The sequence below is a fragment of the Mobula hypostoma genome, chromosome 5 (assembly GCF_963921235.1).
Source record: "Mobula hypostoma chromosome 5, sMobHyp1.1, whole genome shotgun sequence".
Taxonomy (NCBI): domain Eukaryota; kingdom Metazoa; phylum Chordata; class Chondrichthyes; order Myliobatiformes; family Myliobatidae; genus Mobula; species Mobula hypostoma.
In genome coordinates, this window is record NC_086101.1 from 13,263,050 (window position 1) to 13,384,086 (window position 121,037).

Below are 121,037 nucleotides of genomic sequence, written 5' to 3' on the forward strand. Positions count from 1 at the left end.
CAGGTGATTGGCAAAGGGGATATGAGAGGATCATGGGACAGGAGTCCCAGGGAGAAGGAAAAGGGGGAGGGGGGAACCCAGAGGATGGGCAAGGGATATAGTGAGAGGGACAGAGGGAGAAAAAGGAGAGAGAGAGAAAGAATGAGTGTATATAAATAAATAACGGATGGGGTATGAGGGGGAGGTGGGGCATTAGCGGAAGTTAGAGAAGTCAAGGTTCATGCCCTCAGATTGGAGGCTACCCAGACGGAATATAAGGTGTTGTTCCTCCAACCTAAGTGTGGCTTCATCTTTACAGTAGAGGAGGCCGTGGACAGACATATCAGAATGGGAATGGGACGTGGAATTAAAATGTGTGGCCAGTGGGAGATCCTGCTTTCTCTGGCGGACAGAGCGTAGGTGTTCAGAAAGCAGTCTTCTCCCAGTCTGCGTCGGGTCTCGCCACATCGGGAGCACCGGACGCAGTATATCATCCCAGCCGACTCACAGGTGAAGTGTCGCCTCACCTGGAAGGACTGTCTGGGGCCCTGAATGGTGGCAAGGGAGGAAGTGTAAGGGCATGTGTAGCTGCAGAATTCCTCGTGTTTGCGTCTATAAATAATACTATTATTATTGTATTTTCATTTTTTTCTCAGCTCAAGCTGGTAAAACTTGAGGTACGGGCACAGCCAAGCACACTCATTTCTCAATTGCTCGGGACTTTACTGCCTGAGTCTCCCCCGATCCCCGGGGACTCCGTAATTCTCTGCCTCTCCCCACAGTCTCTGTCACCCTGGATGTGGGAACGGCGAATCCTTGGCTCGAGGTGTCTGAGGATCAGAAAAGTGTGAGGTGTACCGGGACACGGAGGAATCTCCCTGACACCGGGAAGAGGTTCACAAACCGGTTTTGTGTGCTGGGGTCGGAGGGATTCACATCGGGGAGACATTACTGGGAGGTGGAGGTGACGGGGAATGGGTGGTGGGATCTGGGAGTCGTCGCAGAGTCTGTGGAGAGGAAGGAACGGGTCAGACTGAGTCCGGGGACCGGATTCTGGATCATCAGGCGGATTGATGACGCGATGAAGGTTCTCACCTCCCCGAAATCCCGTCTCCCTTCCGATCCCATCCCCGGGAGGGTGGGAGTTTATCTCAGTTACGAGTCAGGGACAGTTTCATTTTACAACGCGGAGACCAAGTCCCATCTCCACACCTTCACTGGGAATAAATTCACGGGGAAACTTTATCCTTCATTAGCGATTGGATATAAAAATCAGTGGCTGAGAATCTGCTCCGGTTCTGCTCCGGGTATGTAAACCGGTAGGGTCCGGGACCGGCATCAGGAGTGTAAATATAAATGTGCGGAGAGTGAAATAGACACGATGTGAGAATTATCGAGCCATTAATATTAACTTGTTCACCGCATCCATCAACGGAATAGAAACATTACTCCCCGGCTCCCCCGGGTCCTAAAGTGCACTGGCACTCAGAGTGTAATTAGGACGCGTGGTGGTGCTGCTGACTGGAAAATGGAGATCAGGATGAATCTTGGAAATACAGGACATAATGATAAATCGGGTAAACTATTGGCTAATCAATTGAAATTTGCTTCGGTTAAACGTCAAATTACTAAGATTCGCAAAACACGATGTTTCTTGACAGTTGATCATGACGAGATGAACAAAACCTTTCAAGAATTTTATACCTCTTTATATCACTCTGATTTTCCTCATGATTTTAATATCATGCATGATTTTTTAAGTAAACTGAATTTTCCGAAATTATCACCCGAAGATTGCTTATCATTAGAAACTCCTATTACAGAGGAAGAAATAACAACTGCAATCTCATCACTGAATTCTGGTAAAGCACCTGGTCCGGATGGGTTTACAGTGGAATTTTTTAAAATCCTTTTCCTCTATTTTCTCTCCGTGGTTGTCTAGAATATTCAAATAAGCAATCAGTTTAGGTAAATTACCACAATTGTTTTATGAAGACTCTATTGCCTTAATTCTTAAAAACAACTAAGATCCTACTGATTGTGCGTCATATAGACCGATATCTCTTTTGAATGTAGATTCTAATTTTTTTTCAAAAATTTTAGCAACTAGATTAGAGAAGGTATTACCTCAAATTATATCTATGGACCAAACTGGATTTATTAAAAATCGTTATTCATCTTTTAATATTAGGAGGTTAATGAATATTGTTTATACCCCTTCATTTAATACTCCGGAATGTATTATCTCAGTTGATGCTGAGAGAGCCTTTGACAGAGTTGAATGGCCTTATTTATTTAGTGTGCTCGAGAAATTTAATTTTAGTTTGATATTTGTATTTTGGATTAAATTGTTAGATCATACCCCGGTAGCTTCGGTTTGTATGAATAATCAAAGATCTCCCTTTTTCCGTCTATTTCGTGGTATTAGGCAAGGATGCCCTCTTATCCTTTACTATTTAATACCGCTTTTGAACCTTTAGAAATTGCTATCCATGACTCGCCCAAAATTTTTGGTATTACCCGCGGAAATGAAATACATAAATTATCACTATATGCAGATGATTTGTTATTGTATCGGGAGAAGTCAATTCCTGTTATTTTAGCTTTGTTGGCTCAATTTAGTAATTTTTATGGCTAGAAATTAAACCTTAATAAGAGTGAATTATTTCCCCTAAATAAGCAGGTACCTACTTATGGATGTTTACTATTTAAATTGGTTACTGACTCTTTCATATATTTAGGGATTATAATTACGAAAAAGTATAAAGATTTATTTAAAGCTAATTTTTTACCTTTAATTGATCAGATTAAACTTTTGTTTACTAATGGTCAGCAATATCTTTGTCTTTGATTGGTCGGATTAATGCTATTAAGATGATTATTCTGCCTAAATTTCTATATGTATTTCAATCGGTTCCAATTTTTATCCCCAAATCTTTTTTTGATAATGTTGACTCAAAAATTTCCTCATATATATGGCAGAACAAAAATCCTAGGCTAGGTAAAAGGTATTTGCAGAAACCTAAAAAAGGTCGGCGGGGGGTGGGGGGGAGCGAGGTAGCTCTCCTGAATTTTAGATTTTATTATTGGGCAATTAATATTCGATACTTAAAATTTTGGTTACGAGATTTGGATGCAACTTCAAGTCCACATTGGGTAAATCTTGAATGTAATTCATTACAAGGGTCTTCTTGGGTTCGATTTTAGTTTCCTTTTATTTCTTCTAAATTGTATAAACAAATGAATAATCCAATAGTTAAGCATACTTTACATATAAGGTTTCAATTCTGTACATTTTTTGGGTTGAATCAATTTATTTTAGCAAGTCCTATCATATCTAATTTCCTTTTTCAACCTTCCACTATGGATCAAGCTTACTTTGATTGGAAAATCAGAGGTATAGTACGATTTCATGATTTATTTTTGGATAATTGTTTTATGTCCTTTGATCAACTTTCTAATAAATATAATTTACCCAGATCTCACTTTTTTAGATACCTACGGGTTAGAAACTTTTTTAATTACTGTTTCTCCTAATTTTCCACACTTATATCCAATGGATATTTTGGAAAAAAAAAGTAGAATTAAATCTCTTTCAGAAAAGTGTTGTAGCAATTATTTATAATATAATTATGAATTTATGTCCTGATGTTTCTAATAAAATTAAAACTGATTGGGAAAGAGAACTTAAGATTATGATACCGATTGAAAAATGGGAAAAAATTCTTCAATTAGTTAATTCATCCTCTATATGTGCTAAACATGCATTGATACAGTTTAAAGTAGTGCTCAGGGCTCATATGTCCAAAGATAAATTACCTCATTATTATTCTTTATAAATCCTATATGTGATAGATGTCATTGCGAGATAGCTTCTTTAACTCACATGTTTTGGTCATGTCCTTTGTTGGAAAAATATTAGAGAGATATTTTTGATATTATTTCAACGGTTTTGAATACAGACTTACAACCTCACCCAATTACTGCTATTTTTGGATTACCAATGATAGACTCAAACTATTTAAACTCTTCAGCTTGTCGGATGATTGCATTTCTTACCTTAATGGCCAGAAGATCCATTTTGCTGCATTGGAAAGAGATTAACCCTCCTACTATATTTCACTGGTTTTCACAAACTATGTTGTGTTTAAATTTGGAAAAAATTAGAAATGTGGTTTATGACCCTTCCATTAAATATGAAAAAAAACTTGGAGGCCATTTATTCCACATTTTCATAACATGTAATTTGACCATTTCCAAACTTATTTTACTTCTCTGTAGGGTTGGTTGAGAGGAACAGAGTCGTCGACACTAAGGTTTTCTTTTCTCCCATTTTTTACGATGTTAAAACAGCCCAGGTCTTTTTTCAGTTTAGTTGATTAATTCTGTTTAGATTAGCTTTTTTTTGAGGGGGTTATATTTTCTTTATTTTTTTTCTTTTTTCATGATTTTTGTCTACATTTTTTTTTGTCCTGTATTATTCATTGGTATCCTATATGATAGGGAGTTTTGTCAATTAAGTACTATTTGGTTTTATAATTACTCATGTTAAATTTAACAGTGTATTCCCAATAATTTTGTATTATTATTATGCTATGTTTATATTCTATGAAACTAATAAAAAGATTGAAAAAGAAAGAAAGGAAATACAGGACATGTAGTGGTGGTAACACACAAAGCACCAGAGACTCCCTGCGTGTCAGGGAACATCTCAACAACGGGCATAAGACTTTCGATACTGTTGTGGGGGTTGACCTGGCAGAGGAAAGTCACCACGGTGGGGTCTCTGTCACAGCATCTGCCTCTGTGACTCAGAAGGGAAGCCGCGAGCAAAGGTGCGCTGTGTGATAGGGGATTCGTTAGTTAGGGGAATGGACAGGAGGTTCTGTGGGCGAGAACGAGATTCCCGGTTGGTATGTTGCCTCTCGGGTGCCAAGGTGTAGGACATTTCCAATCCAGTGGTCAATATTCTCAATTGAGAGGCTGTACAGCCAGAGGTTAAGTCCGTCTAGGTACCAATGGTATGGGTAGGAAGAGTGACAGGTTCTGCACAGGGAGTTCTGGGAGTGGTGCTAAGTTAAAGTGCATAAGCTTCAGGGTTGTGATCTCAGGATTGCCGCGTGTTAGTGAGGCTAGAACAAGGAAGATTACACAGGGTAACACGTGGAGAAGGAGTTGGTGTAGGGGTGAAGGCATAATTTTTTTTAGGATCATTGGGCTCTCTTCCAGGGATGTGGGACCTGTACAGCAGGGACTGTTTGCACCTGAACTGGAGGGGGCTCATATGCTTGTGGGAAAGTTTGTTAATGCCGCATGCTGGGGTTTAAAAGTGAGTTGCAGGGGGGTGGGAACCAGAGTGCCAGAACATATAGTGGAGAGGTTGTGGAGAGAGATATTGGTAAGACATCAGACCAAGTCAGAAATCAAAAGGTTGTGCATGGTGTTACCAGTATCCTGAGCTGTGTATATGTCAATGCAAGAAGTATCGTAGGAAAGGGGATTGAGCTCAGGGCAGGGATCAAAACCTGGAATTATCATATTGTGTTGCTCCGAGAGGGGCGTGGTCAACAGCTGCTGAGAAATAAGAAAGGTTTGACTACAGGAATGGGACTACATCACAGATCACCCAACAGTCCCAGGGATTTCGAGGAACAAATTGCTAAAGAGATCACAGACTGTTGGAACAAGTAGGAGGTTGTTATAGTGGGTGATTTTAACTTTCCACACATTGACTGGGAATCCCACATTTTAACTGGGTACTAGAGGATTGAAGGATAGCCAAAATTGTTCCACTGTTTAACAAAGGCTCCAAACAAAAACCAGGAAATTATTGGCCGGTGAGTCTGACGATAGTTGTGGGAAAGTTATTGGAAGGTATTCTCTGGAACCGAATATATATATTTGCACAGACATGGACTGATTAAGGATAGTCAGCATAACTTCGTGTGTGGTAGATCATGTCTAACCAATCTTATAGAGTTTTTCAAGGAAGTTACCAGGACAGTGGATGAAGGCAAGGAAGTGGAAGTTGACAACGTATTTGACAAGGTCCTACATGACAGGTTGGTCAAAAAGTTTCAGATGCTTGGAATTCAAGATGAGGCAGTAAATTGCATTAGACTTTGGCTTTGTGGGAGAAGCCAGAGAGTGGTAGTAGATGGTGGCCTCTCTGACTGGAGACCTGTGACTTGTGATGTGCCACAGGGATTCATTCAGTGTCCCTGGTTGTTTGTCATCTATATCAATAATCTAGATGATAATATGGTTCACTGTGTCAGCAAATTTGTGGCTGACACCAAGATTGGGGGGTGTAGCAGACAGCAAAAGGGATCTGCATCAGCTGGATAAATGTGCTGAAAATGGCAGATGGAATTTAATGCAGACAAGTATGAGGATTTCAACTTCGGTAGGACCAACCGGGGTAGATCTTACACAGTGCATGCTTACACTGAGGATCAAATTGATCTATCAAGCTCCTATGGCTGCAGTTATAACTAACAATCAAAAATCTCCCTATTTCAGACTATACAGTGGTACCCGGCAGGGCTGTCCTCTTAGTCTTTTGTTATTTAACTTGGCTCCAGAAGCTCTTGCTATTGCTGTTTGGAATTCCAATAGTATTCAGGGTATTAAGAAAGGGGATAAAATGCATACGGTTTTGTTGTATGCAGATGACTTGTTATTCTACATTTCAGATCCTAAGAAATCTATTCCTTCTGTTATCCATATTCTCTGAATTTAGTAGTTTTTCTGGATAAGTTAAATTTATACAGAAGTGAGTTATTTCCCATTAATAATCATTTGGATCAGTATGAGCAATTACATTTTATTATTGCTAAAAATCAATTTACTTATCTTGGTATTAAAGTTACTAAGAATTTCAAAGATCTGTGTAAATATAATTTTCTCCCATTAATTAATTATACACGAGAAATACTTTCTAAATGGTCTCCTATGATGCTATCATTAATTGGGTGAATTAATGCTATTAAAATGATAGTTCTACCAAAATTCTTATATATATTTCAAGCAGTTCCTTCATTTGTTCCTAAATGTTTTTTTTTGACAGAATAGACTCCAAAATTTTATCCTGTATTTGGAACAATAAAAACCCTAGATTGAGTAAACCTTTATTGCAGAAATTTAAAAAGGATGGTGGTATCGCTTTGCCAAATCTTAGAGTGTACTACTGGACAATTAATATTCAGTATATTACCTGTTGGATTCATTATTCAGACATATATGACTGTCCTTTATAGGTAAATTTGGAGAAAAACTTGGTGAAGGGGTTTTCCTTAGCCTCTTTACTGGGAGCTCCTCTTCCTTTTCTGCTCTCTAAGATTGGTAGACAAGACCTTAATCCTATTATTAAATAGACATTAAGAATTTGGTTTCAGTTTCACAGATTTTTTGAATTAAATAATTTTGTCCTTTCTTGTGAAATATATCATAACTATTTTTAAGCCATTAATTTTAGATCAGGCTTTTTTAATTTGGAAAACCAAAGGAATAATAACATTTTTGGATTTGTTTATAGGGGATTGTTTAATGTCCTTTACTCAGCTAGTGGATAAATTTGATTTATCCAATGTACATTTTTTTAGATATTTACAAATTAGGAATTTTTTATGTACTTTGCGTCCAAATGATCCCTCCGCTTATCCATCCAATATAATAGATACCCTCTACGAGATTAAACAACTCCAAAAAGGATTAATAGCTACAATTTATAAATGGGTACTGAATTTTATCTAACAATAAAATTAAAGCTGCCTGGGAATTGGAATTTCAAGAGTTACTTTCAGATAATCAATGGAGTAAAATTATTCATCTGTTGAATACTTCATCTATTTGTGCCCGTCATTCCTTGATACAGTTCAGGGTAGTGCATCGGGCACATATTTCAAAGGATAAATTAGCTCGCATTTTTCCCAATATTAATCCTATTAGTAATAGATATAATACTCAGGTGGCCACTTTAACTCATATGTTTAGGTCTTGCATAAAGTTGGAGAACTTTTGGAAACACGAGGAAATCTGCAGATGCTGGAATTTCAAGCAACACACATAAAAGTTGCTGGTGAATGCAACAGGCCACGCAGCATCTCTAGGAAGAGATACAGTCGAAGTTTCGGGCTGAGACACTTCGTGATGAAGGGTCTCGGCCTGAAACATCAACTGAACTTTTGGAAAGATATTTTTAGAACCTTATCAATTCTATGTCAAATTTATACTTTGTACATGAACACTATGTGTGATTCTGATATTGTTTATTTTACCTTCCGTATGTACTCTTATTGACATATATACCAGAGATATTCTCCTCCTGTTTGTCTACATACTTTTTTAAAAAATCAATAAAAAGTTTGGGAAAAGAAAGAAAGATATGTTTGAGGACTAATTTGGAGTACTGTGTTCAGTTTTGGTTACCTACTTACAAAAAAGATGTGAACAAGTTTGAAACAGTACAGAGAAAATTTATCATGATGTTGCTAGGTCTGGAGGACCTGCGTTATATGGAAAGACTGAATAGGTTCGGACTGTATTCCTTAGAACACAGAAAATTGAGAGGAGGTTTGATAGAGGTATGCAAAATTATGAGTGCTTGTCGCTCTCACTTTCAGCTTCCACTGCTGGCTGGCAGTTTAATGAAAAGGAGAGCTGAATGTCTAAGTCTCTCTCTGCCAGTACATAGCCTCTCAAACAGTAATCCTCATGTAGTGCCTCCTCGCTGATGACGCACAGAAACTGAACTCCATTTAGACTCAGGATGAACTACAGAGGACAGGTAGGAATCCTGGCACCTGCCCACATAGCACGCAGGCCCAGTGGTGTGTGCACAGCCCTGGTTCTCGTGAACAAGAGCCCCAGCTATGGGTAAATAAACCCACTGCCTTGTGGGCAGCCTCGGGAGAGAGGAAGTCTTTGGAAGTAAACTGAGACAGCAAATCCAGAGTGGAGCCCCTGAGGTGGTTGAGCATCACTGAACATCTTTCCAGCAGATCCTGAAGCCAAACTGGTGCCAAACATATTGCTTCATAATATTTCCTTTGGACTACACTAGTGAGGATGAGAGAAGGATCTTGACAACTGGGCATCTCAAGATCTCCATGCCTTCTGCCTTGGCTTGTTATGATGATGATCATCACCCATTGTCCTTCAAGACAGACGGATGCCAACACAAATCAATGGGATGAATGCAAGCAGGCTTTTTCCACTGAGGTGCGTGGGACTGCAACCCGAGATCCTGGGTTAAGGGTGAAAGATGAAATTTTTAAGGGGAACATGAGGGGAAAGTCTTTCCTCATGAGAGTGTTGAGTCAGCTGCCAGCACATGATGCATGCAAACGCGACTTTATAGTTTAAAAGAAGTTTGGATGGGTATGTGGACGGAGGGGTAAGGTGGGCTATAATCCTGGTGTAGGTCGATGGGAATAGGCAGTTTAAATGGGTTTGGCTTGGACTAGATGGGCTATAGGGCCTGTTTCTATGCTGTACTTCTCTGTGACTCTGTCTATGGAGGGAAATGTATAGTTGACATTTTGTCTTGAAGCGCTTCATCTGGACTGAAAGGAAGAGCGGAAACAGTCAGCATAGAAAGGTGGGAGGAAGGGTGGAGTAAGAGTTGGCAGCTGATCCAGAGAGGGAGGGGTGGAGTGTGGAAATGTGTCAGAAACTGGGAGGTGAGAGGTGAGAGAGAAAAAGATGATGGAATCTGGTAGGAGAGGGAAGTGGAGCCTGGAATAAAGGGAGGGAGGTGTTTAGAAGAGTGTGGGAGATGGGAAGATGGAGAGGGTGGGGGAGGAGAGTAAAGAGATAGGGTGATGAGAACTGGCGGATCAGGAGGAGAGAGAAAACTAAAAAAGAAAAGGGACAGAGGTGAAGCAACTACCGGAAGTCTGACAATTCCATGTTCATGTCACTGGAGGTCCATGAGCCAGTACTCATTAGAGGATCAGAAGTGGAGAAGGTCAGTAACTTCAAATTCTGGGCTGTCACTATCTCAAAGGACCTGTTCTGGACCCATCATATAAATATTATCACAAAGAAAGCACGATAGCACCTTTATTTCTTCAGGAATCTGCGGAGGTTTGGCATCTCATTGAAAACCTTGGCAAACTTCTAGAGACCTGAGGTGGAATGTGTGCTGACTGGCTGCATTATGGCCTGCTATGTGAACACCAAGTCTTTTACTGGAAAATTCTACAAAAGGTAGTGGATTTGGCCCAGAACATCATGGGTAAAACCTTCCCAACCATTGAGCACATCTGCATGAAACATTGCCGTAGAAAAGCAGCATCCATCATCAAAGATCCTCACCACCCAGGCAATGCTCTTTTCTCACTGCTGCCATCAGGTAGAAGGTACACGTGTCTCAGGACTCACACCACCAGGTTCAAGAACAGTTACTACCCCTCAACTATCAGGCTCTTGAACAAAAGGGCTCATTTAAGGACTCATTTAAGGACTCTGTTATATTGTTATTTCATGCTTATTATTTATTGCTATTTATTTATTTTTTTAATATTTGCACTGTTTGTTTACTGTTTATAGTTCCGGATGTCTACAGTTACTGTTCTATAATTTGCTAAGTATACCCACAGAAAAGGAATAGTAGGGTGTATGTGGTGACCTGTATGTACTCTGATAATAAATTTTACTTTGAATTTTGAACATTGAACCAGTTTGCAGGCTGCCCTGGTGGAGCGTGAGGAGCTGTTCCTCTAATTTACGAGACAAATCGAGCCGGGATCCGAACCGATTTCCACATGGAATCAGTTATTGTATTTTGGACCCACTTTAACCCCAGGAAATGCAGGGAAAATAACAGCTGGTCAGTCAGGATCCACAGAGAGAAATAGTGTTTGCGTTCTATGTCAGTGACATCTTCTGGAATTCACTCAAACGCTGCCTGACCCTCTGTGGTTTTCAAGCATTTTCTGTTCATTTTTGGTTTATCGACCCTCTGATTCAAACAAACAAACAAACAACAACAAAATAGGGCTATGGGTAAGCCTAGTAATTTCTAAGGTAGGGGCATGTTCGGCACAACTTTGTGGGCCGAAGGGCCTGTATTGTGCTGTAGGTTTTCTATGTTTCTAAAATGATCTTTCATTACAGGAAAGATACTGGCATGCATAGAGGAATTGGCTGACAGGCAGGAGGCAGCAAGTGGGAATGAAGGGGGTCTTTTCTGGTTGGCTGCCAGTGACTAGTGGTGTTCCTCGGGGTCAGCATTGGGTCTGCAACTTTTCATATTGTTTTTCAGTGATTTCGAGATTGGTTTTGATGGCTTTGTGGGAAAGTTCTTGGATGATACGAAAATAGTTGGAGGAGTAGGTAGTTCTGAGAAAGCAATGTGATTGCAGCAGGACTAAGATAAATTGGAAGAATGGGTAAAAAAGTATCAGACGGAAAACATTGTCGGGAAATGTATAATAATACATTTTGGCAAAAGGAAGAATAGTGCAGACTATTATCTAAATGGGGAGAAAATTCAAACATCAGAAGTACAGAGGGACTTGGGAGTCCTTGTGCAAGACAGCTAGAATGTTGCTTTACAGGCTGAGCCTGTGGTAAAGAATGCAAATTCAAAGTTGGCATTTATCTGAAAGGGAATAGAATATAAAAGCAAGGAGATAGAAACATAGAAACAAAGAAAATAGCTGCAGGAGTAGGCCATTCGGCCCTTCGAGCCTGCACCGCCATTTATTATGATCATGGCTGATCATCCAACTCAGAACCCCGCCCCTAGCCTTCCCTCCATACCCCCTGACCCCCATAGCCACAAGGGCCATATCTAACTCCCTCTTAAATATAGCCAATGAACTGGCCTCAACTGTTTCCTGTGCCAGAGAATTCCACAGATTCACCACTCTCTGTGTGAAGAAGTTTTTCCTAATCTTGGTCCTAAAAGGCTTCCCCTTTATCCTCAAACTGTGGCCCCTCGTTCTGGACTTCCCCAACATCGGGAACAATCTTCCTGCATCTAGCCTGTCCAATCCCTATAGGATTTTATACGTTTCAATCAGATCCCCCCTCAATCTTCTAAATTCCAACGAGTACAAGCCCAGTTCATCCAGTCTTTCTTCATATGAAAGTCCTGCCATCCCAGGAATCAATCTGGTGAACCTTCTTTGTACTCCCTCTATGGCAAGGATGTCTTTCCTCAGATTAGGGGACCAAAACTGCACACAATACTCCAGGTGTGGTCTCACCAAGGCCTTGTACAACTGCAGTAGTACCTCCCTGCTCCTGTACTCGAATCCTCTTGCTATAAATGCCAGCATACCATTCGTCTTTTTCACCGCCTGCTGTACCTGCATGCCCACTTTCAATGACTGGTGTATAATGACACCCAGGTTTCGTTGCACCTCCCCTTTTCCTAATCGGCCACCATTCAGATAATAATCTGTTTTCCTATTTTTGCCACCAAAGTGGATAACTTCACATTTATCCACATTAAATTGCATCTGCCATGAATTTGCCCACTCACCCAACCTATCCAAGTCACCCTGCATCCTCTTAGCATCCTCCTCACAGCTAACACTGCCACCCAGCTTCGTGTCATCCGCAAACTTGGAGATACTGCATTTAATTCCCTCATCCAAGTCATTAATATATATTGTAAACAACTGGGGTCCCAGCGCTGAGCCTTGCGGTACCCCACTAGTCACCACCTGCCATTCTGAAAAGGTCCCGTTTATTCCCACTCTTTGCTTCCTGTCTGCTAACCAATTCTCCATCCACATCAATACCTTACCCCCAATACCGTGTGCTTTAAGTTTGCACACTAATCTCCTGTGTGGGACCTTGTCAAAAGCCTTTTGAAAATCCAAATATACCACATCCACTGGTTCTCCCCTATCCACTCTACTAGTTATATCCTCAAAAAATTGTATGAGATTCGTCAGACATGATTTTCCTTTCACAAATCCATGCTGACTTTGTCCAATCATTTCACCGCTTTCCGAATGTGCTGTTATCACATCTTTGATAACTGACTCCAGCAGTTTCTCCACCACCGACGTTAGGCTAACCGGTCTATAATTCCCCGGTTTCTCTCTCCCTCCTTTTTTAAAAAGTGGGGTTACATTAGCCACCCTCCAATCCTCAGGAACTAGTCCAGAATCTAGCGAGTTTTGAAAAATTATCACTAATGCATCCACTATTTCTTGGGCTACTTCCTTAAGCACTCTAGGATGCAGACCATCTGGCCCTGGGGATTTATCTGCCTTCAATCCCTTCAATTTACCTAACACCACTTCCCTACTAACATGTATTTCGCTCAGTTCCTCCATCTCACTGGACCCTCTGTCCCCTACTATTTCTGGAAGATTATTTATGTCCTCCTTAGTGAAGACAGACCCAAAGTAATTATTCAATTGGTCTGCCATGTCCTTGCTCCCCATAATCAATTCAGCTCACAGCTCTTGAACTCAATTCCACGGTTGATGAAAGTCAACGCACCACACCCCTTCCAAACAACATTGTCAACCTGCGCAACAGCTTTGCGTCCTATGAACACGGACCGCAAGATCTCGCTGATCCTCCACACTGCCAAGAGTTTTTCTCTAGTCCTACCAAAGGGTTTCGGTCTGAATCACCGACTATACTTTTTTTCCATAGATGCTGCCTGGCCTGCTGAGTTCCTCCGGCATTTTGTGTATTATTATTATTTTATTATTTTTTTCTTATTCTCCTTCTACTGTATTTTGTATTGCACTGAACTGTTGATGTTAAGAGATCAAATTTCATGACACATGCCGGTGATAATAAACCTGATTCTGATTCTGGATTTTGTGCTCGGATTTCCAGCATCTGCAGATTTTCTCTTGTTTTTGATCTTACTTCCTGAAATTCTTTTATTTATTTTTTCTATATATGTTATGTCCTGCATTGTACTTTTGCTGCTAATTTCATGGCATATGCTGGTGATGTTAAAAAAGATATCAAAATGACAAAGCTAGAACAAACCTGAAGAACTTCGTCATATATGCTTTGACAATCACCAAATTTTATCAATGCACCATAAAAAGTTTCCAATCCGGATACTTCACGCCTTGGTGTGGCTACTGCTTTACCCATGACTACAAGGAACTGCAGAGTTACGGACACAGATCAGCTCATCACAGAAACCAGTCTCCCCTACATGAACTCTTTCTGGACTTCCCACTCCCTCGGTAAAATCAAAGATCCCCACAACCTGGGACATTCTCCTTTCTCACCCACCCCAATTAGGGAGAAGATACAACAGTCATTAAGCACATATCACCGGGTTTAGAGAGTATGCATTATGATCAGAGATTAAGGGACCTAGGGCTTTACTCTTTGGAGAGAAGGAGGATGAGAGGAGACATGATAGAGGTGTACAAGATAATGAGGAATAGAGAGAGTGGATAGCCAGCGCCTCTTCCCCAGGGCACCACTGCTCAACACAAGAGGACATGGCTTTAAGGTAAGGGGTGGGAAGTTCAACGGGGATATTAGAGGAAGGTTTTTTACTCTGAGAGTGGTTGGTGCGTGGAATGCACTGCCTGAGTCAGTGGTGGAGGCAGATACACTGGTGAAGTTTAAGAGACTACTGGACAGGTATCTGGAGGAATTTAAGGTGGGGGCTTATATGGGAGGCAGGGTTTGAGGGTCGGCACAACATTGTGGGACGAAGGGCCTTACTGTGCTGTATTATTCTATGTTCTATGTTAAACCTGATTCTGTTCCAGAAGAGTTGCAGTATGTTCTGTTTCAGCTCTTCCAGCAGTACCGGTTACCAACAGCAGGTTAGTGAAGCTAACTTTGGGCCGCTCGCTAATCCCAACGTCTGGTTGATAGTTCCGTCATGAACTGGACTTCCAAACATGTTATCTGTTGTATTGATGGAGACCTGAATTCAGAGCATTCACAACAGACGACTGAGGTTGAGGGTCACACGAAGTGTACCCCTTTGCTCTCTCACTCCTCCTCCATGTGATTCTCAATCTCAGTGCTTTCCACTCACTCACTGTCCAGCCCTGTGAATCTCACTGGGAGCCAAAAGGTGCCTCACCAGGGAGTGAGGTGTCAAAGGTCTTCACACACTGTTCCCCGGTGTGGGTTTCTTTCTGCCCCTCCTTCACTCAGTGTTCCAGAGCCTTGTTCACTCCATCCGTCACTCAGCCTCACTTACGTGATCATTTGGGACACGTGTCACCTGAACAAGGATTGAGTGACACATTTGTGAGGGAAGGAGAAGCCAATGCAGGGGTCACAGGGAGGTATCACATAGCGAATAGGGTGCAGCAAAAGGAGCAGTGGGCAAGTGTTGTAGGTATGGGATCTGAGAAAGGGTGTACAGAGGGTAAGTGACTGGGGAAATCCTGAAGTAGAGAACAAAACGGATTTTCAACCTGGGTCACTGGTAGTGTAAAGTGTTGTGCTAACCACTATGCTACCATGCCACCCTGGACCAAGGTTCAGGTGAGTCTGGGTGTATTGGCAGACACGGCTTGAATAATGATAAATGTCTGAGCTCGCATGGTGTGTGTGTGTATGTGTGTGTCAGAGGCAGAGAAAGAATCTGAGACTTCTCGGCTTTCCAGGTAGATGCAGATTCAGCACTGGTCCATTTTTTCCGCAATTATATTAAAACTAATTGAAAGATGCTCACTGGGACAAAGTACATGTTAACCACTTTCCCAGCCACAGTTATCGTGAGGTGTTTAAGCGTACTCCCTTCTCTAGTCAAACTATCTGCCTATATCTTGTCAAAACGTTCAGGAACACATTTTACAAATTCTACCCTGTCAAATCCCTCAGCACAATGATATCCCAGTCAATACTAAGATCGTTGAAATCACCCCTTATTGCAATTTTAATATTCCAACAGGTATCTGCAATGTCCCTACAATCAGGCTCTCATAATTCCCACTGACTGTTGAGTTCCTGTTATTAAACCCCAACAAAGTGATTATGCCCTGTTATTTATAACTTCAAACAATATAGTCTCACTGGATGCACTCCCATGCACTGTGGTGAAAATTGTTCCAATGTTCACCAACGCAGCCAAATTGCTCATTCCCCCAGGAATATCCCTCTAAACTCTTCAGTGGTGCTCTCCTGAACTGACTCTCACACCTGTACGCCAGAACACTGACCCGCTGGTCCTGACAATCCATTGAAACTGTTTTGGGAACATAATCCCATGTTCCACAGTCCCAGATGAAGAAGACAATGAGGCGCTGGAAGTCTGAGAGTCAGAGAGGCAGAACAAAATCCACACTGGGAGGAGTGTGTGAAGACCTTTGACCCTTCACTCCCTGGTGCAAATGGAGTCGGGTTTACAGGGCTGGACAGTGAGTAGGGGTGAAGGACTGGGGTTGAGGAGTGATGGAGGTGGGGTGAGAGATGATGCAGAGAGGAGGATGCCAATGCTCAAAGGGTGGAGTGGGAATGAGTGGTCTGTCGGGGAATGCAGGAGGACGAAGCAGGATGTGGGGTTGTAGGAGAGAGGGTCGAAGGGAGGCTGCATCATGATTGCGGGGCTGGGTAGAGTCTGAAGGATGATCACGTTTTGGAGAGTTAGAGGGAAGGCCGGGAAACGTGACGGGGAGGCAGTGGGTAATCTTTCTGTGCAACGGCCTATTGTGTGTGTGTGTGTGTGTGTGTGTGTGTGTGTGTGTGTGTGTGTGTGTGTGTGTGTCTGTGTAAGTGTGGTGTGGTGAACAGCCAGTGTTTAGAGTGGCGTTGGCTCATCAGGCTTGGGTGAGGTTTAGTATTCGGTAGGTTTCTCTCATTTTGTTCTTATTTGTTCATCCTTTTCTGTTAGGGCATAGTAGAGTCATGAGAATGGCTCCAGGGGCAGTGTTTTGTACTCTGTGTGGGATGTGTGAACTTTGGGAGACCTCTGGCTCCCAGATAAACTCATCTGCAGCAGGTTCACCGAGCTGAAACTCCTGAAAAATTGTATTAATGAACTGGAGTGGCACTTCGATGACGTTTGACCCATATGGAGAATGAGGAGGTGAGAGAGAGGAGGAACAGAGAAGTAGTCACACCTAGAAGAGCAGACGGATGAAGAGGACTGACGTATTGAGAGGAGATTCTGTGGGGATGATAGAGACACCCAGATGATAATCCACACACCGCACATCATTAAATGCACACCATCCCAACTGTGAAGCATGGTGATGGCTGCAGCATGCTGTGGGGACGCTTTACTGCAGCAAGCCCTGGAAGGCTTGTAAAAGTAGAGGGTAAAATGAATGCAGCAAGATACAGAGAAATCTTGGAAGAAAGCCTGATGCAGTCTCCAAGAGTACTGTGACTTGGGCGACCATTTGTTTTCCAGCAAACAATGACCCCAAGCATAAAGCAAAAGTTACACAGGAATGCCTTAAAACCAACAATGTTAATGTCCCAGAGTGGTCAAGTCAGAGTGCAGACCTGTATCCAACTGAAATGTTGTGGCTGGACTTAAAAAGGGCTGTTCACTCATGATCCCGATGCAATCTGACAGAGCTTGAGCAGCTTTGTAAAGAAGAATGAGGGAATGGGTGTAATGGGCAGTGATAAAAAAATTGACAAGGTGTCACACATGAGGCTGTGGAACAAGGTAAGAACATAGAACATAGAATAGTACAGCACAGTACAGGCCCTTCAGCCCACAATGTTGTGCCGACCCTCAAACCCTGCCTCCCATATAACCCCCCACCTTAAATTCCTCCATATACTCGTCTAGTAGTCTCTTAAAATTCATTAGTGTATCTGCCTCCACCACTGACTCGGGCACGGCATTCCACGCACCAAACACTTTCTGAGTAAAAAACCTTACTCTAATATCCCCCTTGAACTTCCAAACCTTACCTTAAAGCCATGTTCTCTTGTATTGAGCAGTGGTGCCCTGGGGAAGAGGCGCTGGCTAGCCACTCTATCTATTCCTCTCAATACCTTGTACACCTCTATCATGTCTCCTCTCATCCTCCTTTTCTCCAATGAGTAAAGCCCTAGCTCCCTTAATCTCTGATCATAATGCATACACTCTAAACCAGGCAGCATCCTGGTAAATCTCCTCTGTACCCTTTCCAATGCTTCCAAATCCTTCCTATAGTGAGGTGACCAGAACTGGACACAGTACTCCAAGTGTGGCCTAACCAGAGTTTTATAGCGCTGCATCATTACATCGCGACTCTTAAACTCTATCCCTCGACTTATGAAAGCTAACACCCCATAAACTTTCTTAACTACCCTATCCACCTGTGAGGCAACTTTCAGGGATCTGTGGACATGTAACCCCAGATCCTTCTGCTCCTCCACACTACCAAGTATCCTGCCATTTACTTTGTACTCTGCCTTGGAGTTTGTCCTTCCGAAGTGTACTACCTCACACTTCTCAGGGTTGAACTCCATCTGCCACTTCTCAGCCCACTTCTGCATCCTATGAATGTCTCTACACAATCTTTGACAATCCTCTACACTATCTACAACACCACCAACCTTTGAGTCATCTGCGAACTTGCCAACCCACCCTTCTATCCCCAAATCCAGGTCATTAATAAAAATCACGAAGAGCCTATGGTATTACGGAAAATATGTTAGCATTGGTAAAGAAGTGGCTGATTGGCAGGAGGCAAAGAATGGAAATAAATAGAGCCTTTTCTGGTTGACTGCCAATGACCAGTGATGTTCCACAAGGGTCTATTTTGGGACTGTTTTTTGTTACCTTGTCTCTCAATGACTCGGATGATAGAGTTGATGGCTTTGGTGCAAAGGTTTTGCAGGCAATAGGTGGAGGGGCAGGTACTTTTGAGGAAGTAGAGAGGCTACAGAAGGACTTAGATAGATTAGGAGAATGGGCAAAGAAGAGGCAGATGGAATGCAGTGTCCGGAAGTATATGGTCCTGCATTTTGGGAGAAGAAATAAAAGGGTAGAATATTTTGTAAATGGAGAGAAAATTCAAAAATCTGAGGTGCAAAGGGACTTGGTGGCTCTGGGCCTCTACTGACTGGAATTCAGAAGAATGAGTGGTGACCTCATTGAAACTTATTGAATGTTCAAAAGCCTCGATAGAGTGGATGTGGAGATGATGATCCGGGCCACTGCTCCAGTCCATGTCTGCGTTTGATCCATGCACTGGACCATTGCTCCAGTCCTGGTCCGGGACTGATCTACACTCCGCGCCCTGGCTCCAGCTGCATGCTGCAGTCTGGGATCCAGGCTGTGGCTGTATACTTCAGACCAGGCCTGTAGCAACAATGCACACTCCATTCTGGCTCCAGGCTCCAGCTACATGCTCAAGTCTGGGATCCGGAGTACTCTGGGCCCCAGCTCCAACTGTTAACCATGGTCCAGGCCCCCTGCTCTACTTGCACACTCTTCCCCAGATCGAGGCTCCGTGCCCCCGCTCCAGCTGCATGATCCGTTTCCCAAATTCGGTCAAGGCCTCATCTTCAGCTGCATGCTCTGGCTGGCCCTCCACCTTCTGAGCACCTTTATCACCAAGGAGATGTTCGAAAGTTTGCCCAGGTGACTTGCTCAGGACCCGCTGAGTATGACCGTGACCTCATACCCCAACTGTGATGAGGTTTGTGTGTGTCTGTGTGTATATTTGTTCGCTGTAGAACTCAAAAATATCCGGTAATCAGAATCAGGTTTATTACCAATGATGTCTGTCGTGAAATGTGTTGTTTTGTGGCAGCAAACAGAGCAAGACATAGAAATTACTATAAGTTACAGAAAGAAACATATGAAACTAAATAAATGGTGCAAAAAAAGCCAACGAAATAGAGCACATAAACACAAGCGATTCTGCAGATACTGGAAATCTTGAGCAGCACACACAAAATGCTGGAGGAACTCAGCATCCATGGAGATGAATAAAGAGTCTATGTTTCAGCTGAGATCCTTCATCAGGATCTTTTCCCCTCCATAGATGCTGCTTGACTTACAGAGTTTTCTAGGATTTTGTGCTTGTTGCTCAAAATAGTGAGATCAGCTTTATGGCTTCATTGTCAGTTCAGAAATCTGATATGAACATAAGATATGAACAATTAAGATTTGAATAGATCAGCAGAAAACAGTTGATTAGACAATCAAAATTTGAATAGCTCAGACTCAGCAGAAAGCAGCTGATTGGGCAATCGAGGTCAGGTGACCAAACATTTTGAAAAGCTCAAACAGATAAATAGAGGGATAGCTCAAGCGAAGCGGCCAGTGAGTGAGTGGGCCAGTGAAGGAGTGGAGCTTTGAGGCTTTGACTCGAGAGGCTTCGACAAGAACAGGCGGAGGGCAAGCTAGCTCGCAGTTAGTTTTTACAATGTCTCCTGAGACGGTGATGTGCCTCTCATGTGAGATGTGGCAGTCTTGGGGGAACTCCCCTCTCCCACAGAGTCACATCTGCCAGAAGTGCATACAGCTGGGCGATCTGGAAGACCGTGTAAGGAATCTGGAGCAGCAGCTGGATGACCTTCGACTCGTAAGGGAGAATGAGGCAGTCATAGATGAGAGCTGCAGGGAAGTAGTCACACCTCGGCTGTCGGAAGCAGGTCGTTGGGTGACAGTCAGAGGGAGGAAAGAGAAGGTGAGCAGACAGGTAGTGCAGAGCACCCCTGTAGCCATTCCCCTGATAATAAGTTTACCGTCCTGGAGACTGTTGGCGGGGACGACCGACCAGGTGTGAGCCACGGTGGCAGGGCCTCCGGCACTGAGTCTGACCCTGTGGTGCAGAAGGGTGGGACGGAGAAGAGGAGAGCTGTCGTCATTGAGGACTCTATAGTCAGGGGAGCAGACAGGAGATTTTGTGGACGTGAGAAGGACACCTGCATGGTTTGTTGCCTCCCGGGTGCCAGGGTCCGGGATGTCTCTGACCGGGTGCACAACATCCTGGTACGAGAGGGAAAGCAACCAGAAGTCGGGATATGTGTTGGGACCAACGACATAGGCAGGAAGAAGGATGAGGTCCTGAAGTGTGAGTTTTGGGAATTAGGCAGAAGGCTGAAGAACAGGACCTCAAGGGCAGCGTTCTCAGGATTGCTGCCAGTGCTACGTTACAGTGATGGTAAGAATTGGAGGAGATGGCATTTGAATGCGTGGCTGAGGAATTGGTGCAGGGAGCAGGGTTTTAGATTTTTAGATCATTGGGATCTCTTCTGGGGAAGGTGGGACCTGTACAGATTGGATGGGTTGCACCTGAACTCGAGGGGGAGCAATATCCTTGCAGGTAGGTTTGCTAGCATGGTTCGGGAGGGTTTAAACTAATTTGCGAGGGGATGGGACCCAGAGCGATAGAGCAGTGAAAGAAGTGCATGGAGTAAAGCCAGATCTAACATACAGAAAGACTTTGAGGAAAGAGAAGCAGAATAAATTGTGTAAAGACAGTAAGGTAGAAGAGCTGAAATGTGTGTACCTCAATGCAAGAAGCTTCAGGAACAAAGGTGATGAACTGAGAGCTTGGATACATACATGGAATTATGATGTAGTGGCCATTACAGAGACTTGGCTGGCACCAGGGCAGGAATGGATTCTCAATATTCCTGAATTTCAGTGCTTTAAAATGGATAGAGGGGGCGGAAAAGGGGAGGAGGGGTGGCATTACTGGTCAGGGATACTATTACAGCTACAGAAAGGGTGGGTAATGTAGCAGGATCCTCTTTTGAGTCAATATGGGTGGAAGTCAGGAACAGGAAGGGAGCAGTTACTCTACTGGGGGTATTCTATAGGCCCCCTGGTAGCAGCAGAGATACAGAGGAGAAGATTGGGAGGCCGATTTTGGAAAGGTGCAAAAATAACAGGGTTGTTATCATGGGTGACTTTAACTTTCCCTAATATTGATTGGCACCTGATTAGTTCCAAGGGTTTAGATGGGGCAGAGTTTGTTAAATGTGTCCAGGATGGATTCCTGTCACAGTATGTGGACAGGCCGACCGGGGGAATGCCATACTAGATCTAGTACTAGGTTATGAACCGGGTCAGGTCCCAGATCTCTCATTGGGTGAGCATCTGGGGGACAGTGACCACCGCTCCCCCCTGGCCCTTAGCATTATCATGGGAAAGGATAGAATCAGAGAGGACAGGAAAATTTTTAATTGGGGAAAGGCAAATTATGAGGCTATAAGGCTAGAACTTGCGGCTGTGAATTGTGATGATGTTTTTGCGGGGAAATGTACCATGGACATGTGGTCGATGTTTAGAGATCTCTTGCGGGATGTAAGGGATAAATTTGTCCAGGTGAGGAAGATAAAGAATGGTAGGGTGAAGGAACCATGGGTGACAAGTGAGGTGGAAAATCTAGTCAGGTGGAAGAAGGCAGCATACATGAGGTTTAGGAAGCAAGTATCAGATGGTTCTATTCAGGAATATAGGGAAGCATGAAATGAGCTTAAGAAGGGGTTGAGAAGAGCAAGAAGGGGACATGAGAAGGCCTTGGCGAGTAGGGTAAAGGAAAACCCCAAGGCATTCTTCAATTATGTGAAGAAAAAAAGGATGACAGGAGTGAAGGTAGGACCGATTAGAGATAAAGGTGGGAAGATGTGCCTGGAGGCTGTGGAAGTGAGCGAGGTCCTCAATGAATACTTCTCTTCGGTATTCACCAATGAGAGGGAACTTGATAATGGTGAGGACAATATGAGTGAGATTGATGTTTTGGAGCATGTTGATATTAAGGGAGAGGATGTGTTGTTGTTAAAATACATTAAGACAGATAAGTCCCCGGGACCTGACAAAACATTCCCCAGGCTGCTCCACGAGGCGAGAGAAGAGATTTCTGAGCCTCTGGCTAGGATCTTTATGTCCTCGTTGTCCACCGGAATGGTACCGGAGGATTGGAGGGAGGCGAATGTTGTCCCCTTGTTCAAAAAGGTTCGTAGGGATAGGCCGGGTAATTATAGACCAGTGAGCCTTACATCTGTGGTGGGAAAGCTGTTGGAAAAGATTCTTAGAGATAGGATCTATAGACATTTAGAGAATCATGGTCTGATCAGGGATAGTCAGCATGGCTTTGTGTAGGGCAGATCGTGTCTAACAAGCCTGATAGAGTTCTTTGAGGAGGTGACCAGGCATATAGATGAGGGTAGTGCAGTGGATGTGATCTATATGGATTTCAGTAAGGCACTTGACAAGATTCCACACGGTAGGCTTATTCAGAAAGTTAGAAGGCATGGAAACCAGGGAAGTTTGGCCAGTTGGATTCAGAATTGGCTTGCCTGCAGAAGGCAGAGGGTGGTGGTGGAGGGAGTACATTCAGATTGGAGGATTGTGACTAGTGGTGTCCCACAAGGATATGTTCTGGGACCTCTACTTTTCGTGACTTTTATTAACGACCTGGATGTGGGGGTAGAAGGGTGGGTTGGCAAGTTGCAGATGACACAAAGGTTGGTGGTGTTGTAGCTAGTGTAGAGGATTGTTAAAGATTGCAGAGAGACATCGATAGGATGCAGAAGTGGGCTGAGAAGTGGCAGATGGAGTTCAACCCAGAGAAGTGTGAGGTGGTACACTTTGGAAAGACAAACTCCAAGGCAGAGTACAAAGTAAATGGCAGGATACTTGGTAGTGTGGAGGAGCAGAGGGATCTCGGGGTACATGTACACAGTTCCATGAAAGTTGCCTCACAGGTGGATAGGGTAGTTAAGAAAGCTTATGGGGTCTTAAACTCTATCCCTCGACTTATGAAAGCTAAGAGTCCCGATGTAATGATGAAGCTCTATAAAACTCTGGTTAGGCCACACTTGGAGTACTGTGTCCAGTTCTGGTCGCCTTACTATAGGAAGGATGTGGAAGCATTGGAAAGGGTACAGAGGAGATTTACCAGGATGCTGCCTGGTTTAGAAAGTATGCATTATGATCAGAGATTAAGGGAGCTACGGCTTTACTATTTGGAGAGAAGGAGGATGAGAGGAGACGTGATAGAGGTGTTCAAGATAATAGGAGGAATAGATAGAGTGGATAGCCAGCACCTCTTCCCCAGGGCGCCACTGCTCAATACAAGAGGACATGGCTTTAAGGTAATGGGTGGGAAATTCAAGGGGGATATTAGAGGAAGATTTTTTACTCAGAGAGTGCTTGGCGCGTGGAATGCACTGCCTGAGTCAGTGGTGGAGGCAGATACACTAGTGAAGTTTAAGAGACTACTAGACAGGTATATGGAGGAATTTAAGGTGGGGCTTATATGGGAGGCAGGGTTTGAGGGTCGGCACAACATTGTGGGCCGAAGGGCCTGTACTGTGCTGTACTATTCTATATGGGAGCAAAAAGACAGAGGGGAAGAAGCTGTTCCTAAAATGTTGAGTGCACGTCTTCACACTTATGTTTCTCCTTCCTGATGGTTGTAGTGAGAAGAGGTTCATTGTTGTCACATGAACCGAGAGACGGTTTTACAATAGCGGGGGGGAGTGTAAGTTCAAGTTCAAATTTATTGTCATTTCAATTGTACACATGTACAGCCAAATGAAACAATATCCTCCAGACCAGAGTGCACAACACAGAACGTATAACTTACACACAACACATAAAGTAATATTACCACAAGTAAATAAGTAAATTATAAGGTGTATTTACATCGAAAGTTAAAAAAGTAAACAGTATAACGCTACAGGTGCTTTACTGAGCTGCCAAAGGTGGTGGAAGAAGCAAATACAAGAGTGGCTCTTGGACTGTTTTCAATTGCAGCAGGACTGAGACCGATTGGAAGAATGGACAAAAAAGTGGCAGATGGAATACAGTTTTGGGAATTGCGTGAAAATGCATTTTGGTGAAAGGAACAATAGTGTGGACTATTATTCAAATGGGGAGAAGTTTCAAACATCAGAGGTGCAGAGGTACTTAGGAGTCCTCATGCAGGTCTCCCAGAAGATTAATTGATAGGTTGAGTCTGTGGTAAAGATGGCAAATGCATTTATTTCAAGGGGAATAGAATATAAAAACAAGGAGATAAGGTTGAGCCTTTACAAGACACTAGTCAGACCGCACTTGGAGTACTGTCAACAGTTTTGTGCCCCATATCTCAGAAGGGATGTGTTGTTATTGGAGAGAGTCCAGACGAGGTTCTCAAGAATGCTTCTGGGAATGAAGGGGTTAAAATTTGAGGAGCATTTGTCAGTTTTGGGCCTGTATTCACTGGAATTTAGAAGAATGCAGGGGGATATCATTGATACCAATCGAATGTTGAAAGGACAAGAGAGGGTGGATGTGGAGACGCTGTCCTCCTGCAAAAGGGTGACAGTGCTGGTGGACAAGGACTGTCCAGCTGGCTGTGCCATCGCCATCACCTCAGAACGCGACTCTGTCCACCTGATGCTGAAGGTAAGCTGATCTCAACATCACCTCCCTGACACTGTCCTTCCACAGATGCTGCCTGACCCCCTGAGTTCCTCCAGCACCTTGTGAAGAGGAGCCGATAGGTTGCAGGGAAGTCAACATTCCTGAACCTGGAGATGCTGCCCATCTCAATTCCCATTTCAGTGATAATATTCCACCGCCCAGGATATGGCTTTTTCCCAGGACTGAAATGGCTACCACAAGAGGGCACAGGTTTAAGGTGCTTGAGAGTAGGTGCAGAGGAGATGTCAGGGGTTAGTTTTTTATGCAGAGAGTGGTGAGTGCGTAGAATAGACTGCCGGTAATGGAGTTGGAGGCAGATACGATAGGGTCTTTTAAGAGACCTTTGGATAGGTACATGAAGCTCAGAAAAATAGAAGGCTATGGGTAACCATAGGTAATTTCTAAGTTAAGTACATGTTTGGCACAGCTTTGTGGGCCTAAGGGCCTGTATTGTGCTGCAGGTTTTCTATGTTTCTATGTTTCTAAGTTGATTAGCTTGTTCAATAAGTTTGTTGCATTGGCCTTTCTTAGGTGGTGGATTGAGTTCAAAAGCCGCAAGGTAATATTGCAGCTCTATAAAACTGTGGTGAGACCACTCTAAACAATATTGTGATCATTTCTGGTTTCCTGAATATAGGAAGTATGACAAAGACTTAGAGAGGGTGCAGTAGAGATTTATGGGAATGCTGCCTGGATTAGAGAGTGTGTTTTATGAGGATAGACATATCAGAATGGGAATGCACTAAGCACATCTTTCCCTCACCGCCGCCCCCCCCCGCCCCGTCTTTCTGCAGGGATCGCTCCTTATGCGACTTCCTTGTCCATTCGTCCCTCTCCATCCTTCCCCACTGATCTCCCTCCTGGCACTTATCCTTGTAAGTGGAACAAGTGCTGCACATGCCCTTACACTTCCTCCCTCACCACCATTCAGGGCCCAGACAGTCCTTCCAGGTGAGGCAACACTTCACCTGTGAGTCAACTGGGGCGATATACTGCGTCCGGTGCTCCCGATGTGGCCCTCTATATATTGGCGAGACCCGACGCAGACTGGGAGACCCTTTCGCTGAACACCTACTCTCTGTCTGCCAGAGAAAGCAGGATCTCCCAGTGGCCACACATTTTAATTCCACGTACCATTCCCATTCTGATATGTCTATCTACGGCCTCCTCCACTGTAAAGATGAAGCCACACTCAGGTTGGAGGAACAACACCTTATGTTCTGTCTGGGTAGCCTCCAACCTGATGGCATGAACATTGACTTCTCAGACTTCCGCTAATGCCCCACTTCCCCCTCGTACCCCATCCGTTATTTATTTATATACACACATTCTTTCTCACTCTCTCCTTTTTCTCCCTCTGTCCCTCTCACTATACCCCTTGCCCATCCCTCCCCCTTTTCTTTCTCCCTCGGCCTCCTGTCCCATGATCCTCTCATATACCTTCTGCCAATCAACTGTCCAGCTCTTGGCTCCATCCTTCCCCCTCCTGTCTTCTCCTATCATTTCGGATCTCCCCCTCCCCCTCCCCCTTTCAAATCTCTTACTAGCTCTTCTTTCAGTTAGTCCTGACGAAGGGTCTCGGCCCAAAACGTCAACTGTACCTCTTCCTAGAGATGCTGCCTGGCCTGCTGCGTTCACCAGCAACTTTGCTGTGTGTTGCTTGAATTTCCAGCATCTGCAGAATTCCTCATGTTTGCAGGATATATACAGTATACTTCTCTCTCTCTCTCTCACTCACGCTTTATACATGGTGAGACCTGGCAGTGTGATCAGTAGTCTTACAGCCTGGGGAAGAAGCTGTTTCCCATCCTTACAGTGCTTGTCCTAATGCTACAGTGCCTCCAGTCTGCTGGTTAATGGTATTGTTGGATAGATGGGAGGATCATTAACAATGCTAAAGGCCCGACGTTTGCACTCAATCAGCAAGGACCCCCACCACCAAGAACACATCCTCTTCCCATTGTTATCACCGGGAAGGAAGCCTGAAGGTTCACACTCAGCGATTCAGGAACAGCTTCTTCCCCTTTGCCATCCAATGTCTAAATGGACATTGAACCCATGAACACTACCTCACTACATTGTTCATTTCTGCTTTTTGCATTACTTATTTTAGCTTTTATTTAATATCTATATTTATTTTTATTAAAATTCAGTCTTTTTCTCTATATTTATGTATCATGTATTTCACTGTACTGCTGCTATAAAATTAACAAATTTCATGACATATGCCGGTGATATTAAATCTGATCCTGATAACTATCGCTGATCAATGGAATAGAGACCCCGATGATATTCTCAGCAGTTCTCGCAGTCCTTTGTAGGGACTTGTGGACAGATTCCCAAACCAGAACGTGATGCATCTGGTTAGGACACTCAAATTTCAAAGTTCAAGTTCAGAGTACACATATTATCGAAGTGTATATACAGTATACAACTTTGAGATTTGTCTTCTTGCAGACGGCCACAAAACAAAGAAACACAACAGAACCGATTGAAGGAAAACTCCATAAGTAGGGCACCGAGGAATGCGATAGAACAAAGGGATCTGGGAATACAGGTCCATAATTCATTGAAAGTGGTGGCACAGGCAGAATAGGGTTGTTAAGAAAGCTTTTGGCACTGTGGCCTTCATAAATCAAAGTACTGAGTGCAGGAGATGGGTTGATATATTGAAGATGTGTAAGACATTGTCGAGGCCTAATTAGGAGCATTGTGTGCACTTGTCAACAGGAAAAACGCAAATAATATTGAAAGAGTACAGAAAAAAGTGGCAAAGGATGTTGCTTTCGCAAACTTCCTTTTAGAAATTGCGAAAGCAGTGTGAGGACGAATAACCGGAGCAATTCTCGCACCTGCTGGCCGCACAGGGCAAAGCACCTTCTCCAGTCTCGCAGAAGCACGTCCTCCTGCAGCCTGGAACACACCAGTCGGGAACAATCACTTACGGGAACATTCTCTTACGGGAAGGCGGCATGGACAAATTTGGAAGAGGTCGGATCAGACGGGTCATTAGGAGCTTGTCGTGGATTATGGGGGCGTGTCTGGGAGGGTGAAATGGTGATGGACAAAATGAGGGAGGGATTCGGTGATTTGTTTGGCAAGGGTCTAGTGATTGGGAAAGGGGACGGAGTGTATCATTCGGGAAGTGTGCGCGTTACCAGGTGGATGACGGGTGCGTCTGGAAGATGAAGCTCAGTCCAGGTGAATGGAGGAGATGCCAGACCGTGATTGGACGGGGTTCGGAGAGATTGGGGGCAGGAGTGGGGGATGGTGACAATCAGTAAAGTGAAAGAAGATCCCCACGTAGAGAAAAGTAGACAGTCGGGACTCTCCATCCACTTCAGAAGTGAGGTGGAGCTTCCACACCAATAACAAGGGAAGCCTTCCAGTCGAAACCAGCCTCAATTACCTTGTGTTACTGTTTGTGTGGTAGAAGTGTGTCAGCGTCTGTCAAGCACATTCGTCACCCGCGGGCGTTGCTGTACAGGAGGGGCAGGTCGATGGAGGACGTCACTGCGGGCGCTAAGCCCAATTTTCCGCATGCTTCAGTAAACGAACTGGATGTGCAAATGCGGATGTTTGCAAGGGTCGCCGGCGTTGTACGATTAATTTGTGGGTGACCTTGGGGGTCGGCCGGAGGTATTGCTGTTAAAAAATTTCCCAGTGGTCCTGGGGACCAGCTCCTCTGCAGGGAAGACTGCGGGAGACGGGAGTTGGAGGTGGACAAGGGCTTTATCCAGTATAATAAGTGAGCGTTCTGGAAGAATGGCTCAGAGGGATCTTCTGGAGGAATCGCTTCCTGCATTGCCATATAAAAACTGTACACGAGTCTGAGCGTGAAGGTCACTCAGCCCATGACCCTGTCACAGCCTTGAGCCAAAGCTGGACACAAAGAATGAACTCCACAATGTAGTTTGATCGAATATGGCATCTGGACCCCTGGCTAATCTGCAGAAGCAAAATCAGAGCAGTGCCTCCGTTGGTCAAGGTTGTCCATGGATATTGCGTCCTAGCTGTCGACGCAAGCCACGGCAGTACGATATGGAGAACAAACTGTTGCCCATGCAGTAAACTCCCGTTCTCCACGCAGCTGATGAATCCAAGAGATGTTCAAGACCGATACAATTTGCCACCAATGGAGACCCAGGATTTGCCGGTCAATATTTAACTCAACAAAAAGACTGCAGCTTTGGATATTTTGCTCGGAGTTCACTCCAGAAGGCTTCCCCATGAGTGGTACGGTCACAAGATAACAGAGGTTTTGAGATCAGTTTTCCTTTTCGGTGAGCTGCGAACAATGGCTGATGAGCCCATCTTCCTGAAAGACGGGTTTTAAGGCGCCATAAACTCGCCTTTGCCCCATCTCCGGTCAGTAGAAACGGATCCGCCGGGCTTAGTACAGAAGCCAAGGGTGAATACCCGGATCTAGACTTGTTTGTCAGAGGTTATTTAAGATGTGAAGCATTGAGGGCATTTAAGAGTTAGCGGGAGCTTATCCTCACCACTCCACCCCCTCCCCCACCCCCGGCTAAGACAGGCCGAAGGAACCAATAATCAGGTTTATAATCTCTGTAATATATGATGTGAAGTGTGTTGTTTTGCAGCAGGAGTACAATGCAAAGACATCAAATCAAAATAAATGATGCGATAAAAAGGAATGATGAGGGAATCAGGGGAAACCCCTCCAGGGGCTGGAAACATCCCCTACACAAAGAAAGTGATTGTGGTGTTTGGAGGCCGATCAGCCATGATCATATTAAATGGCGGTGCAGGCTCGAAGGGCCGAATGGCCTACTCCTGCACCTATTTTCTATGTTTCCATGCTTCTATCTCAGCCACAGGATATCTCTGCGGGAACTCCTCAGGGCAGTGTTCTCGGCCCAAACATCCCCAGCTGCTTCATCAATGACCCTTTCATTCCCCTATTTACTGGTAGGAAATGACCAAGGAGAACATCAAGAAGTTCATTATCCCCAAAGGGGCTCAGACAGCAAGGCAGGGTCAGAGACAACTGTATAAACTGCAGACAGGGTGTAACACCTCATGCGCCTAGCAGGCGGCGCCGCCTCCTCCAAGAGCAATGATGTCATCTGTCTGGGAGGAGATCCTCACTCCTCATCACTGGGAGGAATCGCAATCGTATTTACGAGACACACCGGAGACTGATTGAGAGGCGTTTAAGGCTGGTGGCTGCGTCTACCAGTTGTTCAGTCTTTATACTCGCTCTGTTTGTCAGAATTAATTGCTGGAGTTATTCGTTCTCTGTGGATTTACTCACCTGCGGCTGTACTGTGAAAAGTCTCGCCTGGGATCTCGCCTGTGGAAACATGCCTGTGTTCTGTGGAACGGCTTGCTGATTTTCTCCTGAAGGCTTGGTTCTTGTGAGACAGCTTATCTGAAGTATTTTTGTTATATTCTCTGGAAACTCTTAAGTTGCCTATGTATTCTGGTTGGACACTGAACAAGTGAATGTGACAAGACGGTTGTGCTGAGCGCCTCTGACTGTTGAAGTAACATTTGAAGACATTTGACCAATTCTGTCGCTGTCTCTGTCTGCAATTGTACTCAGACCCTCCTGCACCCCTTACAGAGTTACAGCAACTACTGCAGTGAACACGGTGGATGTGAGGGAGGAGTTGGAGAGGTGTAAAGGCGGCAACCCAGCACTTCCTCGCCGAATCCTCCGCAATCATCTTCCGTTCTCGGGTGCACGCCATGGAACAGGATGAGTCCTACTTACATTTCTTCGAATAAAAGCCTCTGGGGGGGGTGGGGGGGTTGTGTGATACACAGGCTTATGCAAGAGGAAAAACTCTTGTATCCGCACAGACAGACCAACTGAGGATCTGTTGGTCCTTCTGTAACGGTATTTCTGACCGAAGGGCCACAGAGTGCACAGTCTTATCATCAATCACGCAGGTATTAGACAACAGCAACCGGGAGAGTCTGGACCAGACACTGACCCTGGAAAAGCTCCATCCGTTCCTTTGACTCGAATAAAACTCGCTGCAGTGACGGCTTACCGGCTGAGTTGTACTCGGCTCTGTTGGAATGGATGGGCCCAGACCTGCTGGATGTGTACAGTGCTATGCTGCTAGCTGGCAGAATGTTGGAATCCATCATTACCGTCATCTACAAGCAGAAAGGGAAAGGGATGACATCAAGAATTGGAGATCCATTTCGCTCTTGAATGTAGACTTTAAGAACCTGTTCCATGACATCGCCAACAGAGTCAAGTCTGTTCTGGGACGGGTGATCCACCCATACCAAGCCTGCGCTGTACCTGGCAGGAAGATCTTTGACAGATTCCTGCTGCCGAGGGACACTATCACCTTCGTCCGGAAGAGGGGGGTTGACGCCTACCTGGTCAGCTTGGACCAGGAGAACTTCTTTGACCGGATATGACACACATACTTGATGGACGGACTCTCCAAAATGGGATTAGGGGAGGGAGTCAGGCAATGGATCCAACTGCTCTACACGGATATCAGTAGCGCAGTCAAGTCAACGGGTGGGAGGCAGCTTGTTTCGCATCGAGTCTGGAGTCAGGCAAGGTTGCTCACTCTCCCCTGTCTTGTTTCTGTGCTTCAAAGAACACTCCGCAGAATCCATCAGGAAGGGAAAGAGCACAAGAGGACTGACACTGCCGGGTAGTGGAGAGACCCAAATGAACACCTCCCTGTGCACGAACCGTCTTCTGCTCGGATCTGAGGTCAGTTTGCAGATCGATCAGCATCTGCGACCAGTTTGAGTTGGTATCGGGACCTCGGTTAACTGCAAGAATAACGCGGCCCTGCTCTTCGGTAACTGACTCAACCGATCCAATGTCCTCTTCACCATCAGGTCCGATTACGCGAAGGTGTCAGAGACCTGCTTCGGATAGGTCGAAGCCTGCAACAAGAATTGGCTGTACCGGACTGGGGAGGTGAAATATAAACTGAGACTGTGGGATTGTCGCACTATGTCGACATCTGGAAACAACCTGGTCATCTCAGGGCTGCTGTACCTGGCGCAGGTGTGACCCACGTCCCGCTCCTCCAGCTTGGGAATCACCCGAACCGTTTTCAGCTTCATCTGGGGATCCAAGATGGAGCGGATCAGATGGATCACAGTGCACAAGTTCCTGAAAAACGGGAGTGAAAACGTCCCAATGTCGTCCTCACTCTGGTAATCACCTTTGTGCATGGCTGCATCAGGCTGTGCGTGGAACCTAAATACGTGCTCACCAAGTACCACTACTTACCACGGTTCTGTCTGTCACCGGTGTTCCGAAAAATGGGTCTGGCGCCATTGCCGCACAGCTCCCCCGTCAGCTGGACGGTGCCGCATACCTGCCCTCCGTTGAAAAATTAGTCCACACCAACACCTTCGACCACAAGGCCATCAGGCATTGGTCAGCACGGAACCTTCTACAGACACTGCAGGAGGAGAACTCAATGGACACGGTGCGGTGGTTTCCCGAGTAGATTGTTCAAACCTTCTGGCAGAACGCCTCATCGCCGGCCTCAACAATAGGCCTAACCAACAGGCACCACGACGCTGAGAGGGTCAGATAATTTCTGCCTGCCCAGAACATTATCATCACAACCCGCTGCCCGCCGGACTGCTATAGTGGGGAAGAGACTTCCACCCATCTGGTTACAGACTGTGGGTTTCCGAACAGGGTCTGGCGGAATATGAAAGGGCCCGTGTCGCTGCGTGACAGAGGACTCTCTGATCTGCGGCTGTTCCCGGGGACGCACGCGGAGAGAAACATAAAATGTTGCTGACAGATCATCAACTCGGCGAAAGACGCTCTTTGGTCATCCGGAAACTTGTTGGTATCCCAGAATATCGATATTTCCGTGGACGAATTCTTACAACTGGCACATTCCAGGCCACAGGAGTACGTGCCGAGGGTCGCACTGAAGCTCGGTGCAGCCATCGTGAGGGCTCGGTGGGGAAAGACCACGTTGTAGGGTTCTTCTCCTACTGGAGAGGGAGGGGTCGGGTGGGGTTGGAAGCCCCTCAATGATTGTAGTATTTAATATAAAACCGCAAAGTGTTACATGAATGACAGCAGTTCCAGAACAGTATGGGAAGCATTGACAATGTCTTTACGGAATGGAAAAGCATGGAGTGGTTTGTTCTTGTAAATGATCTTATCATGAATAAATCATCTTCTGCTAATAAAAAAAATAAGCTGGAGACTAGGCCCTACATCAGTCAGCCCCCACCCGCCGTGAAAGGAGCCGCTGCTGTAGAAGCCGCCTGATTATCAGAGTGAGGCTGGGCGGTAATTGGGGAGGCTTGCTCTCTGGATCTGAAGGGGTTCACAGGACAAGCGGAGGAAAACGATTTCCACGCGTCAGCACCGTCTCGATCAGACTGGACCCTTCATTGCAGCCGGGCCACACATTGCTGAACGCAGGAAATGTCTTCACATGAAGGGCAGTAGAAATCAGGACTTCACCGAAATACTGAATGTTTTCCACCCTGTGATGTATCATGTCCAGTCCTGTGCTTTCTCCTGCAGCCACATCTCGGTCATCGTCACCGGCATCTGTCTCCTCGCACACAATATTCCGTCCCCATCTCCAGTTTCATGGTATTAACTTATTTAATAGTTGCTGTAAGTTTACACTTAACCACGGTTTAACACCCGAGTCTGACCCTCGTTGGTCCTCGAGCAAAAAATTACAAGGAGGGAATCATCGGGTCAGGCGGGATCTCCGGAGGGAAATCGACAGCCAACGTTTCGGGTCAAGATCCTTCATCTGAAACATTGACTGTCAGTCTCGCTTTTCAGGAATTGTCCCTTTCAGTCCTGTCTTGCAATGAACCAGCCACTTCTCTCTGTTTCTTTAATACTCCGACCTGTTTACCCTGTTTCTGATCCCACCCTGATGAAGAAATGGCTGCCATTCCTTCCCGTTGAACACTTGCAGCAATATCATGTTCGTTCAACACACACAAAATGCTGGAGGAACTCAGCAGGCCAGGCAGCATCTGTCGAGACGAGTACAGTCGACATTTCGGGCCGAATCGCCGCAGCAGGACCGTTCATCACTGAGAATGGCGCGTGTAGTGGACAGTCTCGGTACTGCAGGGACTCGGCAGCTCCCCGAAAGCGAAAGCATTCTGAACCAGGAAGTACCGGGCGTTAACATGGCTTCGAAACGACAGGACGAGAGTTTAACCGAGGAGGTAATTTGTCCCATCTGCCTGGATTTCTTCTCTGAACCTGTAATGCTGGAGTGTGGACACAACTTCTGCCGCTCTTGTATCACACAGTGTTGGGAAAGGCAGGAGAGACACTCCTGCCCGGAATGTAGAGAGGAGATTGCAGACCGCACCCTAAAGGTCAATCGGGCCTTAGCAAATCTGACTGAGAAAGTTCGAAAACTAAACGTGAATCCGAAAGAGAAGGAAAGTAAACTTTACTGCGAGGAACATGAGGAAGAACTGAAGCTGTTTTGTGAGACGGACAAGACACTGATCTGCCTGATCTGTGCGACTGCGCGGGAACACAAGTCCCACAACTTCATGCCGGTTAAAGAAGCCGTTCAAGTCTACAAGGTAAATACAAACCACTTTCGATCGTCTGTTTCTGTTGTACCATGTATTTTGTCTAATCTATTCACTCTTTAATTCCCAGGATCGGGTTAGATCTTCCTTCGACTCTCTCACAAAAAACAAAGCAGACTTTGAGGAAATGGAGCAGCAACAGAAGGAGAGGATTTCCGGAGTACGGGTGAGGCTTCTGAGTTGAATTTTTTATATTGTTGTGTAGATTTGTGCCCTTTAGTGTAGATTAGCTGAGTATCGCAGATCCAGTGATCTGGGCTCAATCTGACATGTGCTATCTGCGTGGAGTTTGCGTGTTCTCCCCGTGTTCACGACAGTTTCAGTTACATCTCAGAGACATGTTCTTTGAATTGTTAATCGGTTCCTGTAATTAACTCTGTTAACTACTTCAAAGATTGAACCGGAGATCCTCAGCGACGTTCTGCGGGCTGTTGACCAAACTTATAAATGTATTTCTTTTGAATTACTCTCGCTGCAAACTGTAGTCTGAAAATTCCTTTCAAGAAACGTACTTTCAAATGTTTTAATTAATTTGCAATTTTTCTATCTTCTGAAGCACTCCGTGTCAAACATGCAGTTCTGACACGTTTAAGTGGACGAAGGTTCGCAGTCATGGTCAAAAGAGAGGGAGGAGGGGAGCATTCCAAGCCAGGCTGAAACATAGGGTCATAGAGGGTTAGAGACCTGGAACAGTACAGCACAGAAACAGGACATTTGGCCCATCTAATCCATAATGAGTCCATTTAAACTGTCAACTCCCATTGACCTGTACCTGGACCATAGCCCTACATATCACTACTATCTATGTATCTATCCAAACTCTCTTGAACATTGAGTCAAGCTCGCATGAAACACTTGTGCTGGCAGCTCATTCTACACTCTCACAACCCTCTGACTGATTAATTTTCCCCTCATTATCCCCGTAAACTTCTCAGTTTTCACCCTTAAACCATGACCTCCGGTTGTGATCCCACCCAACCTCAGTGGAAAAAAGCCTCCTTGCATTTACCGTACCTATACCTCTCATAATTTAATATACTTCTATCAAATCCCCTCCAGATCTTCTACATTCTAAAGAATACAGTCCTAACTTATTCAGTATTTCCTGAGAACTCAGGTCCTCCAGACCCTGCAACATCCTTGTAAACTTTCTCTGTACTCTGTCAGCCTTGTTTACATCTTTCCTGAAGATAGGTGACCAAGACTGCACACAATACTCAAAATTAGGCCTCAACAATTTCAACATAACAACCCATTTCCTGAACTCAAGTCATTGATTCATGAATGTGAATGTACCAAAAGCTTTCTTTATGAACCTTTCTACCTTTGACCGCTCTGAACGAATTATGGGCTTGTATTCCCAGATCCCTTTGTTCTACCACACTCCTCAGTGCCCTACCATTCACCATGTAGGACCTACCCTGGTTGGTCCCACCGAAGTGCAAAACCTCGCACTTGTCTGCATTAGATTCCATCTGCCATTTTTTGGCCCATTTCCCAGCCGATGCAGGTCCCCCTACAAACCATGATAGTTGTCCTCACTGTCCACTACACTCCCAATCTTGGTGTCATCTGCAAATTTGCTGATCCAGTTAACGACATTATCAAAGGTTTACAAAGGATTCAAATGTGCATTTGATGTCAGAGAAATGTATGCAATATATATCCTGAAATCTTTTTTCTTCACAACCATCCACAAAAACAGAGGAGTGCCCCAAAGAAAGACAGCTAAATGTTAAAACCCCAAAGTCCCCCCGAAACTCTCTCACTCCCACGCATAAGTGGCAGCAAACAATGAGCCACCAGCAAAAATAGCATTGGCACCCACCACCGAGCACTCAAGCATTCAGCAAAGCAACAGCAGACACAGATTTGCAGTACTCCAAAGACTACTTGTTCACCTGGTATTTGACATTGCACAGGCTCTCACTTTTCCTAATGAGTGAGAAAGAGATGTCTCCATTTCACAGCAAGAGGGGAGACATAACAAACAACTCACTGGTTTATGATGTTAGAAGTCCATTGCATCCCTGTAGCACACCACCGGTCACAGGCCTCCAGTCCGAGAGAGGCAACACTCAACCACAACGTGATTGCACATTGCACATTTAGTCTGAGACATAACATAAGGATTTTTAATCCTCTTGTACGTGAAGGATGTAAGAAATAAAGTCAATTTAATTCATTGCATTACTACCATGCTCAGGCTTCTCTCACAAAGCCAATGTTTCATCCAATTTACTACCTCATCCTGAATGCTGAGTGACTGAACCTTCTTGACCAACCTCCCATGTGGGATCTTGTCAAATGCCTTTCTCATGTCCATATCAACAACATGCACTGCCTGACCTTCAGCCACTTCTCTGGCTAGTTTCTAGAAATACTCCATAAAATTTGTTATCCATGACCCACCGGGCATGAAGCCATGCTGACTGTCCTTTATTAGTCCATGTCAATCCAAATACTTTATCTGGTTCCTTAAAAAACATTCCAATGGCTTCCCCTCAACTGATATCAGACTCAATGGCCTATAATTTTCTGGTTTCTGTTCAGAGCCATTTATAAATATTTGGACAACATTGACTGTCCTCTAATCCTCTGGTACCTCTTCTGGCACTAAGGCCCTCTGCTACGGCCCTGGCAATTCCTGCACTTGCCTCCTGTCAGGTCCGAGGGAGCACCTTGTCAGGCCCTGGGGATTTATCCACCTTGATTTGCCTCAGGGTAGCAAACAACTACTCCTCTGTAATCTGTACCGGGTCCATGAAGTTGATGCTGCTTTGCCTCACTGATATAGGCTCTGTATCCATCTCCCGAGTAAATACAGACACAAAGAATGCATCTAAGATCTCTCCCATTCATTTTGGCCCCACACATGGATTACCATTCTGGTCTTCCAGGGGATCAATTTTGTCCCAGGCAATCCTTTTGCTCTTAACATACCTATAGAATCCCTTGGGGTTTTCCTTCCTTTTGTCTGCTAGAGCAATTTCATCCCTTCCTTTTGCCTTCCTGATTTCTTTTTTTAAATGTTCTCTTGAATTTCTTGCACTCGATTAGCACCTCTGTTGTTCCCACTTGCTTATAGCTGCTATTCACCTTCTTTTTTCTCTTCTCCAGGGCCTGAATATCCCTCTTAAACCGAGGTTCCCTACACTTGTTATCTTTGTGTTTTATTCTGACAGGTGAAGACAACCTTGGTACTCTCAAAGTTTTCCTTTTGAAGGCCTCCCACTTTCCAAATACAGCTGTGCTGGAAAACAGATGGCCCCAATCCACACTTGCCTGATCATTCTGATACCATCAAAACTGGTCTTTTTCCAATTCTGAATCTGAACCTGCAGACCAGACACATCTCTTTGCATATTTACTTTGAAATTAATGAGTTTGTGGTCACTTGATCCAAAGTGTTCCCCTACACAAACTGTCACCTGCCCTGTCTGATTCCCTAACAGCAGATCCAGAATCGCACGCTCTCTTGTCGGGACTTCTGCATACTAAATAGAGAAACCCACCTGAAGACATTTGACAAACTCTGTCCCATCCAGTCTTTTTACAGTGGGGGATTCCCAGTCAATAGCTGGAAAGTTAAAATCACCTGCTACAACAAACTTATGCTTCTTGCAATAAATTTGTTCCTCTAAATTCCTCAGAGTATTGGGTGGTCTTTACATATCCCCATTAGCATGATCATATCTTTCTAATATCTCAGTTCCACCCATAACAGCTCACTGGTCAAGTTCCCCAGTCTATCCGGACGGAGCACTGGTGTGATGTGTTTGCTGACTAGTAACACCACCCCTCCTTTAATCCCTGCCCCTCTCTCATGTCCAAAACAGCGGAACTCCGGAATACCCAACTACCAGTCCTGTCCCTCCTGCAACCATCTCACTAATGGTGACAAAGTCATAATTCCTGGTGTTGATCCATGCCCTGAGCTCATCTGCCTTTCCTACGATACTTCTTGCATCAAAATATACGCAGCTCAAGACACTCATCACACAGTTCAAAATTTTGATTTCTGACTTTGTCTGAGATCTTACCAGACATCTGCCTCCACAAACTCCCTACTAACTATTCTGGCACTCTGGTTCCAATCTCCCTGCAACTTTAGTTTAAACCCCACCTTGCAGCATTAAAAGACCTTCCCGCTAGGATATTAGTCCCTCTCCAGTTCAGGTCCAAACCACCCCTTCTGTACAGGTCCCACCTTCCCTGGAAAACAGCCCAATGTCTAAAAATCTTATGCCCTCCCTCTTACACCAACTCCTTAGCCATGTGTTAAACTGTATAATCTTCCTATTTCTGCCCTCACTAGCATGTGGCATGGGTAACAATCCTGAGATCACCACCCTGGAGGTCCCACCCTTTAACTGAGCACCTGACTCCCTGAACTCCCTTTGCAGAATCTCGGCATTCAGATTACCCATGTCATTGGTACTGACATTAAAAACTTCTGGCTGTTCACCCTCCCACTAGAATGCTGGGGACTCCAACTGAGATGTCCTAGGCCCTGGCACCCGGGTGGCAACTTACTATTTGGGAATCTCGTTCTCACCCACAGACCATCCTGTTGGTTCCCCTAACTAACGAATCTCCTATCACCACAGCGTACTTCATGTCCCTCCTTCCCTTCTGAGTCACAGAGCCAGAATCAGTCCTAGAGACCCAACTACTACTCTGTTAAGTCAAATGTCCCAAACTCCTGGCAGCATCCAAAGTGATATACCTGTTGTTGATGGGGATGGCCACAGGGATACTCCGCACTGTCTCCTTAGAACCATCTCCCTTTCTGACAGTTAGCCATTTGCCTGTGTCCTGCACCTCGGGTGTAACTACCTCTCTACATGTCCAATCTATCACCTCTTCAGCCTCCCAAATGATCACAATTAGCAAACAGGCAACAGCCTATCCTGATACCTTTCAACTAATTGTCGGGGACTTCAGTCAGGCTTGTTTGAAGCAGACGCTGCCTAATTATCATCAACATATCACCTACAGCCCCAGGGGTCTCAACACTCTTGCCCACTGTCGCATTATGATTAGGAAAGCTTACCATTCAACGTCTAGACTGCATTTCAGGAAATCTGATCACTTGGCCTCCCTCCTCCGACCTGCATCCAGGCGGAGGGTGAAGAGCAAGACTCCAGAGATGAGGACAACACTGAGGTAGTTGTGGGAGGCTGAGGAGCGGATGCAGGTTTGCTAAAGTCGGTAGACTGGGCCGTGTTCAAAGACTCAACAGACAGTCTGAATGAATAAATCACGGCTATCACAGACTTTATAAAAACAGTTGTACACGAGTTGTCCCCACAAAATAGTTCAGAGTTTTCCCTAACCAGAAACCTGGATGAATCAGATCAGTAACATTCTGGTCTGGTGAGTTACAAGCTTCAGTGGCTGAGATGGGAGAGACTGCACACACAACAACTGTTGCCCGGGTGCCTCACCAGTCACAGCTTTATGGGAGAGTGGCAAAGTGAAAGTCACTGTGGGGGGAAAAAAACTCACAATGAAACCTCCCCTTGAGTTTGCCAGAAGGCATGTGGGAGACTCTGAAGTCAGCTGGAAGAAGACTCTACGGTCTGATGAAATGAAAATTGAGCTCTTTGGCCATCAGACTGAGGTGTAAACCAAAAACCACTCATCAGGAAAAACACACCATCACTACTGTGAAACATGGTGGTGGCTGTATCATGCTGTGAGGATGCTTCACTGCAGCAGGCCCTGGAAGGCTTGTGAAAGTAGAGGGTAAAATGAATGCAGCAAAATGCAAGGAAATCCAGGGGGAAATCCTGATGCAGTCTGCAAGAAAACTGCAACTTGGGAGAAGGTTTGTTTTCCAGTGAGAGAATGGCCAAAGCATATGTCAAAGCTACACAGGAATGACTTAAAAACAACCAAGTTAATGTACAGGTTTGGCCAAATCCAAGTCCAGACCTCAATCCAACTGAGAATTCATGGCTGGACTTGAAAAGGGCTGTTCACTCACGATCCTCATGCAAACCGTCCAGGCCATGCTCTGTTCTCGCAGCTGTCATCAGGAACTCAGTACAGGAACTTCAGAACCAGCACCACTAGGTTCAGGAACAGTTACTACCACCGAACCATTAAACTAATGGGGATAATTTCACTCACCCCATCACTGAACTGTTCCCACTGAACTGGACTTAGGGTCAAAGACTCTTCATCTCATATTCTCTGTATTTATTGTTTGTTTGTTTGTTTGTTTATTTATTTATTATTATGGATTTTTTTTTTCTTACTTCTTGTACTTGGACATTAGTTGCTTTTTCTTTGCACATTGATATTGTCCGCCCCATTGGATACAGTCCTTCATTGATTCAATTGTGTTTCTTGTACTTAGTGTGACTACCTGCAAGAATACGAATCTCAGGGTTGTACATGGTGACACATCTGTACCTTGATAATAAATTTGCATTGAATTTTGAGCTTCAGATGGGGTATGTGACTCAGGTCAGAGTTAATGGACACGTGAGGGAGAATGGGTTTAGGACAACATGAGGAAAATAGGATTAATGGAATTGTTCTAAGAACCAATATAGATTTGATGATTGGAACGCACACGTTCCATGTCAGAAGGAAATACAACAAAGGAATATAGTAAATCAATCTTCACCTCTCACTTGACAGAAACAGTCACACGTCCTTCAGTCCCAAGTCACATCGCAGTTTGCTGAACTGCACCAGATTCTCACCGAGAAAGAGCAGCGCATTCTCAGAGAGCTCAGGGAAGAAGAGGAGAGGATTGTAAATCCAATGGAGAAAAATCTTCGAGAGATTCAAAAGAATTTAAATTCTATTCAGGAGATCTCAAGGTTACAGGAACAAATGGATCAAAAAGAGAGTGTGATATTTCTCAAGGTGAGAGATTATATTTCTTTTCGCTTTTGTAAAAGTAATCAAAATTGGGATCAGTATATTTGAAGTAACTGTGGCATTTACAAATGTTTGTAAACTGCTTTAAGACAGAAAGATGTTTCGGAAGTTCAGGACTGTTGTCCCAAAACTGGACTTCCAGAATATCGGTACAGGTACATCACAGGACAGTCTGCAATCCTCTTGTGAATGAGTTACTCTGAACATAACACTGAACTGGTGCTTGGTTCCTCAATTCCCATATCAAACATCCCTGAAACTCACATTAATATCCAGTTCCAGTCACATACTGTGAGTGTGTCTGGTGCCGTGGGTGAGATGGTCTCTCTGTCAATCAGTGAGAACAAAGGATCAATTCCAGAATGTGACTCACACATCAGATTTATCATCAATAGGTAAATGCACTTTCCATTAGTTTAGAGAATTAAGGGAATCTGACACTGTTTCTTTACATTTTCGGAAATACTCCTAGTCATTTTCCAAGTGGTTCTGTGTTGTTTGTACATGTATGTGACTGTAGGAATGTGAATTTACAACATCTTATAATGATTTGGATGAAATTCAGGATGAGGACTATAAGTCTCAGTCTGTTCAGATTTGTGTTTTATTTATTTCAGGAGGAAACTCGTCGGAAGAGGAGGTAGGATATGCTCTTTGCTGAATCTCTGTATGGATTTGTAAACTAGTTCAACATTGCAGTTCATAACCAACAATTTTATATTTGCAGAATTAGTGAGGACATCAACCAATTGACAGTGACAGACGGTGCCATTCTGGTTGAAAAATTCGATCACCTCTATTTATTGAACTCAGCGTTGAGAGAAATACTTGATGACATCAATCGAGGTAAAACTTACACTGATTCATTTGTGTTTATGAGACACAATTAATTATAATTAGAAGCAAAGATTGTCTGTAACAATAGGTTGAAGGGGGACTGTAGTTTTATTACAGTTTCAATCCCATCTGCTGGGAAACATCAGTGTCACATGGTCAGCTGGAGATGTCTGACCCCTGAACACACCGACACAGGGGCACAATACAACCAATACACAGGACTGTTAGATGTCCCACTGCATCCTGTTCCCATCCAGACTGTACAAACCCGACAGGACACGAGTGTGAACCCGATCATGTAATCTGGGGAATTAATAGTCATTTAATGACATTATAGGGAATAAAGGGCAGGCACTGTAGCAGAGTGGTTAGTGCAAAGTTATTCCAGCTCTGGGTGTCAGATTTTGAGTTCAATTCCAGCGCCCTATGTAAGGATTTGTATGTTCGTCCCTTGACCACATGGGTTTCCTCCGGGTGCTCCGGTTTCCTCCCACAGTCCAAGGATGTAGCAGTCGGTAAGTTAGTTGAGCATTGAAAGTTTTCCTGCGATTAGACTAGTGTTAAATGGGTGGGTTGCTGCTCAGTGTGGCTCATTGGGCTGGAAGAGCCTGTTCTGTGCTGTATCTCTAAATAAAGTAAAATAAAGCTTGTATCAGTGTATTGTCCAGTATTGTCAGAAAGATACACACGAGACCCTCATGAACCACTGACCCTGTCTGACCTGTCTGTGACTGCAGACTCAGGTCTGCCCCCTGCTGGACTCACGAGTCTCACTGTTGTTAACAAACCACCACATTGAATCATTGAATCACACTGAGCCCGGACACACCAACCAGAATTGACCCCGGTCAAGATTTCACCAGCACCTCCTATTTTGTAATGTAATATGTTCCAAAATGTAATTTCCTGAACTTATCTTCCTGAATTACTTGGATTCTGTGACCTTCTCCCTGGGAAATACAGATGAGAAATATTCATTTAAAACCACTTCCCTCCACAGTGGCTCCAGATTGTTCCTGAAGGAAACTCATTCTTTCCCGAGTTACTCTTACATTTAATATACAGATAGAACCCCTTAAAACTGTCCTTTACCTCAATGCCGGGGTGATCACGTGTTCACATTCTGCCCTTCAATTTCCCTCGTCTGTACACTCCTCTGTCTCTGAAACTCCTCAGGTCAGAGAGCTGTGACCAGGCGGTTCTCAGAGTTCAATCCCCTCTTGTTCACTCTTTGTGAATGGAGCCTCCACGGTGTATTTTCTCAGTTCCCTCAGTAACCTGGCCACACTGTGTCTGTGCTGACCATGAGACCAAACTAAACTAATTCCACCTGCCTGCCCACGTTCCACATCCCTCCATTCCCTACCTGTTCATCTGTCTGTCGAATCGCCTCTTAAACATTGCTGTTGTATCCATTTCCTCAATACTCCTATTTATTTAACCTGGCATTCAACAGACATGTTTCATGTCTCCACTTTATCCCATTGTGAAGCACTTTGAGTTGCATCATTTGTATGAAAAGTGCTCTGTAAATTAATTCTTCTTATTATCATTGTACTTCTATTTTTCTCTCACTCAAATTGGTAAAACCTGAGGTACGGGCACGGACAAGCACACTAATTTCTCAATTGCGAGGAACTTTCAGACTATTCTAGTGGTGTCTAGTATTGTGGCCTTCTGAAGATTTACAGAAATATTCCTGTGTAGGCCTAATTTTTTAGTGCTATGATGTGGTGATTTTGGGGTGATACCAGTTGTAGACATTACTATTGGGCAATGTATTTATTATTATTATTAATACTCCAAAGTCAAAAACAAGCATTTGGAGGAACTCAGCAGGTCAGGAAGAATCTGCAGAGACAAAGAGATGGTCAAAGTTTCAGGTGGAGACCCTGCATCAGAGCTCTGCCTCTCTGGTCTCTTGTGAGACCAAGTGAGACCTCACCAAAGTTTCAATGGCTGCAACAGGACTTGCCAACTTCCACGTTCAATGCCCTGACTGGTGAAGACAAGCTTGTCCTACACCTTCCTGACCACACTCTGCACTTGTGTTGCCACTTGAGGGAGCTGTGCTCTTGGACCTCACTGCTCCAGGTTAAACTCCATCAGCCATTTCCTCATCCAGATCTCCAACTGATCTTTGTCCTACTGTATCCTTCAACAACCATCTTCACCATCCACAACTCCACCAAATTTGTGCCAATTCAAGTGTCTAGGCCACATATATCACTCAACAACAGAGTTACCAGCACTGAACTCTGTGAAATATCACTGGTCACAGACCTCCATACAGAATAACAGTCCTCCACCACAGCCCTCTGTCTTCTGTGGCCAAGCCAATTGTGAATCCAATCCACATTCCTGTTTTGTAATGTGAATACGTTCCAGGACATAACAACTCATTTGCCTTAATTCCCCATCTCCCATCCCCATCCCAATGTAAAATACATAAACGGACTATCCCATCTCCTGTGACTCCAGATATCAACGACCATATTGGTCCTGTATGGACTGAACCCCTGGATCAGGACTGAGAGTGGAATGTGGGTGATGGGGTGGTGAAGGTGGGATTGTGGCAAAGGGGACAAAGATCTTCTGTTTCCATCTGCATTAACGGTTCATCCACACACTTCTCACCACTGGCCCATCCGGTTCTGGTTCATTCTGTCATTCTTCTCTTTCCTAATGGTTCCCATTATCACCTCCTTCACTGATAAGATTCCTTCACACTCTCTCCTTGCTCCATCTCCCTCTCATTTTATCCTCTGTATCTGTCTCCACCACTGTCTCCCAACTCCGGCCGACACCCCATCCTCTCCGACCTGGAACAACCTGCCTGTCATCCCTCCACAGTCCAGAGTCACCTCAGACTCCTGTCTCATCACTCCCCTTCTCCTCTGTATACCGGTCATCTCCCCTCTCCACTCTGAGTCCTGATGTAGGGGTTCGATCTGAAACGTCGACAGTCCCTTTTCCCACAGATACTGCTCAATCCACTGCATTCCTCCAGCAGATACTGTGAGGCCTGATAATTTGATATATTTAAGGTGGAGTTAGAGAAACTTTTGAAAGATTGAGAGATTGAGGTTTTGGGGAACTGGTACAGAAGAGGAATTGATGCCAGTATCGATCAGTCACTATCACATTGAATGAAGGGCCTGTTCCTGTGCTGTACTGTTCTATGTTCTCTGTTCAGAAGAATAAGAGGAGATTTCAGAGAAACACAAACTTCTTCCCAGGCTCAACCGGCGGGATGCAGGGAGAATGTGTCCCCTGTCTGAGGGGTCGGGGGTCAGGGGTCACTGTCTCAGAGGATGGTGTACCTTGGGAATTCTCTGCACCGCAGGGCTGTGGGGTCTCAATCATTCAGTTCATTTAAAGTCACAGAGTCATCGTCTAACAGCACAGAAACAGGCCCTTCGGCCCATCACCTCAGTGTCGACCTACTCACACATCCGTAGGCATCCCATTGGTCGGCATTAGGTCAGTCTCTTTCTGTGCCTTGTCTATTGAAGTGTCTGTCTAAGTGTCTCTGAAACACAGTGATTGTATCTGATTCCAACACCTCCTCTGGCAGCAAGTTCCAACATCAACCACTCACTGTTCAAATAAACTCACCTTTAAACTCCTTCCTCCCACCTCAGACATGTGACCCCTTGTATTTGATCCCCCTCCTGTGGGAAGGAGATTTCAACCATCTGCTCAATCTATGCCCCTCACAGCCTCATATTTTTCTGACAGATCACCTGTCGGCCCATTTACCAGCATTTGTCCGGTATCCTTCTAAACGGTCCCTGTCATCATTTCCCTGTCCCAGGCCTCAACTCCTCTGCTGTGCCAGTTCCACAGGGCCCTCAACTCTCCTGTGTTACAGAAGATGATCGACCTCATTTTCTACCACATTACAGAAGCAAATGTGCTGCAGGTCCGAAAATGCATAAAGGTAGATAAATCCCCATGTCCTGATCAAATGTATCCCAGGACATTGTGGGAAGCTGAGGAAGAAATTGTTGGCCCCCATTTGGAGATGTTTGTTCTGATCCGCATCTGACCGTGTAAGCTTCCATGGTTTAGACATTCCGACCGTCCGGAATATGGAGAGCTGGTGCAGCCCCTTTAAAAATTCAGACCCACCCTGCTAATTGGCACCAGGATTTTAATATTTAATGAGCACCTGAACTGAGGTTCCATGCTCAGTCTGTGCAAACAGTATTATCAGTAATGCTCTTTGAACTGGGGTTTTAAATTTTCAGGTTCTAAGTCAGAATATACGGTTTTTATTTGGAAACATGGGTTGCAGAATACTCACCTGGCTCTGTATGGATGTATGCTGTCTAGGGTTCCTGTGTTTTAATACTTGAGGTTATTGTTGGATGTGAGCCCGACTTGGAGAACACATATAAAGTTTTTGAAGGATAAATGTAAGCAGATCATGAATCTTTTGCAGTGTATGGCTGGGTATGACTGGGGAGCCTCTAGGGCTGTGCTTTTGACAATTTATCATGCTTTAATACAATCTAGTGTCTGGGCAATAGTTATAGAAACATAGAAAACCTACAGCACAATATAGGCCCTTTGGCCCACAATGCCGTGCCGAACGTGTACTTACATTAGAAATCACCTATGGTTACCCATGGCCCTCTATTTTTCTAAGCTCCATGTACTCATCCAGGAGTCTCTTAAAAGCCCCTATCGTATCCGCCTCCACCACTGTCACCGGCAGCCCATTCCACGCACTCACCACTCTCATTTTCATTTTTAAAATCTTTTTATTGATATATAATTTCCTACAGCTATAAAATACAAAAGTTCAACAAATTAGTATATGTATAATAAAGCTGAAGAAAAAAAACTCATATATGTTATTTTTATATCAGAAAAAGAAGGCAAAAAGAGAACCCCAACTGACTAAAAAAAACCCCACTAACTACAAAAGAAAAAAAACTCATTAGGAACCAACTCCCGGAGCAATACATCTTTCAATCATCTATATAAAATAAAAGAAGAAAAAACAACAACCGCCAAATCACATTTATATAACATAAAACTGGAAGGACTTTTATGCTATATTTTATTTTATTTTATGTTACGCCACTCTCTGTTTAAAAAACCTTAGCCCTGACATCTCCTCTGTACCTACTTCTAAGCACCTTAAAACTGTGCCCTCTCATGTTACTCATTTCAGCCCTGCGAAAAAGCCTCTGACTATCCACATGATCAATGCCTCTCATCATCTTATACACCTCTATCAGGTCACCTCTCATCCTCCGTCACTCCAAGGAGAAAAGGTTGAGTTCACTCAACCTGTTTTCATAAGGCATGCTACCCAATCCAGGCAACATCCTTGTAAATCTGCCCTGCACCCTTTCTATGGTTTTCACATCCTTCCTGTAGTGAGGTTCCCAGAACTGAGCACAGTACTCCAAGTTGGGTCTGACCAGGGTCCTATATAGCTGCAACATTACCTCTCGGCTCCTAAACTCGATCCCACGGTTGATGAAGGCCAATGCACCATAGGCCTTCTTGACCACAGAGTAAATCTGCGTGGCAGCTTTGAGTGTCTTATGGACTTGGACCCCAAGATCCCTCTGATCCTTCACATTGCCAAGAGTCAGACCATTAATAATATATTGTGCCATCTTATTTGACTGACCAAAATGAACCATCTCACACTTACCTGGGTTGAACTTCATCTGCCATTTTCAGCTCTGTTTTGCATCCTATAGATGTCCCACTGTAACCTCTGATAGCCCTCCACACTATCCACTACACCACCAACCTTTGTGTCATCAGCAAATTTACGAACCTATCCCTCCACAACCTCATCTTTGTAAAAATCACAAAGAGAAGGGGTCCCAGAACAGATCCCTGAAGCACACCACTGGTCACCGACCTCCATACAGAATTGGACTCATCTACAACCACTCTTTGCCTTCTGTGAGCAAGCCAATTCTGGATCGACAAAGCAATGTCCCCTTGGATCCCATGCCTCCTTACTTTCTCAGTAAGCATTGCATGGGGTACTTTATCAAATGCTTTGCTGAAATCCATATACACTACATCTGCTGCTCTGGCTTCATCAATGGGTTTAGTCACATTCTCAAAAAAATTCAGTCAGGCTCGTAAGGCACGACCTGCCTTTGATAAAGCCATGCTGACTATTCCTAAGCATATTATGCCTCTCCAAATGTTCTTAAATCCTGCCTCTCAGGTTCCTTTCCATCAACTTACCAAGCACTGAAGTAAGACTTACTGGTCTGTAATTTCTTGGGCGATCTCTACTCCCTTTCTTGAATAAGGGAATAACATTTCCAACCCTCCAATCCTCCAGAACCTCTCTCATCCCCACTGATGATGCAAAAATCATCGCCAGAGTCTCAGTAATCTCCTCCCTTGCCTCCCACCATAGCCTGGGGTACATCTCGTCTGGTCCCGGCGACTTATCCAACTTGATGCTTTCCAAAAGCTCCAGTCCATCCTCTTTCTCAATATCTATATGCTCAAGCTCTTCAGTCTGCTGTAAGTCATCCCTACAATCACCAGGATTCTTTTCCGTAGTGAATATTGAAGCAATGCATTCATTAAGTACCTCTGCTATCTCCTCCGGTTCCATACATTCCTTTCCACTGTCACACTTGATTGGTCCTATTCTCTCATGTCTTATCCTCTTGCTCTTCACATACTGGTAGAATGCCTTGGAGTTTTCCTTAATCCTGTCCGCCAAGGCCTTCTCATGGCCCCTTCTGACTCTCCTAATTTCATCCTTAAGCTCCTTCCTGCTAGCCTTATGATCTTCTAAATCTCTATCATTACCTAGTTTTTTGAAACTTTCATAAGCTCTTCTTTTCTTCTTGACTAGATTTACAACATCCTTTGCACACCACAGATCTTGTACCCTACCATCCTTTCTCTGTCTCATTGGAACGTAACGACTCAGAACCCCACACAAATATCCCCTGAATGTTTGCTACATTTCTGCCATACATTTCCCTGAGAACATCTGTTCCCAATTTATGTCTTCCACGTTCCTGCCTGCTAGTCTCATATTTCCCCTTACTCCAAACAAACACTTACTAACTTGTCTGTTCCTATCCTGTCCCTCTCCAATGCTATAGTAAAGGAGATAGAATTGTGATTACTATCTCCAAAATGCTTTCACTTTATACTTTATACTTCATTGTCACCAAACAATTGGTACTAGAATGTACAAACATCACAGCGATATTTGATTCTGTGCTTCACACTCCCTGGATTACAAATATTAAATATTAAAAATAGTTAAAATTAGTAAATATTAAAAATTTAAATTATAAATCATAAATAGAAAATAGAAAAATGGGAAGTAAGGTAGTGCAAAAAAACCGAGAGGCAGGTCCGGATATTTGGAGAGTACGCCCCAGATCCGGGTCAGGATCTGTTCAGCAGTCTTATCACAGTTGGAAAGAAGCTGTTCCCAAATCTGGCCGTACGAGTCTTCAAGCTCCTGAACCTTCTCCCGGAGGGAAGAGGGACAACAGGTCTGTTGGCTGGGTGGGTCGTGTCATTGATTATCCTGGCAGCACTGCTCCAACAGCGCGTGGTGTAAAGTGAGTCCATGGACGGAAGATTGGTTTGTGTGTTGTGCTGCGCCGTGTTCAAAATGCTCTCCCACTGAAAGTTCTGACCCTTGACCAGGTTAATTTCCCAATACCAGATCAAGTACAGCCTCTCCTCTTGTAGGCTTATCTACAAATTGTATCAAGAAACCTTCCAGAACACACCTCACAAACTCCACCCCAGTTTAACCCCTTGTTCTAGGGAGATGCCAATCAATATTTGGGAAATTAAAATCTCCCACCATGACAACTCTGTTGATTCCCTATACGATTTATATTATTTATATAAATTTACAACCCTATGCGATTTATAGGGAGGCAGCTCATTCAGTTTTATTTTGGTGGGTTGTCCTACAGTCAAGGCACTTAGAATCTGTGGTGAAGCATTCCAGACCACACCAAGAGGTGCATTTGGGGTTGAACTGGGAGAGATGCCTCTTGACCAGCAGAATGAAAATTTGAGCCTTGCATAGGGGACTTTCGTAGTAAGGTGTGGGACGTCCCATTTGGTGAATTTGGTTTTAATGGATTGCTGGGAATATACTAACAGAGATGGTAAATGTTTTAGATGGACAATTAGGGAATAGGCTCGGGAGTATGGTCTTGTGGATTTGTGGATTAGCCCAACAGTGGCCTGCAGGAGTAAAATTTGGAAATTGTCAGATGTGGAAATAGATTTGTCATTACTGGGGGGATAGACAGGGTCCTGTGGGTGGTGAGAGGGTGCCTGGTCATTTACGGCAGCAGTATTTTTCCCTTTTGCCTATTTTCACAGATGGTTCTACTGACCCAGTTGGTAATGGGTGGGTTCTGGAATAAATATCGCTGGATTAATGTTGAGATAGGGAAAAGGCTGACAGGTGGATTATCTGTCAATACAGCAAAAGGTATGGCCATTATCATTCGTTTGCAATGGGTAGAACAAGTTAAACCAAAAGGAGTTGTGATCTGCTCAGATGCTGCCTTGGAAACGCAGAGTTTGGAAAGGAAGCGTTCAAGGAGACTCGATCTATTGATGGAAGGTACTACAATTTATATGTCCTGGAGAGAGTGGGAATAGTAGTGCAGTTGTGTTGGGTCCCAGCACATCTGGGTGTATTGGGTAATGAAAGGACAGATGTTACAGCAAAACAGGACTTACTAAGTCAGAAGTAGATATTATTGTCAATATAGGAAAGTATGAAGCCATGTCTTGTATTAGTTTGACAGGGATGAGTAAAGTCAGAATTTGTAGGATAGCAGTGGGACTGGGAGGTGATATTATAATTTGGTTGCATCAGTCCAGGGGAGGTTCCTGAAGTTGTCATAGCTGGGGTGGTAGTGGGGATAATCTCCCACTACTTATAAAGTGCTCCAAATGGCATGCGTCTCTAACAGCCTCTCACAACCAAGTCCAACTCAAGGCCTTCACGTGTGACTTAGCTACTAGGCCCAGCGGAACTGTTTCCAATGCCAAAGGAAGGGGCAAAGGCGGACCACTGGCTCCTCAAAACCAGTTGCTTCAGGCAGGTGGGGCCCATCAGCATTGGACGGCCAGGAGAAGGAAATGCTGATTTTTAACCTCCACTGCCTTGCAGCTGTACCCACCTATGGGAGAAGCTTTGGGAGTAAATCCTGAGGAAGAAATCCAGAATCAGGTCCCTAAGGCAGTTTGATGGTGTTTACAACTTCACTCTGGCAACCTCCGCGACGACACTGGTGCCAAGCTGTATCATCGCTTGCCCTTCCCTTGGACTACATCAGTGACGTGGAGAGGGGGAACCCACAGCATGGGCAACAGCCGGTTCTTCAAATCTTCTCACCCAGGCTTGCACCCTGGAGAGGACACAGTCCACCAGAGGTGCAAACCCATGTTCCTCTGGGATTGACGGCTGCCTATGAGTTCGCCGAGGCGCCATTTGGGAAGGAATAAGAGGGAAGATGTGTGATTGGCGAGATTGAGGTTAGGAATTGAGTATGGGAATGAGTTGTATGACTTTTTTTAAGGTACCAGAGACAGTGGAACATGCGATCATGTTGTGCCACAGATATTTGGTATAACGTAGGAATCTGTTTCGGCAATTATTGGGTAGATCTGTGGTGCCCCAGGGGGCATCCTTATCACGTGCCCCAGCCACTGCAGCTGACGCTGGGTGATCATGGCTTCAATACTCCTGCAGTTGGTCTTTACAACTATTTCAGTGTGTGACACCCGCTCACACCAGGTAATTCCCGGGATGCGCTGGAGGCAGCTTATGTGGAAGCGCTCCAAGGACTTGATGTGACGGCTGTAAGGTTACCCAGGCTTCACAGCTATAAATCAGGGTGGTGACACAGACCACTTGGTATACGGCGACCTTTGTGGAGGGACGAAGACTCCTGTTCTGAAAGTCTCTCTGCTGAAGTCTCCCAAAGGCAGCTGATGCCTGTTTAATGCAGCTCTGAATGTCATTGTCAATGCCGCTATCCTCAGAGAGAATGCTCCCCAGATATTTGAAAGATAGCACTACTGACAACTTTCATCACCAACAGTGAAGGCAGGTAGAGTGTGTGGGACACTGGTACTCCATTGGCAAACCACTTCTGTCTTGGTGGTATTGACAGTCAGCCCCATCCGGCTGTACACTCTCACCACCACAGCAAGGACAGTCTGAAGATCCTCCGGAGTATGGGACACAAGAGCTCAGTCGTCTGCATACTGCAGCTCCAGGACCGGCTCTCTACGGAGTTTGGTGGTTGCGTGGAGCCCCCTGATGTCAAAGAGGTTGCTATCTGATGGTGTAGTGCAGTATTGCAGTAGTGTTTGTAGTTAATGCATGCTGCATGCTGTATGCCGCATAGTGCAACAGGATCCACATTCATTTGGAAAGGCAAGGACTAAACAGGGTTACCCAGCTTGGCTTTCTGAATGGATGAAGAAAATGGATGATGGAAATGCAGTAGACATTGTGTACATGCACTTTAGCGAGATATTTGGCAAGGTACTTCCTGGTAGAATATTTCAGAGAGTTGGATCACACGGGATACAGTACGGTCTGGCCAATTGGATACAGAATTGCCTGGGTTGTGGCCTGTGGCCAGTGGTGTTCTGCAGGGACGGGTGCTGGGTCCACTGTTTTTCATCATTCATATGAATGATTTGGAAGTGGGAGTATGTGACTTCTTTCATAGATTTGCGGAGGACTCTAAAATTGTTCGACATTGAGGACTGGGGGGCTTGGGTCATAAGGAAAGGCTGGATAGGCTGGGAATTTTCCCTGGTGTTTAGGAGACTGCCAGAGGAAGTGCAGATGTGGGTGCAGTCAAATACTTTTAAAGAGATTTAAACTGGTCTGTGGGTAGGAAAGTGTTAAAAGAATAATGAGAAAATGGGACTAGCTCACTGAAACAAGTTGGTCAGCATGAGTGAATCTGGCCGAAATGCCTGCCTTACCTCCTCTTTAAATGCCTCCAGTATTCACTCACCCCATCCTCATCTGACTCCAGTGTTGCTCCACCCCTTCCTCACACCAGTTCCCACTGGCTATCTCCCGTCTGTCTTTCCCTTCTTGAGTACAGAAGAGCAGATTATTATTTAAATAGTGAAAGATTGCAGCTTGCTGTTGTGCAGAGGGACTTGGGAGTACTTGTTCATGAATCGCAAAAAGTTTGCTTGCAGGTACAACAGGTTATAAAGAAGGGAAACAGAATGTTGGCCTTCATTGCCAGAGGCATTGAGTTCAAGAGCAGGGAGGTCATGTTGCAACTGTACAGGGTACTGGTGAGGCCGCACCTAGAGTACTGTGTGCAGTTCTGGTCTCCATACTTGAGGAAGGATATACTGGCTTTGGAGGCAGTGCAGAGGAGGTTCACCAGGTTGATTCCAGAGATGAAGGGGTTAACCTATGAGGAGAGATTGAGTCGCCTGGGATCATACTCTTTGGAATTCAGAAGAATGAGAGGGGATCTTATAGAAACATACAAAATTTTGAAAGGGATAGATAAGATAGAAGTAGAAAAGTTGTTTCCATTGGTAGGTGAGACTAGAACTCTGGGAGATTGCCTCAAGATTCAGGGCAGAAGATTTAGGACGGAGATGAGGAAAACTGTTTTTCCCAGAGAGTGGTGAATCTGTGGAATTCTCTACCCAGGGAAGCAGTTGAGGCTTCTTCACTAAATATATTTAAGATACAGTTAAGATTTTCACATAGTAGAGGAATTAAGGGTTATGGGGAAAAGGCAGGTAGTTTACGGACAGATCAGCCATGATCTTATTGAATGGCGGACAGGCTCGATGGGCCGAATGGCCTACTCCTGCTCCCATTTCTTATGTGAAACATCCACAGTCCATCTCCCCCCACATATGCTGCTTAAACCACCGAGTTTCTTCAGATTTTGTGTGTTTTGAGCGGGTAAACTCCGCTCTCCATCCCAGAGGAAAATCCTCGGGAACGTTTTAGTTGTCCATCCGCTGTAAAACCCCGGGAAAGGGTCCTGTCGGCCACCCGACTGCGCCTGAGGCCCAGCGGCCTCTCCACCGGTCCGGTCCGGTCCGGTCCTGGGGCCGCGCTGCCCGAGTCTCCCCCCGATCCCCGGGGACTCTCTAATTCTCTGCTTCTCCCCCCAGTCTCTGTCACCCTGGATGTGGAAACGGCGCATCCGCGGCTCGAGGTGTCTGAGGATCGGAAGAGTGTGAGACGGACCGGGACCCGGAGGGATCTCCCTGACACCGGGAAGAGGTTCACAGTCTGGCCTTGTGTGCTGGGATCGGAGGGATTCACATCGGGGAGACATTACTGGGAGGTGGAGGTGACGGGGAATCGGTGGTGGAGTCTGGGAGTCGCCGCAGAGTCTGTGAAGAGGAAGAGAGGGGTCACACGGAGTCCGGAGACCGGATTCTGGATCATCGGGCGGGTTAATGACGAGATGAAGGTTCTCACCTCCCCTGAGTCCCGTCTCCCTGCCGGTCCCATCCCCGGGAGGGTGGGTGTTTATCTCAGTTACCAGTCCGGGACAGTTTCATTTTACAACGCGGAGACCAAGTCCCATCTCCACACCTTCACTGGGAATAAATTCACGGAGAAACTTTATCCTTTGTTCGCGATTGGATATAAAAACGAGTGGCTGAGAATCTGCTCCGGTTCCGCTCCGGGTCTGTAAACGGGTCGGGTCCGGGACCGGCGTCAGGATAAGTCAGTGTAAATATAAATGTGCGGAGAGTGAAATAAACACGATTTGAGAATTATCGATCCATTAATTTTAACTCGTTCACCGCGTTAGCCGGGTGAGCAGCCAGAAGCCGTGGTCCATGTCGGTACCAATGACCTGGGTCGGGCGAGTGACAGCTTCTGCTCAGCGAGTTCTGTACTAAGTTAAAGGGCTGGACCTTCAGGGTTGTGATCTCAGAATTGCTCCCTGTGCCATGTGCTAGTGAGAACTAGGAAGATTATACAGTTTAACACGTGGCTGAGGATTTGGTGTAGGGAGGACGGCATAAAAATTTTGGATCGTTGGTCTCTCTTCCAGGGGAGGTGGGACCTGTACCACAGAGACTGTCTGCACCTGTACTGGAAGGGGATTCATATGCTTGTGGGAAAGTTTGTTAATGCTGCATGGTGAGGTTTAAACTGGAGTTTCAGGGGGATGGGAACCAGAGTACCAGAACAGCGAGTGGAGAAGTTGTTGAGATAGAGGTTGGTAAGACCTCACACCAAGTCAGGAATCAAAAGGTTGAGCATGGTGTAACTAGTAACTAAACTATGTAGATATCAATAAAAGAAGTACCGTAGGAAAGGGGGATGAGCTCAGGACATGGATCAACACCTGGAATGATATTGTGGTGCTCTGGAAGGGGCGTGGTCATCTGCTGCTGTGAAATAAGAACGGTCTGACCACACTAATGGGATAATATTACAGACCACCCAACAGACCTAGAGTTTTAGAGAACAAATTTGTAAAGAGATCACAGACTGTAGCAATAGACAATAGGTGCAGGAGTAGGCCATTCAGCCCTTCGAGCCAGCACCGCCATTCACTGTGATCATGGCTGATCATCCACAATCAGTATCCAGTTCCTGCCTTATCCCCATAACCTTTGATTCCGCTATCTTGAAGAGCTCTATCCATCTCTTTCTTGAAAGCATCCAGAGACTTGGCCTCCACTGCCTTCTGGGGCAGAGCATTCCATATATCCACCACTCTCTGGGTGAAAAAGGTTTTCCTCAACTCCGTTCTAAATGGCCTATCCCTTATTCTTAAACTGTGGCCTCTGGTTCTGGACTCACCCATCAGCGGGAACATGCTTCCTGCCTCCAGCGTGTCCAATCCCTTAATAATCTTATATGTTTCAATACGATCCCCTCTCAGCCTTCTAAATTCCAGAGTATACAAGCCCAGTCGCTCCAATCTTTCAACATATGACAGTCCCGCCCTCCCGGGAATTAACCTTGTGAACCTACGCTGCACTCCCTCCATAGCAGGAATGTCCTTCCTCAAATTTGGACAATCTTAAGATTGACATAGCAGGTGATTTTAAGTTTCTACATTTTGAATGGGAATCGCACATATTGACTGGTTACCAGAGGATTGGAGGAGAGCCAATGTTGTTCCACTCTTTAAAAGAGGCTCTAAACAAAAACCAGGAAATTATTGACGTCAGTTGTGTGAACGTTATTGGAAGGTATTCTAAGGGACTGGATATGTAAATGTGCACAGACATGGACTGATTAAGGATAGTCAGCATAACTTTGTACGTGGTTGATCATGTCTAACCAATCTTGTAGAGTTTTTCAATGAAGTTACCAGGAAAGAGGATGAAGGCAAGACAGTGGATGTTGGCGACATGGACTTTAGCAAGGCATCTGACAAGGTCCTGCCTGAGAGGTTGGTCAAGAAGGTTCAGTCGCTCAGCGTTCAAGGTGAGTTTGTAAATTGCATTAGACATTGGCTTTGTGGGAGAAGCCAGGGAGTGGTAGTAGAGTGTTGCCTCTCTGACTGGAGACCTGTGACCTGTGGTGTGCTGCAGGGATTGGTGCTGGGTCCCTTGATATTCGTCATCTATATCAATGATCTGGATGATAATATGGTCACCGGGTAAACATATTTGTGGATGTTGCCATGTCTGTTAGCAGGTGGTCCATGCGAGCCCGATTTGAGCATTTGAGAGAAATTTGGATTGGTACATGGATGGTAGGTGTATGGTAGGCTCTGGTCCTTCTGCAGGTCAATTGGAGTCAGCAGTTTAAATGCATTTTTGCATGGGCTAGATGGGCTGAAGGGCCTCTTTCTGTGTTGTACTTCTCTGTGACTCTGTCTATGGAGGGAAGTAGTTGACGTTTTCTCTTGAGGCCCATCATCTGGACTAAAAGGAAGAGCGGAGACAGTCAGCATAGAAAGGTGGGAGGAAGGGTGGAGTAAGAGTTGGCGGCTGATCCAGAGAGGGATGGGTGGAGTGTGGAAATGTGTCAGAAACTGAGAGGTGAGAGGTGGGAGAGACAAAGATGATGAAATCTGGTAGGAGAGGGAAGTGGAGTGTGGAATAAAGGGAGGGAGGTGATCAGGAGTGTGTGAGTGGTGGGCAGATGGAGAGGGTGGGGGAGGAGGGTAAAGAGGTAAGGCAATGGGAACTGGCAGACCAGGAGGAGAGAGAAAACAAAAAACGGAAAGAAACAGAGGTGCAACGGCTACTGGAAGTCTGACAATTCCATGTTCGTGTCACTGGAGGTCCATGAGCCAGTACTAATCAGAGGATCAGATGTGGAGAGGGTCAGTAACTTTAAATTCTGGGCTGTCACTATCTCAGAGGACCTGTTCTAGACCCATCATATAAATATTATTACAAAGAAAGCACGATAGCACCTTTACTTCTTCAGGAATCTGCGGAGGTTTGACATCTCATTGAAAACCTTGGCAAACTTCTACAGATGTGAGGTGGAATGTGTGCTGACTGGCTGCATTACGGCCTGGTATGAGAACACCAAGTATCTGAGTGGAAAATCCTGCAAAAGGTAGTGGATTTGGCCCAGTACATCACGGGTAAAAGCCTCTCAACCACTGAGCACATCTACATGAAACGTTGCCGTAGAAAAGCAGCATCCATCATCAAAGATCCTCACCACCCAGGCCATGCTCTTTTCTTGCTGCTGCCATCAGGTAGAAGGTATACACGCCTCAGGACTCACACCACCAGGTTCAAGAACAGTTACTACCCCTCAACTATCAGGCTCTTGAACAAAAGGGGATAGCTACACTCATTTAAGGGCTCTGTCATATCGTTAGTTCATGCTCGTTATTTATTGCTATTTGTTTATATTTGCACAGTTTGTTTACTGTTTATAGTTCTGGATGTTTACAGGTACTGTTTTATATGTTTGCTAAGAATACCCACAGAAAAGGAATCGCAGGGTATATGTGGTGACATGTATGTACTCTGATAATAAATTTTACTTTGAATTTTGAACATTGAACCAGTTTGCAGGCTGCCCTGGTGGAGCATGAGGAGCTGTTCGTCTAACTTACGGGACAAATCGAGCCGGGATCCCAATCGGTTTCCACATGGAATCAGTTATTCTATCTGGAATCATTTTATCCCCAGGAAATGCAGGGAAAATAACAACTGGTCAGTCAGGATCCACAGAGAGAGAAATGGAGTTTCTATTCCATGTCGATGACATCTTCAGGAATTCATTCAAACGCTGCCTGACCCTCTGTGGCTTTCATGTATTTCCTGTTTATTTTTAGTTTATTGACCCCCTGATTGAAACAAACAAACAAGTAAAAAATGATCTTTCATTACAGGAGAGGTACTGGCATTCATAGAGGAATGGGAGTCAGGGGGCAGTAAGTGGGAATGAAGGCGGCTTTTTCTGTTTGGTTGCCAGTGACTAGCGGTGTTCCCCAGGGACCGCTACTTTTCACATTGTTTGTCAATCATCTACATAAAAAAACATAGAAACATAGAAAACCTATAGCACAACACAGGTCTTTCGGCCCACAAAGTTCTGCGGAACATGTCCCTACCTTGGAAATTACTAGGGTTACCCATAGCTCTCTATTTTTCCAAGCTCCATGTACCTATCCAGGAGTCTTTTAAAAGACCCTATCGTATCCACCTCCACCATGTAGCCGGCAGCCCATTCCACTCACTCACCTCTCTCTGAGTAAAAAACTTACCCCTGACATCTCCTCTGTACCTACTCCCCAGCACCTTAAACCTGTGTCTTCTTGTGGCAACCATTTCAGCCCTGGATAAAAGCCTCTGACTATCCACACAATCAATGCCTCTCATCATCTTATACACCTCTATCAGGTCACCTCTCATCCTGCGTCACCCCAAGGAGAAAAGGCCGAGTTCACTCAACCTGCTTTCATAAGTCATGCTTCCCAATCCAGGCAACATCCTTGTAAATCTCCTCTGCACCCTTTCTATGGTTTCTACATTCTTCCTGTAGTGAGGTGACCAAAACTGAGCACAGTACTCCAAGTGGGGTCTGACCAGGTTCCTATATAGCTGCAACATTACCTCTAGGCTCCTAAATTCAATCCCACAATTGATGAAGGCCAATACACCATACGCCTTCTTAACCACAGAGTCAACCTGCGCAGCTGCTTTGAGCGTCCTCTGGACTCGGAACCCAAGATCCCTCTGATCCTCCACACTGCCAAGAGTCTTACCATTAATACTATATTTAGATAATAGAGTTGATGGCTTTTTGGCAAACTTTGCAGATGACAGGAAGATACATGGAGCGGTAGGTAGTGCTGAGGAAGCAATGCAATTGCAGCAGGACTTAGACAAATTGGAAGAATGGGCAAAATAGTGGCAGATGCAATACAGTGTTGGGAAATGCACGATGATGCATTTTCATAAAAGGAAAACTAGTGTGGACTACAATCTAAGTGAAGAGATGGTTCAAATATCAGTTGTGCAGAGAGACTTAAGAGTCACGTGCAAGACTCCCAGAAGGTTAATTCTGCGGCTGAGTATATGGTAAAGAAGGCAAATGCAATGTCGGCATTTATTTCAAAGGAAATAGAATATAAAAGTAAAGAGGTAATGCTGAGCCTTTAAAGGACACTAATCAAGCCACACTTAGAGTATTGTCAGCAATTTTGGGCCCCATAACTCAGAAAGGACGGATTGTCATTGGAGAGAGTCCAGAGGAGGTTCACAAGGATGATTCTGTGAATGAAGGGGTTAACATATGAGGAGCGTTTAGCAGCTTTGAGTCTGTTCTCACTGGAATTTAGAAGAGTACAGGAGGATCTCATTGAAACCTACTGAATGTTGAAAGGTCTAGACAGGGTGAATGTAGAGAGGATGTTCCAGAATCCAGAACTAGAGGGACAAGCTTTGAGAACAAAGATGAGGAGGATTTCTTTTTTAGGCAGAGAGCAGTAAATCTAGAATCTTCTGTGGCAGGCTATGTGGAGGCCAAATCTGTGGGTAAATTTAAGGCGGAGGTTGATAGTTTCCTGATCTGTCAAGGTATCAAAGGATATGGCAAGAAGGCAGGTGTTGAGTGGGTCCAGAATCAGCCATGACAGAATGGCAGAGCAGTCTCGATGGGCTGAATGGCCTATTTCTACTCCTCTGTCTTATGGTCTATCTGACGCAAGAGATTCTGCAGATGCTGAAAATCCCGAGCAACTCAAGCAAAGTGCTGGAGGAACTCAGCGGATCAGGCAGCATTAATGGAGGGGAATAAACAGTTGATGTTTCGTGCCAAGAAGCTTTATCGGGACAAGAAAGAAAGTAGCAGACCCCCGAATTAGATGGGGGAGGGTAAGTAGTACAAAAGGCTTGTGATCGGTGAGGCCAGGTGAGTGGGTGCAGGAGGGAGCACGAAGGAAGAAGCTGGGAGGTGACGGGTGGTAAAGGTAAAGAGCTGCAGAGAATCTGATGTTGAGAATAGTGGAGCCCAGAATAAAAGGAAGGATGGGGGTTCCAGAGGGAGGTGATAGACCGGTGAGGAGAACAGAAGGGGTGGCAGTGAAACTAGAATGGGGAGTGCAAAAAGAGAGGGGGAAGGGGGATAAATTACTGGCAATTGGAATAATGGATTTTCATTTGGTCAGGTTGTAACTACCCAGACGGCGTGTTACGTGTTTCTCCTCCGACCTGAGTGTGTCCTCATCGTAGCAGTAGAGGAAGCCGTGGACTGACATATCGGAATGGGAATGGGAAGTGGATATTAAATGGATGGCAACTGGAATCCCAGCTTTTGTGGTGGATGGATAAAAGGTGCCCGATGATCTGGTCTCCCATTCTATGCCCGATCTCACCGATGGATAAGGGAGTCGCAAAGAGAGGGATCCCAGTGGAAAGCTGAGGGAAAGATTCCTACAGAAAGTTGGAAAATTAGTCAGCTCCATCATGAGTACTAGCCTCCGTAAGTATCCAAGACATCTTCAAGCAGCGGTGCCGCAGAAATGTGGCATCCATTATTAACAATGACCATCAGCCAGGACACACCCTCTTCTCAGTTTTACAAGCCTGAATACCCACACTCAGCGATTCAGGAACAGCATTTTCCCCTCTGCCATACTTCCTGTGATTCATTGATTTATTTTTTTCTATATTTATCATGTATTGCATTGTACTGCTGCCGCTAATTTCACGACCTGTTCCTGTGAAGTTAAACCTGATTCTGTTCCAGGTGAGTTGCAGTATTCGGCGTTTCGGCTCTTCCTGCAGTACCGGTTACCAGCAGCAGGTGGGGATCTTCGCCGTGAACTTGACCTTCGGGCTGCTCGCTATCCCCATCGTCTGGTTGAAAGCGGTACTGCCATGAACTGAACTTCCAAACATTTTTCAGTTGAATTGGCCGAGTCCTGAATTAAGAGCGTTAACAACGGATGACCGAGGTGGAGGGTCACCCTTTCCTCTCTCACCCCTCCTCCATGTGATCCTCAAACTCACTGCTTTCCACTCACTCACTCTCGAGTCCTGTGAACCTCACTGGGAGCCGAAATGCCCCCCACCCCCACTAAGGAGTGAGGCGTCAAAGGTCTTCACACACTGTTCAACATTGTGGATTTCTCTCTGCCCATCCTTCACTTAGTGTTAGACCGTTAGACCATAAGATATAGGAGCAGAGCAGGCCATTCAGCCCATCGACTCTGCTCCACCATTCAATTATGGGCTGATCCAATTCTTCCAGTCATCCCCACTCCCCTGCCTTTACCCCATACCCTTTGATGCTTTGGCTAATCAAGAACCTATCCATCTCTGCCTTAAACACACCCAATGACTTGGCCTCCACGGCTACTCGTGGCAACAAATTCCACAGATTTACCACCCTCTGACTAAATTAATTTCTCCATATCTCAGTTCTAAAAGGACGTTGTTCAATCCTGAAGTCATGCCCTCTTGTCCTAGAATCGCCTACCATGGGAAATAACTTTGCCATATTTAATCTGTTCAGGCCTTTTAGCATTCAGAATACTTCTATGAGATCCCCCCTCATTCTCCCAAAATCCAGGGAATCCAGCCCAAGAGCTACCAGACGTTCCTCATAGGGTAACCCTTTCGTTCCTGGAATCATTCTCGTGAATCTTCTCTGAACCCTCTCCAATGTCAGTATATCCTTTCTAAAACAAAGAGCCTAAAACTGCACACAATACGACAAGTGTGGTCTCACAAGTGTCTCACAGTGCATCAACATCACATCCCTGCTGTTATAATCTATACCACTAGAAATGAATGCCAACATTGCATTCACCTTTTTCACAACCAACTTAACCTGGAGGCTAACCTTTTGGGTACCTTGCACAAGAACTCCCAAGTCCCTTTGCATCTTTGCATTTTGAATTCTCTCCCCATCTAAATAATAGTCTTCCCATTTATTTCTTCCACCAATGTGCATGACCATACACTTTCCAACATTGTATTTCATTTGCCACTTCTTTGCCCATTACCCTAAATTATCTAAGTCTCTCTGCAGGCTCTCTGTTTCCTCAACACTACTCACTCCTCCACCTATCATTGTATCATCTGCAAATTTAGCCACAAATCCATTAATACCGTAGTTGAAATAATTGACATACATCGTAAAAAGCAGCAGTCCCAACACCGACCCCTGTGGAACTCCACTGGTAACCAGCAGCCAGCCAGAATAGGATCTCTTTATTCGGACTCTGTTTTCTCACGACCAGCCAGTGCTCCAACCACACTAGTAACTTCCCTGTAATTCCATGGGCTCAAGCAGCCTCATGTGTGGCACCTTGTCAAAGGCCTTCTGAAAATCCAAGTACACCTTGTCTACTGCATCTCCTTTGTCTAATCTGCTTGTAATTTCCTCCAAGAATCGCAGTCAGTTTGTCAGGCAGGATCTTCCTTTCAGGAAACCACGCTGGCGTTGGCCTTTCTTGTTGTGTGCCTCCAGGTACTCCATTATCGCATCCCTAACAATCGATTCCAACAACTTCCCAACCACTGATGTCAGGCTAAAAGGTCTATAGTTTCCTTTCTGCTGCCTCTCACCCTTCTTAAATAGTTGAGTAACATTTGCAAATTTCCAGTCATCCGGTACAATGCCAGAATCTATCGATTCTTGAAAGATCATCAATAGTGCCTCCATAATCTCTCCTGCTACTTCCTTCAGAACCCCAGGGTACATTCCATCAGGTCCAGAAGATTTATCCACCCTCAGACCATTAAGTTTCCTGAGCACCTTCTCAGTCGTAATTTTCACTGCACAAACTTCACTTCCCTGACACTCTTGAATGTCCGGTATAGTACAGATGTCTTCCACTGTGAAGACTGATGCAAAATACACATTCAGTTCTTCCGCCATCTCTGCATCTCTCATTACAATATCTCCAGCGTCATTTTGTATTGGTCCTATATCTACCCACGACTCTCTTTTACTCTTTATATACTTAAAAAAGCTTTTAGTATCTTCTTTGGTATTAGTCGCCAGCTTCCTCTCATGTTACACCCTTCCTAATGACCTTCCTAGTTTCCTTCTGCAAGTTTTTAAAAGGTCCCCAATCCTCTGTCTTCACACTAGCTCTGGCTTCCTCGTATGCCCTCTCTTTTGCTTTTACTTTGGTTCTGACTTCACTTGTCAGCCACGGTAGTGTCCTTCTTCCCTTTGAACATTTCTTATTATTTGGAATATATCTGTCTTTCACCTCCCTCACTTTTTGTAGAAATTCCAGCCATTGCTCGTCTTCTGTCCTTCCTGCTAGTGTCCCTTCGCAGTCAAGCTTGGCCAGTTCCCCTCTCGTGCCCCTATAATTTCCTTTACTCCACCGAAATACCGACACATTAGAATTTAGTTTCTCCTTCTCAAATTTCACACTGAACTCGATCATATTGTGATCACTGTTCCCTAAGGGTTCCTTAACCTAAAGCTCTCTTCTCACCTCCGGATAATTGCACAACACCGAACCCAGCACAGCCGATCCCCTCGTGGGCTCAACAACAAACTGTTCTAAAAAGCCATCCCTTAGCCATTCTACAAATTCTCTCTCCTGAGGTCCAGTACTGGCCTGGTTTTCCCAATCCACTTTCATGTCAAAATCTCCAACCATTATCATGGCATTGCCCTTCTGACACGCCTTTTCCATCTCCTGCTGTAATTTGTAATCCACATCCTGGCTGCCGTTTGGAGGCCTGTATGCAGCTGCCATTAGGGCCCTTTCACCCTTGTCATTTCTTAACTCAACCCATAGAGACTACACCTTCCAATCCTATGTCATCTCTGTCCAATGATTTAATATTATTTCTTACACACGGAGCCACATCACCCCCTCTGCCTACTAACCTATCTTTCCGATACACCATATATCCTTGGACGTTCAGCTCCCAATGGCAGCCATCCTTTAGCCAACTTTCAGAGATGGCCACAACGTCGTATTTGCCAATCTGTAGCTGAATTTCAAAATCATCCATTTATTCCTTGTGCTGCGTTCATTCAAATACACTTTCAGTACAGTATGTGTTGCTTTCTGTTTTAACTGCACCACACCTCTATTGGCCTGTAACTCATGCCACTGGCTGTGACTAAAATTGGACTCCTTTGGGTTCACGTGTAACCCATCCTTTTTGTACAGGTCATACCTCCCCCAGAAGAGGCCTCAATGATCCAGGAATCTGAAGCCCTGCCCCCTGCATCAGTCTCTCAGCCACACATTAATATGCCTGATCATGCTATTCTTGCACTCGCCAGCACGTGGCACAGGCAGCAATCCTGAGATGACTATCTGAGAGGTCCTGTTTTTCAGCTTCCTACCTAACTACCTGAATTCTCTCTTCAGGACTTCGTCCCTTTTTCTACCCATGTCATTGGTACCAACGTGTACAAAGAGGTCTGGCCGTTCACCCTCTCCCTTCAGAATACTCTGCACCCGATCCGAGGCATCCCGTACCCTGGCACCTGGGAGGCAACACACCATGCGGGTATCTCTATCAGGCTGACAGAACCTCCTGTCTGTTCCCCTCACTATGGAATCCCCCAGGAATACCGCATTCCTCATCTTCCTCTTTCCCTTCTCGTTCCAGTGCATCGTTTGGTCCATCCGTCACTCACCCTCACTCAAATGATCATTGGGGACACGTGTCACCTGAGCGAGGATTGTGTGACACACTTGGGTGGGAAGGAGAGCCCAATGCAGGGGTCACAGGAAGCTACCACGTAGTGAACAGAGTGCAGCAAAAGGAGCAGTGGGCAATGAGTTCTGAGAAAGGGTGCACAGAGGGTAAGAGACAGGTGAAATCCTGGAGGAGATGACGAGATTGATTTGTATTTAATTTATTTATTAACGCAGAATAGGCCCTTCCGGTTCTTCGCACCACGGTACCCAGCTATCCTCTTGTCAAATCATGGAACAATTTACAGTGACCTATCAACTTGCCAACTAGTATGTTTTCAGAAACATAGAAAACCTACAGCACAATACAGGCCCTTCGGCCCACAAAGTTGTGCCGACCGTGTCCCTACCTTAGAAATTACTAGGCTTACCTATAGCCCTCTATTTCTCTAAGCTCCATGTACCTATCCAAAAGTCTCTTAAAAGTCCCTGTCATATCTGCCTCCACCACCGTTGCCGGCAGCCCATTCCACGCACTCACCACTCTCTGCATAAAAAACTTACCCCTGACATCTCCTCTGTACCTGCTCCCAGCACCTTAAACTTGTGTCCTCTTGTGGCAACCATTTCAGCCCTGGGAAAAGCCTCTGACTTTGCACATGATCAATGCCTCTCATCATCTTATTCACCTCTATCAGGTCACCTCTCATCCTTCATCGCTCCAAGGAGAAAAGCCCGAGTTCACTCAACCTGTTCTCATAAGGCAAGCTCCCTGATCCAGGCAACATCCTTGTAAATCTCCTCTGCACCCTTTCTATGGTTTCCATATCCTTCCTGTAGTGAGGACACTGGAACTGAGCAGAGTACTCCAAGTGGGGTCTGACCAGGGTCCTATATTGCTGCAACATTACCTCTCGGCTCCTAAATTCAATTCCAAGATTGATGAAGGCCAATACACCGTACGCCTTCTTAACCACAGAGTCAACCTGCACAGCTGCTTTGAGTGTCCTATAGACTCGGACCCCAAGATCCCTCTGATCCCCCACACTGCCAAGAGTCTTACCTTTAATACTATATTCTGCCATCATAGTGGACCTACCAAAATTAACCACTTCACACTTACCTGGGTTGAACTCCATCTGCCACTTCTCAGCCCAGTTTTGCATCCTATCAATGTCCCACTGAAACCTCTGACAGCCCTCCACACTATCCACAACACCTCCAACCTTTGTGTCATCAGCAAACTTACTAACCTTTCCCTCCACTTCCTCATCCAGGTCTTTGGACTGAGTGAGGAGACCCGAGGTCTTATCGGGGAGAAGGCAGGAGATGGGTGGAAAATGGATCAGCCATGATGAAATGCCGAAGCAGACTCAATGGGTCAAATGGACTAATTCTGCTCCCATATCTTTCTGGTCTTGTGGTCACTCAGAGGAAACTGACACAGTCATGGGGAGAACCTACAAACTCATTACAGGCAGCAGCAGGAAGTGAACCTGGATCGCTGACAGTGTAAAGCCCTGTGCTGGCCACTGTGCTACCATGGCACCCTGGACCAAGGTTGAGGGAGGTTCAGTTGAGTCTGGGTGTAAGTGAAGACAAGACTGAGATAAAGGTAAATGCCTGAACCCGCATTGTGTATGTGTGTGTGTGTGTGTGTGTGTGTGTCAGAGGCAGAGAGAGAATGTCTGAGACTACTCGGCTTTCCAGGTAGATGCAGATTCAGCACTGGTCCATTTTTCCACAATTATTTTAAAGCTGATTGAAAGATGCTCACTAGGGCAAAGTACTTCCCCACTGACCTGTTAACCACTTTCCCAGTCACACTTACTGTGAGGTGTCAAGTGTGCTCCAGTCAAGCTATCCACATATATCTTGACAAGACATTCAGGAACACATTTTACATATCATGCCCTGACAAATCCCTCAGCACGATGACTGTCAAGTCAATATTAAGGATGTTGAAATTGTCTCTTATTGCAATTTTAATATTCGAATATGTATTCAATATTCCCATTCCAACAGGGATGTGAACCAGGATGATAGAGTTGATAATGAGCCAGCAAGTTTACAAGTGGATGATGGGTGTAACATTAGTGTAAGGAAGGACAAGCGAATGATTGGGTACAAATGCAGACAGAGCAAACAATTAAATTGTACCACAGAGGCAAAATTCAAAAGGGCAAAGAAAGCAGGACTGATGGTGCTGTATTAAAATGCACATAACACTCGGAATATGGTGGACAAACTCGTGGCGTAACTAGAGATTGGTAGGTGTGACATTCTGGGCATCACTATCCTGCTGTGGCTGAAGGAAGGCCATACTCTGGAGCTTAACATCAAAGCATATACTTTGTATCAAAAGGAGAGGCAGGAAGGCACAGGCAGTGGTGTGGCGCTATTGGTAAGAGATGGAATTACACCTTCAGAAAGAGGTGACATAGGGTCAGAGAACGTTGAATCTTTGTGGGTGGTGTTAAGAAACTACAAGAGTAAAACAACATTGTGTGAATCATACATAGGCCTCCAAATAGTAGCCAAGATGTGGGGTTAAGATTGCAAAGGGAGCTGGAAAAGCAATGTAACAAGGGAAATTGTAATTACCAATTGTAAAGGGGGAATTCAATATGCAAGGAGATTGGGAAAATTAAGTTGTTGTCAGATCTGAATAGAGGGAATTTGTTGAATGCCTACTAGATGGCCTTTTACATAGAAACATAGAAAACCTACAGCACAATATAGGCCCTTCGGCCCACAGAGTTGTGTCGAACATGTCCCTACCTTAGAAATTACTAGGCTTACCCATAGCCCTCTATTTTTCTAAGCTCCATGTCTCTTAAAAGACCCTATTGTATCCACCTCCACCACCGTTGCCGGCAGCCCATTCCACGCACTCACCACTCTATGTAAAAAACTTACCCCAGACATCTCCCCTGTACCTACTCCCAAGTACCTTAAACCTGTGCCCTCTTGTGGCAGCAATTTCAGTCCTGGGAAAAAGCATGGGTAGGTTTGCTAGCATGGTTCGGGAGGGTTTAAACTAATTTGCAAGGGGGATGGGACCCAGAGCGATAGAGCAGTGAAAGAAGTGCATGGAGTAAAGCCAGATCTAACATACAGAGAGACTTTGAGGAAAGAGAAGCAGAATATATGGTGTAAAGACAGTAAGGTAGAAGGGCTGAAATGTGTGTACCTCAATGCAAGAAGCAGCAGGAACAAAGGTGATGAACTGAGAGCTTGGATACCTACGTGGAATTGTGATGTAGTGGCCATTACAGAGACTTGGCTGGCACCAGGGCAGGAATGAATTCTCAATATTCCTGGATTTCAGTGCTTTAAAAGGGATAGAGAGGGCGGAAAAGCGAAGGAGAGGTGGCATTACTGGTCAGGGATACTATTACAGCTACAGAAAGGGTGGGTAATGTAGCAGGATCCTCTTTTGAGTCAATATGGGTGGAAGTCAGGAACAGGAAGGGAGCAGTTACTCTATTGGGGGTATTCTATAGGCCGCCTGGTAGCAGCAGAGATACAGAGGAGCAGATTGGGAGGCAGATTTTGGAAAGGTGCAAAAATAACAGGGTTGTTATCATGGGTGACTTTAACTTCCCTAATATTGATTGGCACCTGATTAGTTCCAAGGGTTCAGATGGGGCAGAGTTTGTTAAGTGTGTCCAGGACGGATTCCTGTCACAGTATGTGGACAGACCGACCAAGGGGAATGCCATACTAGATCTAGTATTAGGTAATCAATCGGGTCAGGTCACAGATCTCTCAGTGGGTGAGCATCTGGGGGACAGTGACCACTGCTCCCTGGCCTTTAGCATTATCATGGAAAAGGATAGAATCAGAGAGGACAGGAAAATTTTTAATTGGGGAAAGGCAAATTATGAAGCTATAAGGCTAAAACTTGTGGGTGTGAATTGGGATGATGTTTTTGCAGGGAAATGTACTATGGACATGTGGTCGATGTTTAGAGATCCCTTGCGGGATGTTAGGGATAAATTTGTCCCGGTGAGGAAGATAAAGAATGGTAGGGTGAAGGAACCATGGGTGACAAGTGAGGTGGAAAATCTAGTCGGGTGGAAGAAGGCAGCATACATGAGGTTTAGGAAGCAAGGATCAGATGAGTCTATTGAGGAATATAGGGAAGCAAGAAAGGAGCTTAAGAAGGGCTGAGAAGAGCGAGAATGGGGCATGAGAAGGCCTTGGCGAATAGGGTAAAGGAAAACCCCAAGGCATTCTTCAATTATGTGAAGAAAAAAAGGATGACAGAGTGAAGGTTGGACTGATTAGAGATAAAGGTGGGAAGATGTGCCTGGAGGCTGTGGAAGTGAGCGAGGTCCTCAATGAATGCTTCTCTTCGTTATTCACCAGTGAGAGGGAACTTGATGATGGTGAGGACAATATGAGTGAGGTTGATGTTCTGGAGCATGTTGATATTAAGGGAGAGGAGGTGTTGGATTTGTTAAAATACATTAGGACAGATAAGTCCCCGGGGCCTGACGGAATATTCCCCAGGCTGCTCCATGAGGCGAGAGAAGAGATTGCTGAGCCTCTGGCTAGGATCTTTATGTCCTTGTTTTCCATGGGAATGGTACCGGAGGATTGGACGGAGGCGAATGTTGTCCCCTTGTTCAAAAAAGGTAGTAGGGATAGTCCGGGTAATTATAGACCAGTGAGCCTTACGTCTGTGGTGGGAAAGCTGTTGGGAAAGACTCTTAGAGATAAGATCTATAGGTATTTAGAGAATCATGGTCTGATCAGGGACAGTCAGCATGAATTTGTGAAGGGCAGATCGTGTCTAACAAGCCTGATAGATTTCTTTGAGGAGGTGACCAGGCATATAGATGAGGGTAGTGCAGTGGATGTGATCTATATGGATTTTAGTAAGGCATTTGACAAGGTTCCACACGGTAGGCTTATTCAGAAAGTTAGAAGGCATGGGATCCAGGGAGTTTGGCCAGGTGGATTCAGAATTGGCTTGCCTGCAGAAGGCAGAGGGTGTTGGTGGAGGGAGTACATTCAGATTGGAGGATTGTGACTCGTGGTGTCCCACAAGGATCTGTTCTGAGACCTCTACTTTTCGTGATTTTTATTAACAATCTGGATGTCAGGGTAGAAGGGTGGGTTGTCAAGTTTACAGATGACACAAAGATTGGTGGTGTTGTAGATAGTGTAGAGGATTGTCAAAGTTTGCAGAGAGACATTGCTAGGATGCAGAAGTGGGCTGAGAAGTGGCAGATGGAGTTCAACCTGGAGAAGTGTGAGGTGGTACACTTTAGAAGGACAAACTCCAAGGCAGAGTACAAAGTAAATGGCAGGATACTTGGTAGTGTGGAGGAGCAGAGGGATCTCAGGGTATATGTCCACAGATCCCTGAAAGTTGCCTCACAGGTGGATAGGGTAGTTAAGAAAGCTTATGGGGTGTTAGCTTTCATAAGTCGAGGGATAGAGTTTAAGAATCGCGATGTAATGATGCAGCTCTATAAAACTCTGGTTAGGCCACACTTGGAGTACTGTGTCCAGTTCTGGTCACTTCACTATAGGAAGGATGTGGAAGCATTGGAAAGGGTACAGAGGAGATTTACCAGGATGCTGCCTGGTTTAGAAAGTATGCATTATGATCAGAGATTAAGGGAGCTAGGGCTTTACTCTTTGGAGAGAAGGAGGATGAGTGGAGACATGATAGAGGTGTACAAGATAATAAGAGGAATAGATAGAGTGGATAGCCAGCGCCTCTTCCCCAGGGCACCACTGCTCAATACAAAAGGACATCGCTTTAAGGTAAGGGGTGGGAAGTTCAAGGGGGATATTAGAGGAAGGTTTTTTACTCAGAGAGTGGTTGGTGCGTGGAATGCACTGCCTGAGTCAGTGGTGGAGGCAGATACACTAGTGAAGTTTAAGAGACAACTGGACAGGTATATGGAGGAATTTAAGGTGGGGGCTTATATGGGAGGCAGAGTTTGAGGATCGGCACAACATTGTGGGCCGAAGGGCCTGTACTGTGCTGTACTATTCTATGTTCTATGTTCTATAGAAAGCCTCTGACTATCCACATAATCAATGCTTCTCGTCATCTTATACACCTCTGTCAGGTCACCTCTCATCCTCCGTCACTCCAAGGAGAAAAGGCCAAGTTCACTCAATCTGTTTTCAGAAGGCATGCTCCCCAATCCAGGCAACATCGTTGTAAATCTCCTCTGCACCCTTTCTATGGCTTCCCCATCCTTCCAGTAGTGAGGCGACCAGAACTGAGCACAGTACTCCAAGTGGGGTCTGACCAGGGTCCTATATAGCTGCAACATTACCTCTCGGCTTCTTTTAGAGCAGCTTGTGCTTGAGCTTACCTGGGGAAAGGCTATCTTAGATCAGGTGTCGTGTAATAACCCAGATCTTATTCGGGAGCTTAACGTCAAGGGACCCTCAGGAGGCAGTGATCACAATATGATTGAATTCATACTGCAGTTTGGGAGGGAAAACCACAACCCACATGTATCACTATCAGAATGGAATAAAGGGAATTACAGAGGCATGAGAGGAGCTTGCCCAGGTGGATTGGAGGAGGATACTGTCGTGGATGACAGTAGAGCAGAGGTAGCTGAAGTTTCTGGGAATAGTTCACAAGGCACAGGATTGAATCTTTTCAAATTCAACAAGAGGCAACTAGATAAGCCATAACGGAAAAGATGAAATATGAGTTTAGAGAAGTCAATAACATAAAGTAGGGTACCAAAAGTTTCTTCAGTTACATAAAGAGTAAAAGGGAGGTGAGAGTTGATATTGGACCACTGCAAAATGATGCTGGTGAGGGACTAATGGGGGATAAAGAAATGACAGATGAACTCAATGAGTACTTTACATTAGTCTTCACTGTGGAAGACACTACCAGGGTGCCAGAGCCCCGTGAGTGTCAGGGGGCCAGAATGAATGCCATTGCTATTACAACAGAGAAAGTGCAAGGCCAACTCAAAGGTGGAGAAGCTAACTGGGCCAGATGGATTACATTCCAGAGTCCCAAGTGAGGTTGCTGAAGATATAATGGTCATGATCATTTATTTCATGATCATTTGATTCTGGCATGGTCCTGGAAGACTGGAAGACTGCAAATGTCTCTCCACTCTTTCAGAGGGGAGGAAGGCAAAATAAAGGTAATTATAGGTCAGTTAGCCTAACCCCTGTGGTTGGAAAAGTGTTGGAGACTGTTAACAAGAATGAGGTTTCGTGTGGTTGACGAGTGCATGGAGGAGGGGTGAGAGAGGAGTGGGGGTGAGCGGTCTTTGCAGGAATGCAGGAGGAAGAAACAGAATCTGGGGTTGTAGCAGAGAGGGTCTAAGTGAGGCTGCATAGTAATTGAAGTGTACGGACGAGTCTGAAGGAGGATCAAGTTTCGGAAAGTTAGAGGCAAGGTTGGGAGACATGAGGAGGTGGCAGTGGGTAATGTTTCTGTACCACAGCCTAGATAGATCTGGAATGGTTCCAAAACAATGTAAAATTACCAATGTCAGTTCACTCATCAAGAAGGGGGAGAGGCAGAAGAAAGACAATTATAGGCCAGTCGGTCTGACTTCAATGGTTGGGTAGATTGAATCAGCTGTTCAGGATGTGGTTTCGGGGTACTTGGAGTCACATGATAAAATAGGCTGTAGTCAGCATGGTTTCCTCAAAGGAAAGTCTTGCCTGACAAATCTGATGGAATCTTTGAAGAAATAACAAACAAGATAAACAAAGGAGAATATCTGGATGTTGGGTACTTCTATTTTCAGAAGGCCTTTTACAAGTTTAGGCTGGACTATGAGTGGTCCACTCGACCTCCAAGTTCAAGGTAAGCTCAGGGCTGAAGACCCTGACTAGTCCAAAAACAATTGTCACAGAAACAGCAATAAAACATCCTCCTATCATGGACGACCTTCATTACTGCTCTAAACACCAGCAGTGTAACGGACAGTGATAAAAACAAATTCAGAAGGTGACACACCTGAGGCTGCTGAACAAGTTCAGAGCCCAGAAAATGACAGGAAAGATACTGGCATGGGTAAAGCAGGGACTGATTGGAAGGAGGCAAAGAGCGGGAATAAAGGAAAGTTTTCTAGTTGACTGCCGATGACTAGTGATGTTCCTTAGTGATCTGTGTTGGGAGCGCTTTTTTTTACCTTGTCAGTGACTTGGATGATGCAATAAGTGGCTTTATTGCAAAGTTTTTGCAGATGATAGGTGGAGGGGCAGGTAGTTTTGAGGAAGTAGAGGCACTACAGAAGGACTTAGCCATGTTTGGAGAATGGGCAAAGGAGTGGCATTTGGAATAGAGTGCAGGGAATTATGTGGTCATGCACTTTGGTAGAAGAAATAAAAGGCTAGACTATTTTCAAAATGGAAAGAAAACTCAAAAATCTGAGGTGCAAAGGGACTTGGTGGCTCTGGGCCTCAATTCACTGGAATTCAAAAGAATGAGGAGTGACCTCATTGAAAACTATTGAAAGTTGAAAGGCCTCGGTAAAGTGGATGTGGAGAGGTTGTTGTAGGCCGCAGCTCCAGCTGTATGCTCCAGTCTGGGTCTGTGTCTGTTCTACACTCACACTTCAGACCAGGCCCTAACAACAGATGCACACTCTATTCTGGGTCCAGGTTCCAGCTGCATCCTTCAGTCTGGGATCCGGAGTACTCCGGGACCCAGCTCCAGATGCACTTGATTCCACATCAAGGCTCCATGACCCCGCCCCAGCTGCATGCGGCAGCTCCCAAATTCGGTCAAGACTCCATTTTTAGCTGCATGCTCTGGCTCTCCACCTTCCGATCTCCTTCATGCCTTTCATCACCGAGGATCTGTACCAAAGTTTGTCCAGGTGACTTCTTCAGGACCTGATGAGTATCACCGTGACCTCGTATCCCCGTGACCTCGTATCCCCAGTGTGATGAGGTTTGTGTGCGTCTGTGTGTATATTTGCTCACTGCAGAACTCACAAGTAGCCAGTAATCAGAATCAGGTTTATTACCACTGATGTCTGTCGTGAAATGTGTTGTTTTGTGGCAGCAATACAAAGCTAGACATAAAAATTACTATAAGTGTAAGGCTCGTTGCATCTAGTGGCATGATCTCGGGGGTGGTGTCCCCTCCTCGACCAAACTTTAGCTCTCTTGTTTGGATGGATGCTGCATGTTGTGTCCCGTGTAACATCAGTACGCTGAAATAGCATTCAGTCCACAGTGTGCGGTTAAACGACTAAGATTTTATATTTAAGTATGGGGTTAGTAGAGAAACAAAAGAAAAGGAAAACAAATAAAAGGTGCCAGTAATCTCATCAACATGTCCAGTGCACAAACGTTGGAGCTCACAGATTCCCTTCCGCTGATCCTCCTTCACTCGTCGTCGACCCCTGCGCTCCCGCCCCGAGCCCAGTCCCAGCGGGTCCGGCAACCGTCTCCTCAAGCCACCTCTTCTCTCTTCATCCTCCTTGCGCCTTCTCCCCCAAGCCCGCACAACCTAACAGCTTTCACACAGACAGAAAGAATAACATCTATCCCAATTGGTTAGCAAATGAATACAAGTCCCGTTATCACTAATTATAACCCAATCATGCTGCAATAGAGAACCACTGTCTCAGCAGTTAACAGTACAGAGAAGCTATTTTATTCACCTTAGTAGTAACATAAAAGAAGAAACCCTTACATAAGTTACAAAAAGAAACATATAAAAATGTTGGAGGAACTCAGCAGGTCAGTCAGCATCCATGGAGATGAATAAAGAGTCGATGTTTCAGCTGAGACCCTTCATCAGGATATTTTCCCTCCATAGATGCTGCCTGACTTACTGAGTTCTCAAGCATTTTGTGCTTCTTGCTCAAAAGTGAGATATGGTTCATGTGTACATTGTTGGTTCTGAAATTTGATACGACCATAAGACATAGGAGCAGAAAGACAGAGGGGAAGAAGCTGTTCCTAAAATGTTGAATGTGCGTCTTCAGAGTTCTGTGCCTCCTTCCTGATGGTCGTAATGAGAAGAGGTTTATTTTTGTCACACGAACAGAGAGGCGGTTTTAGGATGAGGGAGGGGAAGTGTAAGTTCAAGTTCAAGTGTTTTGTCATTCCAATTGTTCACGTATACATCCAAATGAAACAACATTCCTCCGACCAGGGTGCACAACATAGTACGTATAACTCACACACAACACATAAAGTAATATTACCTCAAATAAATTGATGAATTATAAGGCGCATTTGGATCACAAGTTAAAAAAGTAAACAGTATAACACTACTGGCGCTTCATTGAGCTGCTGGAGGTGGTGATAGAGGCAAATACGAGAGTGGCTCTTAGACTGTTTTCAGCGTCTGTGAATGTAACTCATTCTGCCGTGCCTCAGTTTTCCTCCTCTTCCTCTCTTCCCGCAGTACAACTGGATGGACGAGAAACTCGAACACAACTTTGAGCTAGTTCATCATCCACACAGTCTGGTCCCTGCGAGCCGACTACAACCTCACCAAGACCAGAGCTGACTGTGAGTCTGCATTTCCACACCGCTGCCCCGCACCGTTCACTTGAATTTCCCTGGCTGCACTTCGCACGCTTTCCAGAGCTGAGTGGTGATTCACTCTCCCCTGGTTAGTGTGGATGGTCACCCGGATCCCAGCTGACGGATGTCCGGTGCAGCACAGAGGAAAGTCAGCGATGGGGGAGATGCTGTCCTTGAGAGAAATGTTGGACGGTGAAACTTGATCCCCTCGCTCGTGTGGATCCCTGGGGTTTCACAGCCAAGTGGGTTATCAGCAACACGCACAACAGGCTGGAGGAACTCAGCAGGTCAGACAGCATCCGTGGAAATGAACAGTCAACATTTCAGGCTGAGACCCTTCGTCTTGCACTTCATTGTTTCCCTGCACTGCACTTCCTCTGTAGTTGTTACACTTTATTCTGCATTGTTATTGTTTTACCTTGATCTACCTCAATGCACTGTCATGATCTGATCAGTATGAACACTCTGCAAGACTAGCTTTTCACTGCCTCTCGGTACTTGTGACAAAACCAATAATAGACCAGTACAAGTTGGGGGACCTGAGGGGGAACTCCTTCACTCAGAGGGTGGTGAGAGTGTGGAACGGGCTGCCAGTGGAAGTGGTGGATGCGGGTTTGTTTGTAACATTGAGGAGAAGTTTGGAGAAGTATACCGTCTGGTTTTAGATGGGGAAACTGTTTCCTGCTCTCTGCCCTACCTGTACCCCATGCTTGTCTGAATGAGCCTCCCTCCCTTTGACATCAAGGATCTCCCACCACCTGGGCTATGCTATCTCCTCACCGCTACCACTGGACAGGAGGTGCAGGAGGCTGAAGTCCCAGACTGTGGCGCAGTGGTAGAGTCGTCCCTGTACCATGACTTACCTGAGAATTCTCGGGCTCACAGTTTCTCTACCGGTTGCATGCAGGTCACTTGAAGTCCTTGGACAAAAGTACAGCCCACCCGGTGTGCCTGCTCACCTCCTCCATCCAGACACTGTCCTCCTGCAAGATGGTGATGGTGCTGGTGGACAAGGACTGTCCATCAGCACAAAGGAAAAGCTTCTCGCCTTGTCATTACCAGAGTTGGATCTGAGGATGATATTGTGCAGAAGGTTTTTTGGAAGTCAGGAATGAATGTCACAAATCTTATGATTACATCCATTTTATTAGATATTCATAACAAAGAATTAGGTTGATTGGGTGGTTAAAATAAGTTTGTTGCATTGGCCTTTGTTAGTTGGTGGATTGAGTTCAAGAGGCCCAAGGTGATATAGCTGCTCTATAAAACCCTGGTTAGACCACCCGTGGAATATGGTGCTCATTTTTGGTTGCCTCATTATAAAAAGGATGTGGAAGATTTAGAGAGGGTGCAGAGGAGATTTTTCAGAATGCTGCTTGGATTAGAGAGCAAGTCTTGTGAGGATAGGTTATGTAAGCATGGAGCTTTGCACTTTGCAGCCAAGGTGGATGAGTCAAGACTTAACAGTTAGATCGATCTTAAAATAGATTAAAAATTGTATCGAAAGGGCAGGCAAGGAAACAGGGGGGTATAAATGGCTCCGTTGCTAAAAAAAATGAAATCAAATCTTAAGAAAGATTACATAAGATCGAAAAGATGTAGAATTGTTGTGGCTAGAGTTAAGATACTGCAAGGGTATTAAGACCCTGATGGAAGTTATATACAGTAGCCAAGATATGGGACATAAATTGAAATGGGAGATAGAAAAGGCGCATAAAAACAGGACAATGTTACAATCATCATGTGAGATTTCAATATGCAGGTAGACTGGAAAAATCATGTTGGTGCTGGATGCCAAGAACTGAAAGTGGAGAATGCCTATGAGATGGGTTTTTAGAACAGCTTGCAGTTGAGAGTAGGAGGAGAAAGGCAGTTCTGGATTGGGTGTTGTGTCATGAACCAGATTTGATTGGGGAAGTTTAGGTAAAGGAACCCTTGGGAGGAAGTGATCATAATATGATAGAATTCACCCTGCAGTTTGAGCGAGTGAAGATAAAGTCAGATGTATCAGAAATAAAGTGGAGTAAAGGGAATTACTTGGATTTTCAGAATGCCTATCCCAAGGTGCCACACATGAGACTGCTTAACAGGATAAGAGCCCGTGGTAGTAAAGGAAAGATACAAGCAAGAGGGCTCGTTCTGGTTGACAAAGGGTGTTCCGCAGGAGTCGATGTTGGGACCGCTTCTTTTCACAGTGTATGTCAATGATTTGAGTGATGGAATTGATAGCTTTGTGGTTGGGTTTGCAGATGATACAAAAATCGGTGAAGGGGCAGGTAGTGTTGAGGAAACAGGGAGTATACAGAAGGATTTGGACTGATTGAGAGAATAGGCAAAGAAGTGGCAGATAGAACTGTATGGTCATACTCTTTGACCAAGGAAATAAAGGCATAGACTATTTTCTTAATGGGGAGAAGATTCCAAAATCAGAGGTACAAATGGTTTTGGGAATCCTTGTGCAGGATTCTTGAAAGATTAACTTACAGGTTGAGTCAGTGTTAAGGAAGGCAAATGCGATATTTGGTTATGCAATAATAGAGTTAGAGAGGACTAGAACATAAGAACAAGGATATAATGCTAAGGCTTAATAAGGTCAGACCACACTGAGAGTACTGTGAGCTGCTTTGGGCCTCTTATCTGGCATTGGAGAGGATACAGAGGAGGTTCACGAGAATGATTTTGGGAATGGAAGGGTAAACGTATGAGGAGAGTTTCATGGCTCTGGGCTTGTACTCATCAGAAGAATGAGGGGGGATCTCATTGAAACCTACCCAATATTGAAAAGGCCCAGATAGAGTGGATCTGGAGCAGATGTTTCCTATAGTGGGTGAGTCTAGAACGGGGCACAGCCTCAGAATAAAGGGACATCCAGTTAGAACAGAGATGAGAAGGAATTTCTTTGGCTAGAGGGTGATTAATCTGTGGAATTCATTGCCACCGAAGGCTATGGAGGCCAAGTCATTGGGTGTATTCAGAGTGGAGTTGATTGTTTCCTGGTCAGGGTGTCAAAGGTTATGGGGACAATGCAGGGGAATTGGGTTGAGAGGGATAACAAATCGGCCATGATGGAACAGCAGAGCAGACTCGATGGACTAAATGGTCGAATTCTGTTCCTATGCCTTGTGGTATAAAAGGTCAGCACAACATCTTGGGCTGAAAGGCCTATAATGTGCTGTACTGTTCTATGTTCTGAGAGTAAAACACAACAGCAGGTAACTAACTAAGTGTAAACAACTCACTCTGCTGTAAGTATGGAAAAGAGAGCAAAGAAAAGAACAAAGAACTTGCCTCGTAGTGGAACTTTACACTGAATACTAGTGTGAACTAGAAAGATAAGGGAATTCTTTGCATAATGACAGTCAATGAGACAACAGCCAGATAGACTGTGCTTTACTTGTGCTGTCATGACACCAGCTTCCAGACAAAGGAACTACAATAAAATACTGAACCGGCCACACTGTGAATTACTGAAAATCCACTGAATATTTATAGACAAACAGGTGATTACAGAAACATAAGCAAGCATTAAAAAAAGGTTAAACTACAAAAAATGACTGCAGGACATTTAGTGGAGCGTGGTAACGTACTGGTTAGCGTAACACTATTACAGCGCCCGTGACCTGGGTTTGTACGTTGTCCCTGTGACTGTATGGGTTTCCGGTTTCCTCGCACATTCCAGAGATGTACGGGTCAGTTGGTCAATTGGGTGACGAGGGCTCGTTGGACCAGAAGGACCTGTTACTGTGCTCTATCTCTAAATAAATATCAGAATGTCAATTAGACCCTAATCCAACAGGAGACACAACTCCGATCTAAAGCAGCCTCTTGTCCACCACTCCAAACACTCACTCGCTCTACCATCAGGTTGTAACATCTACAAAATTCCGCGTTCACCTTGGCTACTCTGACCCGTGACTGCAACACCAGGAAGTACTGGCAGTGAGTGCAGGGTCTCCTTTTACCCGACCTGGAGATGCATCGCTATTCCATTGAAACTGGATCCAACTCCTGCAACTCCCTCCCCCCCAACACCAGATTAAAGATTAGCTTTATATATCACATGTACATTGTAACCTAGAGTGAAATGCGTTGTTTTGTGTCTACGACCAACACGGTTGGAATACGTGCACAAGTGTCTCCGCGTTTCCAGTGCCAGCATTGCATGGCCACAACTCACTGACACGAAATGTAGATCAGGGAACAGTACAGCACAGGAACAGGCCCTTCGGCCCACAATGTTGTGCTGAATCAATTAAATTAGTAATCAATTTACCAGCTAAGTTAATCTTTTCTGCCGACACAATGTCCATACCCTTCCATTTTGCTCACATTCAAAAAATAGTGGATGCATTAGTGATAATTTTTCAAAACTCATTAGATTCTTGACTAGTTCCTGAGGATTGGAGGGTGGCTAATGTAACTCCACTTTTTAAAAAAGGAGGGAGAGAGAAACCGGGGAATTATAGGCCGGTTAGCCTAACGTCGGTGGTGGGGAAACTGCTGGAGTCAGTTATCAAGGATGTGATAACAGCACATTTGGAAAGCGGTGAAATGATCGAACAAAGTCAGCATGGATTTGTGAAAGGAAAATCATGTCTGACGAATCTCATAGAATTTTTTGAGGATGTAACTAGTAAAGTGGATGGGGAGAACCAGTGGATGTGGTATATTTGGATTTTCAAAAGGCTTTTGACAAGGTCCCACACAGGAGATTAGTGTGCAAACTTAAAGCATACGGTATTGGGGGTAAAGTATTGGTGTGGGTGGAGAATTGGTTAGCAGACAGGAAGCAAAGAATGGGAATAAACGGGACCTTTTCAGAATGGCAGGCAGTGACTAGTGGGGTACCGCAAGGCTCAGTGCTGGGACCCCAGTTGTTTACAATATATATTAATGACTTGGATGAGGGAATTAAATGCAGCATCTCCAAGTTTGCGGATGACACGAAGCTGGGTGGCAGTGTTAGCTGTGAGGAGGATGCTAAGAGGATGCAGGGTGACTTGGATAGGTTGGGTGAGTGGGCAAATTCATGGCAGATGCAATTTAATGTGGATAAATGTGAAGTTATCCACTTTGGTGGCAAAAATAGGAAAACAGATTATTATCTGAATGGTGGCCGATTAGGAAAAGGGGAGGTGCAACGAGACCTGGGTGTCATTATACACCAGTCATTGAAAGTGGGCATGCAGGTACAGCAGGTGGTGGAAAAGGCGAATGGTATGCTGGCATTTATAGCGAGAGGATTCGAGTACAGGAGCAGGGAGGTACTACTGCAGTTGTACAAGGCCTTGGTGAGACCACACCTGGAGTATTGTGTGCAGTTTTGGTCCCCTAATCTGAGGAAAGACATCCTTGCCATAGAGGGAGTACAAAGAAGGTTCACCAGATTGACTCCTGGGATGGCAGGACTTTCATATGAAGAAAGACTGGATGAACTGGGCTTGTACTCATTGGAATTTAGAAGATTGAGGGGGGATCTGATTGAAACGTATAAGATCCTAAAGGGATTGGACAGGCTAGATGCAGGAAGATTGTTCCCGATGTTGGGGAAGTCCAGAACGAGGGGCCACAGTTTGAGGATAGAGGGGAAGCCTTTTAGGACCGAGGTTAGGAAAAACTTCTTCACACAGAGTGGTGAATCTGTGGAATTCTCTGCCACAGGAAACAGTTGAGGCCAGTTCATTGGCTATATTTAAGAGGGAGTTAGATATGGCCCTTGTGGCTACGGGGGTCAGGGGGTATGGAGGGAAGGCTGGGGCGGGGTTCTGAGTTGGATGATCAGCCATGATCATAATAAATGGCGGTGCAGGCTCGAAGGGCCGAATGGCCTACTCCTGCACCTATTTTCTATGTTTCTATGTAGACAGTACGTTTTGGGAAGGTGGGAGGAAACGGGAGCACCCGGATGAAACCCACACGACCACTGGGACAATGTATAAACTCCTTATGGACAACGGTGGGAATTGAAACCCAATTGCTGAACATGGGCTCTGTAATAACATAACACTAACTGCTACGTGACCATGCCATCCCCATCACAGGAACACTTTTGCCAGGACTGTCGTGGTTCTGGATGGCAGCTCAATAACCCCCCTCCCACACCAGACCCCACCACCGCTTTGGCAAGGAGATTTAGTGGGTGGGCTAAATCACAGCAAATATATAAAAAGGATGTACTTTTAGAAGATTGTATTAGAAGATATCTTGTTCCATGTGTAAACACTAGAGATTCCGCAGATGGTGGAAATCCAGAGTAACACACACAAAATGCTGGAGGAACTCAGCAGGTCAGGCAGCATCTATGGAAAGGAATATAAAGACGATGTTTCAGGCCGAGACCAGTCCTGATGAAGGGTCTCAGCCAGATTCATCGACTCTTTATTCCTGTCCATCGATACCGCCTGATCTGCTGAATTCCTTTACCACTTTGTGTACATTCACACAGTGCTAGAGCAGGGGTTCCCAACGTTTTTTAATGCCATGGACCCCCGACCATTAACCGAGGGGTCAGTGGACACCAGGTTGGGAAACCCCTGTCCTAGAGAAATAACTCTTGCACCTTGTGTGGTTGGATCACATGTCTTCTGAGGCAAGGAAGGAGAAACATCGAAGCCTCATTGGAACTGTTTCCAACTCAGGTTAAACCACAGGGTACATATAGCTCTGATCTTGTGTCGGAGGGAGAATATGGCAGCACACAGGAGATGAATGGAGGGCGGGAACATTACAGCTTTGAGAAGGGAGTGTGCAGCCTGGGTGTATTTTCTCTCAGTGAAGGAGAAGTGATTGAAGTCTGCACAATTAAGGGAGGCCAGGTCAAGGGAAACAAGTAGAACCTGTTCCCCCTGAGAAAGGAGATACTGGAACTGGAAGCAGTTCTGGAATGGGAGTGTTGGCCTGTCACAAGCAAATTAAAGGTCATGGTCGACCAGCCCTAGGCCAAAGTCTGAAGTTGGAGAGATGCCAAGACTCAAGGCCAAGGACTATAGTCCCGGAGGCAACCTGCCTGGGTTTAAGATTCCTGTCTTTGTGAGTGGGTGGGTAGTTGGGTAGAAAGGGTTTTCTTTTGCTGTTGTTGTCTTGTTTTGTTACTGTTGTTGTTGCTTGTGACATTCTAACAGTGAGTGATTGTCATGGATGTTTCTCTTGTCATTGGAATACCCTGTTGGTCATTGGTGATGTAAAATACTGCAAGTACATTTCACTTGTTTAATGGTGAACCAGATGGTGGGGGAACTGTGGGGGCTTGGTTGTAGAGAGGTTTAGGGTGCAAGCCGTGGGTTTACGTGTTGAAGCAGTCCAGGAAGGGAAACGCCGCAGGCAGTGTAGCACGGCTTCCATACTGGATTAGGGATTGGCCCTTCCCATCGGTGCTGCCATTCAGTATTCGATCATTGGAAGGACAAGCTGGACTGCGGTCGTGTGTATGTCTGCGAACTGCTTAGAATGAGAATGCCAGATAAACCAGCATTTATTACCCGTCCCTAGTTGCCCTTGAGAAGGTGGTGATGAGCTGCCTTCTTGAACCGCTGCAGTTTCTGAGGTGCAGATACACCCACTGTGCTGTTAGGGAAGGAATTCCATGATTTTAGCCCAATGACAAGGAAGGAACGGTGATATGTTCCCAGGTGAGGATGGGGAGTGACTTGGAAGGGATTTCCAAGTGGTGGTGTTCCCAGGTACCTGCTGTTCTCATCCTTCTCGATGGAAGTGGTCATGGGTCTGGAAGTCATGGTATCCCTTGATACCCTGACTAGTTAGATACCTATCAATCTCCTCCTTAAACACCCTCAATGATCAGGCCTCCAAAGCTGGATGTGGCAACGAATTCCATAGGTCCAAGACCCTCTGATTAAAAAAATTTCTCCTCATCTCTGTTTTAAATTGGTACCTTCTAATTCTAAGACTCTGGCCTCTTGTCCTCGACTCACCCACCAAGGGAAACAGCCTTTCCACATCTACTCTGTCCAACCCTTTCAACATTTGAAATGTTTCTATGACATCCCCTCTCATTCTTCTATAATGAATACAGTCCAAGAGCCGACAGACATTCCTCATATGTTAGCCCCTGCATTCCAGGAAGCATCCTCGTAAATCTTCTCTGAACTCTCTCCAACATCAGAACATCCCTTCTAAGATAGGGGGCCCAAAACTGCACACAGTATTCCATATGAGGTCTCACCAGTGCCCCATTGAGCCTCATCAACACCTCCTTACTCTTATACACTATTCCTCTTGAAATGAATGCCAACATAGCATTCGCTTTCCTTACTGCCGATCCAACCTGGTGGTTAACCTTTAGGGTATCCTGCACGAGGACCCCCAAGTCCCTTTGCAATTCCGATTTTTGAATTTTCTCCCCATCTGAATAATAATCTGCCTGATTATTTCTTTTTCCAAAATGTACAACCATACATTTTTCAACATTGTATCTCATCTGCCATTTCTTTGCCCACTCTCCTAAACTGGCCAAGTTTCTCTGCAACCTTTCTGTTTCTTCAACACTTCCTACTCCTCCACCTATCCTGGTGTCATCCGCAAACTTAGCCACAAAACCATTCAATCCATAATCTAAATCATCGATATACATTGTAAAAAGAAGCGTCCCCAACACTGACCCCTGCGGAACACCACTAGTAACCAGCAACCAATCAGAATAGGATCCCTTTATTCCCGCCCTTTGCTTTCTGCCTATCAGCCAATGCTCCACCCATTCCAATATCTTTCCTGTAATTCCATGAGCTCTCATCTTATTAAGCAGCCTCATATGCGGCACCGTATCGAAGGCCTTTTAAAAATCCAAATACACAACATCCACAGCTTCTCCCTTGTCAATCCTATTGGAGATTGGTGAGGCAGGATCTTCCCTTCATGAAACCATGCTGGCTTGGACCTATCTTGTCATGCACCTTGAGGTATTTCATAACATCATCCTTGAGGATCGACTCCAATAACTTTCCAACTACTGATGTCAGACTAATAGGTCTGTAACTTTGTTTTTGCTGCCTCCCTGCTTTCTTAAACAGCAGAACTACATTTGCGACCTTCCAGTCCTCCGGAACGATGCCAGAGTCTAATGATTCTTGGAAGATCATTTCCAATGCCTCCACAATCTCCAAAGCCACCTCCTTCAGAACCCATGGGTGCATCTCATCCGGTCTGGGAGACTCATCTATTCTTAGTCGATTTAGCTTCCCAAGCACTTTCTCCCTAGTACTCTTGACTGTACCTAATAAAAAGTAGAACAGTTCAGTTTCCTGTCAATAATAACCCCCAGTAGGGGATTCAGTGATGGTGATGCCACTGAATGTCAAGTGACAATGGTGAGAGCCTCTCTTGTTGGAGATGGTCATTGCTTGGCACTTGCATGGCTCGAATGTTCCTTGCCATTTGTCAGCCCAAGCCTGGATATTGTCCAGGTCCTGCTGCATTTGCGTATGAACTGCTTCACTGCTATATGTGTGATATGTGTCTTGTGCTGTGTGTGACTGTGGTACTGTGTTTTGCATCTTGACCCCAGAGGAAGGCTGTTTCATTTGGCTGTGTTCATAGGTATTCGTGTGTGGTTGAATGACAATTAAACTTGAACTTGAACTGAGATGCTGACTGCTGCCTGACCTGTTGAGCTCCTCCAGTACATTGTGTGGTGCTCAATGTTTCCAGCATCTGCAGAATCTATTCTGTCTGAGTGCAGAATATAGTATTTTGCAATGAAGGTAACAAACACAGTACTTACTCTGGGAGTGTGTGGAGAGAACTTTCCACTGTTTCTCTATCCTTGCACTATGTGGAGAGAGCTTTCCTCTGTGTACCAACCCAGGGAGTGTGTGAAGAGAGCTTTGCACTGTGTACCTACCCAGGGAGTGTGTGAAGAGAGCTTTGCACTGTGTACCTACCTTGTGAGTGTGGGATGGAGCAGTGCAGAGGGAGATGTTTTCTGTATCGACCATGCACTGGGATTGTGTGTAACCAGTGACACACCACATTGCTGCTTTCAAATGGCAGAGTTTCCACATTTGGAAATTATTCTGCCAACAGGGAGTGGCAGGGATTTGGGGAATTTGCCAAAACATGTCAGTTTTAAATCTGGAACTGATATATTTCCACTCACCCGAGATATGAAGGGATGCAGAGGAGAAAGGGGTTGAATTGTAAGTCACCCATGATCCTGTTTGAATGATGGAATGTGGAAGATGGGATAAGCCTCCTGCTTACGTATCTGTGCAGTGCATCCTGAGCTGGATTTGACTTACTCCTTTGTTTCCACAGTTGAAGCAAAGCGAGACGGAACAGCAGAAGTGGGAAGAGGCCATGAGGAACTGAGAAGATGATCTGACCTTTTGAGTGCAGCAGGGAGCGTGCTGGGATTTTAACCGCTCTCCTGCGACTGCGTACACCTGAAGGATGGTGTGGCAGTTCTTCACACCGGATCTGGCTTGAGCTTAAACTCAAGGATGGGTTGGTGATGGTTACATGAAGTTCCTGCTGTCATGTAGTTGCCATGTGAGGTGGGGGAGTAGGAATTGGTTAGCTGCCAGTTGTCGGGAGTTCTGGATCAAACCCGGGTCTGGAGCCGTGATACAGCATCTCTACCCGCTGCGCCACTGAAACACCAGGCATTTTTCAGAGGGGTTGAGCTTGGATTTCAGCCCCCCTCCGTCTCCCCCTTCAGAATATCCAGATGATGGCTTGTGGCCCAAGGCTGTGAACATCCCCAGCTGCCGTCTGTTCCCCTGGGAGTTTACAGAAAATCTTGTGCAGGTTCTCTCACCTCGCACTGACAAGGCGGACTCCACTTCCAGTGCCAGCGTTCTCTGTGACCAAATCCAGGTTTAGGGATGTGCACTGCTGGTGACCAATAGACCGATGTTAGCGTTTGAAGAAAGAGAGTGGACCTCATTCCTCACCCACTTGTTCTTCTCACCTTTCTGGCAAGATCATTGCTCAAACACCCTCACTGTAACCCAGCTCCCTTTACACCTGTCTCAAGGTGAAGGCTGATAGGGTTTGAAAAGGATTTGTTTTCTGCAACAGTGCAGTGTCAACAAGAAAATCAACTGAATATTTACCGATGGATTCCCTCACTTTGATCTGCCTTGGAGTCATTAACTGACTACCCAGTATTTCAGCAGGTCACAGCCATGTCAGTTTGTGATAATCTCCATGTTGCTCTGGTTGTATAGGATCTCAATTCAGTTATTCCCATCTTGTTTCCCCCGGTTGTATAGGATCTCAATTCAGTTATTCCCATCTTGTTTTCCCCCCATCACCAACCCCCAATCCTGTTTCTCCCCACCCACTGTCCTGTCTACTTGCTCCTTCCCAGCATTCATTCACCCTTCTCCCACTGTGAGTAGACACACCGGCCATTACATAAGAACATAATCAATAGCAGCAGGAGGAGGCCATCTGGCCCGTCGAGCCTGCTCCGCCATTCAATAAGATCATGGCTGATCTTACCCCACCCCACCCCTCTCCTCCTTCTCCCAATTTAGAGCTGCCATGAGCTTAAGTAGACATTTATTGTTCTGTTCCAAGAATGTTGGCTTGTTTGGGGTTTTCAATCTATAAGTGATGCTATAAACTTGAGTGCTTTCAATTGTCCTGCTGCTGTGATTTTTAAATTTAATTTGCAGGATTATCAACTGATAACATTTGTTGCAAAAATAGGTTTGCCTGGGAATGTTGATAATGCTAATCTCTGCCGTTTCAACAACTTGAATCACTTTGCCTCTTGAAATAACAAGTGATTGAAATACAATTTGGAATTCCCTTAACATAAACAAAGTAAAAACAATTCTCTTTGAAAGGATTGTGTTAATGTGAAATAATGAAGAGTGAGGTGGGGTGGGGCAGCGCAGGGGAGAGGGAATTCAAAGGTCTGAGGAAATGGGTGTACTTTTCTTCTCTGAGGACTGTCACCTTGTCATGGCTGCCTGTGCATCAGCCTCCCCACATTAAACAAAATCATACACAGACCTCTCCAGTATGGGAATTAACCCCTTGGAAGAACAGCATACTCTACTCGAGTGATTGCACTGCGACTATTTTTTAGCTAAGTGACGTAGGGCTTGTCCTGGCAAACCTACAGTCCCTGTACTGCCCAGTCTCTGGCTGTCCACTCTATCTATGCCTCTTATCATCTTGTACACCTCTATCAAGTGACTTCTCAACATCCTTCTCTCCAAACAGAAAAGCCATAGTTCACTCAACCCATCCTCATAAGAAATGCTCCCTTTCCAGGCAGCCTCCTGGTAAATCTTGTCTGCACCCTCTCAGAAGCTTCCATGTCCTTCCGGTAATCAGGTAACCAGACCTAAGCACAATAGTCCATGTGCTGCATTACCAGAGTTTCACAGAGCTGCAATATTAACAGCAGCTGTTGAAATCAATCCTCTGACTAATGAAGGCCAACACATCATGCTCCTTCTAAGCTATCAACATACATGACAACTGTGAGAGATCTATGGACCTCTGCATCCTCTCTAATGCCTCAACATGCATCCTATAACAAGGTGATCAGAATGGACATGAAACAGGTTCCCTCCTCACAAATGCTGTTTGGCCTGCTGAGTATTTTTAGCCCTTTGTTTGAGGCAGAAATGTTATTCTTGCAGAAATGTTCTAAGTGATCTCATGGAGGGGAGGGAGAAATGGTGTTCAGTGATTAGAGCACAGAGATCTAAAAGTGCTGGCAAAAGAACGATGGGGAGATTTTGTTACTTTTTTTTTTAATTTACCAGTTCCTGGAATCTGGGAATGGTGTTGTAGAGATCGGTGAATCTGATCTACCAGAGAAAGGGATGAGACTTGAGCGAGGGAAATGAATGTAGTCCAAGTCAATGCAAATTTATTATCTAAGTACATAAATGTTACCAGATACTACTTTGAGATTCGTTTTCTTACAGACATTTACACAAAAACAAAGAAATACAATAAAATGTTTCAGAATGTAAAAGAATGGTATACAATAAAAGTCTATTTCTCAGGGGTGTAAGGGGAAAGATTTAAAAGAGACCTGACAAGAAAACTTTTTCTGCCCAGGGTGGATGGTCAGGTGTGGAAGGAGCTGCCAGAGGAAGGGGTTGAAGCAGGTGCAATAGTATCATTTGACAAGTCAGGACATAGAGGGACAGGGCTTTTAGGGATAATGGGCCAAAAGCAGGAAATTGGAACTAGCTGGGTGGGCACCGTGGCCAGCATGGACTAGATGGCCAAAGGGCCTGTATCTTTGCTGTATTGATCTATGACTCTACCCATGCACCTGTCCACATGTGGGGCTATAATGTACTGTACAGGAGGAGGAGCCATCCTGGGCCACTTGGTGTTCTTGTAACTGTGCGGTAAATGCCTGTTGATGTATGTTCACATTTCAACTGAGATTTTGCAACCTGCAATTGTGACAACATGAAATTCCAGCCCATGGTTTTATGAATGGGGGAGGGGGGGGAGTGGGGTCCATTGGTCAGCCACTGTCAATGGGCGGGCTCCTAAAGTCGTCGCAATTGGCCAAAGTGTCGCGAAAAATGCCTCAGCACCCAATTATCCCAGAGTTCCCGTGCTCCCCTCGACGGTCCCACCACATTTTCCACTTCATTCCAGACTTCCAGCACATGCTGGGTGAGCCTAGTACTGGAAATGGGCGTCCAGCAGCCGTCTGATCAGTGTTGAGTTCTCCTTCTCCAGCTGCGCGATCCACTGTCTTTTCCTTGACACTTCCTGTGGAGCAGAAATGTGAGTGACCAGTGACATTCTCCATCCTGTTCCCTTTTAACGGCGTACGTTGGGTGTCAGGGATGGGGTAGCACATTCTGATACAACCCTTCTCCTGTGGACTCTTCAGCCCACTGTCTACATGCTAGCCACATTAAACAGCTGCTGGGTTTGTGGGTATTGAATGTTGTCAGGGGATTTCTCCCAACTGCTTCTCAAGGACTTCACTACAGCACGTTCTTGGGTCATACAAATTCAAGAGAGGCCATTCATCCCCTCTATATGTGGTTTTCCATCAAAACATGGCTAATCCAGTTGAAATCTCTACTCTGCATTCTTGACTTTTGCCAAGTAATCTTTCATGCCCCTGCCCACTTATCAACAATGTACCGCTGTATTAGAAATATTGAAGGTCTCTCCTTCCAGCCCCCTTTGCAGAGAGGTTTCAAAAACTCAAATCTCAGGAAAAACATCTCATTAACCTCATTTATTCTGCTCTATATTTTCACAAGAGAATCATCTCTCCACATTAACTTTGTCATTATCCCCCCACAACCCACCCCAGCTCTTAAATGCTTCAATTGAGTCCATCTCTGTCCCTTATCTGTATTTCCCAGGAGTCCTGTCTCTTCCTCTGTTTCCATCTCTTCCTCTGTTTCTATCTCTTCCTCTCTCTCCTTCCATCTCTCTCCCTCTATCTTGCCATTTCTCTCCTGCCACCTCCTCATCTCCCTCTCATCACTTTCTCCCTCTCCTCTCCCTCACAAACGTACTCACATCCAATCTTTACACATCCAACAAACCCGCGCATTCCCAATGTCATTTTGGTACAGCTTCCTTTCTTGAAGGAAAAGAAATACTCAATGTTCCTGTTGTATTCTCCTCTGCGCCTGATCGCCTGGAATTTGCTGTGCAAAGCTCCACCCACCACCCTTGAGGACAAGGGCAGTGGGCACATGGGAACACCACCACTCACAGGCTCCCCTACGATTCACAGCCGTCCTGACTTCGAAACACCAGATCAGTCCTCCGGTGTTGTCCTAGAACTACCACACAACATGCCGTGGCAGGATATGCATTAGAGTTTCAAGGACAGCAGTTACCACCACCTGCTCAAGAGGCAGTGCAGGGATGGGCACGAAATGTCCAAACCCATCCAAAAAATAAAGCAGGAACCTCGCACTGGATGATGAAAGCAGGAACAAAGACCCAGCTCAAACCAGATGACTTCAGCCTGGGTGTTGATGCAGAATCGGGTTGACTTCGGGCAGCTCTCGACCCTATGACCATAAGGCATAGAGCAGAATTAGGCCACTCAACCCATCGAGTCCACTCTGTCATTCAATCTTGGCTGATTTATTTTCCCTCCTCAACCCATTCTTCTGCCTTCTCCTTGTAACCTCTGACACCCTTACTAATCAAGAACCAATCAACTTCAGCTTTAATTGTCCTCAATGACTTGGCTTCTGCATCCGTGTGTGGCAATGAATTCCACAGATTCACCTCCCTCTGGCTCAAGAAATTCTTCCTCATCTCTGTGCTTAACCTCCCAACCTTTTTAATGCCATGGGCCCCTACCATTACAGGAGAAGACCATGGACCCCAGGTTGGGAGCCCCTGTTCTGAAGGGACATCCTTCTATTCTGAGGCTCTGCCCTCTCACACTACAGGAAACATCCTTTCCATTTCCAATCTATCTAGGTCTTTCAATATTCAATAGATCTCAATGTGATTTCCATCCCCCACCCCCCATTCTTCTGAACTCCAGTGAGTAAAGGCCTAATGCCATCAAACATTCCTCATACATTAACTCTGGTCCAGCCAGAGTTGGTGTGAAGCACCCTCTGCTATTGGATGGATCTTTAAGGTTGGCACAATATTATGGACCAAAAGGCCTGTTCTCTGTGCTCCCTGCGCAGGATGACCAACATTGGACACAGTGGAGGTGTTCAGTACCTTGGTCAGCAGCTGGTTCTGCTGCTTCAGTAAGGCCACAGCCTGCTGGTGGGATCGGTCACTCTCCCTCCTCCGTGGGCGCTGACTGCAGGAGATCTCAGTGAAGTCGGGAGGCTGCAACACCTGGAGAGAGAAATGTCTGTTCAGCCCAGAAAAAAAACAGCTTAACCTCCAAACTGTAGTGTCATAGAATTGCTAAGCTCTGAAGCAGGCCCTTGGGGTCAGCTATTTGTACCAATTTAGCTTTACCCTACACTGCCATCAACGCCTTAAATTCCCTCCATCACCTACACATCCGGGGCAATCTATTGTTCCCAGCAACATGCCCATGTTTGGACCGTGGGAGGAAACTGGAGCAACCGGACAAAACCCATGCAAGTCACATCGAGAAAGTGCAGACTCCACACTGACTGTGCCTGGCTCATCAGTGCTGTGAGCCGTCACCTTCACCATCCGGTAAGATGGGAAGAGTCACCTCCACCCCAACCAATAATGTTCTTCCCAGAGGGATAAATTAGTGCTTTGGTGTGTGGAACACTTCAAGGTAAATTAATAGTTTCCTGCTGCTTTCTAAATGATTGTGATGGATTAATCAGAATCTGATTTAGTTTAACTATATACATGACATTTTATTTGTGGTTTTTAGGTAACAGTCCAATGCAAAGACATTAAATTTTCCAACGACATATGGGTTCAGATTAGTGAGTTGTGGGCAAGCAATGTTAGCTCTGGAAGTGTGGCGATATTTGTTGGCTGTCTCAGTACACCCTCAGACTGTGCTGGTCAGTGAAGCAAATGGCACATTTCACTGTGTTTCAATGTACATATGGCAAATAAAGCTAATCTATCTTCCTTCCCAAAATCAAATAAATAAATAAATAAATAAATAAATAAATTGCTTTTCTAAAGGGGATAACACGGTAGCATTCTTGGATGTAGGGATTGTTCAGAGATCTGACGTCAGAACGGAAGAATCTTTAGTCCGTTGAGCACAGAAAAAGACCTTTCTGGCCCCAGCCAACCTATTTTTCTGCCTCGTGCCATCGACCCCCACATGGACCATGGCCCTCCATCCTCCTCTCATCCAAGTACTTATCCAACCTTCTCTTAAATGCTGCAAATGGTCCACCACCACTTCAGCTGTCAGCTCGTCCACACTCTCACCAGCCTCACAGTGAAGAAGTTCCCCCTCAGGTTCCCCTTAAATATTTCACCTTTCACCCTTAACCCACAACTTCAAGTTCTAGTCCTGCCCAACCTCAGTGGAGAAAGCCTGCTTGCATTTACCCTATCTATACACCTCATGATTTTGTATACCTCAAACAAATCTCCCCTCGTTCTCAATGTGCTCTATGGTAAGGAGTGGGAAAGAGGCTGAGGTGTCGGGTGGTGGGGAGCAGGCAAGAGGGCAACAGCAGGAGGATGGGCAGGAACGAGACAGGGAAGGAGTGAGAGTGACAACAAGGGGCTGGCTTGGAGACAGAGGATGTTATCTCTCAGGAGCTGGAACCTGCCTCGTTGTAGCCCTAGGGAAACAATAGCCAGTCCCCCTGGCCCACTGTCTGAAACTCTGCCACATATCTCCATATTTCAGTCACTCCTTCCTCTTCTGTTTATCAACACAGAGTCAACACTGGTGGCACAGTTAGCGAGATGCTGTTGCAGCTTGGGGCGTCAGAGCTCGGAGTCCAATTTCGACGTCCCTGTAAGAAAGTTTGTACTTTCTTCCCTTGTGCATGTTGGTTTCCACCAAGTGCTCTGTTTTCCTCCCATAGCCCAAACACATGGTGATTAGTAGGTTAATTGGCCGTTGTAAATTGTCCTGTGACTAGGCAAGGGTTAAATAGGTGGGTTGCAGGCCGGTGCAGCTCGTTAGACTGGAAAGCCCTGTTCCACGCTGAAGTTGTAAATAAATCACTAAATGTGCTTTAGTGCTCCATGGTTCTAAACGCAGAATGTTTTTACAGTGGAGAAACTGACCAGTTCTGCACAGGAAATGAAGCTGCGGAGGCAGACGTTGGCATGTTGGATTTTGTCCAGAAGGAGGCTGGCACGGTCTGGGAAATACTTAAGCGTGTATTCCTGGAGGAAGTGGGTAGGAAAGCAGAGAAAGAAAATAATACAAAAATCAGAATCCATATTCACATTTCCCAACTTCCAATCCTTTCTCCTCTCACATTCCAAAAATGTAATGCTATTACAATGCCAATGATCTGAGTTTAATTCCACTGCCGTCTGAAAGGAGTGTGTACATTCTCCCCATGACTATGTGGACTTCCTCCGGGTGCTCTGGTTTCCTCCCACATTCCAAAGATGTACAGGTTAGTAGGCTAATTGGTCACATGGATGATGCAGGTTCGTTGGGCCTGTTACTGTATTGTATCTCCAAGTAATAAAAACAAATCTGACAAATAACCAATGTACAATGGAAGACAAACTATGCAAGTGAAAGTAATTCTGAGAACATCAGTTGGCATAAGTCGTAAATCTGTGCGGAGTTTACACGATGCCATCTGTTACCCAACAGAAACAGCAGCCTCAGCTTTGGGATTTTCCATGACTTCAACATGTTTGAGAAAGGGACTTCCAGACATGCACTATTCTCTCTGTGATGGGGTGGGTAAAGCCGTCCCCTCCCAGCGCCAGAAATTGAAGTTCGATCCTGGTCTCCACTCTTCTCTGTGAGGAGTTTGCACATTCTCCCTATGGCTGTGTGGGCCTCCCTTGGGTGCTCTGGTTTCCTCATAAACATGCGGGTTAATTGGCCTCTGAATTGCCCCTAGTCTGTAAGGGAACATTAGTTTCAACTTGATCATGGACAAGGATAGATCTGGTCCTAGGGTTCAGGTTCTTAACTGGAAGAAGGCCAAATTTGAAGAAATGAGAAAGGATCTAAAAAGCGTGGATTGGGGCAGGTTGTTCTCTGGCAAAGATGTGATTGGTAGGTGAAGCCTTCAAAGCAGAAATTTTGAGAGTGCAGAATTTGTATGTTCCTGTCAGGATTAAAGGCAAGGTGAATAGGAATAAGGAACCTTGGTTCTCAAGGGATATTGCAACTCTGATAAAGAAGAAGAGGGAGTTGTATGACATGTATAGGAAACAGGGAGTAAATAAGGTGCTTGAGGAGTATAAGAAGTGCAAGAAAATGCTTAAGAAAGAAATCAGGAGGGCTAAAAGACATGAGGTTGCCTTGGCAGTCAAAGTGAAGGATAATCCAAACAGCTTTTACAGGTATATTAAGAGCAAAAGGATTGTAAGGGATAAAATTGGGCCTCTTGAAGATCAGAGTGGTCGGCTATGTGTTGAACCAAAGGAAATGGGGGAGATCTTAAATAGGTTTTTTGCGTCTGTATTTACTAAGGAAACTGCCATGAAGTCTATGGAATTGAGGGAATCAAGTAGTGAGATCATGGAAACTGTACAGATCGAAAAGGAGGAGGTCCTTGCTGTCTTGAGGAAAGTTAAAGTGGATAAATCCCCGGGACCTGACAGAGTGTTCCCTCGGACCTTGAAGGAGACTAGTGTTGAAATTGCAGGGGCCCTGGCTGAAATATTTTAAATGTCGCTGTCTACAAGTGAGGTGCCGGAGGATTGGAGAGTGGCTCATGTTGTTCCGTTGTTTAAAAAAGGATCGAAAAGTAATCCGGGAAATTATAGGCCAGTAAGTTTAACATCGGTAGTAGGTAAGTTATTGGAGGGAGTACTAAGAGACTGAATCTACAAGCATTTGGATAGACTGGGACTTATTAGGGAGAGTCAACATGGCTTTATGCGTGGTAGGTCATGTTTGACCAATCTACTGGAGTTTTTCGAGGAGGTTACCAGGAAAGTGGATGAAGGGAAGGCAGTGGATATTGTCTACATGGATTTCAGTAAGGCCTTTGACAAGGTCCCGCATGGGAGGTTAGTTAGGAAAATTCAGTCACTAGGTATACATGGAGAGGTGGTAAATTGGATTAGACATTGGCTCGATGGAAGAAGCCAGAGAGTGGTGTTAGAGAATTGCTTCTCTGAGTGGAGGCCTGTGACTAGTGGTGTGCCACAGGGATCAGTGCTGGGTCCATTGTTATTTGTCATCTATATCAATGATCTGGATGATAATGTGGTAAATTAGATCAGCAAATTTGCTGATGATACAAAGATTGGAAGTGTAGTAGACAGTGAGGAAGGTTTTCAGAGTCTGCAGAGGGACTTGGACCAGCTGGAAAAATGGGCTGAAAAATGGCAGATGGAGTTTAATACAGACAAGTCTGAGGTACTGCACGTTGGAAAGACAAACCAACGTAGAACATACAGGGTTAATGGTAAGGCACTGAGGAGTGCAGTGGAACAGAGGGATCTGGGAATACAGATACAAAATTCCCTAAAAGTGGCGTCACAGGTAGATAGGGTCGTAAAGAGAGGTTTTGGTACATTGGCCTTTATTAATCAAAGGATTGATTATAAGAGCTGGAATGTTATGATGAGGTTGTACAAGGCATTGGTGAGGCCAAATCTGGAGTATTGTGTTCAGTTTTGGTCACCAAATTACAGGAAGGATATAAATAAGGTTGAAAGAGTGCAGAGAAGGTTTACAAGGATGTTGCCGGGACTTGAGAAACTCAGTTACAGAGAAAGGTTGACTAGGTTAGGAATTCATTCCCTGGAGCGTAGAAGAATGAGGGGAGATTTGATAGAGGTATATAAAATTATAGAAACATAGAAACATAGAAAATAGGTGCAGGAGTAGGCCATTCGGCCCTTTGAGCCTGCACCGCCATTTATTATGATCATGGCTGATCATCCAACTCAGAACCCCGCCCCAGCCTTCCCTCCATACCCCCTGACCCCCGTAGCCACAAGGGCCATATCTAACTCCCTCTTAAAAATAGCCAATGAACTGGCCTCAACTGTTTCCTGTGGCAGAGAATTCCACAGATTCACCACTCTCTGTGTGAAGAAGTTTTTCCTAATCTCGGTCCTAAAAGGCTTCCCCTCTATCCTCAAACTGTGGCCCCTCGTTCTGGACTTCCCCAACATCGGGAACAATCTTCCTGCATCTAGCCTGTCTAATCCCTTTAGGATCTTATACGTTTCAATCAGATCCCCCCTCAATCTTCTAAATTCCAACGAGTACAAGCCCAGTTCATCCAGTCTTTCTTCATATGAAAGTCCTGCCGTCCCAGGAATCAATCTGGTGAACCTTCTTTGTACTCCCTTCTAAGGCAAGGATGTCTTTCCTCAGATTAGGGGACCAAAACTGCACACAATACTCCAGGTGTAGTCTCACCAAGGCCTTGTACAACTGCAGTAGTACCTCCCTGCTCCTGTACTCGAATCCTCTCGCTATAAATGCCAGCATACCATTCGCCTTTCTCACCGCCTGCTGTACCTGCATGCCCACTTTCAATGACTGGTGTATAATGACACCCAGGTCTCGTTGCACCTCCCCTTTTCCTAATCGGCCACCATTCAGATAATAATCTGTTTTCCTATTTTTGCCACCAACGTGGATAACTTCACATTTATCCACATTAAATTGCATCTGCCATGAATTTGCCCACTCACCCAACCTATCCAAGTCACCCTGCATCCTCTTAGCATCCTCCTCACAGCTAACACTGCCACCCAGCTTCGTGTCATCCGCAAACTTGGAGATGCTGCATTTAATTCCCTCATCCAAGTCATTTATATTGTAAACAACTGGGGTCCCAGCACTGAGCCTTGCGGTACCCCACTAGTCACCGCCTGCCATTCTGAAAAGGTCCCGTTTATTCCCACTCTTTGCTTCCTGTCTGCTAACCAATTCTCCACCCACACCAATACCTTACCCCCAATACCGTGTGCTTTAAGTTTGCACACTAATCTCCCGTGTGGGACCTTGTCAAAAGCCTTTTGAAAATCCAAATATACCACATCCACTGGTTCTCCCCTATCCACTCTACTAGTTACATACTCAAAAAATTCTATGAGATTCGTCAGACATGATTTTCCTTTCACAAATCCATGCTGACTTTGTCCAATCACTTCACCGCTTTCCAAATGTGCTGTTATCACATCCTTGATAACTGACTCCAGCAGTTTCCCCACCACCGACGTTAGGCTAACCGGTCTATAATTCCCCGGTTTCTCTCTCCCTCCTTTTTTAAAAAGTGGAGTTACATTAGCCACCCTCCAATCCTCAGGAACTAGTCCAGAATCTAACGAGTTTTGAAAAATTATCACTAATGCATCCACTATTTCTTGGGCTACTTCCTTAAGCACTCTAGGGTGCAGATCATCTGGCCCTGGGGATTTATCTGCCTTCAATCCCTTCAATTTACTTAACACCACTTGCCTACTAACATGTATTTTGCTCAGTTCCTCCATCTCACTTGTCCCTCTGTCCCCTACTATTTCTGGAAGATTCTTTATGTCCTCCTTAGTGAAGACAGAACCAAAGTAATTATTGAATTGGTCTGCCATGTCCTTGCTCCCCATAATCAATTCACCTGTTTCTGTCTGCAGGGGACCTACATTTGTCTTTACCAGCCTTTTCCTTTTTACATATCTATAAAAGCTTTTACAGTCCGTTTTTATGTTCCCTGCCAGTTTTCTCTCAATCTTTTTTCCCCTTCCTAATTAAGCCCTTTGTCCTCCTCTGCTGAACTCTGAATTTCTCCCAGTCCTCAGGTGAGCCACTTTCTCTGGCTAATTTGTATACTTCTTCTTTGGAATTGATACTATCCCTAATTTCTCTTGTCAGCCACGGGTGCACTACCTTCCTTGATTTATTCTTTTGCCAAACTGGGATGAACAATTGTTGTAGTTCATCCATGCAACCTTTAAATGCTTCCATTGCATATCCACCGTCAATCCTTTCAGTGTCATTTGCCAGTCTATCTTAGCTAATTCACGTCTCATACCTTCAAAGTTACCCCTCTTTAAGTTCAGAACCTTTGTTTCTGAATTAACTATGTCACTCTCTATCTTAATGAAGAATTCCACCATATTATGGTCACTCTTACCCAAGGGGCCTCTCACGACAAGATCACTAATTAACCCTTCCTCATTGCTCAAAACCCAGTCCAGAATAGCCTGCTCTCTAGTTGGTTCCTCGACATGTTGGTTCAAAAAACCATCCCGCATATATTCCAAGAAATCGTCTTCCTCAGCACCTTTACCAATTTGGTTCACCCAATCTACATGTAGATTGAAGTCACCCATTATAACTGCTGTTCCTTTATTGCCACATTTCTAATTTCCTGTTTAATACCATCTCCGACCTCAATACTACTGTTAGGTGGCCTGTACACAACTCCCACCAGCGTCTTCTGCCCCTTAGTGTTACGCAGCTCTACCCATATCGATTCCACATCTTCCCGGCTTATGTCCTTCCTTTCTATTGCGTTAATCTCTTCTTTAACCAGCAACGCCACACCACCTCCCCTTCCTTCACGTCTATCCCTCCTGAATATTGAATATCCCTGAACGTTGAGCTCCCATCCCTGGTCACCCTGGAGCCATGTCTCTGTGATCCCAACTATATCATAATCATTAACAACAATCTGCACTTTCAATTCATCCACCTTATTACGAATGCTCCTTGCATTATGATGGGTATAGATAGAGTGAATGCAAGCAGGCTTTTTCCACTGAGGCAAGGGGAGAAAAAAAAGCAGAGGACATGGGTTAAGGGTGAGGGGGGAAAAGTTTAAAGGGAACATTAGGGGGGGCTTCTTCACACAGAGTGGTGAGAGTATGGAATGGGCTGCCAGACGAGGTGGTAAATGCGGGCAAACAACAGGAATTCTGCAGATGCTGGAAATTCAAGCAACACACATCAAAGTTGCTGGTGAACGCAGCAGGCCAGGCAGCATCTGTAGGAAGAGTTGCAGTCGACCTTTCAGGCCAAGACCTGACAAAGGGTCTCGGCCTGAAACGTCGACTGCACCTCTTCCTACAGATGCTGCCTGGCCTGCTGCGTTCACCAGCAACTTTGATGTGTGTTGGTAAATGCCGGTTCTTTTTTAACATTTAAGAATAAATTGGACAGATACATGGATGGGAGGTGTATGGAGGGATATGGTCTGTGTGCAGGTCAGTAAGACTAGGCAGAAAATGGTTCGGCACCGCCAAGAAGGGCCAAAAGGCCTGTTTCTGTGCTGTAGTTTCTATGGTTCTATGGTTCTATGGAAAGATAGAAACAGGGGGAAATGATGGGAATGTGGGGAGGGATTGATCCCCGATATTCAGCATTGTCTCGCTGAACTGCAGGGTTGCTTTCTGCATGTGAATACGTGAATCTCTGCCATAATCTACCTCTCACCCAGCTCATTCCGATGTCCATTAAAATGCTTCAGTTTTAAAGACAGAGACACAAGAAACTGCAGATGCTGGAAACCAAGAGCAACACACACAACACTGGGGGGGAGCTCAGTGGGTCAGGCAGCATCTGTGGAGGGAAATGGGCACTGGATGTTTTGGGTTGAAACCTTCATCCGAACCGGGAAAAGAGGCAATACAAAGATGTGGGCAAAGCTGGCAGCAGTGGATGGATCCAAGTGATGAGAAGAGATAGGCTGATGGAAGAGGGGAAGAGTGGCAATAGTGACAGAGGCTGAGAGATGGTAGGTGGAAGGGAAAGAGGCTCATAATGGTGTAATCTAAAAGGAGAAGACAATGGGGAAAGAGGTGAGGAAAGTGAGAGGACGCTTACTGGAAGTGAGAGAAATTGAAGACAGATTGTCATTGAAGACAATCAAGGTTGGAATATGAGGTGCTGCTGCTCTAACCTGCCTCTAGCATTAACTTGGCAGTAGAGGAGGCTGCGGACAGACATGAAGGTGTGGGAATGGGACGGGGATTTAAAATGGCTGGCTACCTGGAAATCCTGTCTGTTATGACAGATGGAATGAAAAAGCTCAATGAAGCAAATCCCCCAATCTGTGTTGGGTCTCACTGGATTTTCTCAGTTGCACAGACCCACATTCAAACTGAGCCATAGTGTCTCAACAGCCATATAAAGCCATAGAGTTATCGACCCAGAGTCACACACAGGCATAGAGTACTGAAACAGGTCCTTCAGCTCATCTCTCGCATGCTGACCCCAACATTGGAGAAATCCCCTTTGCTTCCTGGTGAACCTTTGGGATTCTTTGCCCCAGTGAGAACTGGAGGCAGAATCACTGATGGGACAGAAGGCTGTGACAGGAGGACAGAGGTCCTGGGGGAGACAGGCAGGAGTTGAGATGGTCATGTGATATTGATGGGTCATGGGGCCAAATGTTCAACACTAGACCCTGGGCCCAAGCAATCACAAATAAAGCAAACCAAACACAATACTTCATTTAAGTTCTACGAGTCTGTGGTGGCCAGTGCCATCATGTTTGCTGTTGTGTGCTGGGGCAGCAGGCTGAGGGTAGCAGACACCAACAGAATCAACAAAGTCATTCGTAAGGCCAGTGATGTCGTGGGGATGGAACTGGACTCTCTCACGGCAGTGTCTGAAAAGAGGATGCTGTCTAAGTTGCATGCCATCTTGGACAATATTTCCCATCCACTACATAATGTACTGGGTGGGCACAGGAGTACATTCAGCCAGAGACTCATTCCTCCGAGGTGCAGTACAGAGCATCATAGGAAGTCATTCCTGCCTGTGGCCATCAAACTTTAGAACTCCTCCCTTTGAGGGTCAGACACCCTGAGCCAATAGGCTGGTCCTTGACTTATTTCATAATTTACTGGCATAATTTACATATTACTATTTAACTACTTATGGTTCTATTAGTATTTATTATTTATGGTGGAACTGTAACGAAAACCAATTTCCCTCGGGATCAATAAAGTATGACTATGAAGTTTAGAAGATTTTGTATGTTACCAAAGATTCTGGCAAATTTCTACAGATGTATGGTGGAGAGCATTCTAACTGCTTGCTTCACATCCTAGTATAGAGGCTCCAATGCTCAGGATCGGAAAAAGCTGCAGAGAGTTGTAAACTCAGCCAGCTCCATTACAGGCACAAGCCTCCCCTCCATGGGTGACATCTTGAGGAAGGCAGCATCTGTCACTAAGAATCCTCATCATCCAGGACATTCCATCTTCCCATTACTACCATCAGAGAGGTGGTACAGGAGCCTGAAGACCCAGACTCAGCATTTTAGGAACAGCTTCTTCCTCTCTGCCATCAGATTTCTGAATGGTCCATGAGCTTATGAACATTATTTCAAAGGTTCAAAGTTATTATTTTATTCTCAAAGTATGTATGCAGAAAACAACTCTGAGATTCTTCTTCTCCAGATAGCCATGAAACAAAGACGACCATGGAAGTCAGTTCAAAGAGAAACAGCAAACCCAACCCCTTCTGCACTAATAAAGAACAGCAACTTCCTCTCCGCCCCCTGCACAAAAGGCAACAAGAACATTAGCCCCCAAATCCCCCTTTCCTCACATAAACATAAGACCACGAGATATCAGAGCAGAAGTACACATTTGGCCCATCGAGTCTGCTCTGCCATTCAATCATTGGCTGATCTAATTCTTCCAGTCAACCCCACACCCCTGCCTTCTCCCCATACCCTTTGATGCCCTGGCTAATCAAGAACCTAACTATCTCTGCCTTAAATGCACCCAATGACTTGGCCTCCACAGCCGCTCGTGGCAACAAATTCCACAGATTTACCACCCTCTGACTAATGTAATTTCTCTGCATCTCTGTTCTAAAAGGACTCCTTCAATCCTGAAGTTATGCCTTCTTGTCCTAGAATCCCCTACCATGGGAAATAACTTTGCCATATCTAATTTGTTCAGGACTTTTAGCATTGGGAATGTTTCTACAAGATCTCCCCCTCATTCTCCTAAACTCCAGGGAATACAGCCCAAAAGGTCCCAGACACATCTTATATGGTAACCCTTTCATTCCTGGAATCATTCTCATGAAACTTCTCTAAACCCTCTCCAATGTCAGTATATCCTTTCTAAAATAAGGAACCCAAAACTGCACACAATACTCAAAAGTGTGGTCTCACGGGTGCCTTATAGAGCCTCAACATCACATCCTTGCTCTTATATTCTATACCACTAGAAACGAATGCCAACATTGCATTCACCTTCTTTACCACCGACTCAAGCTGGAGGTAAACCTTTAGGATATCCTGCACAAGGACTCCCAAGTCCCTTTGCATCTCTGCATTTTGAATTCTCTCTCCAACTAAATAATAGTCTGCCCGTTTATTTCTTGCACCAAAGTGCATGACAATACACTTTCCAACATTGCATTTCATTTGCCAGTTCTTAGCCCATTCCCCTAAACCAGGGGTCCCCAACCTTTCTTGCACCGTGGACCGGTTTAATATTGACAATATTCTTGCGGAAACCAACCGGGGTGGGGGGGGGGTGTGGGGGGAGTGTTCAAGTAGCGTTAAACTCACCTCAACGTGTCTCTTACAGTCTTACAGTTAGGGTTGCCAACTTTCTCACTCCCAAATAAGGGACAAAACTAGCAGTCAAATATGGGACACTTTACCCCGAGAAAGACCACAATGACCATGAAGCCTTGCGCGGGCACCTGTGTGTGCATGCGTGTACGTGCCAATTCGTTTTCCACAAACCGGTTTTGCCATCATCTTCCCAACTATACTGTACATACATTATTTCTACTTTATATAGGCTGTGTATTTAAGGGGCAAAAGTAGCAGTCAAATATGGGACACTTCTGTTTACCCCAAGAAAGACTACCATGACCATGAAACATTGCACGGGCACCTGTGTGCGCATGCATGACGTGCGCATATGTGACGTGTTGATTTTTTTCCCACAAATCGGTTTTGCCTTAATCTTCCCGACTACACTGTACATACATTATTTCTACTTTATATAGGCTGTGTATTTATTATATCATTCCTGCTTTTACTATATGTTAGTGTTATTTTAGGTTTCATGCGTTATTTGGTATGATTTGGTAGGTTACTTTTTGGGTCTGGGAACGTGCAAAAATTTTTCTCATATAAATTAATGGTAGTTGCTTCTTCACTTTACGCCATTTCGGCACAAAAGGTTTCATAGGAGACCTCTTCCTTAGCGGGGGAAATACAGGACAGGGGCGGTCCCGTATGGGACAAACCGATTTAACCCAACAAACGGGATGTCCCGGCAAATACGGGACAGTTAGAAACCCCATGTTCAAGTTCAACTGTGCGTGACAGGGAATGAGGAATAGTGCAGCTGACTCATATCGTTAACTCGCAGCCCGGTAGCATATGCTTTGCAGCCTGGTACCAGTCTGCGGCCCGGTGGTTGGGGACCGCTGCCCTAAACTATCCAAGTCTCTTTGCAGGCTCTCTGTTTCCTCAACACTACCTGCTCCTCCACCTATCTTTATATCATCGGCAAATTTAACCACAAAACCACTAATCCCATAGTCCAAATCATTGACATACATTGTAAAAAGCAGCGGTCCCAACACCGACCCTTGTGGAACTCCACTGGTAACTGGCAGCCAGCCAGAATAGGATCCCTTTACTCCCACTCTCTGTTTTCTACTGACCAGTCAATGCTCTACCCATGCTAGTAACTTCCCTGTAATTCCGTGGGCTCTTATCTTGCTAAGCAGCCTCATATGTGGCACCTTGTCAAAGACCTTCTGAAAATCCAAGTACACCACATCTACTGTATCTCCTTTGTCTACCCTGCTTGTAATTTCCTCAAAAAAATTGCAGTAGGTTAGCCAGGCAGGATTTTCCTTTCAGGAAAACATGCTGGCTTTGGCCTATCTTGTCATGTGCCTCCAGGTACTCTGTAATCTCATCCATAACTATCGATTCCAACAACTTCCCAATCACGGATGTCAGGCTAACAGGTCTATAGTTTCCTTTCTGCTGCCTCCAACCCTTCTTAAATGGCAGAGTAACATTTGCAATTTTCCAGCCATCCGGTAAGATGCCAGAATCTATAGATTCTTGAAAGATCATCATTAATTCCTCCACAATCTCTGTAGCTATTTCCTTCAGAACCCGAGGGTGCATTCCATCAGGTCCAGGAGGTTTAACAACCCTCAGACCATTAAGCTTCCTGAGCACCTTCTCAGTCGTAATTTTCACTGCACATACTTCACTTCCCTGACACTCTTGACTGTCTGGTATACTGCAGGTGTCTTCCACTGTGAAAACTGATGCAAAATACGCATTCAGTTCCTCTGCCATCTCTGTATATCTCATTACAATATCCCCAACATCATTTTCTATTGGTCCTGTATCTACCCGCAACTCTTTTTTACCCTTTATATATTTAAAAAATCTTTTAGTATTGTGACGAGAATACACATAAAATTAAGATGTTTGCTGGCCTGGGTTAGCATCAGTGACATCAGCAAGTGGTCTGCCACCTGCCCTCAGGGGAAGGAGAGATAAGGAACAATGGAGCAGCGTCTGGAGATGTGTAATGAAGGGACGGGGGAGAGAGAGCTGTCTGGAGCGGCTCCCCCCTTTGAACCTTGAACTGTTTGAAGTGATGGACAGGCGATACCCCAGCAGGGGGATAAAAAGGGACCGGTTCGCTAAGGCAGGACACACGCCACCCGAGGTAACAAGACCCTGGAAGCGGTATGCATCTCACGAGTCGGTGGGAAGTACCAGACAACGGCCAGGGTGGAAAGGTACAATCAGTGGGAACCCGGTGTGTGTCCGCCCTTGCCTGGGTGCCGGGTTCACTGCAGAGGATCGACCGCATCTGGAGGAGGGGTCACAGTCAGTGACCTCAGGTGACATCACCAAGGACCCGCCCAAAAGCTGCTTGTGAGCCATCTCGCCGGTCTGTGAGTGAAGCCATGTCTGAATGATCAGTTGTTCCTGTTCTCGCTCTCTCTCTCCCCCCACATTGTCCATCGCCATGGCAACGATTACTGCGAACTGAACTACTAAACTGGACTGAACTTTGAGTCACTTTGAAATTTGGTCATTTATCCCTAGACAACAATAGAGCTCGATTGATGCTGTTATCTTAATTCTGTGCACATGTGTGATTATCATCGCTGAACTGTTGCATTTATTATCCTTTCGATTACTGTGTTGTTTGTTTCTTTAATAAAACTTTCTTAGTTCTAGTAATCCAGACTCCAACTGAGTGATCCATTTCTGCTGGTTTGGCAACCCAGTTACGGGGTACGTAACATAAGTGGGGGCTCGCCCGGGATTTTGAATGCTACATTTGGGACGGAGTAAATTGATTGGGTTAAAATTCCCGAAAGAAAGAAAAGACAAACAGCAGAAATGGAGGTTGAGGAATTTATAAAGGCGCCGACCTTGGAGGCATTAGAGGATGCCAGGAAATCGGAATTGATAGCTGTGGCCAAACGGTTGAATCTTGCTAAGGTGAAGTCGACAATGAGGAGAGAGGAGATACACAGAGCTATTGTAGAGCACTATGTATCTAAAGGTGTGTTTCCCCAAGGTGAGCTGAGGGTGGTGTCTATTGAAAAACCTGCTGGAGACGCGGTACAGGTACAGCTTGAAAAACTGAGACTCGAGCACGAGTTCCGGGTACGGCAGTTAGAACACGAAGAGAAGGAGAGAGAGTTAGAAAGGCAAGAGAGAGAAAGACAGTTGGAGAGAGAGGAGAAAGAGAGGCAATGGGAGCGAGAAGAGAGAGGGAAACAGAGGGAAAGGGAATTTGAGCTGGAGAAGTTAAAGATAAGGGCCGAGCAGGGGCTCGTGCCGAACCAAGGTGGAGGGTTCCAGGCGACCCAGGAGGTTAGGCTGGTTCCCCCATTTGACGATACCGACGTGGATCGGTACTTCCTCCACTTTGAAAAAGTGGCTATAAGTCAGGACTGTCCGAGGGATAAGTGGGTTGTCTTACTTCAGAGTGTACTGAAAGGGAAAGCCCAAGAAGCTTACTCAGCTTTGTCCGCGGAAGATGCCCAGAGGTATGAGGTGGTGAAAGAGGCCATCCTCAGGATTTATGAGTTGGTCCCGGAGGCATACCGGCAGAGGTTTCGGAATGCGAGGAAGCAGTGGAACCGCACGTATTTGGAGTTTGCCCGTGAGATGCAGACATATTGTGAGCGTTGGTGCACCTCAAAGGGGGTAGAGGGGCATTATGACAGACTGCTACAACTGATCCTGATTGAGCAGTTTAAAGGTTGTGTCCCTGAGGGTATGAGACCCTACCTCGATGAGAAAGAAGCAGCCACGTTGGCCGCAACTGCTAAGTTAGCGGATGAGTATGCGTTGACGCATAAAATGAAGTTTGCCCCGAGTAAAGGCTACCAGAAGGGTAGTCAGGATGGCGGGGAGAGTCCGCCGGAAAAGTCAGAAAGTAAGCCGGGGACTAGTGAAAAGGATAAGGTAGACCGGGAGCAGTCTGGTAGGAAGTCTCCTGGGGTCGTCTGTTATAATTGTGGGAAAGTCGGACACTTTGCGTCCAGGTGCTTTGCCCCAAAGAAGGAGACGGGAAAAGGAAAAACGGCAATGTTGAATGGCTGTATCGAGCTGTTAAGCGAACCGCTAGGGAAGGACAGGTCTGAAAAAGTCCAGGAAGGGCGCAAAAGGTTTATCTCGGCCGGACTGGTGTCAGTGAAGGAGGGGTTAAAACCAGTTCCAGTGCGGATCTGGAGAGACACGGGAGCGTGTCAGTCACTAATACTGAAGAGTGTATTAGAGTTTAGCTCAGAGACCCAGACTGGGGAGGTAGAGGTCAAAGGTGTTGGGGAAGGGACGGAGTCAGTCCCTTTGCACCAGATGCACTTAAAAAGCAACCTGGTCTCTGGACTAGTCACGATCGGGGTGAGGTCCGAATTACCGATGAAAGGCGTGGAAGTCTTGCTCGGTAATGACATCGCCGGAGGAATCGTGTTCCCAGTCGTGAGATTGACAGGTCAGCCTGCCAGCATTGAGGCCCCGCCCATGGACTCACAGGTTCATCACGGGACCGCGATAGTGAATTTAGCTGAAACGTTTCTGCCAACCTTGTATGAGACGGGGTGTAGTGAGACAAGAGGTAGTGAGGGAGCTGGGACGGACGTAGCAATAGCCAGGAAAGAATTTGTGCAGACGCAGGAGCGAGACGAGGGGCTGATGGTTGTGGCAGAGACAGCTCTCTCTGACACAGCTTTAACAAGGGAACTAGTAGACTATTGTGTGGAGGAGGAAGTGATAAGAAAAAAAGGGAAATCAAGTACAGTACCCGCAGATGAGGAATGGGGGGTGGTGCAAAAGAGTTATGGGGATGAGGTTTTTAACATGGCCCACGAGGTACCCCCCGGTGGACATTTTGCAGTGCTGGAGGAAACAGTTGGTGGAATCATGAAAGAGATTTACCGGCTGCCCGGGGGAAGAATGTTATTGATCATGACCGACGGGAACTGAGACGGTCACCGGCTTTTGATATGCTAACAAACCTAGTCGGTGTTAGCGTGGAAATCAAAGAAGCTAGGGGCCCCCTGATAAGAGGAAAAAACCATTTTGAACAGATTAGTATGGGATCGATCAGATGGGAGAGGGCTATTGTTTTGGCCAGGTCTACTGATAAGGTCTCTCTCTTAATCCCCGAACAAAGCGAATCTTTAGACGAAGTAATTAAACGACTCGCACCCGTGTGTTTGATTGTCCCGAGGCAATGCAAAGAGCTGGGACGTTGGGTGATTGTTGTTACAATAGGTCAGCCTAGTAAACAATACCTATATTTAATGAGTAATTCAGTGACCAAAGGGCTGAGGAACACAGAGGTGTGTATTGGCAATTTAATACGGCTGTCTGAAGCCAGCTTGATAGCAAACCTTGAAAAAAATGAATTCGGCCACACGAGGGTCACTTACCTGGGAATTGTGGTGACACAGGGGAAGCTGGCAGCGATGCAAGCTACAGTGCAGGCTATCGCTGACCTCCCAACCCCGACAGACAAGAGGGCCCTCAGAAGGCTCTTGGAGATGGTGGGGTACTGCAGGAAGTTTTGCAGTAACTCTGCTGTCAATACCCGTCCCCCTCCTACTAAGCCCTTGCGAGAGAAAACTGAGTCGGAATGGGACGACCCTTGTTATTGTGGTCCGGGACAAAACCAAATGAGAGGTTACATTGGTCGCAATTCATCAGTGTTTTTGGCCACTATGAAGTTTGCTGAGTTGGAGCCTGGTCTAAGGGATTATTAATAACACGTGTAAAAGGAACAGAAAATGCGATGACTCTCTGTCAAGGTGTTGACAAGTTCAAACTCGCTGTGTTAGCCAAATAGCTGATAAAGATGTATATTTGTGTATGTATCAAATAATGTATTCATGTTTGTAATTTTTACCTCCCGGTAAAAATCCTTAAAGGGGGGGAAGTGTGACGAGAATACACATAAAATTAAGATGTTTGCTGGCCTGGGCTAGCATCAGTGACATCAGCAAGTGGTCTGCCACCTGCCCTCAGGGGAAGGAGAGATAAGGAACAATGGAGCAAGATCTGGAGATGTGTAATGAAGGAACGGGGGGGAGAGAGAGCTGTCTGGAGCGGCTCCCCCCTTTGAACCTTGAACTGTTTGAAGTGATGGACAGGCGATACCCCAGCAGGGGGATAAAATGGGACCGATTCGCTAAGGCAGGACACACGCCACCCGAGGTAACGAGACCCTGGAAGCGGTATGCATCTCACGAGTCGGTGGGAAGTATCAGACAACGGCCAGGGTGGAAAGGTACAATCAGTGGGAACCCGGTGTGTGTCCGCCCTTGCCTGGGTGCCGGGTTCACTGCAGAGGATCAACCGCATCTGGAGGAGGGGTCACAGTCAGTGACCTCAGGTGACATCACCAAGGACCTGCCCAAAAGCTGCTTGTGAGCCATCTCGCCGGTCTGTGAGTGAAGCCATGTCTGAATGATCAGTTGTTCCTGTTCTCGCTCTCTCTCTCTCCCCACATTGTCCATCGCCATGGCAACGATTACTGCGAACTGAACTACTAAACTGGACTGAACTTTGAGTCACTTTGAAATTTGGTCATTTACCCCTAGACAACGATAGAGCTTGATTGATGCTGTTATCTTAATTCTGTGCACATGTGTGTTTATCATCACTGAACTGTTGCATTTATTATCCTTTCGATTACTGTGTTGCTTGTTTCTTTAATAAAACTTTCTTAGTTCTAGTAATCCAGACTCCAACTGAGTGATCCATTTCTGCTGGTTTGGCAACCCAGTTACGGGGTACGTAACAGTATCTTCTTTGATATTAGTTGCCAGCTTTTCATATTTCATCTAACAAAAAAGCGCTGCCAGAACATCTGCCCTGAATCCTCTTCCCCACACAAATAAAAAGCATTACAAGAACATCAACCCCCAAACCCTCCCCCTCACACAAAATGCAACAAGAACATCGACCCTCAAATAACCCGGATTAAAAAAACAATGAGAAAGAATGGGTAAAAACAGTGAACATAAAAACCATAACCCTGAAAAGGTCCACAGTCCAAATCCATAAACATAGAACATTGGAACAAAATAGAGAACACTATTGCCACCATTTATGAATTATTTTGATGTATTACTCTGTACTGCTGCTACAAAAAAAGACAAATTCTATGACAGTGATAATGAACCTGATTCTGATTTTGTCTCTTGCCCTTCTCCCCAGTCATAAGTTGCCTGCAGATAGACACCACATCCTAGTACTCTGATTGGGCACTCACCTCATCTCCTGAACTCCCGCTGCCGTGGTCCTGCCTGTGGCACAGGCTGCGAATCTCCCGGTGGTACCAGTCCCGTGCCCTTTCCACCATCTCCAACCCGTACCAGAGCACGTCGCGCTGCTGTTCGAGTTCCTTCATCTGCTTCAGCTGAAAGACACATTGGACACAAGTGCAGGGCAACCACAGTAACAACCACAGTGCCAATCTGAACTAATCCCAACCGGATACACGAGCACGTGTGTCTGGCCATTTTCATGTGGACAGACTTCTCCGTCCCTGAGTAGACCTTCCTTTCCCTAGCTACCCTCTGTTAGTAATGTGTATGTGAAATGCCTTCGGATTCACAAGTGAGGACATCTTCAAAAGGCGATGCCTCAAGAAGGCAGCATCCATCATTAAGGACCCTCACCACCCAGGACATGCCCTCTTCTCATTGTTACCATCAGGGGGAGATACAAGATTAGATTAGATTGAAGATCCAGGCAATGCTATAGGAGCTTCCAATTTCTGAATGGTCCATGAACCCATGAAGACAACCTCACTATTCCTCATTTGTACTATTTCTGCAACCTATTTATCACACTGTACCACTGTCACAGAAAAAACAGGCTCTGCAACACATGTCAGTGACAATAATCCTGATTTTGATTAGCTTACTGCCAAGGATATTTCATGACCTCTTTTATCCCTCCAAAACAGAAGGAACATCGGTCCATTGGGGCATGAGAGATTCCCGGGAACAAGCAGGAAAGCAGAGATTTTTTAATTAATATATACGTGGTCAAGGGGCTGAATAGCCTCTCCTGAGACTGGCTGTCATAAACTAGCTCAGTGTTGCTGGTGCGAAGGAGGACTAAGAACTTGCTCTCATTAAGAATATTGTGATTTTCATCAACAACAAACAAAGAACATAGTACAGTACATAGGCCACACTCAGGTTGGAGTTTCGACATGTCAGTCCATGGCCTCCTCTACTGCCGCGGTGGAGCCAGACTCAGGTACACAACACCTTATATTCCGTCTGGGTAGCCTCCAACCTGATGGCATGAGTATCGACTTCTCTAACTTCCGCTAATGCCCCCGTCTCCTTCACCATTCCCCAATAGCGTTTCCCTCTCTCAGCTTATCTCTTTACCTGTCCATCATCTCCCTTCCCCTTCTTCTGTGGTCTTCCACCCTCTCCCATCAGATTCCCCTTCTTCAGCCATTTATCTACTTCTAGTCAACTTCCCAGTTCTTTACTTCACCTCTCCTCCCTGCCGGTTTCACCTGTCACCTACCACCTGGTACTTCCTCCTCCCCCCACCCCACCCGCCCCCCCCACCTTCTTACTCTGACTTTTTTTCCCCCTCAGTCTTGTGAAGGGTCTTGGCCCAAAACGCAGACTGTTTACTCTTTTCCATAGATGCTGCCTGGGCTGCTGAGTTCCTTCAGCATTTTGTGTGTGTTGCTTAGGTTTCCAGCATCTGCAGTTTGTGACAGTGCAGCATATTACAGGACCTTTGGCCTACAATGCTGTGCCAACCTTTTAACCTTCTCCACAATCTATAACCCTTCCCTCCTACATAGCCCTCCATTTTTCTATCATACAACCTCTTCACAGTGGTGGGAATTGAACCTGGATCACTGGCATGGTGAAGCTACCGTGCTGCCTCCTGAGTTCATTTTCATGGGACCCTAAATAGCATGAACTTGATTACAAAATTCCACAGCAGAGACATTTCAGCTCTCAGATTCCTGTTACTGGTAGAACCCGTCTATCTGCCCTGTCATTTCACAGCTCCATTGCAAAGTCTCAGATGTCTTTCTTACACAGAGCATATATTCTCACAAAGGAAATCATTGATGAGGACAGTCACTGGTGAGCCCCTGCCACCCCTCTATCAAAGGCCAATAACAAGCACCACCCCACCCAAGTTTCAGTTGACAGGAGTTATTTTGACAATGGCTATTGTTGGAGCTTTTACACCATTGGCTGTGAATGGAGATTGTATACACAATGGAGACTGAGACTAATGAAGCTTAATGTGGAGCATTAGAAACTGGGTTAGTCACAATTCATAGTCGTTCACAAAAATTGCAACCGACCTCTACCTCCATTCAGTGTGTCCCTCTCCTGAAAATTCACACCCAACCTGTTCATCTACAGACCACTTGCCACAGACATTTGGTAGACTTCTAAAATTCTATTATCCTCAGTTTAAAAATTGCTTACTGGGGACCATTTTAAAAAGTCTCAATTTCAGGGTACACTCTGAGTGTCAGAGTACTACAGTACAGAATCAGGCCCTTTGGCTGATCTAGTCTGTGCTGACCTGACCTTTTCTCGTCTCATCAACCCACACCTGGACCATCTCCTTCTATACCCCTCGCATCCATGTATTGATCCAAACTTCTCTTAAATGTTATAGTTCCCACACATACCACTTCCACTAGCAGTTCATTTCACACTTGTATCACCCTCAGAAGGAAGACGTTCTCCCTCACATTACCTAGAAATATTTCGCTTTTTGCCCTAAATCTGTGACCTCTGGTTCTAGTTTCATCCATCCTCAGTGGAAAAAGTGTACCTCATAATTTTGTATAGCTGTGTAAGATCTCCCCCCCCCCCACCTCCATTCTCCTGGGGCAGTGAATAAAGTCCTAATGTATTTAATCTTTCCCTTAATTCAGGGCCTCATAGCCGACCAATGTTCTTGTAAATTTTCTCTGCACTCTTTCAAACTTAATTAGACCTTTCGAGTAGGTAGGTGACCAAAACTGCACACAAATTCCCAAATTCTGAGTCACCACCTTTAACAATAACATCGCAACTCCAGTACTCTATGCCCTGATTAATCAAAGTCAAAGTGCCAAAAGTTCTCTTTAGCAGCCTATTTACCTGTGGGACAACTTTCAAGGAACTTTTGATCTCCACTCTTAGGTCCCTTTGTTCTAACACAAACCTCAGAGCCTTACCATTCACTGTGCAAGTCTTTCCCTGGGGTGTCCTCCCAAAATGCAATACCTCATACCTAAATGTATTAAATTCCATCTGCCATCTTTTCAGCCCAGATCCCTAGCAGGTCAAGATCCCACTGCAAGTTTTGATAGCCTTCCTTGCTGTCCACTACACCCCCAATCTCAGTATCATCTGCAAATCTGTTTTTCCAGTTTACCACGCTAGCATCCAAATCATTAATACAGATGATCAATAACAATGGACCCAGCATCAATCTCTGTGGCACACCACTGGTCACAGGCCTCCAGTGAGCGACATCTATCTATTACCACTCTCCAGCTTCCCCTGCTAAGCTAACATTGGGCGCAATTGATTATTTCATCCTGAATGCCAAGCAACTCCAGTCTTACGATCCCTGTTTAAACTAAAAACTGCATCCTGAATTTTCCATGGGACAAGTGAGAGAATTTGATAACTCTCTCCCAGCCCACCAATCACTTACTGGCCCCAGTCTCCTCACTCCCCTCTCTATATTGGCCATTTCCACTCTCCACTCTCAGACCTAAAGCAAGGTCCAGATGACCTGCAGTGTCAACAGTTTCTTCCCCTTTCCCCCTTCAGGTGCAACTCAGCCCACAGAGTTCAGCATCTGCAGTCTGCAGTCTCGTCCACGTGTGCAATTTCAAGCGGGGAGGATATGGTTTAATTTGGCATCGTGTTCTGTGCAGATATTGTGGGCTGAAGGGCCTGTTTCCATATAACCATATAACAATTACAGCACAGAAACAGGCCATCTCAGCCCTTCGAGTAAATACAAAGTAAATGGCAGGATACTTGGTAGCGTGGAGGAGCAGAGGGATCTGGGGGTACATGTCCACAGATCCCTGAAAGTTGCCTCACAGGTAGATAGGGTAGTTAAGAAAGCTTATGGGGTGTTAGCTTTCGTAAGTCGAGGGATAGAGTTTAAGAATCGCGATGTAATGATGCAGCTCTATAAAACTCTGGTTAGGCCACACTTGGAGTACTGTGTCTAGTTCTGGTCGCCTCACTATAGGAAGGATGTGAAAGCATTGGAAAGGGTACAGAGGAGATTTACCAGAATGTTGCCTGGTTTAGAGAGTATGGATTATGGTCAGAAATCAAGGGAGCTAGGGCTTTACTCTTTGGAGAGAAGGAGGATGAGAGGAGACATGATAGAGGTGTACAAGATATAAGAGGAATAGATAGAGTGGATAGCCAGCGCCTCTTCCCCAGGGCACCACTGCTCAATACAAGAGGACATGGCTTTAAGGTAAGGGGTGGGAAGTTCAAGGGGGATATTAAAGGAAGGTTTGTTCACTCAGAGAGTGGTTGGTGCGTGGAATGCACTGCCTGATTCAGTGTGGGAGGCAGATACACTAGTGAAGTTTAAGAGACTACTAGACAGGTATATAGAGGAATTTAAGGTGTGGGGTTATATTGGAGGCAGGGTTTGAGGGTCAGCACAACATTGTGGGCCAAAGGGCCTGTAATGTGCTGTACTATTCTATGTTCTAGTCTGTGCTGAACCTTACTCTCACCTAGTCCCACCGACCTGCACTCAGCCCATAACCCTCCATTCCCTTCCTGTCCATATATCTATCCAATTTTTCTTTAAATGACAATATTGAACCTGCCTCTTTCTATATCAGACTCTTACATAATGTAAATTCTGTCCTATATTTATTCTTCTGTAACCTGTTCGAAGAAAAAGCATTTCAGGATGTATATTATATACATTTCTCTGACATTAAATGTACTTTTGAAACCTTTGAACAGGCAAGTCTGCATGAAATTGAGACTGTTATATTAGGTATACTGTATTGAGTATTCTTAAGGTAGAGGTTGATAGGTTCTTGATTAGTCAGGGCATCAAAGGTTACAGGCAGAAGGCAGAAGAATGGGGTTGAAAGGAAAAATAAATCAGCCATGATAGAATGGTGGAGCAGACTTGATGGGCTGAATGGCAGAATTTGGCTCCAATGTCTTATGCCCTTATATTGTCTATAAGATTAATGTGTCTGTTACCCACACACAAAGAACAGTCAGATGGGGAACAGGCCCTTTGGCCCACCATGTCTGTACCGATATGATCCCAAATTGAAACAAATCTCTTGTGCCTGCAGATGACACCTATCCCTCTGTTCCCTACATGCTTTCAGGTCGATCTGACAGCCTCCTAAGTATCTCTACTGTATCTGCTTGTCCACCACCCCTGACAGCCCATTCCAGATACACACCACCCTCTGCATAAAATAAAACTTGTCCTGCACATCTCCATTAAACGTTCCACTCTCACCTTCAGTGCATATCCTCCAATACTTGCCAGGGGGAAACAAAAAGATTCTGACTGTCTACTTTAGCTATTCCTCTTATACTTTAAAGATTAAGATTAGCATTATATGTCACATGGGCATCGAGACATACAGTGAAATGTAATGTTTGTGTCACCGACCAACACAGCAGAAGGATGTGCTGGGGGCAGCCCTTAATTGTCGTCATGCTTCTGAGGCCAACACAGCATGCCTGCGACTCATTAACTTTTAGAAATGTGGGAGGAAACCAGAGCCCCAGGAGGAAACAGCGTGGTAGCAGGAAAAACGTAGGAACTCCTTGCAGACGTCGACGGGATTGAACTCTCATCGTCAGATTACTGGCGCTTTAAAGCGTTACGCCACTGTGATAGATCGATTTGGAATCGGTTTATTATTGCCACAAGCACCGATGTACAGTGACGTTTTTCTCATACTGTTTATACCGATCCGATCGTCGAGGGAGAACACGGTAAATCAGTAACAACGTGGAATAAAGCGCGACAGGTCTGATAAACGTGGGACTTCACTCCCCATTATGCCGCAGAACAGCCAGTGCGTCCGGGCACACTCATGGGATCTTGCTGTGCGCAAGCTCAGCTGTTGCATTTCGTTCATTACAACGGCGACCATGCTTCACTTGAGGGAGGGGAACGAAGTGCAGAGGGAACAGAAGTTTTCACTCCCGCCCTCTTTGCATCGCTTTGGAGTCATGGCGGCGGGAAGTCGGCACCCGAGTTCAGACAGGAGTAAAAGTCTGCGGGCAGCTTCACAGGAGGGCGCTTCCCGTTTCAATGGGAGACTGCGCCTCTGTGTTCCGGGAGGCGTCCTGTGCCGGGGCGGGGGGGCGAGGGAGTTTGGACGTGTCCCTCAGGGTTATTACGGCCGCAGTAATAAAAGTTATGAACGAACTCACCCACAAGTAGAAGTTTCTGGTATCTGCTCTGCTCTGCAGAGGAATAATAATAAGGGTGTAGGCAGGTATCACGGGCATGGCGATATGAAGTGTTGGGGGTGGGTGGGTTTCCCCTCTTCTCCACCCCACCCAAGCTATTCCGTCACCCTCTGGGTCAGAGGAGAGAGGTGAGTGGTCGTGTCGGGCGCACGTTACACAAGTTCCAGCGCTTAATCGGACAGAGATCCCGCACAAAAAGCGAGCTTCACGCAGTCTATCTCGTTCCGTCCCGCCTCTCGAGTTGAGCCCCACCTGTTGGGGAGATAAAATTGGCTCCAGAATACTAGTTGCAGAGCAAACAAACAGGCCTCTTTTAAAAAAACACACTTTTCATTTTCCACAATCGACTTTGCTGACTGCGGCAAATATTTAACTCTTTCATGACACCACTTCGTAATGTGCCCTACCAGCTTTACGTACACGGTTAGGAGCGGTAAGGAAGGTTATGGTCCAAATGCCGTTCAATGGAACGAGGCAGAATAACAGCTCGGCACACATCAGATGGGCCGAATGGCCCATTTCTGCGCTGCAGAGCTCCATGACGTTAGTCTGCTGAATCAGCGTGAGATGAGAAAGTGCTGAGTAGTTGCATTTGTGGAAACGTGGCTCCAGGACAACATCCCATGCACCATCAATTTTCAGGCCATGCCACTCAGGAACGTGCTATTTTTTTTCTTATCACTATATGTGATGTGAGTTGAATGTGCGGTGTTTTGCAACTTGGCCCCAGAGGAACGCCAATACATTTGTATGGTTGAATGACAATTGAACTTCAACTTGAAGCCGCACTTGGTCACCTTGAACTTCAACTTGAAGCCGCAGGTTTATTTTGGTCACCCTGCTCCGGGAGTGATGCCATTAAGCTAGATGGAGTGCAGAAGAAAGATTTATAAGGACTTTGCAATGACTTAGGGGACTAAGTTACAGAGAGAGATTGGTCAGGCTGGGACTTTATTTTTTGGAGTGTAGGAGATGGAGGAGTGATCATATGAAGATGTATGTCATGTATAGATAAGGTGAATGTACAGTCTTTTTTTCCCCCAGTTATGAGCAGTTAAGAATGAGAGGGCATACATTTAAGGTGAGAGGGGAAGAGATTTAACAGGAACATTTTCACTCAGAGGTCTGAGCTGCCGGTGGAAGTGGTTAAGGTAAGTACATTTCCAGCATTTGAATGACACTTGGACAGGTACATGGACAGGAAAGCTTGAGAGGGATACGGCTCAAACGCAGGCAGGTGGGACTAGCTTGAACAGGCATCTTGGTCAGCATGGATAGACCAGTTGGGCCGAAGGGCCTGTGTTTCCGTGCTGTGTGACTCCATGGTTGTGCAGGAGCCGGGGACTCCTCTGTACTGACCCCACCCAAGTATTTGTCTCTCAGGCAGTGTTGAGTGTGGCGTTTAGTGTAACACTGTTGTGCCAGTGACCTGGGTTCAATTCCACTGCTGACCCCAAGGAGTTTGTCCATTCTGCCCCGTCACCACGTGGGTTTCCTCTGGGTGCTTTGGTTTCCCCCCATATCCCGAAGACGGGTGGGTTAGAAGGTTAATTGGTCACCTGGATGTATTTGGGTAATGCGGGCTTGTTGTCAAAAGAAAACAAATAAAATAATGTCGCCATTACCCCAGGAGCTTGACACAAACACAGAATCTGCGAAAAACAATCAGCAGTTTGGGCAGCAGGTGTGGAAGGGGAAACGGAGTTCCAGATCAAAGACTCTTTTGTCAGAACTAAGGCAGAAAAGGATAAAAAAAACTCAGATAAACTGATAATCTGGTATTGCAACGGTTGGGACAAGCCAATTTCCACACTATTGGATGATGCTCTGTTGATACCACCAAATAAAATGTTATATTTTATGTCATTTTAAAAAGAGTGTTACACTGAAGAATGATAAATTTTCCAGGGAGCCCTTCAGTTCTCAGAACCCAGAGTTCCTGTTCCAGTGGATCTTTGTGTTTAACGAAGGTGTCAGGATAGTGTAGTGGTTAAGCAATACAGATCCAGTGACCTGTGTTCAATTCCACCACCCTCTACATGGAGTTCGTAAGTTCTCCCCGTGACCACATGGCTTTCATCCATGTGCTCCAGTTTCCTCTCACAGTCCAAAGACGTACAGTTAGAGTTAGGCTTATTAAGTTGTGGGCATGCTATGTGGGCACCGGAAGTGTGGACTGTTGATGAAAAATGACATTTTTCACTGTTTTGATGTTTCATTATGCATGTGACAAATAAAGTTACTTTTCAAATGAAAAGAGTGTAGGAAATACAAGCCCGTAAGACATAGTAACAGATCTGGGCCATTCAGCCCATCGAGTCTGCTCCGTCATTTGATTTTGGCTGATTTATTTTTCCCTCAGACCCATTCCCCTACCCTCTCCCCGTAAACTTTAATGCCCTGATCAACCTCCACTTTAAATTTACTCAATGACTTGCCCTCCACTACCATCTGTGGCAACGAATTCCACAGATTCACCACCCCCTGGCTGGATCACTCTTGACAGATGAGCAGTTCAGGCTGGTGGCAGGAGCCACATTTGTCTACCTCCTCATTGATGCATCCCTTATCCATGTTGGAGTGACAATTATAAAGCCTTTCTTGAGATAAAAACCCCAGCTTCTGATTCCGGGCACTCTCCACTATGTGGTATGACTTTATTTCAATGCTGTATGTACAAGCACTCCGGAGCCAGCTCAAATGAAGAAAGTCTCCTGCCATTCTGATCACACCCTTTTCTCTTTGGGCAGTTGATAGAGCAGTGGTTCCCGACCTTTTTTATGCCATGGACCAATATCATTAAGCAAGAGGTCCGTGGATCCCAGGTCAGGAACCCCTGAAATGGAGTCATAGGCCACTAAAGTACAGAAATGGGCCCTTTGGCCCACCTAACCAAGGCCAAATTGTTATTCTGCCTTTTCCCATCGACAGGTACCTGGACAATAGCCCTCCGTACCCCTCCCTTCCGTGTACTTACCCAAACTTCTCTTAAACGTTGCAATCAAACCCGCGTCCACTATTTCATCAAATTCCTTATTAGGAATTTGCTCGTCCTTCTGGCGACCACGTGGGTTTCCTCCGGGTGACAGGTTAGTAAGTGTTAGCAAATTGGTATGCTTGCTGGCGGAAGAATCGTGGCGACACTCTGACGTATTTCACTGTACTTTTCAGTATTTCAATATACATGTAATAAATAAAGCTGATCTTTAAAATATTTTATCTTTAATCCCATTTTATTCTTCCCACTTTTCCAGTAATCCCTCCAGATTGCACCGCTCACTCACACACTGGGGCAAGTTTACAGTAACCTACCGACCTGCACGACTTTGGGACATGGGAGCAAACTGGACACCAAGGAGGATACCTACGTAGTCATGGGGAGGACGAGCAAACTCCGAGCAGAAAGGAGTGAGGCGGCAGCACTACGAGCTGTGTCATCTTCAGTCTGCTTTACATCCAATGTGGGCACGACTCGGGTCCCCTCCCCGTGCACCACAGTGCCGTCCGACAGTGACGAACAACTGTCTATTCCCTAGTTGGCCTGGCACAGAAAAGAGTGTAGGTAAAGAAGATCTGGTTCTCTTGAGGGCTATCCCAGCGGAGAGGGGAGAGGGGATCATATCGAATAACAAACAGGATGGGCTTGACGGGTTGAATTGCCTACTTCTGCTACTGTTGTTTTTGCGTTCTTCAGTAATTTTGAAAGATTGGCATCCTGTCACAGGATGCTTCCTGCATGATTATTCACCTCAATTCCACAAACGTGATAAATTGATTTTCATCCACGTCATTGCTTCATTTTGAAAAGACTCGGCGGATCATACTGGGCAAGGACAGTAGCGTGGCTGATAGGGCAGAGGCCTCGGGGCGCTGGAGACCCGGGTTTGATCCTGACCTCGGGCTCTGTCTGTGTTTTCTTGTTCTCTCTGTGACCACAACACGAGGGTTTCCTCTGTGGGTGCTCCACTTTCTTCCCGGACCTAAAAACACATTCTTCCCCACTGCTGTCAGATTTCTAAACCAATCGCCCCTGTCACATCACCTTCCCGCGGTTGCTGCCGTGTTTCCAACCCTTAATTCTACCTCTTCCCATGATTATTACTTTAATTTCTTTTTATGTCTCATTGTATTAATGCTGGTTACTGGTTTAATTGCTATATTTATCATTACCCCTCTCTCTCCTCCCTCCGCACTCTTGCAGTGCAACCCATTCCTGTCACAACTAAGGATCGTTTTTAAAAAAGGATTTTTTTGGCAGTTAGTATGTGGACGGTATTTTTTTCTCAATGTCACCTCATGGGTATGCGTTGTCCTTGAATTGTTCACCCTTTATGTCTAATTGTTGTCTTTGCACCAGCTCTGG

The 121,037-nt window shown here is 45.4% G+C and overlaps 3 protein-coding genes across 4 annotated transcripts in view; 2 read left to right on the forward strand and 1 right to left on the reverse strand.

The window, feature by feature from the left end:
- Nucleotides 1-2,905, forward strand: part of LOC134346612 (zinc-binding protein A33-like) — a 12,528-nt gene extending 9,623 nt beyond the window's left edge. The window contains exon 6 of the mRNA XM_063048053.1: nt 762-2,905. Within this exon, the coding sequence (XP_062904123.1) occupies nt 762-1,294 (533 nt within the window). The 3' untranslated portion in view covers nt 1,295-2,905. The remainder of the gene's footprint in view (nt 1-761) is intronic.
- Nucleotides 2,906-34,378: 31,473 nt separating this feature from the next.
- On the forward strand, nt 34,379-87,949 carry LOC134346613 (E3 ubiquitin-protein ligase TRIM39-like). Its single transcript, XM_063048054.1, has 10 exons — nt 34,379-34,825; nt 34,905-35,000; nt 41,489-41,719; nt 42,352-42,374; nt 42,462-42,580; nt 54,752-55,322; nt 61,201-61,514; nt 66,939-67,276; nt 76,046-76,152; nt 86,437-87,949. The coding sequence occupies exons 1-6, from the start codon at nt 34,415-34,417 to the stop codon at nt 55,282-55,284; spliced, it is 1,413 nt and encodes a 470-aa protein (XP_062904124.1). The 5' UTR covers nt 34,379-34,414; the 3' UTR covers nt 55,285-55,322; nt 61,201-61,514; nt 66,939-67,276; nt 76,046-76,152; nt 86,437-87,949.
- Nucleotides 87,950-88,141: 192 nt separating this feature from the next.
- sapcd1 (suppressor APC domain containing 1) lies at nt 88,142-116,900 on the reverse strand. Of its 2 annotated transcripts, XM_063048055.1 has the most exons (5): nt 116,636-116,900; nt 110,449-110,595; nt 93,817-93,918; nt 91,837-91,959; nt 88,142-89,886 (listed from the first exon to the last, which is right to left on the reverse strand). In XM_063048055.1, exons 1-5 carry the CDS (start codon nt 116,711-116,713, stop codon nt 89,794-89,796), a joined length of 543 nt encoding a protein of 180 aa, XP_062904125.1. In that variant the 5' UTR covers nt 116,714-116,900; the 3' UTR covers nt 88,142-89,793. The 2 variants fall into 2 exon arrangements, with proteins under 2 accessions (XP_062904125.1, XP_062904126.1); XM_063048056.1 differs by lacking the exon at nt 93,817-93,918.
- Between the last annotated feature and the right edge of the window lie 4,137 nt (nt 116,901-121,037).

Excerpts from the sequence above, each read along its gene's own strand:
- LOC134346613 (XM_063048054.1), top strand. The coding sequence starts at position 34,415 with ATGGCTTCGAAACGACAGGACGAGAGTTTAACCGAGGAGGTAATTTGT. Across the intron at positions 35,001-41,488 it reads AGAGGATTTCCGGAGTACGG|AAACAGTCACACGTCCTTCA; the intron begins GTGAGGCTTCTG and ends CTCACTTGACAG. Across the intron at positions 42,375-42,461 it reads GAAACTCGTCGGAAGAGGAG|AATTAGTGAGGACATCAACC; the intron begins GTAGGATATGCT and ends TTATATTTGCAG.
- sapcd1 (XM_063048055.1), bottom strand. The coding sequence starts at position 116,713 with ATGCCCGTGATACCTGCCTACACCCTTATTATTATTCCTCTGCAGAGC. Across the intron at positions 110,596-116,635 it reads CCAGAAACTTCTACTTGTGG|CTGAAGCAGATGAAGGAACT; the intron begins GTGAGTTCGTTC and ends TGTGTCTTTCAG. Across the intron at positions 89,887-91,836 it reads AGAACCAGCTGCTGACCAAG|GAAGTGTCAAGGAAAAGACA; the intron begins GTACTGAACACC and ends TCTGCTCCACAG.